This window comes from Odocoileus virginianus, chromosome 5 (genome assembly GCF_023699985.2).
Source record: "Odocoileus virginianus isolate 20LAN1187 ecotype Illinois chromosome 5, Ovbor_1.2, whole genome shotgun sequence".
NCBI classification, from domain to species: Eukaryota; Metazoa; Chordata; class Mammalia; order Artiodactyla; family Cervidae; genus Odocoileus; species Odocoileus virginianus.
In genome coordinates this window covers 88034538-88175260 of record NC_069678.1, presented here as the reverse complement: position 1 = coordinate 88175260, position 140723 = coordinate 88034538, and the positions used below count along the sequence as shown (strand labels likewise).

General features: G+C 49.6%; 4 protein-coding genes and 1 long non-coding RNA gene across 6 annotated transcripts in view; 2 read left to right on the top strand and 3 right to left on the bottom strand.

The window, feature by feature from the left end:
• SF3A3 (splicing factor 3a subunit 3) overlaps positions 1–19528 on the bottom strand; it is a 22266-nt gene extending 2738 nt beyond the window's left edge. Inside the window, exons 1-15 of the mRNA XM_020896936.2 lie at positions 19347–19528; positions 19020–19067; positions 17734–17786; positions 17522–17627; positions 15495–15567; positions 15047–15138; positions 13996–14078; positions 12753–12891; positions 11765–11833; positions 11268–11335; positions 11005–11112; positions 9705–9774; positions 8034–8198; positions 7837–7947; positions 6633–6723 (exon numbers count right to left, since the gene is read on the bottom strand). Of these exons, the coding sequence (XP_020752595.1) occupies positions 6633–6723; positions 7837–7947; positions 8034–8198; positions 9705–9774; positions 11005–11112; positions 11268–11335; positions 11765–11833; positions 12753–12891; positions 13996–14078; positions 15047–15138; positions 15495–15567; positions 17522–17627; positions 17734–17786; positions 19020–19067; positions 19347–19442 (1372 nt within the window). The 5' untranslated portion in view covers positions 19443–19528. The remainder of the gene's footprint in view (positions 1–6632; positions 6724–7836; positions 7948–8033; positions 8199–9704; positions 9775–11004; positions 11113–11267; positions 11336–11764; positions 11834–12752; positions 12892–13995; positions 14079–15046; positions 15139–15494; positions 15568–17521; positions 17628–17733; positions 17787–19019; positions 19068–19346) is intronic.
• A 3129-nt stretch (positions 19529–22657) lies between these two features.
• Positions 22658–30355, bottom strand: FHL3 (four and a half LIM domains 3). 2 transcript variants are annotated; one of them, XM_020896932.2, is made up of 6 exons: positions 30145–30355; positions 25078–25308; positions 24816–24990; positions 23827–23996; positions 23526–23712; positions 22658–23396 (listed from the first exon to the last, which is right to left on the bottom strand). In XM_020896932.2, the coding sequence occupies exons 2-6, from the start codon at positions 25231–25233 to the stop codon at positions 23242–23244; spliced, it is 843 nt and encodes a 280-aa protein (XP_020752591.1). In that variant the 5' UTR covers positions 25234–25308; positions 30145–30355; the 3' UTR covers positions 22658–23241. The 2 variants fall into 2 exon arrangements, with proteins under 2 accessions (XP_020752591.1, XP_070324478.1); XM_070468377.1 differs by having other exon boundaries at positions 25078–25251.
• Positions 30356–36473: 6118 nt separating this feature from the next.
• UTP11 (UTP11 small subunit processome component) lies at positions 36474–47964 on the top strand. The gene is made up of 8 exons (XM_020896933.2): positions 36474–36641; positions 40625–40686; positions 41887–41989; positions 43250–43363; positions 43891–43984; positions 44081–44211; positions 46463–46573; positions 47292–47964. The coding sequence occupies exons 1-8, from the start codon at positions 36579–36581 to the stop codon at positions 47373–47375; spliced, it is 762 nt and encodes a 253-aa protein (XP_020752592.1). The 5' UTR covers positions 36474–36578; the 3' UTR covers positions 47376–47964.
• A 17895-nt stretch (positions 47965–65859) lies between these two features.
• POU3F1 (POU class 3 homeobox 1) lies at positions 65860–68851 on the bottom strand. The gene has a single exon (XM_020896890.2). It carries the CDS (start codon positions 68745–68747, stop codon positions 67392–67394), a length of 1356 nt encoding a protein of 451 aa, XP_020752549.2. The 5' UTR covers positions 68748–68851; the 3' UTR covers positions 65860–67391.
• A 179-nt stretch (positions 68852–69030) lies between these two features.
• Positions 69031–118080, top strand: LOC139035278 (uncharacterized). The gene is made up of 2 exons (XR_011487946.1): positions 69031–69631; positions 116757–118080. It is a non-coding gene; the product is annotated as an uncharacterized lncRNA (long non-coding RNA).
• The last annotated feature ends 22643 nt before the right edge of the window (positions 118081–140723 follow it).

The following is a 140723-nucleotide window of genomic DNA, read 5'->3' as shown; positions in this document are numbered from 1 at the left end:
AGCCAATACGATAAAAGCTATAGACACAGGATATCGTGGTTTTAGAAAAGTGATTGCCTTCATAGGCAATGTCCCTAGAATCCATGAAAATGTATCTCTCATGATATTGTCATAAACAAGATGATGATATCTGAAGCTGATGCCATTAGTTCATTAAGTTTAGTAGACTTATACCTAGTGAATTTTGGTCAATTGTGACCAACCACCTAAATGAGAAATCCCTTGTGAGAAGTTCCACAGGGCTCTTTCTTAGCTGTCTTTTGTTCAACTTATGATTCATAAGTCTGGAACAATGGAATGATTAATGAATTCATGCGTCAAATCCTTCATTTAAAAAAATAAAATAAAAAACTACTGTACTGAATCCTCCTGCTGAAAATGCCAAAGAAAAACTTCAACAGAATGATCTAACACAAAGACAGGAAACCCAGTATGACAGCTGTGCCAGTGGTTCACTCCCTGCCACTCCCACTAGGGCACCGGTCTTCCCAAGGTGCTCTGGAAGCAGCAACCCTGATCTAACAAGGGGCCACTTCTGCTGCCAGTTACTAAAGCGACAGCTGACTGGACAACAGATGGAACCTAACCCAGTTGCATCTTCCTACTGTCCTTCCCTGATATTAGAAATTGAGACACTGAGAGAATGTACTGCATGAAGGCAGGCTCTGAACACTGAAAAAGGTCACACAGCGCAAGGGCTAGAGTTGCCTTCGCCGTGAGCTAAGGCTTAGAGAGAAGACACAACAAAGTGGAGAAGGCGTATATGCAGATGAAAGCACAGCTGGAAAAGCGCGCTCTTCCTCACAGGATGGAAGGGCACAGAGTCAGGTTTTTAAGGGGCTCTCTTCCTCATAGCCAAAAATCCTTAAGATGTCTAGTTTAGATGCTTAAAAAAAAACCCAAATCCAAAAACCACACATGAAATTCAGGTTTAATAAAAAATAATTATTCTACACTCTACAAAATAATAGAATTAAATTCAATTTAATAATTAACTGATTATACCTATAGCTGATTCATGTTCATGTGTGGCAGAAATCAATATTGTAAAATCAATACAATATCATAAAATATCCTTTAATTAAAAATAAATTTAATTAAAAAAATAATTAATGGATGCTTATTAGTAGTGAGATACCTGAGACAAAAGTCTGTCATGATCCTGTGGGAGTCAAGATGTATGTAACTACCTGTTACTGAAAGTCTGAAAGGAAGCCAGAGAGTTAATCTAAGATACTTAAAAAGGAGGAATAATCCCTGAGGAAAAAAAGGAGAGGGGAGGTGATGAAAAGAGAAAGTGATACTGAGATAGAAGTGAAACTATAAATGTTACACAAATGACCTACAAGTATCAAGGGAGGTCATTATGGGTGGAAACGATATACCATATCAAAGATGTGGCAATAATAATATGAGAGAAACTGATAAACCTAGACATCTAAACAAGGAGATAAATACTGAAAACAATATGGATAACATTTTGAATGGTGAACCTGCCAATAATATTCTGGAAAAAAATTTTTTTTTCTTTTCTAAAAATCTGTATCACTAAAGAGACAATTTATAAAGTTTCTTTATGAAATGCCCTTAATGATCAACTCAAAAACATCTACAGGGGTAATTTAAATAAGGCAGTATGGGATTATGGGAAGAGAAAAGACTGTGGTAGAACAGACACGCGACTGATCCCTGGCTTTCTTTTCTTATGCTACATGACCTTGAAAGACTTACCTCAATTTTCCCTCCTCTGAAAGTGTGGGTGATCTTCTACCGCACTGATTGCTCTGAAGATTAAATGAGTGTAAAAATCTCCCATTTGCCTGGCATCTGGTATATGGCAGCTAGCAACAGGAAGACTAAACTCCAATGGAAGATAAAGGCGACTTCGGACCTCGTGCCTCGGGCTCTGCAGAGGAGCCCACAAGGGAAGGAGCCGCGCTGGCAGCTCACGCTTCTCCCTGAGCACGCTCCACACTGTGGTCAGGCATGCTGCAGCACTGCACCTGCATTATTTCACTTCATCTATGTATTATTTCATTTGAGACAGCTCTGAAGTAGACATACTATTAACACCTATAATTGATAGGTAAAGGAGACCAAGGCACTAAAAGACGTAACTTGCCCTGTGTCCCCTAGCCAGGAAATGGTGGAGGTACAATTTGGACCCTAACAGGTGGCTCCTCCAGAGACTTCACTATTAGGAATGTAGTTTTGAACCAACTTTACCCTTGAAGCAGAACAGATGAAAACATAAAGAACTTGAGGGAATCCATCAACAAAGTCCTTGGGTAAAAACAACATGACAAGACATAATGGGGGCGAAAGCTACCATGTATAAAATGAGTAGGCTACAAGGATACCACACGGGAATTGAGCCAATATTTTAAAGTAACTATAAATGGAGTATAATCTTTAAAAATTTTGAGTCACTACATTGTATGCATGAAAATTATATAATATTTTAAGTCAACTACAATTTTTTAAAAGTGAAAAAAAAAGGAGATAATGGGAATCTGAAAGCAGAAAAACCACTTTTTATAAACAGGTGATAAGAATATTCATATAAGATTAAACACTTAGTCTACTGAATCATTATGAGTAAGATGTATAGAATTTACTGTTTCAAAGCATCAATATAATCACCTCCTATAAATAACTCAACAGAATGACACATACTAATAATAGATAACAGAAACTAGTAGCAGAAATAGAAATAAACTGTTAGATGAAACATTAAAGTTAGAAATGTTAGGAAAACACCTGAATGAAAGGAATAGATTCAAATTTACTATATAATCTTTGTGAGAAATCTAACAAGAAAACAAGGAGTTAAATAGAAATAGATCAATTAATACACTGAGTGTAAAGAGCTCACCCCTATACAAGGATGAAAGAGCCCACATTTGCTGCCAATATTTTGATAACTGGGTAAATGGTCTATTACAGTAGAACAAACAAGCTATCAGATAACAGGAATTTCAAAAAGAAAATGAGAGTGATAAATAAGGTTACAATATAATATTGAGTTTATGTGGCTCAAATAACACAAAACTGGCAGAAATGCAAGACATAAAGTTTAATTACAACTGGAATCAACATGTCCATACCAGAATTCAAAACAAGTATACATTAAGTATGAAACCTACTGAATAGGAGAAAATATTTATAAATGATATGACAGATAAAGGGTTACTATTCAAAATATGTAAACAACTCATACAGCTTAATAGGGAAAAAAAAACCAAAAACAAAAAAAAAAAACAAAAAAACCCCAAAACACAACCTGTTTAAAAAGTGGGCAGATAATCTGAATAGGTATTTTTCCAAAGAAGACTTACAGATGGCTAACAGGCACATGAAAAGATGCTCGATATCACCAACCGTCAGAGAAATGCAAATCAAAACCACAAAGAGGTGTCACCTCATACCTGTCAGAATAGCTGTCATCAAAAACACCACAGATAACAAATACTGATGAAAATGTAGAAAAATGGTACCCTTACACTGTTAGTGGAAATGTAAACTGGTGCAGCCACTATGGAAAATAGTATTGAGGTTCCTCAAAAAGCTAAAAACAGAACTACCATATGATCCATCAATTCCACTCCTGGGTATATAACAGAAGAAAACAAAAACACTCATTTGAAAAGATACATATACCCCCAACATTCACAACAGCATTCTTTATGATAGCCAAGACAGGGAAGCAACCTTAATGTCCACCAATGAATGAACAGAGGAGATGGAGTGTGTGTTAGCTGCTCAGTCGTGTACAACCCTTTGCGACCCCATGGACTGTAGCTGCCAGGCGCCTCTGTCCATGGGATTCTCCGGCCAAGAATACTGGAGTGGGTTGCCATTACCTTCTCCAAGGGATCTTCCCAACCCAGACAGCGAAGCCAGATCTCCTGCACTGCAGGCAGATTCTTTACCATCTGTGCTACCAGGGAAGCCCAAAAGAAGCTGTGGTGTATATAGACAGATACATAGATATACATGCACACACACAAACACAATGGAATACTATTCAGGAATAAAAAAAAGAATGAAGTTGTGCTATATGCAACAACATGATGGACCTGGATGGCATTATACTTAATGAAATAAGTGAGGTAGAAAAAGACAAATACTATATATTATCCCTTATATGTGGAACCTAAAAAAAACCCCAACAAATGAATATAACGAAACAGAAACAGATTCACAGATAGAGAGAACTTGTGGTCACCAGTGGGGAAAGGCAAGGGCGGCAGAGATGGGAGTGGCAAGATAAGGACAGGGGATTAAAAGGTACAAACTACAATGTATAAAATAAATAAGATACAAGGATATGTTGTACAGTACAAGCAATACTACCAATATTTTATAAGCTGTTTTTTTTTCCCCGTGTGACTTGCAGGATCTTAGTTCCCAAACCAGGGGTCAAACCTGGGCCCTCCTGCAGTGAAAGCAGGGAGCCTCAGCCACTGGACCGCTAGGGAATTTCCTAGTATTTCATAACTTTAAATGGAGCACAATCTATAAAACTTTGAATCACTGTTATACATCTGAAACTAATACGATATCAACGTATCTCCAAAAAAAGTGAGTTTTTGACTAAAGACTTAAAAAAGGAACAAAGTAACAGGATCAAAGAAAGTATTAATAGGAAAAGGGAAATAGTAAAATGTAGAATAAAAATATTGAGTTTTCTACTTTGTCATACTAAATCAAGGAATCATACGGGCTATTAACTAAAGAGTTTTCTCAGAGTACAGTTCCTTTCTATGAGGAAGTAATCTCCATCTAAAGTTTCAAATGACAGAAGAGAATGTAGCATGTAATCAGATCAACTTCATGACATAAATATGGTTTTGATTCCTAAATCTGGCAAGTGTCTAAAAGCAAAGCAAAAAGCACACCTTTTATTTATGAATGTAAAAACAAAAATTCTAAACAGAATTCTAACAGGATAGATAACTACATTAAAAAAACTACCACTCAGTATGAAATAATTCAGAAATGCTGTTTTATCCAAGGCCTGATCAAAAGTAGTAAAAATGTTGCCACCTTTCTTTTGTGGAATATGATAATAAAATCATACTGCTACTGCTAAGTCACTTCAGTCGTGTCCAACTCTGTGCGACCTCATCCCTGGGATTCTCCAGGCAAGAACACTGGAGTGGGTTGCCATTTCCTTCTCCAATGCATAAAAGTGAAAAGAGAAAGTGAAGTCGCTCAGTCATGTCCGACTCTTCGAGACCCCATGGACTGCAGCCTACCAGGCTCCTCCGTCCATGGGATTTTCCAGGCAAGAGTACTGGAGTGGGGTGCCATTGCCTTCTCCAAATAAAATCATAAGCCAACTTTAAAATTAGTGAGGCTGCATCACATGGTCTTTAAAAACAGCATTCAGGCAAGGAAGACTTATTGCCTGCTTCTATTTAACATTTAAGATTTGGGGGTAACGCTTAGGAAAAATAAGTACATGGAACAAAATTAATTAAATATGTTTTGCAGTTGAACCGGATTGCAAGCCTGAAATAACATAAGGTATTACATTACATTACAACTTCAAGGTATCAAGTAATAAATCAACTCGGGCAATTTGCAGGATGTATTTAAGAAAATACGCCCCCCCCACCCCAATCATGATCTACTTATGTTATACGCAGCTAAAGTCTAAAAATGTGACAGCATTCAAAATGCAGCATTATGATTCTATGAAATTTCATTACTATTTTAATTTCCTCCGAACAGAGTGAAGGTCAAAATTGAAAAGAGGCTAACTGGATAATCTGATAATAGGATATATATTAATTCTGATCAGACGAACTGTATGACCCTGACTTATAAATGCGTAAAGAGACAAAACGGCAAAAAGGAGTCCCCAAAGCTTGCCATGCACAAGAAACTCAATGGAAGAGTCCCTGGAACTCACGGGTTAAGTCAGGGATTGGGGAACTCATTAGAAGGTCACTTCTACTTGGCTTTACCATGGAGGATATAACCCCAGAGGTGGAAGCCAAATCAGTCAGCTGACCAGGCAGTAGCATCGTGTGATATGCCAAGAGGCAGTGCATGAAACTTAGCAAAGTGGAGTGGTAAAATTCTTTTCCTAACAGTCTAACCCACTGACAGTGAAAACATGACCAAAAAAAAAAAAAAAGAAATAAAACTGTGAAGAAGATGGAAAAATCTATCATAGCCAGGAAGCCTGAGGTTCCTGGGAGCTTCAACAACACAGTGCTGGACACACGCTGAATTTGGTTTTTTCTCTGAGAGGTACTTTGCTGACATGTTGCTGTCACCTCAGAAATAAGCTTACCGAGATCACTTCTATTTCCTCTTTTGTATCTGCAGTTCTTAACACAGTAAAATCAACTCAGAAAATACACATACACTCATTCACTCAAAATCTTGCATATCCGGGAGTTCATGGACCCCAGTTAAAAGCAGTTTTATACTCAGCACAGAGCTTTTCTCAAGGGGGAAAGAATCGGTACTCCTGGCTAAACCATCCCCTGAAAAAGCAATACAGGACATAGTAGTCTGTATGTACCTACAACCTGCTGCCCTTAGGCCTGGACACATGACAATACTGGGACAGTGAACTGTAGTTCTGGCCTCGGGAACAATAAATAATTACTTACAGGAGACAGCGTCTTCAATCTGTGTCACATTAGCAAAGTGGGCAGTATTTGGGATGCCCAAACACCTCATGCCGTGAGCATGACGCCATTCCTGGGAGAAAAGCAGCAAGACGACAATATGAAATAGGACTGACCGAACATTCAGCACTAACCCCATCCTACTCAAAAACCTTCCCTAATCCTTTGCAAAAGGCTCCACTTAAAGACAGTGTTCCTTTTGGCGTTCCTGTCTGTAGACAGCTGGCTATGACTGACAAGAGGCAGTCACTTCAAAGCAGCACTGTATTGTTTGCCTCATTGGGCAGGTTTATAAAACCTAGATCCAGACAAAATCTGTGTCAAGGCCACAACTCTAACTCATCACTTACCTCCTATGCAACCCCACCACCAGCATGCGTAGGCATTACTGATGGCAAGTCAGTGTCATCTTTAGAAGTAAAGGAGAAGTGTTTCTCAGGTACAAGCAAGGATATGAAAGAGACCAGGGAGGGATGCTGATGCAATGACAGTATGGCTCAGGAATGGCAGATGGCACAGGCCCTGGATGCCAATTCCAATTCACTGGAGGGGGTACTGAGAAAGATTAGAGACTACTGGAGTTTGGCAGAAAAGACCCCAGAATCAGTAATACGCACATCTGAGGAAGAGAAAGAGGAATTCACATACATTCTCCATTCTTGGCTACATCTAGCATGTCTTCTATTCTGTAAGATTTCCCTCCAAGTACTAAGAACTGAAGGCAGAAACAAAATAAGCGTGAATTCACTTACTGGAGTACCACCCAGATAATGCCTTCTCTCAAGAATAGCTTGACAAATGTCATCCTCTTTTTTTTTCAAGAGGCAAAGGCCCATTTAAGACCCAAAGAAGAAGGCGGTGAGCCCTTTCTTTGGTATTGGGTACTAGCAACAGGAGAGAGAAATGACCAAGGAGTCAGAAAGGCAGAGAGAAAAAGCAAGCAAGAGAAAACGGAAACGAGGTTCAAATAGTAGTGGTGGAATGCCTCCAGAAACTGTCTCAGGTGCTACCCAAGGCTGGCACCGCTGCCAGAGGCCAAATGCCACATGCTAGACTTTATGTCCACTCCTTCTCTGATTCTCTTTAGCTCTGGACACTAGTGATCCTCTCAGGCTGCTCCTATCCTCTTCTCTAAAAGACTCATGTTTCAAGCTTCCACGTCCAGGAGAAGCACCGAATTTCTTACAGCAAAGTGCCGCTGGAAGGCCTTAGGACCTCGGTAGGTATAGTTTCCACAAATCTCACAGTTATAGTTGATATTTAGGCCATGAAGCTTATACAACCAGTAAGGAATGGGCTAGAAGAAATCAGACAAAAAAACAGTATTAGACCAGTGTCTGCATCTGCTGCCAAAATGAGAAGGGGGAAAGATGGCAGACTTACTTTGCCGTCCCAGCCGAGGGGCAGGTTTTTGGGGTTGTAAATGATCTCGTTCTCTTCATCTTCACTTTCACTCTCACTGATCTGCTCTTCCTCTTCCTCTTCTCGCTCTTCTCCAGTTCTTGCCTGCTTGCGTTGTACATTTTCATGGGTGAGATGTCGCTGCTCCTATGGCAGGTCCATGAATGAAAAGGGAGGTGAGAGAATAGTGCAGAAGAAGGGAAATTTTCTATTTTCCTATAACCCTTGTTGATCCCTCACTTTTAAGGATTAAGTTTTCCTTCTTGCAGAACAAAATGAAAGTCTTGCTTTCAAATAGAATTCCTCTTCAGCAGACCTTTCCTGATCTTAAAGGAAAAAGTAAAAAAAAAAAGAAAAGCTAAACCTAGCACTCGCCTAGGTTACTGACTGAGGCCAGAGACAATCGCAGAACAGAAGTCTTCTCTCTTCTGTCCCTAAACCATTCCCTGATCCAGTCTTCCTTTCTCTTTCCCACTGTTATCACCCTCACCAAGAGGACAACGTTCTAACTTGTCCGGAGTCTGTCCTCACTCCAGTCCAGCTTCCATGTTGTCCCCAGATTTATCAGCTGGAGAAAGCCAATCCAGGGGCACACTTTGCTTAAAAAAACTCTACTCTGCTTTCTGCTACTTAAAGGACAAGGTCCAACCTCCCAACATACAATAACTTCCCAAGTTTTTCTCTGACTACACCATCCCTCACCAGACACACCCAAGGACAACAGTTTGTTTTCTCATTATTTCCTTTGCCAGTAATTTTACCTTCATGCTCGCTATTTCCTCTACCTGGAACATCTTAATCTCCCTCTCTACTTAGAACACCCAATCTCAATGTATTATAGTAAACATCACATTATACTGCAGTTATCTGTAGCCCTCAATCACAAACTGGGCTTTTCAAGGGTAAGAGGCTGTCACATTCACGACTGTAATCAAAAGATTTAGCATAATATCTGGAAACCAACAGGTGTCAGTAAATGGTGAAGTAATGGTAAAAATAATACCAATTCATAACAAGATCAACTTTTGGAAATCATTTTGGCTGGAACTGGCTGCAATTCCAAGAAGAATAGTGCCACCTCCTGGCAGGGAAAGCAAAATGCTCTCAAAGTTAGAAGTCGTGGGCACACCTCATGTCAGGGGCACAGATGAGCCTTGTGTTCGTTTCAAAGGAGTGGCGACTCAGACTGCTGCCCACACTAGCACAGTCCTAGTTCACTGTGGAGAGTATACGTAACCCATGTACCCAATGTCTGGCTAACTTCCTTTTATCCAAAGCAGCTGTAACACAGGGAGCCAACGGATGACTCTTGTCATATCTTACTTGCCTTCTGAGTGTCTGCTTCCTGGGTCACCCCTGGCTATATTCTGGAGCTCAGGGAAAGAATCTGGATTCTATACTAAGAGGGGAGTCTACTCTCTCACCTAGCCTCAGGGGGATTGGGCAAACTTAGGAACGTCACCTAACAACAGACCCCTAACAACAGAACAGGACCTCAGTGAAGGGCTAAGTACCCTGGGAGAACACCAATTTTCTGCTGAAGTAGTTTGATTCGTACCTCTTTTCTTGCAATCCTAAAAAATATCCTACAAGTTTATATTTCTCTTACTTCCACAACTTGGAGTATTTATAGCCCTCGGCAGAGTCACTTACCCCAAGAATCTCTACATATTCGTAGATCTGGGCTTCAAGGAAAGCAATGTCTTTGTTCCTCTCAGTGTCTCTGGAAACAAGAAACAAACCGTATCACTCAAGGGTTCTTTCACCAACGCCATGTTCTCTGTATCTGGAACATTTATTCCACAGGTGCATTTAAAATTACAAGCACAAGAGAAATACCACGCTGTGAAAGCAAATGTTCCATTCTGCTCAGGACTTGCTGATATTTCCTTTATTATTATTTTTTTAATTTAAAAAATATTTTTGGCCATGCCATATGGCTTGCAGGCTCTTAGTTTCCCAAGCAAGGATCAAACCCAGGCCCCCTATAGTGGAAGTGAGGAATCTAAACTACTGGACTGCCAGGCAATTTCCCTGAGATTATTTCTTAGAATGCACGGAAGCTTCCTTTTCAACCTCATTCTAGAGAGTGAAATGCATATCTGTGTATTTAAATTCCTATCAATTTCCTATACAAAGGAAATGTGGTACAGAAGGGGAAGCTCTGGAACAGGCAGACTTGGGCCCAAATCCTGACCTTGCTACTTAGTAACTGTGAGATAACAGGTATAACTTTTCTAAGTCCTTATCTGCCAAAGATGAGGATAACAAATACTTTTCAAGGTTGTTTTGAGAATTAGCAAAACCACATATAAAAAAAGTACACTGTACAAGCGTCGGAGAAGGCACTGGTGACCCACTCCAGTACTCTTGCCTGGAAAATCCCATGGACGGAGGAGCCTGGTAGGCTGCAGTCCATGGGGTCCCTAAGAGTCAGACATGACTGAGCGACTTCACTTTCACTTTTCACTTTCATGCACTGGAGAAGGAAATGGCAACCCACTCCAGTGTTCTTGCCTGGAGAATCCCAGGGTCGGGGGAGCCTGGTGGGCTGCCGGCTATGGGGTCACAGAGTCAGACATGACTGAAGCGACTTAGCAGCAGCAGTACAAGCATGTGGCTCAGGAAAAGATTCAACTGTTATTAGCAAAAATGCACTTAGATGAACACTTTTGAACCAATCTACCTCTACAGAGGTAACAAAAGGTAGCTGAGGCACAGTTCCAACTTTAGAGATGTCACCTACTCTCAGACACCTAAGTACAGACTGCCCTTGGCTTATAGTAACAATGAGAGAACTGTCTGCCATTAGCAGAGAAAGAGAGCAGACTGGAGCTCGATGGATCAATAGCGGTGATAAAATGGGCTTTAAAATTTCTGACGTGGTACGAATTCCGCACGAGAATAAAAAGTTTAAAGTGTAAGCAGAGGTGCCCCCCTCCCCGCCACTCACCGCTTGGTGCCCTTCGTCTTGGGATTTTTGGCAAACAGGGAGGTGTCAAGTGACTCGAGGGACTTTCCTTTGGTGCTGAATAGCCTCTGGGCTCGCTCTTCTAGGGTCCTAAGGAGACACATGGGGCAAAGGATTTCAGGAGGACTTTACCATCTAGGCTTGCTTCTCTTTGCAGTGTGCAGTGACAGAAAGAACGGAACGGAGCCACTTAGATCGTGAAACACAAAGTACACGAGACAGCTCTGCTAGAAAAAGCCTCTTACCCGCCACACTTCAGGCCTAAAGCCAGGAGGGCAGATTTCAATCTGTCCAGACCCAGGGAGGCCAACTCCTGTATGAAAGAAACAAATTACAATTTTATATAAATAGACTTGGAGAAACAACAAATGCTCAAACTTAGGTTTGCAGGCTGATGTGTGGGTGTTTCTAAAATAGTGGCAAGACCGCGCATTCCACAGCCAGTCTCCTAGCAGGATGCTCCAACTCTCCAAAGGACCGACTCTGCGGTTAAGTTCATACGTAACCATATTCACTGTGTTCCACTACTTCCACTATAGCTTAAGATGGTTAATTTTTAGTTAACAGTTTTCAAAGAAATTGGATAAGCTTTTTTTTTTCCCCTTTGCATCTTTCTACATTCTTCGTAGATGCTTGCCTCAAGGATTGGTGTCTTACTATAATAAGTCTGTAGTGTTACGAGATCAAGTGACCCCTCTGAGGCGTGAACAGGCAAGACCAGCATAGGCTAAAGAAAACATACCTCCCAGGAGGAGAATGCAGAGAGGTCAAGATGGGCGCCAGCATGGGTCAGGGCACTGCTTGTTTCTTTCTGGAGAAACAATATGATGTTTATTAAGACCCAGGATTAGAACAAAGGCAAGGGAGTCATCTAAATTACAGGCATACCTCAGAAATATTGCAGGTTCAGTTCCAGACCATTGCAGTAAAACAATTGTCACAATGAAGTGAGTTCCATGATTCTTCCTGGTTTCCCAGGGCATACAAAAGTTATGTTTACACTATACTGTAGTCTATTAACTGCACAATCCCATTATGTCCAAAAAGAAATGTACATGTCTTAGTTAAAAAAATTTTATTGCGAAAAAATGCTAACCACCATCTGAGTCTTGGTAGTAATAAAAATCAAAGACCACCATAACAAAATGAAAAGTGGCAATAATAGACTTGTCTGATGGAGGGGGTTGCTGCATTTGTAAAAAAAAAAAAAAAAAATGCACCATCTGAGAAGTGCAAGAAAGCTAAGTGCAGTAAGACAAGGTGTGTGTGTACCAGGTGCTGGTTGGCCCCTTATAAACATGTATGAGTGAAAATCAAATGCCTATCAGAGTGCAGCAAAAAGAAGAAGAAAAAAAAAAAAAAACAACTAAAGCTAGATGGTCCAACTCTCCCAGAAATTTCAGAAAAAATTCATGTTTGTCCCCAGGAATGAAAATATGTAGTAAAGATTTCTAGCACATAATTATATCAGCCTTTGGTCAGTAGGAACCACAGAGCAGTAATGATACGGTTGGTGAAAATGTTGGACCCAATCAATGGCAAGTGGGCCCTGACAAATCTCTTTCCAAAGTACACAGGGAAAACCCAGCATACTTGGCAGAGAATACCTCCTGGCTACAACTGATCCCAAGGGACCAGCATCTGAAGGCCTAAAGCAGAGGCTCAAAATTAAAGTAAAATAGTTCACTTCTCTGGAATGTCCTCCACCCAAACCCCCTATTGAAGCTCACCGGCCATCCAGGAAAAGTACCATTCTCCCACTTCTTCTCAAATTCATTCTGAATTTTCCCAAAAAGTTCATTCTGATCTTGAAGAGGCTTCACTCTATCTGTGTAATCCTGAAGGTATTCAAGCAGCATCTCCAGATATCTATAGAGGAATAAGTAATAGAGACAGCAAAGTTTCTATTTCTGATATACTGTTATGCCCTACAAAATATACTCATAACTCCAGTGGTACTAGTCTTTTAAAGTAATAAAAATGAGATTACAATTGGCTTTCTTCTAATATGTCATCTTGATTCGGACCTTTCCTATCTTCTTTAATCCTCAAGATACAATTCCAAATACTATAGTCTTAACTCACACATAAGAAAGATTTCAGGTAAAAAGAATATGAGAAAGAGAGAGGAAGGCAGAGTACAGATTACTAACTAGGGGCAAAACAACACAAACAAAATGTAACATCTATACATCAGACCCACGCACCTCTGAGAAAGTTTAATTTTTTCCCCACTCTGCTCAATTCCAAAGACAGAGGCACCTGGGTGGGAGACTTCCCTCTACACTGAGACAAAATTAAGAACAATATGGGCCTAAGATCACAGATGTGCCCATAGACACATATTCTTCCGGAGTCAAAGTATTATGATTTTAATTTTATTTTTAAGTTAATTAATCATTTATTGTTTTGGTTGCACTGGGTCTTCACTGCTGCGAGGGCTTTCTCTAGCTACAGCAAGCGGGGGCTACTGTTCGTTGCAGTGCACAGGCTTCTCATTGTGCGGGCTTCTCTTGTTGCAAAGCATAAGCTCTAAGCACATATGCTTCAGCAGTTGCAGCACACAGACTCAACAGTTGCGGTGTGTGGCCTCTAGGCTGCCCAGACTCACTAATTGTGGCACTTGGGCTCTAGAGGGTGGGCTCGATACTTGTGGTACGGGGGCTGCTCCATGGCATGTGGAATCTTCCAGGAACAAGGATCAAACCCGTGTCCCCTCCATTGGCAAGCAGATTCTCATCCACTCTGCCACCAAGAAAGTCCCAAAGTGTTATGAAAGTCCCAAAGTGTTATGAAAGTCCCAAAGTGTTATGATTTTAAAACCATATCTTTAAAATTCATATTCTCCCATAAACCTGGAAGTCATTCACATATGCTTTTCGTGAAACAAGATTCAAAACTGCCCTCAAATCTTCTTGTTAAAATAATCTCCTAGTCACATTCAGTAGAGGTCTGGAAGCTAGTGATGCCTACCTCTTGTACTCGGCATTCTTCCTTTCTTTAGGAATGTCAAACAACTGGTCAAAGATGGACAGGTAAGTGATATAATCCAGCTTCTGAAAAGAGAAAAGAAATGACAAGAGATTCAGTTAGGTGTTTGCACCAAGTTACAACATAATCCCAATAAATGAGGTCAAAATTGAGCCTAACAACATAATCTCTGATAAATGAGATCAAAATTGAGCCCAATTCACTTTAGCCTTTTTCCCCCCTATCATTTAATTCCTATATTAACTGGGTGTTAATTCCATTGGACTAAGTAGAATATGAGACACAAAATTAACCTGGAAAAATAAAGATCAAATCAATAAACCACAGGCTAAAAGAAACATCTCTTCAACATTACTACATACCAGGCACATGTTGAAAGACAGACATCCATTGCATCTTAAAATAAGGTCCCGGAAGGTGCCCTTTTTTTCCCCTTATTTAATCACTTATTGAATATCTTTGGACCAAGTGCATGGATACACATGAGAACAAGACCAATGCAGCAGGATTGGACTCATGGAGTTTATACAGCTGAGACAACTTTTGGGACATGTCCTTACAACTCCAAGAGGAATTTCATCACATACTTCCTTGCGACTTTCCTGAGGCTGTCACATTAAATCTCATTTCTTATGGTAAGTAATTTTTAGGCATCTTTTTAAAGATATTAAATAGCCATTCCTGGAAGAAATTATGTTCTTGTATCTTCATGTACCTACTACTATGTGTACCTAACACAGATGCTTGATGTGTATTTGGGAGTTTAAAAAACTTATTTTTACAAAAGCAAAATAGGCTTGTTGTAATAATAAAACAAAATTTATTAGTAAGTAGAACAGATTTATTTGTTCACTGCAGAAACCCGATTTTCACTTTGAAAATGGTTTCCTTCCAAGAAAGCACATCACCACTTTAATATTTATGTAACAGTTTCAGAACACAAGGAAGACACTGTTTCATGTCTAGTAGCCCCGGCCCAGTGTCCTGACTCACCCTGAGAATCAGAGCCACCCTCCCCTATCCTGGGTCTTACCTCAGAGGCCTTCAGGTTAATGTATTTGAGGTAACAGTCATGAAGATCCAGGTAACGACCATATCCCTCTTCATCTGTGAACTCCACCAAGTCTGAAGCAATCAGAGGTATCAACAATTCAGATACTGAAGACCACTTTCTTGGCCTTGGGTTTTCAGGTGGACTGCACTGTTTCATAATGCAGCCCTTTACCCAAACACCCTCTCTCTGCTCACAGATTGAACAGGGACTCGGCCAATGCATTTACGTTGGATGAGCACAAAATGAATACGCAAGTTTAGTATGACAATCTAGTCCAGGCTTTTCTTTAGTCTAACAGAACATCAGTAGGAGAACCCAGCTATACATTTCTGTGGGGCCATTTCCCAGGGCTCTGAGGGCAAATCTGAGCTCTGTTATTTACCTGAACTTCTGTTAGTGCTGGAGAGAAGCATTAAACCCTACTTACTTTGTGCTTCTTCACTTGGATTCTCTCGTGCCTTTAGGAGCTCCTCAAATTCCACTGACATTGGAACACAGATCTGATGGAAAAAAGAGAAAAGCTCAGGTGGATTTTTCAACATAAAAGTTGCAATACCACAGAATGGGCTATAGAGAAAGTTGGATTTCTAATGCTTTACTTGGCTTGGATTGTTCATTAGGAGTTTACTTCTGTTTTCCAATTACCTTGCTTTTTCCTTTGCGTTCTGCCATTGTTTAACTAAAATTTGCTAAAATAACATTCACAAAAGTTCAAATACCATAAAAAGACAGAATAAAAAAAAATCAATGTCCCCCTTTAATAGTTCTCCTGCAAGGGAGTTCTCTGGTGCTCTAGTGTTTATGATTCGGCGCTTACAATGCAGGGGGCACGAGTTCGATCCCTGATCGGGGAACTAAGATCCCGCATGTCTTGAAGAGCACTCCCACCCCCTGGGCACCAACCTTCCTCCACCAAAAAAAAATTGTACTGCTAATAGATAACCACTGTGTACAGACCGTTTAAAAATTTTTAAATGTCAGCCATTCTCAAACTTTGCTGCATATTAGAATCACCTGAGAGAGCACTAAAAAAGTCCTGACATACTTGATACCAATTAAATGAGAAGTGGGGGGAGGTACCAGCGCTTTTTAGAGACCCTTAGATCCAAATGCACAGCAAAATTTGGAAACCATTGCTCTGTGCATTTATATATATGTATTTGTGCAACCATAACACTGACAAGTGCCAAGATTATTACTTTGCTTCTCACATAATTGGATTTAATTTTTTCCCCCTTAGTATATCCTGAGCATCCTTCTAATCATTTATTTAACCATTTATCCCTTATCACTTTTCCACCAGAGCTGGGATAAGGTTAACAAACCAAAATGGTACTCATGTCTTCTCTCTTGGTTAGCAAAAGACTGAATACTCTACCTTCCAAAGGGAGTGAGGAGACATTTATGTACCTCTACTAAGTAACCTCTCCGGCCTAGTATTTTCAGTCTCTTATTTTTCTACCCATTTCTTTACATATGGACACCTTCCTATCTGCCCTATGATCCTACTTCTACTTCTCCTCTCCTTTTTCCTGCTAGTCTTTCAAATGCATGTTAAAGCACTACACACTACCGTTTCCCCACTATTCACGAGTGCTCCCTGTGACCAGATTTCCCAAATTTCCATTCCCGCCACTTCCACCGAGCAGCAATCCTGGCAGTTACCAATCAATAACAGCTGATACCAGTCACTTCCTTTCTGAGGCTCATTTGCTGAGCAATGCAGGGGACACAGGTTTGATCCCTGTTCGGGGAACTAAGATCCCATGTACTACGAGGTGAGGCCACAAAAAAAAAAAAAAGAAGAAGAAGAAGAGAAAGAGAGCAGGATGGAACGATGGAGCAGGAGAGCCTAGACCATGATGCAGATAAGACAAAATCTTGCCCAATTCAGTGAGGAGCAAAGATTACTCACTAAAAGTCTCACACTGGACAGAAATACCAAGCTGTGGTACACCCCCTCCCGCCGGGCTCAGCCACTGGCTACAGGCTGCCCGAGAAGAGAACATGCACGTTCAGTCGCTTCAGTCGAGTCCGATTCTGTGACTCCATGGACTTAGCCTGCCAAGCTCCCCTGTCCATGGGACTTCCCAGGCAAGAATACTGGAGTGGTTTGACATTTCCTCCCCCAAGGGATCTTCCTGACCCAAGGACTGAACCTGCGGCTCCTGCAGTGCGGGCAGAGACTTTACCACTAGGCCACCAGGGAATTAGCAGGCAGCTTCTTTACCACCAGAGCCAGCTGGGAAGCCCGAGAGAACGGCTTTAGCTTAAAGCTGAGGGAGATTCTAAAGGAACTTGGGAGCTGCAGGATGTCACCTAACTATATTGCTTATAGCTAACTGGTAAGTTCTTTTTTGAAAGGACATCTAAGTGGCAGTCTCCATTTTCCATACACATGTCCTTTGTATACTCTTTGGACAGGTCTGGAGAAAAAACTTTCCAAGGTCATACCTCATTTGGGTGCTTCCGGTGGAATTCCTTTATTTGTTTGAGTCTGTTATAGAATTCAGCAAACTCATTGGGTCCTGAAATGGCATTGAGCTCCTCTTTTCGTAACCTGCAATTTCAGAAAAAAATCCGGGAAACATGGAGCACAAAGTCAGTCCTTTAACCATGGCCCCTCAAAAGCAATAATTCCTGGACTGAAGGTGACTGTCACTTACCCATCCTTGTCGTCATACAAATCCCTCAGATTCCCACTGACTTCCATATACCTCTGAAAGGCAAACACAAATCCATCAGAATGAAGCAATCCGTACAACTGAGACCCAAGCAACCAGCAAGGGCTCTCTAGTCAAATCCCAGGAAAATATCAAAAGATGTGGTATTAAAAGTTCTTATGCTTTCTGGTACCCTTAAACAGAGCACTGGCTCCTAGCTAATTTTTAAAATAGATCACTCTGAAGATTACCTAAGTGATGTGTTTTGAGGGGTGACAGAGTTCCTATATTTAACTTTCCCTAGAAAAGTCACAGGCTTCCCTGGTGGGTCAGTGGTAGAGAGTCCACCTGCCATTGTACAAGAGGTGGGTTAGATCCCTGGATAGGGAAAAGGAAACGGCAATCCACTCTAGTACTCCTGACTGGGAAATCCCATGGACAGAGGAGCCTGATGGGCTACAGTCCGTTGGGCTGCAAGTCTGATAGGACTTATCGACTAAAAATAGAAGTATTGTAAAAGAGAGTCATGTAAGAGAAACAGCAGTTTTTCTTTGGAAAACAGCAGTTCTCATCAAAGACCCTCAAAGATAAAAGGAGCGTTGAAGATGACTTTCACTATTTCAAAAGGCTTGACTAAGGAGTGCTCAGGCTAAGTAAAACATCACACAGCTTCCTTTGGGTTCAAATTCAGGATGGCACAAGTACATAGCCCATTCTCCAAAACTTTTGGGACCAGGTTTGCTTCAGAATTTGGAATTTTAGTTCTGCACTTAAAGTTATGTTATTTATTAAATGGAATAAAGGCCATAAAAAACCTCTCATCTGATCAGATCAAGTCAGATTTTTGCCACCAAGTAATTTCCAAAACAAATTTAAAAATCTTTTGTTTTCAGAGTACTTTGGATTTGGGAATCTAGATAAGGGATTAGGGGCTTGTAATGCTCATTTATCTACCCTAAATCAGAAACTCTGATTAGGGTCTTTTATTCTTTTCTATGGGGGAGGAGAGTACCGTCTAAGCCCGAGGCATTGACACCTCATAACTACTCTTTGCACATCCATGGGACACAGGATGCTATAAAGGGGATCTCTAGTAATTAAAAATGAGTGAGTTCTCCATTCGGAGAAGGGAGTAAGGTTGGTTGAGCATCCTCAGGTTTGGCAGCGCGTGGACATTTGGCAGGCATACAAACCCCTCGACTGGCCAATCGGCTACCTTTGTCCCTGCACCCCCTCCTTCCTCTTCTAGTCGATCGCGCCCAAAAAGAAGCGGACAGTAGGACACTCACATCTTGCATGGCCCGTGTGCGGTGGTCAGAATTGATCTGGTCCCGGAGCTGAAGAAAGGCAAACGGTGACATAGACGTCGTTAGTCGGAATTCTGGAGTTGAGGAAGGCCGCCCGAGGGCGGAGCTTACCCGCTAGGGTCTTAGCGGCCCAAGCAGAGAGGCCTCTGGGCGCTGGGCCCCGGGGAATGGTTACCTAGGCCTGAGCTCGGGGAGGGAATCTCCCGAAGGGCTCGGAGCGGGGCGGGTCTGAGGGCTGAAAAAAGCTCTGAGGTTAAACCCGGGCAGGGGGGTCCAGCCTTAGGGTAGCCCTTGCCCAGGCCCACTCACCGTGGACTTCTTAGTGAGCATCTCTTTGGCCATGACATCCATAAGCCGTTCCTTCTCCTCATGATAGCGCCGCTGCTGCTCCAGAATCGTTTCCATCTTCCCTCCTCCTCCTCCCCCGCCGCCGTCGCTGCCGCCGCAACCCAACCCAGACCACCAACACGACCGGAAACAACCCCTGCCGCCTTGCGCGCCCGCGTCCGCAAGCTACGAGTCCGGCGGCAGCAAAGTTCCGCGGTTGCCGGAAGTTCCTCGGGGACTCGAGGAAAAGTGAGCACCGCTAGAGATCCAGTCGGTGCTATGGAGACGGCTGCAGTGCCCCCTGCTGGTCGAGGGGGTGTGGCGCGATACCGAACGATTTGCAGGTGCCTCTAGGGGGCACACAGAAATCCACCAGCCTGGCGGTGAGAAATCTAACCTGGCTTGCGGGGACTTCCCTAGCTGCGCGGCCGGGCTGGATTGAGTAGCTGAGGAGCACGGATGGGAGCTGGAGAACCGGAACTTGAGTCTCCAGTTCAGTGTGACCTGTGACAACGTTTTTCCCTCAGTAAAATGAGGATGATCGCGGGGTTTTTTCCTTTCCTTTCTTCTTTTCTTTCTCCTTCCCTTCCTTTCTTTTGATATTGTCTGTCAGCAGTGCTGCGTGCGTGCTAAGTCGCTTCAGTCATGTTCGACTCGTTGCGACCCTATGGACCAAAACCAGCCAGGCTCCTCTGTCCAAGGGTTTCTCCAGGCAAGAATACTGGAGTGAGTCTCCATCCCCTCCTCTAGGGGGTCTTCCCCATCCAGGGATCAAACCCACATCTCTTATGTCTCTTGCATTGGCAGACAGGTTCTTTACCACTAATGCCACCTGGGAAACCCAAGGGACTGGTTAAATAAAATATAGTGCATTCAAGCAGTAAAATACTATATAACTGGAGGGGGAAAAGAAAGAAAGAAAGAAACAAGTCTACATGCCCACATCTAGGGGAGAAATGAAAACCTATGTCCATATGTGCAGACATTCATAGCAGCACTAATTGTTATCAACAAAGCTGCAACCCCCAAAGTCATTAACTGGTAAATATACAGACCACATATGATGTATCCATACAATGGAACATTATTCAGCAATGAAGGAATATTACAATATGGATGACCCATAAAAGCATCATGTTATGTGAAAGAAGGCAGACACGCAAAGAAAAACACATTAGTGTGTGTTCAGATGGCAAATCTATATAGATAGAAAGTAGGTGAGTGGTTGCCTGTTGCTAGTGTCTAAAAATTTAAGCAAGACCTCCAACTTAGGGATAGGACCCCCAGACACAACAAATCCCCAGAAATTTTTCCTGCATCTCTGGGAGAGAGGTAAGAAATTCCTCTTCTGGATTGCAGACTCAGTGTGTGTATCTTTTGAGGGGTGGGGGTGGGAGGGTAAAGGTTTGGGATTCACCATGTTTCAACACATATGAGACACTATCAAGTGTTAACCCCACCATTGTTTTATGGTTCATAAAGAAAGAAAAAAAATTTTTTTTTCAATTCAGCTATGTCACATGGTTAATTATATGGTTGCATCTGGCTTCTGAGGTCATAAATCTGAAAAATGTTTATCTTGAAATCAATGATCCATTATTGTACTTGCACATCTCTTTCCTCTTAGGTGGATGGGTCACCTGAGCACCATTCACCTGATGCCTTCCTTCCCCTTAAACCTTCTCCTTCCTCATTCCTTCAGACCGGTCACCAAGTCCTGTCTTTTCCACTCCAGCTGCCACCTGTTTCACTATCTCTCACCTGCACCACTGCACCAGCCTCCTCCCCAGCCTACTCATCTTACCCCTCCAATCCATTATTTACTATGCAGCGAAGTGATCATCTCTCGCCCCTGCTTAAAGATTTCCACTGCCTGGTTTACCCACAGGGTGAGGTCTGTTTCACTTGGCTTTCGGTGTTTCATGTCCTGGCTGCTGCCTGCTGTTTTAGTCTTTCGGCACTTCCTCCAAATGAAATTACTCGCTGCTTCCTCAAAATACACCATATGTTTTTTTCAGGCCTCCAGGTCTTTGCATTAGCTGTTTTCTATGCTTGGACTACTCTTCCTCAGTAAGTTCTTTATTGAACATGTAGTTAAGTGCCCGAGGCTGAGTGTGGAGGGGTGAGCAAGGCAGGCGTGAATCCAACCCTTAGAGGCTGGTGGAAGAAAGAGACGAAAATGTCAACATGCAATCATTAATGATAAGCACATGGTGGGCATTCATCAAGGTTTGTTGAAAATGTCAAAGTTGAGGATTCAGATTGGGCCGGGAAGGCAGTGTGGAAAGGAGTAGAACCCCGGATCTACCTATTTCGGGAACTTGACAAGTAGAGTCTCCACCTCTGTGAAGTGGAAAAACGCTCGCCCCATAGAATTTCGGGGAGGATTTCATTTCAGATACATATAATCACGCGGTTCTGCCGGCCCGAAGGGCCCCTCCCCCACTGGGCGCCGAAGGTCCGCCCGCCCGCCCGGCCGGGGGCCCCCACCCGGGGGGAGGCCGCGGGCGGGACGTCAGTGGCTCAGCCCGCGCCGGCCGCCGGAGCGCACGACTCGAGCTCCGCCAGTCTAGACCGCGGAGCCTACACCGCAGGCCGCCGAGAGCGCAGGGGCAGGGGCGTCGGACGCCGGGAGAGGGGAGCAGCGCTCCGCCCCATCGCCTTATTTTGGGGGACAGCCCCCCCACCCCCGGGCTCATTCCCGCCCCCGCCCTTGAATCACGATGGGGCGGGGCCATGACCCATTCATGCCGGGAATCGGATCCAGATGTTCCCGCGGCGCGTGCAGCTGCATCCTTGCCTTTTTTGGCAAAAAACGTGCGGCCGCGAGCGGATCCCGGGCCGCCTCCGCTAATCCTAGGGAAGAGGGGGAAGGGGGCTGAGGGTCTGGGCCCAGACTGGGGATTCGCATTGGATGCTTCGTGGGGTTCGGAGAGGTGGTTATTAAGGGAGGGGAGAGACTTGTACCTGGCGGGGAAGCCAACACCAGCCTCCCCGGCCCAGGCTCCGATCCGCAACCTCCCTAAATCCCTCCCTTCCTCACCGGAGGAAAAAGTCCTTTGCCAGAAGGCGGGGGAGGTGGAAGGGAGGCCGACTAAGCCAAAGACGGACGGTAGCGGCGGCGGGGATCCCCTTTCTCGGGAGAGGTTTCCCACCCCGCCTGGAAGCTTCCTCCTGCTCTGCAGGGAGGAGGTGGGACGAGCCTCCAAGTCCCTGGGTGCGAAGGACCCTTCCTTGCCCCTCCACCCACCTCCGCCTGCTCCCCCAACCCCCAGCCAAACAGAGGCCTTCACTTTCTCATACTGCTTTATTGCAGAATCTGAAAGAGGGGGGCGAGCCAAACCCACCCCTCTGCCCATCTCTGGGCAGAATGGAGCTGAAATGAAAAGAGAAAAACACTCACAACACGGGATGGGCAAAGACCTGTACCCTAGGACCCCCTAACCAGTGCTGCCCAGACAGCCCCATCCTTGGGGATCCCGGTGGGACAGGGGTGGGGAGCGTCAGGCCTGAGTATGTTCGACTTTTGAGGACCTCTCAGGCACCCATAGGAGACCTAAAGTCTTTGGAGAGAAGTCTAGATTGAAGGGGGATTGGGTCCCAGAGCCCTGATTTGGGGAAAGGGCTTGGTCTGGGAAGCAAGCCCGACCTGAAGGGAGAGGAGAGAGTTCTGGAGTTCAGGTTTGGGGAGGGGATTTGAATGATGATGAAGGCTCCGGGAGAGTCCAGGGTTTGGGGGCCCTGGGTCAGGAAGTACCAGATTGAGGACGCTGGAGTGGGGAGGCTGAATCCTGGAGCCCAAGGGGAGCCCCAAATTGGGGAGAGGCTGGGTCCCAGAGGCGGTCTGGAGAAGGAGCCTTAGTCCGGGAGCCCTGGCTCAGGGCCCTGCCTGGCTGCAGCCCTGGCACAGCACTTGGTCTCCGTCCGGCACGAAGCCCTGACCCACCAGGGAGGTGGAGCAGCGGGCACAGGAGAAGCAGCTGTGATGCCAGTGGCGGTCTTCAAAGGACACATACTTGCCTCCACCGAGTCCTAGAGGGAGGCTGAGGATTAGTGCTGCCATCTGGAGGGTGGGTCTTGTCCCTTGGCCTCACGGAGACCAGGTTCCCCATCCCCCACCCCAGTCTACACCCGACCCAGTCTTTGGACCCTCTGACCCACCTGTGATAGGGCGCTTGCAGCTGCTGCACTTGGGTGCAAAGAGTTCTCCGAAACAGGTCACACAGTAGGGATCGTCCTCTCGGGAGGTGAACTGCTGCCCTGCCAGGGGCGTCTGGCACCCAGTGCAGACCAGGCATTCTCGATGCCAGGGCTGGTCACGGTATGTCACGCCACCCTGCGTCAGTGTCTGTGGGGGCAGCCTCTATCAGCTGGGGGGGGGGGTGTGGGGATTTCCACCCCGCAACAGAGCCTTGCTCACCCCCTCCCCTGAGTGCAGTGGAGCTCCACGCCCCACCCCCACCTTGCTGCAACGGGCGCAACGAGGAGCAAACTTGTTCTCATAGCAGGGCACGCAGTAGTGGGCACCCTTGTCGGGCACGAAGGAACGGGAGCCCAGTGGCTGCTCACAGCCGCTGCAGAGGAAGCAGTGCTCATGCCACGTCTGGCCTCCGTACTCCAGCTTCCGGGACCCTGCGGGGAACAGGGGTCCCACTCAGAGGCTGTGTCCCAAGCTCCTGAGTGCCACCCTCTGCTACCCTCCAGGAGGGTCCCTGCTGCTCCCGCAGCCTTGAAGGTGAAGGTGTCCATGCATGTTCATCGGGGTCCCCACCTCGTATGTTGCACATGCTAACTTTCCCCCAACACCAGACATGCTGGCTGAGCACGTGACCTGAGGGTTTGGCCTAAGTGAAGTCCCCACCTGTCCCAGAATATGACGACCTCAGCTGCTACCAGGCCTCCAGGTGATGGGTGCGATGACTCAGTATATGCTAAGCAAGCCCTTATACAGCAGATGTGATAGTGTGAGCACACACACAAAGACCCCCATCTACGAGGCAAGCGAGTCCAATGTCTTGGACACGACAGATTCAGTACATAGGAAGCCCTGATATATCCTCATCCTGCCAATCTCCATGTGTTCTAAATCCTCACATTCTACCAGCCATGCAGGTCACCATATGTGTTAAGTCCTATGTATCTGTCTTTTCTGTCTTTGCACACAAGCCCCAATGCAACAAACACTGACAGTCTCAGTACCCTACGTGTGCCAAACGTGTTAAGCCTCCAGGTGTGTATCACGCGTGTCAGTCCCTAAACGTGCTAAGCTCCAAAGAGCAAACAGGCACAACAGATCCTGCACACAATTTCCAGGAACGTGTGGCATGGGCAGGTCTTTATCAAGCCTCCCTGTATGTATCAGACAGGCATGCCAGTCCCATGCACATGCACGGATCCTACGTAGATGCCAGGCATGCCAGTCCCACGCACAGTGAGCCCTCGGGAACATACCGGGCATGACGGTCTCCCCGCAGGCGGAGCACTGCGAGGAGAAGGCACTGCAGTAGCAGTCGTTACAGAGCAGCTCGCTGTCTTGGCAGGTGAAGGGCTCGTCGGCTAAGGAGCGCTGGCAGCGGCAGCAGCGGAAGCAGCCCTCGTGGAAGTGGCGGTCTTCGTAGAACAGCTCCTGGGGGAGCGCGGCAAGGGTGCTGGCACACTTGCCCCCTCCTGCCAGCCTCCACCCACTCCCTGCCCCGCGCGGTCCAGTCCTTACCCGTGAGTCGTGCCCGATCAGCTGCTGGCACTCGGCACACGTGTTGGCGAAGGTGTTGTCGTAGCAGGGCACGCAGTAGGGGCCATCGTCCGTCTGGATGTATTTGCGCCCGTAAAGCGATTCGCTGCATTTGGCACAGTCGAAGGCTTCGCTCATGGTGGCTGTGAGTGAGCCCTGCGAGGGGCACACGGTGGGGCGGCGGTCACCCCCAGGGGCTGTGGCTTAGCCACACTGCATTGAAAAAAAAAAGAACACGAGACTGGGCATAGGAAATGCCAGGTCAGAGCAGATGGTGATGGGGAATGGGTGCTTCTGGGAACACAAGAGTCCTGCATGTTTATTTCTGTATTTAACGTTGGGGGTGAGGGGGGTCAGGAAAAAATCAGGAAGCAGAAGTTCTTTTCTTATCTGGGCCCTGGCAGAACTGGGGGAAGGGGGCTTTTCCTGGGTCAGTGACTCATTTCCTGCCCCTACAGTTAGCCTGAGCTTAGCCTCCACTGTCTTTACTGTCTCCAAGAGGGTGTAAGAGCAGGGGCAAGGAGTCACCCCACCCTCTCCCCTCTGAACAGGACTCTCACGTCTCCTGACTCCCAGGAAGGGACATAGCCAGAGGCCTGGAGTGAGGCACTTTGGGATGACTATGGGGCTATTTGCACCACCCCCCTCTCCCTGCCTCAACCCCATTCAGGAAACAGCAGAGTGTAAGAAGGATGCTGGGCCAGTGAATGGTAGACGTGGAGGAGGCTGATGGGAGAAATAACATTGGGCCTCCCTTCCCAGGAGAATCCAACAACAAGGACTTCAGAGGCTCAGCCCAGGTTTAACCAGGAAGGAAATCCTGCAAGCTGGTCACAGCCAAGCTTCCCCAGCTGGACCCTCTGCCCTCACCCCACACCACTTCCCTCTGCATCTTTGGCCACATCAGCCTGGGCAGCCTTGGCCTGCAACATCTGCAGCAGCTGTGACAGCACAGATGGCCAGCTGTCAGGTTTTGCCAGCAACAGGGGAGAAAAAAAGGGAAATGAGATGCTTGGGGACAGAGAGGGGAACAGGCGATGATGCAGTGTGCCCTCTGCCCTCTCTCCTGCTGGGCATCACTCCTGGCAGTGCCTGGCAGAGCCCCAGAATCTTTCCATCCCCTGCGTCATTATTTCCTTCCCCCTGCCTCTGGGAGAAGACAGCCTCTCTCCAGCTTTTCTAAGGGTCTGGGGCTGGGGGAGTGAAGGGTGAGTGAGTGGGAGCCACTGAAGACATTTACTCTCCAGTCAGGCCCCCTCTAGGGTGGGGAGTCAGGCAAGGGGGAGCACGGAGAGCTGCTGCTGCAGACACCCAGCCCCCCACCAAACCTCAGACACTTTCCATTTTCTCAGGAACAAAGCATGTTTGTGGGATGAGGTCATCCACACAGCTGCCTCTGCAGCAGGAGCTTGGGGAGTAGGGAGGGTTAGGAAGTGGGGTTCCCGGTCCCTTCTGCTGCCCCTGGTTCCCATCTTGAGCCCAAATTCAGAGCTCCCCACCCCAGCCTCCTCCATCAAGAAGCCCGCTCTCTGAGGACTGGGATCCTGGGTGGAGAGGAACCACCAGGACCCTGGGAAGGGGATCTTCTCACAGATGCAGATGAGTCTGAGCAGCAAAAAGGGACCCACCAACCCACTCCCCCCATTAGACCCCAGAAACTGGCAGCCCCCAGAGCCTGGCCTGGTTTAAGTTGAAGGAAAAGTCCTCCTTTTCTCAGCCACCCCCAGCAGGAAATTCTAGCAACAAGCGTTACTCAGACTCCAGGCACCAGCGGATGGCCCAGGCCTGGAGGGCCTGGCTCTTCTGAAGGGGCGACTCGAGCTCACAGCTACCCTTCTGTCATGGGAGGACACTCAGTTCACACTCCAGGCCAGGAGCCACCAGGGGCTGGGGTCTTCAGATTGGAGACTCCTGGGCTGGGGGCTTTGCTAGAGGGTGGAGTCCACTCCCCACCATTCAGGCCTGAGTTTCTTCTGGCCCAACATCTGAGGGTTGCCTGGGCTGTCGGCCACTGGGCAGCAGGGGGCCGCACAGGTGGAGAGTGGCCATGCATCGCTCCAGGAGAGCCCTGGGCCTTGCCTTCCTTCCTGGCTTGGCCCCCGGCAACCACCTTCCCAGGCCCAGACTAGTCCTAGGTCCGCCCCCTGGGAGGCAGTCACCACTCTGAGACAGGGGCACCCCAAATAGGGTATGGGCGTGGCTTCGGCTTCTCTCCCAGAATTCCCTGGTCCCCTAGTCTGTCCAGCTGGGCTCCGATGAGGACAGAGTGAAGGGCACTCTCAAGGCCCACCTGTCTCTGCCCTTTTTCTGCCCATCCCCCCGCCCCCTTTCCCTGGCAGGGTTGGGGAGCTAAAGGGAGCCCATCTTGTATTCCTCCATGGCTGGGAGGGGTTTGCGGGGGAGACTCCTCAGTCTGCCAGATGGCGCTCTGCCGCTGCCCCCACCAACACACATACACCCCTACACCTGACTCAGACACACACATCTGACACACCTCCCCGCGAACCTGCAGCTCAGAATGGCTGGTTAAATGGCTGCAGCATGTGGTATGGAAAGGCCTGAACTGTGAAATATAAACTTAGGTGATTTGAGCAAGTCACTTAAGCTCCCTCAGCTTGTTTTCCCATCTAACACTACCTCCTACCTCCTAGGGTTGTTGCCAGACTTAGATGTGATGAAAACAAAATAAATGTGATGGTACCTGGAAAGCACCTGGGAGATACTAAGTAGTCAGTAAATGGTAGTTCTTACTGTTTTTATTGATATTATTAGCCCCTTACTCAAAGTGGGGTTAGACCACAGTTTCTCAGCCAGGCCTGGGTCAGGGGGCCCGGCTGGGCCTTGACCTTGACCTTCTCAGGGTGGGCCCAGAGAGAGAACTAAAAGGGAACCCCCTAGTTCTGCTGGGGAAACTGAGGAGGCCCAGGCTACGGGGCTCACTGAGACCAGTGGGGGAAGTCTGACTTCAGTGAGCGTAACTCTGAAAGCTCCAACATAGGTGTGCAGGTATACATGCCTGCATGTTGTTTTGCCTCTCACAAAGCCCACCCACCATCTATGCGTACACACTAAGTCATTTCAGTCGTGTCCGACTCTTTGCATCCTTATGTACTGTAGCCCGCCAGGCTCCTCTGTCCATGGGATTCTCCAGACAAGAATACTGGAGTGGGTTGCCATTCCCTTCTCAAGGGGATCTTCCCGACCCCAGGATTGAACCCGTATCTCCTGCAGCTCCCACATTACAGGCGGATTCTTTATGGCTGAGCCACCAGAGAAGCCCCTACCATCTATCAGATCACACATAAGGCAGGCAGGATTGTGTATCACCCTCACTTTACAGCTGAGTACAGAGGCCAGGGATAAGGCAGAAGCATGCCCAAAGTCACTCAGGTATCAGAGAGCCCAGGTCCCCTGCCTCCCAGCCGGGAGCCTTTTCCGATTTCCCTAGAAACAGTGGGGGAGGGGGTGGTCAGCGTTTAAGAGCAGGGGGACAGGAGATGCTGGGTGGTGTCACTTGTACAAGAGCCTGGCTCTTCTCCCCAGCTGCTGGCCCTGAGACTGGAAGACATCCAGAAGTCTTTCCAAGTACCCATGCCAACCGCTCAACCCCTTTGCCCCCCTCTACCCCCCACTGTCCAGGAGGACCCTGGCCAGGTCCCACAGCTGTGACTCACAATCAGAACTGATCCCTCCTCCCCCAGTTTTCAGGAGTTGACAGGGCACTTGAGGGGAGAAATTAAACTCCCCCCACTTCATCCTTGCTACCAGGCATCAACCCCAAACTCTTCACTCTCTTCTCCCCCCCCTCCCTCCACCATGGGGCCTGGGAGTCAGAGCAGTTTGGGAGAAGGGTGGGGTGGGGGTGGGAAGCAGGATCCAGCAGCTGCTCTGGGGACAGAAGAGGAACAGTTCATTCACCCCAAGTCCCCCAGGGCTGAAGCAGAGCGTCCAAGATTGGAGTTTAAAAATAAGTTGGGGCTGTCTCCACCAGTGTGTGAGGCTCCTTCTTGATGCCTTACTGTCTCAGGTCCGCTGCCCCCCTAGTTCTGTTTCCCCATGTCCTCCCCTCCCAATCTTTCGGGGCCTGAGTCCCTCGGGGTCTGTCTTGGAAACTGTCACCATCCCTCTGTGACATCTGTCTCTCGGCATCTAACTCTGCTCCACTCCGGACGTCTGTGTCTGTACTTCAGCAGCTGTTTGTATGTTTCGTGTCTGTATCTCTCTGTTGTCTGTATCTCTGACCGGCTATCTCCCAACTTCAGCCTCTGTGGATTTCTACCTCCGCTCAAGTCTTGGCATCTCAGTGTCTCCAAAGGGTGGAATGTCTCGGTTCTTACCTACGGCCCTTCTCTTATCTCTTAGCATCTCTGTATGTCTGAGTGTCTCTGCCTCCAGTCTCTGGATGTCTCTCTAGGCTTCTCTGAGGCTGCATGACCACAAGACTAATGAAGTTTAAGCTCCGGGGCCCTTCATTTGCGCGGAACCCTCCAAGGCCCTAGACCGGGCCGACAACACGTCTGGGGTCACTGCATGCTTTTTTCCTAAAGGGCTCCGCTCCACAAACCCTGGGTCCGTCCCAAAGCCTCGGGTCTGCCTCCTGGTGACCTACGCCCTGGTCTCTGTCCCTGTTTCGGGTATCTCTGCACCCTCCGGTCTAAGCTCGCCGCCGCTCCTGTCCAGTCTCGGTCTCCGGCTCCCACCGGGCTTTCTGGAAGCCGGTTTCTCTCACCCTCTCTCTCGGTCTCTCTCGATTCTCGCTTTTCCATTTCAAACTTGGACCCCTCCCCCGCCTAACTCGCGTAGCAGCCCCCGCCCCGGCCAGGCGGCCCGGGGCGGTGCGGTCCGGGGGGCGCCCCCGGGGCTCGGCGTCCGCGCGCCATCGGCGAGCCCAGCGTGTTCCTGGCGCCCGCGGCCGGACCCAGGCGGGGCCCCGGGGCAGAGGGCGGGGGCTGCGGCTACCCTTAACCCCCGGCTGACCATCTCTCCCCTCCCGCCCGAGGGCGGGGGCAGGGAGCGAGGATGGGGAGCCAGGTTCGGCGGGGAGCTCACCTCGAAGCGGGCGGCGGGAACGGGGCGCGGCGCTCACGCGCGGGGGCGGGAAGGTGGGCAGCCGGGGCCGCGTCCCTCGGCGGCTCCAACCAGCGGGCCGGGCCGAGCCGGAGCCGAGCGAGCAGCCGGCGAGTCTGCCGGCGGCACACGGACTGTGTGGGCGAGTGGGAGCGCGGCCCCAATCCCTCCCCGAGGAAGTGAGCGCGGGGGCCCGCCCCGCCCGGACCCCGCCCCCGGCCGCCCCTGCCCGCGGGGTGCGGACCCCGCCCCCGGCCCTCGTCCCGGAGGCTGGGGGCCAGACCCCGCCCCCACCTCCCTTTTAGACTGGAGCCGGCCCCAGCTCGCTCGGCCTAACCTGGCTCTCCCAACCTTCCTGGGCCTCCAGGACCCCGCCCCAGTCCCCTCCCTTCAGCTTTTGCTGGCCTCCCTCCCTTTCCCCCCATGTCCCTTCCCGCCCCCCTCATCTCCTTTCCCCCCGCCGCCCCCAGCGGCTAGCTGTATTCAATCTCAGGCAAGGGATACCCGGAGGCAGCAGACCAAGGTCCATTTGGGGACCGAGAGTCCTCCTTCGCGTCCACTTCGTGTTCCCGCCCCCTCCCAGTTTACCCCCAGGGATCACACTCAGCCCGAATTTGTAAAAGAAGACTTAGGCCATCCTGGAGGAGGGGTTGGTTTTTACCCTGCTGTCAGTGGGAACCAAGGTGTTCTCTGGAAACGAATGAAGTAAGGACCCCCTCTCTAGGGCCCTGACTTTCAAAGGGCTTTATTTCACAACTCTAAAGTGGCGAAAACAGAAGTAACCGCCGCCTCATCTCCAGCTCATCGTGGAGCAGAGAAGACCTCCCTTGGTCTCCACAGTGCCCAGGAATAGTTTTGACCTTTGAGGCCCAAGGGAGACTCATATCCTAGGCCCCATGACTTTGGAGCTTCTCAAGAAGGGGTGTGAGGAGTGTGCATGGATGGGGCGCTTGCACGGGGCGGTGGAGGGAAGTCCTCCCCGACCTCTGCAGTTCCCAACCTTCCGACTTCCTCCCCGTGCCCTGCCTGGGAGGGAGCACTGGCGCCTGCCAGGGACACAGGCCCCTCCAGGTCCTTGAGGCCACCCCCCCTGGGATCCTCAGGCTTGTCACTAGGAATAAATAGCCTCCATCTGAAGGGGAGGGGAGGGAGGAGGAGGCTCGGCTGCGCTGTTTGCAAAACAGGAGACAACAAACCAACCCTGGAAATAACCTCAGGGTCTAGAGTAAAAATTCGGGTGCCCACAGAGGCGCTCCCATCCTCCAGCCTTGGTCTGGCCAAACACTCAGAGACTCATTCCCTCCCAAACTGGTGCTCCTGAGTACCCTGCTCTCCCACTTCTGAGTCACATATCTGCCTTCCTGGTCCCAAGTCACCCTTGAGGCCACGTTTCCTTTCCAGATTAACTAATGGCTTGTTAATTATTGTTGTTCTGACACCTACTCTGTGCGCAGGGACTGCATTATTCTGGTTCACCACAGCATTCCCAGTATCTACTCCAATGTTTAGCACTCAACAAATATCTGAGGAATGAATGAATCACAGACATTGCCTCTGTTTGGACCCCCCCAAGATGCAGATTGGTCTACAGGCACGTACTACCTGGAGTCCAGGGAGAGAGTAGCCAGTCCAGACTTTGGAATTTGCCTTGCAGGTATAGGAGACTCAGCCCTGGTGAATAGAGGGAAGACTGCCTGGTTGGAGGAGATGGTAAAAAAGGGTTTGCTCTGGGTTGAGGGGAAGGTAAAAGTGAGCAGCCTTCAGAAATGAAGTGGTTATGAGTGAGTAAGGAAGGTGCTGGATCAAAGGTAGCGTTGTGGGTCTTTTTTCTTTTTAATTGAAGTTGGACCATAAAGAAGGCTGAGCGCTGAAGAATTGATGCTTTTGAATCATGGTGTTGGAGAAGACTCTTGAGATTCACTTGGACTGCAAGGAGATCAAACCAGTCAACCCTAAAAGAAATCAGTCCTGAATATTCTTTGGAAGGACTGATGCTGAAGCTCCAATAGTTTGGCCACCTGATGCGAAGAACTGACTCATTAGAAAAGACCCTGATGCTGGGAAAGATTGAAGCCAGGAGGAGAAGGGGATGACAGAGGATGAGATGGTTGGATGGCATCATTGACTTGATGGACACGAGTTTGAGCAAACTTCGGGGGATGGTGAAGGACAGGGGGCCTGGCATGCTGCAGTCCATGGGGTTGCAAAGAGTCAAAGAGTCGGACTTGACTGAGCTACTGAACAATAATAAATGATTTACAATGTTGCATTAATTTTTGCTGTCCAGCAAAGTGATTTGGGGTCTCTGGTTTTACTCAGTTTGAATCTCTGATGAGCAGTCTGAATAAGAGTCAGTATTTTCTGAGTTCTTACTGTGCACCAGTCCCCGCCTAAGCATTTTACATATATTAGTGCACTTGACTATCCAACAGCTTTGTGAAATATGTAATTTTATCCTTAATTTAAGGATGAGAACATGGAGGCACAGAGAGAGTAAGTAACCTGCCAAGGGTAACACAGCTAATAACAGCAAAGCCTGGATTCAAAGCCAGACAATCAAATGTCAAAGCTCTTTATGCCAAAAAAAAAAAAAAAAACCCAAAAAACAAAAAAAAAACCCCAGCCAAACAAAGGGAGCTAGCTTAATCATTAGGCTCTATAGCCTCTGTAGTCATTTAACCTCTTGAACCCTCCAACTCTCCTCTGTTCAGAGTGGTGGACTCCCAGTCTCATCGCATATTTGTGAGGAATGAGTGAGAACACACAGCAGTTATTCAACATGGGGGACACTCCCTCAACCCCCTGCCCACCCCAGTCACCCCCCAGTTCTCCCAACACTCTTTCCTCGTCAAGTGGCAAGATTCTGCTTCTTGGAATCTGGAAGCCCTGGAAAGTTAGGAGATTTTTGACCTGGCCCAGCCTAAGGGAGGGAGACTGGTGTAGAGCAGGCCTGTATCCTTTCCCCTCTCCATTGCCAGTAGGCTCATATTTCCCTGCTTGCTCTAATTTCCCTTGACACAGGTGGATATGCCCCAGGGAGGTCTAGGGATCAGCCTCGTGGACTCCCTGTTCCTGTTCTCTATCAGTCTTCCCCATCCCCCACCCCTCCTCCAGGGAACAGGTGTGTCTGAGCTGGGGCTGGAAGCAGAGCCTGAACGCTGGCCACGCCGACTGGCCTTGGGTGAGTGGGATCTGGTTGTCCCTCCCCTCAACCCTAGAGGTCCCCACCTTCCTTATTCTGGGGTGAAGGGCGGCTTATTCAGTGTCTCCCAGCTGTTCTCTCACCTTGAAAGAGTTTACAAAAGGAGGCCCTGGGTGCCTGGTGACTGGCAGGCCTCTCATGGTTTCCTCTGGCTGCTGAATCATTCTCTGATGCTTGTAACCACAAGCCCTCCTCCCCCTTAGTGAGAAAACTCCCTTCCTTCTCTGCTGTATTGCTCATTCTTGCCCGCTGGACTGCCTGCAGCCCCTGCAGGCCTCTTATCTGAGCAGATACCCTCTTTCAGATTGCCCAGAAACACCTTCCTCATGACCCCAAGCCTTGCAATGGGTCTGTGGGTGCAGAGGGTGAAATGACTGACTTCTACAGAGCACAGGGAGAACTAACCAATGCTTAAATGACAAATATATGCAGGGTACCATGCTAAGTGCCAGTGTTACTTCCTTTGGTTCTCACAAAAGCCATGCCTGCGTGCATGCCAAGTCGCTTTGATTGTGTCTGATTCTTTGCAACCCTATGAATTGTAGCCCACCAGGCTCATCTGTCCATGGGATTCTCCAGGCAAGAATACTGGAGTGGGTGGTCATGCCCGCCAGGGGATCTTCCCGACCCAGGGATAGAACCCATGTCTCATGTCTCCTGGGTTGGCAGGCAGGTTCTTTACCACTAGTGCCACCTGGGAAGCCCCACCAAAGCCATATGAGGTGGTTATTATTGTTATCACTATTTTACAGAGTAGTACACAGGGCTCAGAAAGTTTGACAAGGTGGCCCCAGATCACAAGCTGATAGGTTGTGGATGTGCAATTCAAATCGAGTGTGCAGAGCTGCCTTCTCCTGAACGTCTCTGCCACTAAATGCCTTCTTCAGGGAAAGGGGCTGCCACCTGGTCACTCTCCCTGATGGCTGGGCTTCTTAACTGAGGTGAGGCTCCTTCAGGCCAGATCATGAAGGTCCTTGTCTTTCGATGGTCACCGATGAATAACAACTGAGATTGAATTTTGTTAACGCGGGTGGCCTTAGTGTGGCAAGGCTCAGACTCAGAGGCAGGAAAAAATTTTTCACACAGCAGATCTCAGCTACTTTCAGCTTTTACATGCTCACTGGCTTACTGGGTTCACACTTCTGGGGACTGAGCAGAGGTTTTTCTCCAGAACTCACAGCTGGAGGGGTGAGCCCTATCATGAAAATAGGTGCAATTACAGAACTCACTGAAGGTTAGCTTTATGTGGTGGAAAAGAAGCCAAATGCCTTTGGAATGTCCTACTGTGCCCAACCTTTTCTCTATTCTTACAAGTACGTTTAGTTATAACAATAATAGCTCCAATTGACTGAATTTGCCAATGAGTGGACACAATATTAAGGACTTTAAACATATTATTTCATTTAAACCTCATAACAATCCTGTAGATATAGTATTATTACCTCCATTTCAAGGATGGAAGACTGAGGTTCAATGAAGCTAACTGTGTCTTGACTGGTAACAGGATCAGAACACACCTCCGTGGTTTATGGTCCCAATCATTACATTGTACTGCCTCTGAGATTCTTTCAGCCACACCTTGAGGGTGTGAGGGACTTAGAACTTTGTAACTAGTGCCATAATATGACTCCTCTGTTAAACTATGAGCCCTTTGACAGCCCTATGAGGCAAGCAGTGCATGCTATTATTATCCTTGGCTTATGCATGAGAAAAATGATGCCATTAAAGTCAAATAACTCTGTGTGTGTGTGTGTGTGTGTGTGTGTGTGTGTGTGTGTGTATGTGTGTGTGTAGTTGGGGCAAATTCTGGACCAAAAGATATAAAAAGACCAAAAAATCCAACTGTCCCTTCCTGGGTTGCAGCAGCAAAAATCGGGTGTTGAGAGCTAAGAAGGCAGAGTAGCCCCCTGCACACAACACCATAAAGGGGTGGGCAGAACACACCTAAGCCACTCCTCTGGCTTGAACCCTGGACACACCTTGCCCTCACCCCAAATAAGGCACCAGCCTCCCCTCCCAGCTCATCCCCAGAAAAGGAACCTGTTACTTTTTTTTTGCTTCCACTTGGAGCGACAGGGGCTGCGGTTAAGTCCTCCCTGAATTTCTTGTCTACCTTCTTGTTGTTCAGTCGTTCTAACTCTTTGTGACCCCATGGGCTGCAGCATGCCAGGCTTCCCTGTCCTTCAACATCTCCAGGAGCTGGCTCAAACTCATGTCCAGTAGGTGATGCCATCCAACCATTTTGTCTTCTGTCATTCCCTTCTCCTCCCACCTTCAATCTTTCCCAGTATCAGGGTCTTTTCTAATGAGTCAGCTCTTCACATTAGGTGGCCAAAGTACTGGAGCCTCAGCTTCCAGCATCAGTTCAGCTCAGTCGCTTGGTCCTGTCTGATTCTTTGCAAACGCATGGACTGCAGCACTCCAGGCTTCACTGTCCATCACCAACTCCCCGGCATCAATCCTTCCAATGAATATTGAGGATTGATTTCCTTTAGAATTGATTGGTCTGATCTCCTTGCAGTCCAAGGGACTCTCAAGAGTCTTCTCCAACACTACAGTTTAAAAGCATCAATTCTTCAGCGCTCGGCCTTCTTTATGATCCAACTCTCACATCCATACCTTTAGTCAATTTCTGTTGAATTGGAGAAGGCCAAGAACCCTCCTCAGTATCAGAGTAACCTGTCCGAAGTTATGTAGCCAACAAGTGGCAGAGCAACAGGTGGTTTTAAGGACGCTTGTCTCTCTTTAGAGCGGTCTTCCCGATACACCGGGAAATTCACAAGGCTCCTAGCTTTAAACGTACCGCTTAAATACAGCAAGTGGAGCAGAGCTGTAGGAGACCACGCATGCGCACTCTCCAGGCCTAATTCAGCCCGAGGCTGTGCCAGCCACGTGTTCCCAGGTGCCAACGCGGAGCCGAGCGCGAAGGCGAGGTTTCGGTACACGTGGACAAGCTCAGGCGAATAAGAACGGGAGGTTGTAGAGTCACGAGACTAGACCTAGAGAACTACACTTCCCAGAAGTAGCCTGTGGTGGACGCCTTTACTAGATGACGTATTTCCGGAAAGACAGGTGCTGGATAGGCTGCAGGGAGGAAGTGGGCGGTTCTAAGTCGCGGGTGTCTTGGCTTATTTCCGGTAGGATCGGTGGTCCGGCGGCTGAAGCGGTGCGAAACCGGCGTTGTCGTAGAGAGCTTTTCCAGGAGTGAGCAGACATGGCGGCGGCATTTCGGAAGGCGGCTAAGTCTCGGCAGCGGGAACACCGTGAGCGAAGCCAGGTAGGGTCCCACAGGCCCCACTGAGCGCTGGCTGGTGGGCCCATGTGCTATTCTCGCCCCAGCCCTCCCCACCCCACCACCTGCGGATCTTGTCCTTTTCCGTGAGGGGAATGGTACAAGTAAATACATGTAAATATATGCTAGCGACGCCGGCGTTGCTGGGGCGGAGCCTCGCCGTTGGGGAGGAGGGGATGGTCTCGAGGAAAAGAACGGCTGTCCTTATTCCTGGGAGATAAAGCTATCTTTATAGGTTTCGGTGAGGTGGTTAAATAAGATACTGTGTGTAAAGTGATTTTCTTACGGGAAGTTGAGGTCAAAGTTCACACAGCCATTAAGTGTCCTGACTGAAACTGGAATCCGCATTTAAAGATGCTCAGCTCTGTCCACTGCGTCTGTCGGCTGAGCCCGAAGAGATTGATGTTACTAATGCAGTATCATTATCATGCCTGAGTTTTGAGGTCCCTGAAGATCTGCTTCATACGCTTTTTGTTATGTCTTCCCCTTAACGTTCATGTTTTCCAAGCCCATTTTATCAGTTCAGTCGCTCAGTCGTGTCCGGCTCTTTGTGACCCCATGGACTACAGCAGGCCAGGCTTCCCTGTGCATTCCCGGAGTTTACTCAAACACATGTCCATTGAGTCCGTGTTGCCATCCAACCATCTCATCTTATGTCGTCCCCTTCTCCTTCTGCCTTCAATCTTTCCCAGCGTCAGGGTCTTTTCAAATGAGTCAGTTCTTTGCATCAGGTGGCCAGAGTATTGGAGTTTCAGCTTCACCATCAGTCCTTCCAATGAATACTCAGGACTGATTTCCTTTAGGATGGACTGGTTGGACCTCTTACTGTCCAACTGACTCTCAATAGTCTTCTCCAACACCACAGTTCAAAAGCATCCATTCTTTGGTGTTCAGCTTTCTTGATAGCGCATTATGTAGGTGGGGAAAAGGAGGTTCAAAGAACAGAGTTGGCTTGCCTGGTCAAAAACACCAAATTCAGGCCAGGTAAACAGTTGTAGGACTTTTGTGGGGGTTGTCTCTGTGTGGGGAACTTGAGTGGGAATTCATTTAATCAGGAGTCACACAATATCCGATCCAGAAGGGCCCTTAGGGGTGTCTGGTCCAACTTCATTTTACAGATGGGAAAGAGAGAAGGATGTATCTAAAGTTGTGTCACTGATGGGATGGGATGCAACTAAGGCCTCCCAACCACAGTTTAGTCTTCCAGCCTAATAGCATTTATCAGACATTTATTGTGCACTTGCTGTGTGCTCAGTGGTGTATTGGAACTAGTGTAATTTGCCACCTTGTTTGGACCTACAAACAAGATAGATATGATAGATAGATAGATAGATCTACATATATCTATCTAAAAGTAATAACAGCTAGAAGTGCTTATTGTGTGCCAGAACCAGACAAAGTGCAGAATGCTTTACTCTGTTATCTCATTTAGCTGTCAGTGGTGTGTGAAAGTAGGCACTACTGTTATGTTACATTTGCAGATGGAGAAGCTAAGGCTCATATAGGTTAAATAATTTGCCCCAAGACATACATCTATAGCTGGCAGTTGACAAAGTCAGGGATCAGATCTCTGAATCCAAAAGCCACCAAAGGTTGAACAAAGAAGCAGCTTTGTAAGAGATGTGTAAAAAATGCCCAATGAGAGGGGGAGAAAAAAAAAGGGAAAAAAAAATTCTTAAAAAAAGGAAAAGCAAAAATTCCCAATAAGAAACATGAGTGGGAAGAGGAGAGATGATGAGAGAAAGCATCACTATGAGATCTGTTGGACTTGGAAGGCAATTATAATAGCTGTCTCTTTGAGCACTGACCATATGCTAGGTCCAGCCTAACGTGCTGTATAAGGATTATCTCATGTAATCCTACTACATCCCTGTGAGGAGAATGTTATCCTCATTTTACAAATGAGGAATCTGATGCTTAAAGAGCCTGACTAGTGTGACCAAAGGCACAATTTTGAGTAGTTGATTTAGATTCACAGAGAAGACAGAGGCCATGTGTGAGTGGGAGTAGAGGGTCTTTGTGGGAGAGGTGAGAAGGCCGTACTGGAAAAGGCGGTAAACACATTGAGGAGAGCAGTCCCTGTTTGGGTAAAGTTTGGATCCTTTCCTGTCGGTCCTCACTGCTTCAGTGGGGGAGCACTGGAAGATAGTTGGTATGGAGGGGGTAATTATGTGAACTATTTCAGATTCAGTGCCACGCTTCCTCCTGTAACACAGATGTACATTCAAGTGGACATGACAGATTCCAAGATCTCTGCCTCACTTTGTTGCTCTTTTGATGCTTGGGTTTTCTCTCTCTACTCTCTGTCAGCCTCCCTTTGCTGTAATTAAAATAATGATCACGAGAGGGCTTGGGTATTATTTTAAATACTGAGTTATTTCTTGCAACACTTCAGGGATAGAGGATGAGAAAGCAGACTTAAAAATCCCATCCAAGTTATTATAGAAGTTTAAACAGTGAGTTTATGTACTTACTCAAAGATCAAGATCATTCAGGGTGGAAGAGGATGCAGTGTAGGAGAGTGGGGAAGAGCAGACTGTGGCCCTAAATAGAATGGGTCTAGTTCTAGCTTTGCCACTTACTAGTTCTTTCTGTGTTCTTGGGCAAGCTGTTCGTTAAACTGCCTTCCCTTTTTGGAAAAATGGGATAACAGTTGTGCCTGCTTTATTTTCTTTCCATGATTGTTTGGGGATAAATGAGATTGTGTTTAATGAGCCTAGCAGATTGCTTTGTCGTAGTGATTCTTTTTTTTTTTCCCCCACATTGATAAGAATTTTATTTACTCATGTTATGTACTCATCCTTATAGGAGAATAGGCATTTTTTTTTTTTAAAAAACCTTCTGGGAATGTCAAAGCTCCTAGATGTTACAAACTAAAGTAAAGTAAAAGTACATGCAAATTCTTTATAATGATTTTTTTCTTTCCTTTAATTTTATGTTTTCAAAATCGCCTAAGATGTAATAGTAATTTTTAGCAAATGTGGCCTGTTATGATGATGTAGGCAAAAGTTGCTAGCACTGACCTTGCCATAGGTTAAGTGCTGAACGAGTGATAGCTTGTAGAAAGATAATACCAAGGTTTAATCCTCATACCTACCATGCTATCCAAATTCTCTATTAGAGAAAGTATTTTCTGTCATTCTTGGTTTTCTCTCATGCTTTGTACCAAAATTAGAATTATAACAGTACACATATGCTGGGCACCTGCTATGTGCAGGTAGCTACCACTTTAAAGTCTCATTTAATTCTCAGGGTAATCATGAGAAGTAGGTCCCGTTATTCTCACTTTAGAGTTGTTGTTCAGTTGCTTAATCATGTCCAACTCTTTGCGACCCCATGGACTGCAGCACACCAGGCTTCCCTGTCCTCTACTATCTCCGGAGTTTGCTCAAGTTCATGTCCTTTGAGTCGGTGATACTATAATCATCTCATTCTCTGCCACCCTCTTTTCCTTTGCCTTCAATCTTTTGAAGCACTTTATAGTTACGAAACAGCAACTCAGAGAAGTGAAGTGACTTGCGCAAGGTCACAGATTGTTAAGAGGTGCAGCTTGGATTTGAACCCAGTTCTTCAGACTCTAAATTTAGCTCTTAACCACAGTTGCTTCCCTGTTACTATGTTTTCCCTTCATAGTATTTTATAAACCCTTGGATTAAGTCCGTAGTAATTTTAGTACAACTGGCAACTGCTCGCCTGGTGCCGAGTCATTGTTGCCTTTCTCTGTCCTTAATAGGCCAGGAAGCCTCCCGTGGCCGTCCTTGTGACCCCTCTGACGCCTGCATGGCCTCTCATCCTTGGGCAGAGCCCAGTCGGGGGGGGGGGGGGGGGGAGGAACAGGGTGGCACATTGGCCGCCGGGAAGGGATTGACCGAGCGCTCCAGAGACTCTTGTTCCTGGCAGGTGTCATGTCAATTCGGATATGTGCTTGCTGAGGAAACTAAGCATTTTTTTTTCCTTTTGTTTTCTAGCCTGGCTTTCGAAAACATCTGGGCCTGCTGGAGAAAAAGAAAGATTACAAGCTTCGTGCAGAGTGAGTGTAGTCCTTCTAGTAGAGGTGCTGCCAAAAAAGCTTACAACCTCCCTGTATTGCAGCTGAATTGCCTGAGTGTCCAACAGGGGATAATTTCCTGCCATTGATAAAATGGCCAAAAGCTCTGGCAGCCTGTCAGATACTTTTCTGGGACCCTAAACTTCTCTCTTTGTTTAGGCGGAGCATTATTTATTTAACTGTCATTGCATTGTGAATTTTTTTTATTATGTTGTTCCAGATCGTTTTCTCATGGTGGCTTTGATTTGCTTCTGCCTTGGTGTCTGAGCCAAAAGCTGAATCTTTTTTTCTCTCTCTTTTCTTGACGTTCAAGATAAAATCTAACATTCCAGTTGTTGAGCCTCTTACATCACCATGTGTGGTGTGGAATGAAGAGATGTGAAAGATGGATTCATGGGACTGAGCGTGGGTGATAATGAACTCTGAAAACATCTTATAAAACAATTATCCCCATTCTTCTTTTTCTTTAGCACTTTATTTGCAAAGTATTTTATAATTATTTGTTAGCCATGCATGTCAGCTGAGGTCCTTTTTTATGCTCCCAGAGCAGATGGTGATGGATTCAGTGGGTTGCTCTGGGTCCCAGAGTTTTTCAGGCAAATAATAATAATAACTGAGACAGTGTTCTACAAGAGTTATCATTTTTATACTCAGTTATTCCACCTAGCAATCTTGAGGGGATACTATTATCACACCCATTTCCCAAATTAAATTGGGATGCAGAGTGGTGAACTAACTTATCCACGATTACTCAGCCAGTAGTGGTGGAGTCAGGGTTTGAACACAGACTGTCTGGCTCCAGAGCCCACGATTTTAGTTGCTGTGCTGTAGTACAACGTGTAGTTTCTGAAACTTATTTGGTTACTTGGTGCTCAGACTTGCCTCATAATCCTGTCTGAGTAGTTCTAATTTGTGCTTTGTTGGGTCTCTCCCTGTAATGATGTAAATGGCACTAAAACTTACATGAAAAAAGGACTGTTATTAGTTTCAGGTAGAACTGGGATAGGAGTGAAACCGCAGAGAGATGAACAAGGTCTGCAACAGTGGAGTGTGGATTGAATCTAGTCACCCCTTCGGCTCTTTTGAGTTTCATTTTGTATATATCACTAGATGCTTGTAAAGTTTGCTTGTTGTGGTTTTTTTCTTCTTTTTTGCTGTGAACTTGTTTAACCTGCTTTTTAGTGACTACCGGAAAAAGCAAGAATACCTCAGAGCTCTCCGGAAAAAGGCTCTGGAAAAAAATCCAGATGAATTCTACTATAAAATGACCCGGGTTAAACTCCAGGTGAGTGCTTAATGGATCAGTTGGTATTTTGAGCTCCAACTCAAAAAGGAAAATAAGGATGAGGGAGGAGATGGAGAGAGAGGATCTTGGGCTTTTATTTAGCCCTTCTGCAGTTGGTCAGGTGCTCCTGGTCAGTATCCAGGGTGAAGCTGCCTTTTCACGAGCAGCATGTGTTTCTGCCCCTGAATCTCAGTTGTTTGATGCTTGGAACCATTCCCATTATTTTTCCCTTTTTTTATGTTAGAAAAGTAAAATCCAAACTTTATTGTTGCTTTTTGCCTTTGGAAGGATTTTACACACAGGCTTCGATCTTAAGAATACCCTGGATTCAGTAGAAAAACCGTTTAAATGAAATTTTGTACAGTAGAAACTTCTCAGCAGTCAGAATTTAGACTGTAAAAAAATACATGCAGAACATGCTTTTCTGAAAACACAACAAAGCACTGAGTGCAGAATGAAAATAACATTTCAATTCCACCAAAAGTAGTCATCATAGAAGGTGTAAAAGTCACTGTTCACTTTTTAAAAAATGTTATCCACAGACAATATCCTAACTCTAGGACTGGCTTTAGAAAGTCTTCAACTTCTTGCTTTAATAGCAGTGAGGTGAATATGATCACGATCTGGGATGTGATCTGTATCCTCCATAACTACAGCAGGGAGAAGACAGTCACTGTCTTCTGTAGGCCTTGTCCCTGTCTTGAGCAGTTCCCCATCCTCCGCCTTCACGTCCTTCGTATGATCCACCATGACAGTCCTGAACATCATAGCCTCGATCATATCCTCTGTTGTAGTGATCTTGACGGCATGAGCTCCCATTGGTAGATCTCCCCGTGTAGATTTCCTGGTGTAGGATTATGTGTTTTTTTATGTTATAGAGTAATCAACTCTGATCCTATGTTCATCAAGCTCCATTCCATTGGCACACTCTTTTTGCTTCCTTGGCATCATCTACATTTTCAAAGTATACAACTTGAACATCTAGACTGCTGGTCATAGTGCAATAGACATGTCAGTCATTGGGCCATATTTAGAGAACACTTCTCTTAGACTTCTCTCTGTAGTGTGTAGGTTAAATCCAAATACTGCTGGAGCTGTTCTGAGTTGGTGACAGGAGGTGCTGAGTTGAAAATGTCTTAGAGGCCTGGTGCATTGAATGGCTGTCATATGTAGCCTTTGGTCCAGCCATGAACTGTGCCAACAACTTGTTAATGATTTTACTCTTAATAGGAACTGTATCTTCTCGATTTGGATTTTTAGGATGGAGTTCATGTTATTAAAGAGACGAAGGAAGAAGTAACTCCAGAACAGCTGAAGCTAATGAGAACTCAGGATATCAAATATATAGAAATGAAAAGGGTTGCAGAAGCAAAGGTAACAACTAAAAATGTTTATCCTGATATGTTTTTGTTGGTTAAGAAGAGAAATAGAAATCCATTGATCTCAAGTTATAAGTTGATTCCTTCTGGCATTTCTAATCTTAAAGTACACTTGATTATGATAAATTTTTTTTTTTTTATGATAATGTTTTAAAGGTATATTTAGCATGGTAGAGTAGAAAGAGGTCAAGTTTGGGAATGAGACAGATTTAGGTTTAAATTCGGGCTCTGCCTTTTATTAACCCCATGATTATGGGCAAATGAAGTTCCTGGGTCTGTTTCCTTATTTCTATCTCATAGAATTGTTGTAAGGATTAAATGAGTTTTGTGCAGTGCCTGGCTATGCCGTAGCTGACATGTGGTTGGTGCTTGATACATTCTAGTGGTCCGTCCTTTTGAAAGAATGAAGCAAATTCTTTGCTGCTTGGTGGTAATGATGTGAAATGGTCTAAACTTTTGCAAACTCATTTGTGATATCCTAGAAGAACCCAACATAAAATGAGACTATATTCTGTGTTCCAGAAAATTGAAAGACTAAAAGCAGAGCTCCATCTGCTGGATTTCCAGGGGAAGCAACAGAATAAACATGTGTTTTTTTTTGACACCAAAAAGGAAGGTATGAAGTGTATGAAGGTTTCTGGGACAGTCTGGCATGTTGGTCTGTGTTGTTCGGTGTTAGAGACATCACCTTAAGGATTGTCTTGACCTTCAGTTGAACAGTTTGATATTGCCACTCACCTGCGAACAGCCCCAGAACTGGTTGACAGAGTCTTTAACAGGCCCACGATAGAGACCTTGCAGAAGGAGAAAGTGAAAGGAGTTAACAATCAAACTCGACTTAAGGTAAGTTTCTCCATTTTTCTTCAGGTCTGAGTTTATGGGAATCTAGGTTCCTTCCCCCCCCCCCCCCCACCACCCCTGCTCCCCCAGCATTCCATAAGATTATTTGTGGAAAAAGTACTAAATTCTCTTGGAGAAGAAGGAGGAGAATTTGGTGATGGGAATGGAAGTGGAGGAAGTTTTCTTAGTTTCTAAGATTGGAGGATGTGTGGCATAGTGGTCAGGAGCATAGGTTCTGGTCTTTAGATCTGCATTTGTTTTCTTCTTCTTGTTTTTTTTTTTTTTTTTTTTGCCATGCTGTGAAGTTTGTGAGATCTTGGTTCCCTGACTAGGAATTGAATCTGGGCCACAGTGAAGCATGGAGTCCTAACCATTGCACCACCAGGGAATTCCCTAGGTCTGCATTTGACTCCACCTCTGACCCTGGGCTTCTGCTTTCAATGCTGCAACAGATGGTTACAGTTTTAAAATATAGAGAAGGGGGGAGGGGGACACTGAAGATGAAGGGATTTAGTATACTTTGATAGTAAACCTTTAACAGTGCCTATGCATATCCAAAGGTCTTTCATGTTCTGCATTTGTAGCCCAGATTTTGTATCAGTTTGTCCTTATGGTGTTTTCCACTGGTATAACTGGGTTCATGTAGAAGACATGCTTTTTCTCCAAGTCTTCTGGAGTTGAACTCTCACTTCTGACTGATTCATTTAAAAAACTGCTGTCAATGTGTTTCAAGCAGACAGCTGTTCTGTTTTGATTTGAATCATTTACACCGCATCAGCTTTGCTTCCAATGTTTAATTTCACAGCAGCTTCTCTAGCTCAGAGGCAGCTAAACTTGCTTTAGTAATATAAATACCCCTAATTAGTTTGACTATATTGGGTAATCCCATAAATTTGACAGTCTGTGCAATGAAGTGAAAACAAAAGCTGTCTGAAACCACTGCTGTGAGACTATGCTAGAATTGGTGAATCGTTTACGTCTCAGGCCCAGTAATACTCCCCTCTTTGTAGCTAACACTTCCAGCTGAAGAGCTGGCTGACCTAGTGTTCTAGTGCTGACTTTGTTTGTCCGGGAGTTGTGTTTTCACTTAGCTGTCTTACTGACACGTCTCAGGTGTTGGAGTAGGTCCTAAAGAGACTGGTCCTGTGTAGGATAGTTCACCAGCGTACCTTTGGAGAAGTTGGGAAAGTTTGAGTCTTGCCCTTTTGTCTGGTGGTGGTGGTCGTTTTAAATCTCTTATTTAAAGCAAAATTATTTTGATTAAGAGACTGCTAGTGGTGGCTTATAAGGGAATTTTTAGTCTGTAACTTGCAGGGTTTGGGGAATCCATGAATGGGCTATAGGAAGTCTGTGAACATCCTCTTCCCACCTTAAAATTTTATGTGACTAGGTATGTATGTTTGTATGAATTTAATACAAACATATATATATACATTTATGTCAAGAAAGAACCTCCAAAAAAAGAAAGAATCCAAAGCTTTCTCAGAGGTCCATAATTCCCTCGTATTGAAGGACCATTTCTTTTTTTTTTTTTTTTGGTTGCTCTGGGTCTTATTGCTGCATGGAGGTTTTCTCTAGTCGCAGTGATCAGGGGCTGCTCTCTCGTGGTGGTGCAAGGGCTTCTCATTGTGGTGGTTTTTCTCGTTCCCGAGCATGGGCGCGAGGGCTTGCTGGCTCAGTAGTTGGGATGTGCGGGCTTAGTTGCTCTGTGGTGCATGAAATCTTCCTGGACTAGGGTTCGAACCCGTGTCCCCTACACTGGCAGGGGAGTTCCTGTCCATGGTGTCACCATGGAAGAGTGAAGGGCTGCTGGACTGTGAGGGGTCATCAGCAGTGAGAATTTTACTGACAGAGTCCTTCTGCTTTCTTGAGTTCTGCGGTCACTGCCCAGGGACCCTTCTCTGCTTCTCTCTATACTGCGTCATGTTAGGTGACTGGGATGCTCACTCAAAGGGTGAAGCAGCTCCGAGCAGTAGTGGAAAGATTCCTGGGATCTGTGAGTCTTGAGGCACAGTCCTGCCTCTGCTCCAGGTGAACCGTGTGTCCCTGGGGAAGTCTCCAAGGTTCCGTTGGTCTCTGGAATGCGGTGCTTTTAAAATGGACAACTTCAGAGTGTCTTATTACATTGATTCTGAAGTAAGGAGGGAATTGATGAAACCATTTATGCATTTGGGCCTAAGTGGACTCAAAAACAGTTTTTTACTCAGTTTTATCCTGTTAATTGTTTCACTGAAAATGTGTGCTTTCTCTGCAGCGGATAGCGAAAGAGAGGCAGAAGCAGTATGACTGCCTGACACAGCGGATTGAGCGTGAGAAAAAATTGTTCGTTATTGCACAGAAAATTCAGACTCGCAAAGATCTTCTGGTGAGGAGAGAGAGCCTTAGGCATTCATTTTATTTTTTCCTTGTAAAGGTCTTAACTGAAACTGGATTTCAGCTGTGTGTAAATCAACCCCAGTGAAAATGTCTGCTCCTCAGGGGCAGTGGTTTGAGCCAGTGTCTGTTACTCTGACAGTCTTGAAATGTTCCTTGATTAAGAAGGTAATAAGGGGCTTATTAGTCCGTGCTTTGGAACAGCTAAGGGTAGGATCGGGTGGCATGTGAACTTTATAGCTTATGAACAGCTATCTGTAACATTTAAACAGGTTAACAAAACAGTGCGTGTCATTCACTGGTATTTAAAAATAGACAACATTGTGTAGTTAAATAGCAGAGCTAAGGAATATAAGATGCTCCTTTCATATTATTATCATTCCTCTAAATGTCAAATTCTTTGGCTTTGCAGATCATTTTGGTCTGCCTTTCTCAACTTGGGTTCCGTAAGAGAAGCCCTACCAAAAAAGAAAAAAAAAAATGATTTGAGGACCTTTCTTCTCAGTTTTCACAAGAACTTCTGCACAGCCAACATCATTATGGAAGCCTGGGGGAGGACTTGAGTCATCCAGTCAGGGATGCCTTAGAACGAAGGGCTTTGTCTCTTTTGAATGTTGAGATGGGCTGAATTAGGGGCTTTAGTTATTCAACTTTCTATTTTACACAGCCCTCTGCTGTGATTTACTGGTAACTTTTTTATTCTTTTGTAGGATAAAACTCGGAAGGTGAAAGTGAAGAAAGAAACAGTGAACTCCCCAGCTATTTACAAATTTGAGAGTCGTCGAAAACGTTGAGGTGTTATAAGCCTTGTCATTCCACATGGAACAGAGTTTACATTTTCTTTTCCCAGTAACTTCAAATTCCATTGGTCTAAGTGACTTGGTTTTTCCTGTTTGTAACCATAATTTTTTTGCAGATTTGACATTTGATACGAACAACATTAAAGCCCCTCCCCCCATCTGAACTGTGGGTTATTGAATTCAGTCTTTTTTTTGGGCTGAGCCGTGCAGCTTCTCGGATCCCAGCTTGCCTACTAGGATCAAACCCAGGCCCAGGGCAATGAAAGTGCCAAATTTCAATCACTGGACCACCATGGAACTCCCTGACACCGGTCTTATTTTTATATACTTCCATTTTTTTCATTTTATAAGGAGTATAATCTTTTATATAGCAAATTTGGCAAACAAATGAGTTCATCCCTAAGCCCAATACTTATTCAAGGACAGCAGATAACTTTTGCATATACTTACAGGCTAGGACATCAGGGGAGTTGGGGTGAACAACTACCAATAGCATCCTGGTTTATTTCCTCCATTTTGTGAAAGTTAGCACTGTTGTTGGTTTTTGTGTTTTGGGGTTGTAATTAAACACTTTTATGGCCTACTTTTTTCGTTTACTATTAAATCATTAGCTCTTTTCCATTTGGTTACATCATTAAATTTTTAAAAGTAATATATGCTCACAGTAAAAATTAAATATTTTTACTATTTGCATAGTGTTTTATACAGTGGATAGACTGATGTTACCCTCATTCATTCTTCACTTATTGGATATTCAGGTGGCTGCATAAGTTGTCCAGGAAGGATTTTTTTTTTTTTTAACACTTTACAGCTGCAGGTAGAAACCTTTGGAATCAGGAACTCACAGGGGCACTTCTTTATTGCTGAAACTCAGACCAGGCTCTGTGTTCCTGCCCTCCTGGCCAGTTCTTGATGGCAAGGCTCTAAATGGTTTGGTACAAGCCTTCACCCTGGAAATAGAGACCCCAGCCCCAGGGTGTGTGCAGCAGACACACAGACTTCCCAGAGTCTCACCCTTCTCTTCCCTGCCCATACAGGGACGGTAGGCCGAGACCAGTCAGGACAGGGCTGAACATGCTTAGAGCAAATGTGGGAGGAGCAGGATTTTGGGAGGCTTGCTTACACCTCACTCCCTAGAGGGGGAACTGCTCTGTGTAGATTTTAAAGATTTTTAAAAAAAGAAGTTAAAACTTAATTTCCATGACTGTTAGGTTCTGTACAAAGCTTAAAATGAAAGCCTGTTTCGTCAGGGTGTACTCGGTGGGATATAGATCTGGGGGCCCTGGAAAACAGGAAGAAGAGCCAAGGGATTAGAAGCCAGCAGCTTTTGCCTTCAGGAAGGAAGCGCTTCCCAGTCTGGAAAGGTGCTGAGCTAAGTGAATGTTGATAGTCTTATGACAAAGGCATCTGGAGAGCTGAGACCTGAGCCAGGAAAGGACTCATCACATGGGTGTTGGACAGAGGAACAGGCCGATCCAGCAGCAGTCTGTTCCTGGGACGGCACAGCTTGATCCTGCTGCTCTGACTCCCTTGTCCCTGCTTGGGGGAGAGGTGGGAGAAGGGTGGGGAGCACACCTAAATGCTTTTGGTGGAGCACGCTCCCACACAAAGCTGCCCACACTGTAGACTCTCAGGTTAATAGATGCACATGGTACCAACCGCTCAGGCTGAAACATGGGTGTGTGCATATCTGCATACCCTCTGGTTCACTACACTAGGTTTCATGGATGCAGGTTGCTGTGCTGTGCTTAGTCATTCAGTCATGTCTGACTGCAACTCCATGGACTGTGTGTAGCCTGCCAGGCTCCTCTGTCCATGGGGATTCTCCAGACAAGAATAGTGTGTTGCCATACCCTACTCCAGGGATGGAACCCAGGTCTCCCACATTGCAAGTGGATTCTTTACCTTCTGAGCCACCAGGGAAGTCCAGGAATACTGACTGGAGTGGATAGCCTCTCCCTTCTCCAGGGAAAATTCCTGACCCAGGAATCCAACTGGAGTCTCCTGCATTGCAGGCGGAGTCTTTACCAACTGAGCTACCAGGGAAGCCCCTGGACACAGGTTACTCACCCACAAGTCCTCACATGATACATACAGGTCAAATGGAGCAGGAAGGTCCATCCTCACCGAGTAAGTTCAGGGTAGAAGGCATCAGAGCACTAGCTCTGTACGGGGATAAAGCTAGGGATCCTGAAAGCTGCTCAGTTTGTCCTGTCTGTGACCCCATGGACTGTAGCCCACCAGGCTCCTCTGTCCATGGGTTTCCCAGGCAAGGTTGCCATTTCCTTCTCCAGGGGATCTTCCCAACCCAGGGATTGAACCTGCGTCTCTTACGTCTCCTGCATTGGCAGGTGGGTTCTTTACCGCTAGCTAGTGCCACCTGGGAAGCCTAGGGGTCCAGAGCTGCTCTTAAACTGAAGGCTGTCTTTGAGGCCCAAGGATTCTAAGGGGAAAGATTGGCTGCCCCTCTGATGAACCTAAGCGGCTCCAGCTTCATGGGTCCTGAAAACAGGCCAAAGGCTCTGACATTTTCGTGCCTGTCGGAACCTCAGACTCCTGGCTCCTTGCTTGGAAAAGAGACTATTGTTTCTTTATGATCCATCCCATCCAGGTCCAGAGGGTGCTTGGGCTCTTGGTGGCATCTGTTCTAGCTGTGCCAAGGAGAATGTGGCATCCTCCAGAGGTGGAGAGCATTTTTCTTGGCAGAACACATGTGAATCAGATCTCTTATACAAACCCAAGTTTCCAAAGCAGCAGCTACACAGGCGACATAGAAGCCCCAGGCCCCTCCAACACAGAGAACTGGCTAACCCAGCTCTGTCTTAGTCCACTGACACCTCCTAGGGCCCTTCTGATTGAAGCAGTAGCCTATCAAGCCCTGTTCTGGGCTTGATATAATAATAAATAAACCCCTGTTCTGGGTTTATTTGAAGAAAACCTCATACTGGACCCATCCTTGGCAACACAGTGGGGAAGGGCCCAGTAGGTGGAGCTGCTGCCCCTTTGCTGAGGTTAGCTCTCAGGGTGCTGGTGTTGAAAGCACCCAGTACTACATAGGTGCTTAGTAAGCATTTGGTTATTGGAGTTAATGACATGTAAGTGAGTTCCTGTGAAAAAAGATGTTCTCCACCCCAGTCCACTTCCTTCCCCGCCTCCCCTCTCCCCACCTTGAGATCGGTGTGGCCCCCAAGGGACTGGGCAGGAAAGGCCCTTCCGCTCACATTTCTGGTAAGGATCATGGAGGAAGACTGTTGTGTCCCAGGTGGTCCACTGATGGGTGGTTCCACTGAGACTGTGGGGGCTGCCCATGTGCAGCTGTGTTCGCGGCTTGCTCGCTCCCTGAGCTGCTGGCTGTGGAGCAGCGAGCAATGAGAGCTGCGCGACTGCCAGCAGGGGAGGCTGCAGGTAGGTGCAGACTGGCTCCGCCGGCCTGTGGAGGCCAGCGAGGCCGGGCCTGCTGGGACTTGAGACAGAGAGGTGAGTGGGTGTCTGGTGCTGGCCTTCCTTCCTCCTCGAGTTCTCCCAGCGCCAGTTCACAGAGCCTCATGCGCGGGGTGTCGGAGATGGGCGGGGGAAGCCTGGGTGGGAGTCCTGGCTCAGAGCCCCAGGTGAGCGGAGTCGAAGGCGGACCTGAAAGACCATTTTGGGGCTGAGCCTGCAGGTTTCTTGTGCAGCTGTCTCCTGGGGTCAGAGGGTGCGCTTTCTTGCCAGCCAGGTCACGGGGCCTCCCTGCTGGCAGGGCTCCTGCCGCCCGGCTCCCTGGGTCTGTCTGAGCAGAACTGCGGGGAGGAGGCAGAGAGCAGCTACAGAATTCCAAGAGGCAGAGTTTCCTTCCCCAAGCCCAGTGCGTAGACTTAGGAGGTTCGGGAGGCTGCCCGGTTCATGCTTCTGCTTGTTCTCCGTTCCTGACTTCTCTGTTCAGATGGAAAAAATCTCTCCTGCTTCTTCAGACTCCCTATAAGTAATCTCCTTGTTCCTTATTTCCAGATGCATCATCAGTACTTTTGGGAAAGTGCAGTCTAACCTGTATCTCCCCTAACTGAAGGGGCTGCCTCATTCTCCCTGCCCAGTTGTCTGCGTCCCTCGATGGCCCTGGTAATGGCCATGATCCTTCCCTCTCTGGTGCGGGGCGAGGTGACCTGGTGGGGCGGTGGTGCTGAGGGTGGTGATAGAGGCAGGTTCCAAACAGAGCCAGGGACCTACTGCTTCTCACCAAGAGGAGTTCATCGGGGGACTGCTCTTTGGGGTAGAGGGTGGAAAGGAAGCCCTTTCCTTTCCTCCTGTCGTCTGTCGCCTGACGGCCAAGCCCAGATCATAAGTGTTAATGAATTGTGGTGCCCTGGAGGCAGCCCCCCCCCCCGCCCCCCGCCCTGAATCAGCCTGACTCATTTACAGCTCTCTCCCAGTTCCCCCAAAGGCTTCTCTCTGAGGTGACAAATATGGGGGGGGGTTGGTTTCAGGTTTCATGTTTTCATATTACTGGATGGAAAAAAAAAAAAAAAACCTTTCCAAACCAAAAAACCAGCTTCTACAGCAGAAACATGTCCCGAGAGCACTGAAAATTTCCCCATCTTCTCAGCTGCTCAGCGACATTGAGGCCAGTGACAGAGGGGTTAAGAGGAGGGGGTTGGAGCCAGGCTGCGTAGAGCATTGGGGACAGTCCCTTTAGAGGTGGTAGCACCTGCCTTCCTGCATAAAGACAGGGGAGGACCTATGCGGCACCCTCTACTTCTGGAGTCTGTGGCCAGCTGTGGATTGCCAGGGGACTGGGATGGGCAGGGGCTGGGGAAATGGTGGCCCTCTTGCATTGCGAGCTAATTTGATCCCAGGGGGTTGGAGGGCAAGTGTCCCTCTCTCAGAGAGAGCTCTTGAGGTGGAGTGGTATGTGGGGAGATTTAGGGTCCATCTGGCACGTGGAGACTCCCGGGCACCACCCTGTCCTGCTACTGGCTGGTAGCGTTATAAACCATGACCACCCCTCCTCGACTGGGGCAGATGGCCTCCACGGCAGATGGAGACTAGGCCAGCAGTGACTGGATGAGCTTTGTAGTCTCAGTCTGGCCTCCCTGCCTAATAAGACAATCCAGAGGGGCAGTGGCAGGGGTGTGTGCATGTGTGTGTGTGTGTAGGGGCTGGGGCCCTGGCCTTGTTGGGTCATTCTGGAGGAGAGGGAAAGAGGGACTCCCAGATGGAGCCAGTGGATGTTGGGGGCATACCTAAGTTTGCCGTGTAGGGGCGGCAGGTTCTCAGGGTGGCCCTGACCCAGCCCACCTGCCTGGCCTCCTGAAGCTGCCCAGGTTAATTCTCAAGTGTTAGTTCTCAAGTGAAGGCGATGGTCCTCCGCAGCAGGAGTCTCTGCTGCAGCTGGAGCCTGGTGGGCTGGTGCAGACCTCCCGCCAGGTCCCCAGAGCCCAGGGCCTGGGCAGCAGCAGCTCCTCCCAGAGGACGCGCCCGTTTATTATGCGCTCGGGCTCCCTCGCTGCGCAGGCAGGCAGCGGCCTTCATTAGCGCAGGAGCTGGGGTCTGTTTTGGCTGCCTCATCAGCATCAGTGAACTGCGTCCCTGCGAGATTTGATACAATTTAATTAACCTAATTAAAAGCTCTGATTGCAGAGATGATTGGGGTAGCGCCAGCAGCGACTGCATATTTATAATGAGCTGCAAGGTGTGGGACCGCAGCCAAACGCCACGCATCCTAATGAGCGGGAGCCGGGAGCCAGGGAGCGGGAGAGCGAACGTTTATTTTTGGCAACAATGCCCAGTTCCTCCCTGCCAGGGAGTCAGAGACCTAGGGAGCGGAGACGGACCTGCCCACTGAGCTCTTCGGCGCAAGGTGGGAGCAGAGCCGTGCACCCCACGTGTCCTGGTGCCTTTGGATGCCCACAGGAGCGCACAGGGCCCATGCTTTCTGCTGCAGAGTGGGGGGCTGGGCCCCAGCAATGCACTTTTCCTGCTTCTCTCCATCTCTGGGATCATGAGCCGTGGTGTGAAGAAACGGCCCAGCAGAACGACCTTGATGTCAAGTCTTCTGGATCCCTGGGCTGTTCGCTTCCAACTTGTCGAGGAAGATCAGAGGCTGAAAAGCTGGGTGGGGAATCAGAAAAAGGGGTCTGAAAGTTCAAGAGACCCAGTTGAGGATCCTGGGCTTGGAACAGACGGGAGAAACAGGAGAGATGACCCTCCAACTCAACCCGGATCCCCGTCTCCTGACTTTCTTCTGAGAACCCTGCGCCCGAGAGGGCCCACCTCCCCTGGACCTCTCCTCTCTCACTGCCTCTGCTGGGGAGTCTTGGTTTGTCTGACTCAGCATTTCCGCTGTAAATCACATCTAATAATAACGAGAGTGAGAGCTGTGGCCGAGATGCTGTGGGTGAAGGGGGCACTGGTGAGAAGGGGTACGCTGCCTAGGTGCAAAGGGGTGTCGAGATGGGAGGCAACTCCGGGCTGGTAGGAGTGGGCACTGGGTTCAGGAAGTCACCATCAGAGGCCTGGGGGGTGGGGGGAGGAGGTGTGAGCCTCCCTCAACCCCCAGTCCTGGGGAGCTTGGGTATGTCGTAAGCTCAGCCAGACTGCCCAGCCCCCCGAGTGCTCTGAGAGACGCCCGGACAAGATGAGATCTGTCCCCAGCCCACCTTGCAGAGCTGCAGCTGTTTAGCTCTCTTATCAATCTTCTCTGTGGGTTTAATCATCTCCTTGTCATCCTGCTGGGGCAGCCCTCCCCTTGCTGAAGCCTGGCTTTCCTCCCGTCCCCCTCCCCCAGATATAACCATCCTTTTCCACCTGACTTCCCTTGCAGGAGACAGAGGATGGGCCAGGGTGGCTTTGTCCCAGGTTTAGTCTTGGTGGCAGGGGCAGCAGTCCCCGTTTTTGCAAGGAGTCAGGAGGGAAGAGGGGTGGGTAGAGGAGAATCTATCCTAGCTGGGTACTTGTGATCTTTGACTCCACTCCTGGCGGGGTAGGTGGGGCTCAGGGGTGCACTCCAAGGACCTTTAGCCCAGATCGTGAAGATCCTGTGAAGTGTCCCTCCCTTCCTTCTTCCTCTCTTCTGCCAGCTTCTTAGGAGGTGCATCCACCCACGCCGCCCAGCCAGCCAGTTCTGGCCTCTTTTCCTGGGTGAGTCCTGTGGGGCCAGGCCCTGTGGAGCCTTGTGGGACTCCGGGGCCCGTGGGCCGGAACCACGAGCCCACAGTTTTGCGTGCATCTTGGGAAAGAGGGTTCCCAGGAGTCAATGGAGCCTGTGTTGTGGTCCAGGCCGGGAGCCAGGGCGCAAGGGGCTCTGGGGCCCATCCCCGTGCTGACGTGCAAGATGACCTTCAGGGCAACTCCTGGGCCCTTCTCCACTTCCCTCTTTCTCCTCTCCAGAATATGTGGGGTATGGGAGGGGATGGGGGTGGCAGGGGTGGTGTGTGCAGCCCTCAGAGGGCACAGGAGAAAGCGGTCCTTTCCTCCTCCGCCTGCTCGCTGCTCCCAGCACAGGCACTCTCAGTGCAAGTGGAAGGCTCTTTCCTTCCCGTGTCTCAGAAGTGGCTGGGAGGTCCTGAAGAGGCTGGGATTAGTCTGAGCGTCAGGCGGCCTGTCCTCGAGGTGGGGGCTGAGAGGGTCCCTTCAGGAGGGGACCACAGATTCTGAAAGGGCCCTTGCTCCCTCCAGCACGAGGCTGGGCTCTGGAGGACAATGGTGTGTTGATGAGGCTTTGGTCCTGGGCTCACATGACCTGACGGGGGCGGGTGGACCGCACGTGGCTGAGCCGCCCGGGCTGACCTTTGGTTGCTGGCTGGGGAAGAGAGGAAGCCATGAAGCGCCCCTCCTACTCCATGCACCCCGGGCGCCCTGCTCCCCACAGCCGGGAGCTGCCTTCTGGGCACACGTGGTCTCTTCATCTACCTTCTTTGGGCCTTTCCTCTTCCCCCTGCTCTGTGTGTGCATAAATTGTGTGTGAACATGTGTGTCTATGTGAGTGTGAGCAAGGAGGCTCCCAGAGGATGAAGGACAGTGAGGGAAGAAACGTCCTTCATAGGGATGAAGTTTTCCCCATCGTGGGGACACCACCAGGGTAAGGCCAAGGTGTGTGTGTGTGTATTTGCCCACATGTGTTAGTGGGCACGGGGGGTGCATGTGCGGGCATGTAGAGGGCAAGGCCTCTACCCTGCCCTGTCCTGTGACCTATGCCCTCCTCCAATGAGAGCAGGGGAAGTCTAGGTCAGCACTTTCCAGCTGGGGCTGGAGCCACACTCCCCCACCCTCTGGCACTGGGCCAGAGTATTACTTTCACAAGGAAAAAGGAAGACTTTGGGGGGATTGTGTAATTATTGTAATCAATTGAATTAACCAAAAATTATCATTCAGTTAGGAGGCAAGGCATGTGCATGCGCGCACACACACACACACACACACACTCACACAATGAGTTACACACAAGACATGTTTACACAGATGGAAAGTCAAGATATATAGAGAGGTAGATAGGGATATACGCGCACTTAATGATTCTTTTTTTTTTTTTTTTGAGAAGCTAGTGAAAGGTCCTAACACATTTTCTTTTCTTTAAAAAATTTTTAAAGGACTTCCCTCGTGGTTCAGGGGTTGAGACTCTGCCTTTCAGTACGGGGTGGGGGCGGGGTGGGGGGTGGTTCTGGTTCGATCCCTGGTCAGGGAATTGGGATCCCACATACTGTGAGGCAATTAAGCCCTGCACGCCACAGCTGGAGAGAAGCCTGGGCACCACAACCAGGACTCGATGCAGCCAAATAAATAAATGTTAAAAAAATATTTAAAAAAATATTTTATATTGGAATGTAGTAGATTTACAATGCTGTGTTAGTTTCATGTGGGCAGCAAAGTCATTTAGTTATACATATTCTTACATCTATTCTTTTTCATATTCTTTTCCTCATAGGTTATTATAGAGTATTGCGTGTAGCTCCTTGTGCTATATAGTAGGTCCTTGTTGATTATCAATTTTATATAGTCTTTTGTTTGTTAATTCCAGCCTCCTAATTTATCTCTCTCTCACAGCTATGATTCTTGAAGGGGGTTCTCCATCCTGCCTCTTCTTCCTCACCAAGGTGGATACAGCCAAGCAGGTTATCTGAAGAGAAACTTGAAGTCCCCAGGGGACTTGAGAACCGGGGCCTCTGAGATGGGGCAAGCCAGAACAAATGACATGCTACGGAAGTTGGAAAGCGAGTCCACAGTCTGACTTTGTCACGCAATTTATTACAAACATTACATGAAGATGTTTTATCACATTCTCTTTTGTTGGGAGCCTCATCCAAGTCTGACTCTAGGGCTAGTCTACACCAATACCCCCTTGGTGGCCCAAGGGCGTATGTAGAGGGAAGTTAAATTCCCAGATCTGGGATAAGGTGGGGGTAGGGTACCCAGACACTGGCATGGGGAGGCCTGTGGGTGAGAAGGGACCCGCACGGGCACCCTCAACCTCAACCTCTCAAATGGATAGCTTTGAGTGGTTGGATTGAGCCTGGATGCTCTTACCCTTCCCCCCTCTGTTTTTTTCTTTGCCTCTTCCATCCCACCCCCATATAGTCCTTTTGACCCCGCTGGATGCTGGGGACACAGTATGGGAATGGTCCTCAGCACTGAAGCAGAAAGAGGGCCTGGAGGGCAGGGATGGAGGCTGGGACTGAGACAGAGGCTGCAGCTGGGATCTGGACTGGAAGCCGAGCTCAGTGCAGACCCCAGTGGGGGCTGTTGGAGGTTGGGTTGCAGGGTTGTCTGTCTTAGTCTTGACATGATTCTGAGGAGCCTTTTTTTGGAGTCCAAGGCAGGTGTTCTCCTCCAATGAAGAGCACATTTGGCGTCTGCTCACCCCTTGGAGGGGCGGGACAGGTCCCCTCCCCCTGCTCCCCTCGGCTAAGCAGAGTCATACATCACCAAGGGGCCGGGTTCCCTAGATGTATTGCCCTAATACGTCGCTATAGCAACCCCACTCTAATCCTGCATTATTCTAATGTGGTCCCCCTCCCCACTGTGATGTATAGCTTGGGTCTTGGAGCTATGAGGCACCTTCTCCGAGTCTGCTCCAAGTACCCCAGGGATGAGTGGGTCCGAGGCTGGCTTGGCTTCCCTGGGTCCAGTCTTCTCCTCACCCTGCGCATGTGATCCTTTTGTGAGCTGGGGTGCGGAGGCGGGCTCTGGCCTGGTGGCCCACCCATCCGCCTGCCCAGGGAGGGCAAGCGGCAGGCTGTGTGTCCTGGCCCTGGCACACGAGCGCTTGACGCACCGACCCACGCCAGCCTGCCCAGCCTGGGGACCTGAGGCCTTGGGGTTGGGGGCCAGGGCAGGACAGTGGCCACATTCCGGCTGCCAGCCACAGGCCCCCATTGTTCCTGTGGACACTGCCCACTTGAGGGCCTCGGTTCTGGCCCTCACCCCGCTTGGGGCGTAGGATGCGCCCTGGACCACTCCCCCGGGGACCATAGAGGGGTGATTCATGGGGTGACCAGGGCATAGCAAGCCCCAGCTGTGCCCAGATTCTGGGGGGTGGGAGGGGGAGGTGACTGAGGGTTGTTTGTGTCAGGAGAGGGCGGGGCTGAATAGCCAGAGGACTCGGGGCTGTGGACACCAACCACGTCATTTCATACTCCCCCTCGTGTGTGGGCTGCTCAGACAGGCTCCATTGTCCGAAGGGCAGGCCCACCCAGGCCGGAAGGGAAGTGAGGATGCAGAGGGGTCACCTCCAAGTGGGGAGGACCCAGGACACCCCCACCCCCACCCCAATTGCACTGGGATCCAGAGAACGGCAGGGACTTAGTCAAGATCACACAGCTTGGTGGGGACAGGCCTGGGTCTAGAACATTCCCCAGACCTATCTGGTGCTGAGATGCTGCTGCTGTTTCTGGTAGATAAACAGACCCAGTGGTGATCTTCAGCCTTGCCAGAAGTTATACTCACAAGCTCCTTCCTCTCCCTCACTTGCTTTGAAATTCCTCTAGTTCAGGTCAGTACCTGGCATCCCTGGAATGAGAATTTGGAGCTAAGGGGAGTCCTAGGGCCATGCAAAGGCCATACTGACTCCATCTTCTGTAGGGCCCTGAAGAAATGAGTGGGGCATGGAGGTTGCCAGCGCTCTGACACACAAGGTCCATCGATGTAACAATAGACTTCCTTATTTCTTCCCAGTCGGTGATCTCACTTGGGCTCTCACATGCCTACTCTATATGACTGAGAGGTAGGGAAGGAAGAGGCTAGCTTAGGAGCGTTTTAAGAACAGGGGGACTGGTCTTATTTACCTCCATGTTCCTACTTCTCAACAAGGGACCTGTTAAACTGGATGACTGGATAAGAGGATGGATGGGGAGTGGTTGGGTAAATGGAGAGTGGGTGGCTGAAGAGGTGATCAAGGGTTGCATGGATGAGTGGATGGGTAGGTAGATGAATGGATGGTTGCCTGGGTGCATGGGTGGCTGGCGAGTGGGTGAGTGGATGGATGCAGGATGGATGGGTGGGTAAGCAAGGGAATGATTCATTTTATATACTGAGGTCCAGAGATGACAAGTGACCCAGCTTGGGTCATCCTAAAGATAAACAGTGGAGTGAAGTCTGGAGCCAGGTACCTGGCCCCTGACTTTGAGGCTGGGACACCCTGGGGCATGGTTTGGTGGTCAATCTCTGGGCAGGGCTGCAGTGGAAGCAGGAGTTGGGACCTAAAGGAATCTGTAGTCGTGTTAGTGCCCTGAAAGGTGCCTTACCAGAGTCTAGCAGCCTTGACCCTGAGTTGAATCTTCTGTGTTGGGATCAGGTATGTGGAAGGGTTCTGAGCAGGGCAGGAAGAGGCTTGAAGTTTCAGGAAGGTGGAACTAGTGGAATCTGAGGGCATTGGGGCTGAGTTGTTTTACCTCTTAGGGTGAGTTAGAAGCCCCAGAGGCAACCCCCAACTCATTCTTCATGACCTAGCTTAGTGGTACCAGTGTCTATGGGGCCTTCCCTGACCCTCTGGGTGCTCTCTCCCCAGAACCCAGCACAGTGCCTTTGGACATAGAAGGGTCTCAGAGCACATCACCAGGGTGATGCCACAAAAAATCAGAAGTGGGGAACAAGCTAGGAGACTGCACCTTCCACTGATTTTCTGGGTCATTTTGGACAAGTGCCTCAACCTCTTTGGGCCTGTTTCTTCTATGGTTGGGGAGTGGAGAGGTTGAACTTTTCTTCCCAGGGTGGCTTTGAGAATGAAGAAAAATAATTCTGGGGAGTGGGGAGAAGAAGCACTAGGTATTATTTTTGTGCACTACTTCAGCCCCAGCAATAACACGATAATATATATTGTACATGTAAAATTGATTTTGTAGCTAACATTTACTGTGCACTTATACTGTGCTGGGCTCTCATTCTAAGTGTTTATGTATATCGTCTCTCCTCTAGTTCTCACAACAATCCTACCAGGCAGGCACTGTCGTCTTCTTCTTTTGACATGCGAGGAGACTGAGGTAGAGAGAGCATGTTGAGCTTGCCCAAGGTCCCCTGGGCAGTAGGTGGTGCGGCCAGGATGGAAGTCTGGACAGACGCCAAGGCCCACATTCTCAGCCACCGTGTGTATGTCATCTGTCAGCGCGCAGCACTCTGAACGGACACACAAGAAGGCTTCCCGACTTTCCTGCTGATTCTAGGTGGCTCATCCAGCTTCCCTGAGCCTTATGGGATTTGCCTGGTTGCACAGTGGTGAAGAAGGTGACAGATCCTAGCCAGTTAACTCCAAGACCCATGGTCCCCACTTCTCTCCCTGGTTCAGTCCTGAGTTCTGGAACTCCCTCTGCTTTGGGCACACCCCCCACGCACTGGACACTGCTGCTCACCTCAGCAGGGAGTCTAGAAATAACATATACCTGTCATTGTTGATGTTCATATATCTGAGCATCAGATAAAATGGGTTTTCTTCTAGGCCTTATAATTAACTAGTCTTGCTGCCTTGGATAGGTCACTCAAACTCTCTGGGCAACACTTTTCTCATCTGCAAAATAGGAATAGTTAATGTGAGATAATGAAAACAAAGCACAAAGTCAGTGCTTGGGTAAGTATTATGTCAGAGTGCCTTAGACAGAGTGGGATTGTGGTAAAAGTTTATTTACATTTTGGTTGTCCTCCTTGCTCACTTGCTTTTGTATGATGCGCTGCCCAGGTCCCACATTAAGACAGCTTTCACTCATCCATCACCTACTTATGCTAAGCACTCTGTGTACATCATGCCCCATAATCCTCGAAGTAACTATGTGAGGTAGGGACTGCCATTACCACCATATCAGGAAACTGAGGCCCAGAAAGGGTAAGGAGCTGGCCTAAAGTCACACAGCTGATAAGAGGTGAAGCCAGGATTTGTACCCAGATCTGTCTGGTCCCACAGCCCCTGTGTGTCACCATTCCACTCTTGGCCTCTCTTGAGACATGGAGAGCATCCCCAGGGACTTTGATGACACTGGGGAAAGGCAGGTGACCTACAGTGGCAGGAGGGGGCCTTGCTGGAAGGCCAGGTCTGTCCATGAGCTGCTGGGGTCAACTCTAGCAGCTTCTGTGAGGGCACTGCCTCCTCTCCGAGCTGGCCAGCCCCTGGGAGAGGCCGAGGATGGTGACAACTTCCCACCCTAAGCAGGGATGGCGGCTGCAGCGCAGGGTCCAGGTCTGCTCCTGCTCAGAGCTGAATAATCTGGAGCCTTTGAAGAAGGATTTCTGAAAAGCCATCAGGAGTGAATCATTGACTTAGGGAGGCGATGAATCAAAGGGGAGTTCATAAAACGGCAAATGAATCGGGTGTGTGAACGACGAGGCACTGCTATTCCCCAGAACCCTCCGGGGACAAGAGAGCCGAGAGAAAAGAAATAAAAATAACACGGGGCCTTACGCCTGCTCCAAACCCCAGTCAGCCCCTCCTTTCATGTGGAAAGACAGAGGGGGACAGAGGGATGAGACCCACTGGTGGGTGAAGTGGGGCTAGAGGGAGGCTTTCCGGGCACGTTCGGATCCCTGGTCCAGGCTGTGGGTGCAATTAGCAAACGCCTTTTCCCCTTCTTTCCAGGAGCCCTCACAAGAAAGAACACTGATTTTGACGAACACCCAAAATAATGTGAGATCAGGCACCATGCATTATGCATGAGGTCTGATTTAACATGAACATTATTTCTTGTGTACGAGACCATATGCCTCCGTGCTGTCTCTGCAGCCTAATAATACCCAGACCCACCCTGGTCAGGCTCAGCCAGAGACATGTCCACTGGGGGTGTGTGCGTAGGGGGGGAGCGCTGAAGCAGAGTCCTCCTGGTACTTGACTCTTCTGAGCGGAGCCCATTCAGATGTCCTGGAGGTGGGTGGGAGGTAGGTCATGCCCCTGGAGAAACACCAAAGAGCTGGGGGTGTGTGTGTGAAAGTGCCAGTGTGTGTATGTGTGTGTGTGTGTGAAAGAGAGAGAGAGAGAGAGAGAAAGATCAAGAGCCCATGACTACGAGATGCTGGGTTCATGGCGTGGCGATGGGGGACATGTGTTTAGCACAAGAGGGACGACGGCAGGAACGGATAGATCTAATTGCTGTGTGTGTTTGTATATATACACGCATATGTATGTGTGGGGGTGTGTGTTTAAAAAATAAGATCACACATACATACAAACACACAGCCTAACTTTAATTATCTGAAGGGAGCAGGCGAGATCTGGGAGGAGTTGGGAACAATGATGGGCAGGGATGTGTCTGGAAAGCAGCTTGTGGGGTGAGTGTTTGAAAATCCTGAGAGGAGGGGACCCTGCCAAGGGATGGAAAGGAGGCTGCATGTGTTAAATCAAATAAGCACAGGCACAGGTACCCAGCACCTCTGGAGAGCTCGATGTTAAAGACCTTGAAGCTGGCATCGGATAGCCAGACGGTGGTAGGGGTGTGCCTGCGAGTGTCAGCATGTGCGTGAGTGAGCAAGCTGGCAGAGCGTGCATTGGGGTTTTAGCTGGTTGGGAGGAGAAGTGGTGGTGATGGGTGTGAGTGGGGCAGAAGCAGAGGAGGTAGCCGTGATGGAGAGTTTCTGAGAATGGCTGGAGGCACAGGCTGGGTGGTAGATGGAGAAGGAAGGGTCATGGGCAAGCCTGTGTGTGTGTAAAGCCAGATGGCTTCCTTTGAAGGCTCAGGTTGCCTCTGCTCTATCTGGCACCCCTCAGCATGTAGCCAACTTAATGCTGATTTTGGGGTATGCTCAGTCGTGAGGTGGCCCTGGTGACTGCTGCCACGTCCCAGCTCAGGGACCAATAGAGGGCAGTCCTTCCACACAGAGGCCTCCCAAGTGGCAAGGGGAGCCTTGAAGGAGGGCAAATACTAACTCCAGGGCCTTCCCACATGCTGGGCAGGGACACATGGATGGCTCCTCTGGTCCCTAAGCCAGAAAACCCTGATGAATCCCCTTTGCTAAGCTTAGGGGGAACCTCCAGGCCAGGTAACCAACTTTCTCTTTCTCCTCTCCCTGCTCAGGTGGGTCTCCTTTCTGGAGCTCAAGCCCTGCTGGCGAAAGCCTGGGCCTGGACATGTCACAGGGGGCTTGACCCTCCCCCATGTTGGCCCAGAGCCTCTTCGGAGGAGAACTGATTCTAAAGAGCCCTAAGTGGGCAGTTGGAGTTGGGGATCAGCTAGTCCTGTGGACCCCTAGTGGAGTCCTGGGGTCAAAAGATGATGGCACAGGTTCTAAGCTATGCAACATAGAAGCCAGTGCAAACTCCTGGGGCAAGTGGTAGTGGGGAATACAGGCATCCTTGAAATTGAGGGGCAGGCACCTTCCGAATCTGCCTTGATGACCCCAGGCAACCACAATGGCCACCTTTCTTCTTTGCATTTTAGCCAACTCCCACCTTGCAAATATTCTCCCAGCTCAAAGCAATGGCAGTGTAGCATGGACTTTCTTCCCCTGCTCCTATCTCTGGGAGCAGCTATGGATTTATAGGCACAGGAGCACATGTACACCTTCACACACCAACACCCATTGGTTCCTGTGGGGAAAGGGAGGCTCTCTTTAACTACCAGAATCAGTGGCTGTCTGATCTCTGAGAAGAATTTTGTTCTGTTGAGAAGAGGAGGAAGATGGGATGAGAAAATCCCAAATCCGCTGGGGAAAGCTTGGGCTTCGTGGGAGGTCAATGCTAGGGACATCTGGCTCTCTTGAACAAAAGGAAGTTTGGAGCTCTCAGGAGTGAGCAGGTAGACCCCCATATACATGGGCTGGAAAAACCGAGGTCAAGCTCACAGCTGACTGCCATTTCTAAACTCTATTCTACCTGGGGAGTAAGACTCCAGGGGAAAATATTGCTCTGTAGGTCCTATGGTTTCCTTTTTATACTGTCAGACATGTTGTGGTTCCTACCATCAACCCAGGCTGGAGACTGGGGGAAGGAGCCCCCTGGGGCCTTCTGGGACCGAGGGGTGGGTCAGCGGGTAGCTGTCCCAGGCTGGTGTCTCATTAAGCAAAATCGCCGCCAAATGGAAGATTTTCTTCCATCCCCTTTCCCACTTTTTCCCCTCTTTTTGTTCTACTCCTCAGCTGCTGTTGGATCTTGGGGGACTGCATTGTTTGGTTGTTTTGGAGTTGACTTGCTTAAATAATAAATCTACCCTCTTGGATCGGATTAAGCAGACAATTAGGAAATCAATCAATCAATTGGTGTCAGCTGCAGGCAGAGGCCAGGGAAGGGCCCCTCCGTCTTCCCGGCCGCACTTTCCAACCTCCAAACCTGCTGTGGCTCAGGCGGCAGGGAGCTCTGAGCTACGTTGGCTTCCATTTCAGGGCCTTGAGGCTGGGACGAATCCAGGAAGGAAGGAACAAGGAGGGAGTGTGGGGGAGCATGCGATTCCTTCAAAGTTGGAGATGAGAGGCCTAGGTGGGGTGGCCAGCGGCTCCTGGTCATGTTGTCACCCAACCGGCAGGTAGTTTCTAACCCCCCTTGTAAAAAGCCTGGGGAGGCTCCCTGGCCTGCCGATTTGGGAAATGGAATGGTTGGGACATGGGTGCCAACGCAGGGCTAACTGCTTACTAGGCTGGACCGAAGGTGTAAGGGGGAAAAGAAATAAGCTGTGAGAGGCTGAGCCTGTGAAAACCACGGTGGCCTCTGTACTTGGAGGGACAACTCTCCCGAGACTGATCGGGGCAGAGCTCTGGGTGTCTCCAGGAACCCGCAGCATCGAACAAGCCATCCTGAGACCCAAGCCTGCCAGAAACAGCCAACTTGGGGGCCTGGGAACCCCTCTCTGGGCACCCAAGATTCTGTCAGCTGGAGCCAAGGCCTCTCGCAGACCTGGGCTTTGACAGCTTCCCCGGCAGGAGGGAACCACACACACACCCTCGCTAGGGACACAGCTTTCTCCCCCAGCAAGCAATTGCGCCTTCAAGCTTTGTCTCCACGAAGAGTAAGATAAACCTCACGTAGTTTCTCTTAAGATGGGAAAAGAACCGCATCTACGGAGGAAACAGGAAGAGCTGTTTTATTAATATTTTTGAGGACTTGTTTTAAAGGAGAAAGGATCTTCGCTGGGACACAGTCAGGGGCTTTGGCTCTGGAGCCCAGAGCTGCCTTCACCATCCTGACTCTGGGGAGGGGGGGCATGCTGTGCTGAAGGCTCGACAGGGGGATGTCTGAGCATTGCTGCTTCTCTTCCCAGGTCATGAGTGCAGGGCCCTGGAGTCCTCCATAGGCAGAGGCAACCACTTCCTGAGGAGAGGGGGGGTGGGGGTTCCCTTAGGAACCCAGCCCTGGAGAGGAGATGCTGGGACTTTCTGGTGGCACAGATGTTCTTGCCCCCACTCCTCCCCGAGAGAAGTTGGGGCAGGTCGTTTGCCTGCAGAGAAGGAGTACTGGCTTTGCTCAAACACGTGGGAGTCCCTCCCCAGGCCATTCAACTCCTGCAGGCCCCCGTCTGAGCTGCTAGGGCTCTCAGGGGATCCGGGCAGGTTTGGGTAACATTTGTTTGCAGGTGGAACGCCAGCTGGGGTGATCTGGTGGGGCCTGACTCGCTTCCACCTGCCCCAAGACCTGGAATGATGAAGTTGGCCTGGGCTCCACCCAGGAAGTGCAAAGTGAGGTCAAAGTCAGGGGTGGGTCCGTTTATCCGGGGAATGTGAATACAAGATGCCTGGCTGGTGGGCCAGGTAGAGGGAGGCAGGCTTCTTCCTTGGCTCAGAAGAGCAGTTGAGTTGTGCCTGAGGAATGGTTGATCCGAATTCGGTGCGCTGTCTGCAGTGTCTTATGCCCTGGTCAGATCCCAGGATAGTCTGTTTATGGGAGGGGGATATGAGGTGGCTTCATCTTCCCTAACCTCACTCATTTGAGGCAGGGACCCAACTGGTGCCCAAGTAACAAGCTGCCCTGATACTGGCCTGAAAGAAGGTCTGTGTAGCCACCTTCCTCCAAGATAGTGATGCCAGAACTTTGGGGGAGGCAAGCCAGGGTATCCCATCACATCACCCACGAACCAACCCGGCCCTAGTAGTAAGGAGAACAGGACACAGCCCTGGGGTACATGTTTATGTGAGTAATAAAATATTTACTATAACATAAATATAAAGGGAACTTCCCAGTCTACATTATTATTACTTTTTTTTGCAATAAGGATACAAAGAGAATGCACCAAAACATTGTTCCAAAAAATAATAAAAATAAAATAACAAAATTTAAATTCAAACGGTAACAGAACAAGAAATGGAGAAGGGGGAAGCTCCAAACACATCCAGAAAATAAATAGAGATGGATCAGAAATCTGGAAATCATATTAAAATATCTTTTTCGGATTAGTGAGTGTACAAAATCCTTTAGGATAGGGAGGGAGGGCAACCCGGAAAACCAAAAATAAAAACCAAGCACAAAATGTTTCTTTCTCCCCGCCAGTGTGTACATATCTCACATATTTACATGGTTCCCACCTCACCCCAAACTTGGGGAATTTCTCTCCAGGCCTCCCCCAGCATCCCGCATCCTAAGGGGCTGGAAAGAGAGCGGATTCAGGCAGAAGGTTCTCAGGGAACGGCTTATTTCTACAGCTGGTTAAAAAATATCTCCAACTTTTCCAAGTTTCGTTTGTTTGTGGCCAGGAGGGCAGGGCCCCGCGGGGAGCCGGGGCCCTGCTACTTGCTGGTCGGTCAACGGCAGGGCAGAAGCCCCTTCCCATCCGCGTGTGCGTGGGAGCGAAGACTCCTACAGCGTGGCCGGGAACCGAGCAGAAGCTCGGGTAAAACGAAACGAAAAATGAACACTCGAATTTCTTTTTTGTTAGTTTTTTTTTTTGTTTTGCTTTTTTTTTTTTCTTTTTTTGAGGGCTAAGATAGGGAAGGTAAGGGGTAAAATAAATTAGGCTAGATTAAAGCTTTGGCTATTTCCTGCTTTTATACACAGACGCGGCTCTCGCGGCCTCCCCTCCGGGGCCCCGATAAATACAGTATACAGCGATTTAAATTAAGGGCGCGGGCGGAGTTAGAAGGACCCCAGGAGCTGAGAGGCTCCATGAATAAATAAAAACCATAAAAAACCAAGCCCGGAGGAAGGGTAAGGGGGATGGGGCGCATCCTTATGGGAGAGAAGAGGCGTGGAGCGAATAAGGTGACAGTTCCCCACCCGCGACCCGCAGGCTCGGGGATCCGCGCGGGGAAGAGGGATGGGGAGCTCGCCTCTCTTCGTCCTCTCTCCCGGGGAATCCCTAACCCCGTACCGCGTTACCTGTCGCTGTGGGGAGGCCGCTGCCGGGATCCGGCCCCGAACAGCCCGGGGGGGCAGGGGCGGGGGTCGTCGAGGGGTTGGGGGCAGGGAGCAGGCGGCGGGCAGGATGCCCGGGGTGAGTTGGCGCGTTCCGGATCTTCGCTCCTCTCTCTCGGGGCTCGGGCGACGCAGCCTGTCGGCCGTCTTCGCCGCTCGCAGGAGAGGGTGGTCCGGGTGTTTGGTTTTATTCGAAAGTTTGTGGGCTTTTTGTAAAATCCAAAGCAACCGAACAAAAAAGAGTTCAGGCCGCGCGGCGCCTCGCCGCGCACCGGCGGGGGGCCCAGCCCGCGGGGTCACTGCACGGAGCCCGGCAGTGTGTGGTGGTGGTGGTGGTGCAGAGCAGCCGGCGGGGGCGGCGGGGGCGCCGAGGGCGGCGACGCGCTGCCCCCGCCCGGCCCCAGCTCGCCGGGGGCGTAAACGTCGTCCATGGGCGGGTGGCCGGCGCCGGCAGCCGGGGTCATGCGCTTCTCCTTCTGCCGCCGGTTGCAGAACCAGACCCGCACCACCTCCTTCTCCAGCTGCAGGCTGTCGGCCAAGCCTGTGATCTCGTGCGCCGAGGGCTTGGGGCACTTGAGAAAGTGGCTCTCGAGCGCGCCTTTGACCCCCACCTCGATGGACGTGCGCTTCTTGCGCTTGCGGCCCTGCGCCGCTATCTTGTCCAGGTTGGTGGGGCTGCCGCTGGACGAGTCGGTCTCCTCCAGCCACTTGTTGAGCAGCGGCTTGAGCTTGCACATGTTCTTGAAGCTCAGCTGCAGGGCCTCGAAGCGGCAGATGGTGGTCTGCGAGAACACGTTACCGTACAGCGTGCCCAGCGCCAGCCCCACGTCGGCCTGCGTGAAGCCCAGCTTGATGCGCCGCTGCTTGAACTGCTTGGCGAACTGCTCCAGGTCGTCCGAGCTGGGCGCGTCCTCGTCCGAGTGCTCGCCCACCGACGAGCCACCGCCGCCCGCCCCCGGGTGCAGGTGCGCCGCCGCCGCGTGCAGGCCGCCAGCGTGTGCATGTCCGTGTGCGTGTCCGTGGGCGCCCAGGTGCGGCGGAGGCGACGGCTCCAGCTGCGCCTCGTGGCCGTCCTCGTGCAGCGAGTGGTGCAGGCCCGGCCCCGCACCGCCACCGCCCGCCGCCAGCATCCCGGCCAGGCCGCCGCCGCCGCCCCCGGGGTAGGCCGCCTGCGCGTACAGCCCCAGCGGTTGGGGCTGGTGGCCCCCGCCGGCCCCCGGCGACGGAGACATGGCGGGGCCCAAGTGATGTGCCGTGCCGCCCTGCGCCCATGCCGCGCCCGCGTGGGCCGCCCCCTGGTGCACCAGGCGCGCGTGAAAACCGCCGCCTCCGCCACCGTCGTCGGCTCGGCCAGTGCCGCCGCCTCCCGCCTTGCCGTGTTCCAGGTGCGGGCCGCCGGCCCAGTCGCCGCCGCCGCCTCCTCCCGTGGGTAACCACTGGGGGTGCGCTAGGCCCACTGGGTGGCCCGCGCCCGCGCCCAGCCACTCGTGGTGCATCAGCTTCTGCACTTCGCGGTACGCGGCCCCCGCGTGCAACCTCTCGGCGGCCGCGGCCGCTGCCGCTGCCGCCGCGGCATCCGGGTGCATGAGCGGTCCTGTGCCCCCGGCTCCGCCGCCGGGGCCCCGCGGCAAGTACTGCGCGGTGGTGGCCATGCCGCCCCGCGCCCCGCGCCGCGCCGCGCCGCCGCTCCTCTCCGTCTGCGGGCCCCGCCGCCGCGCTCCGCCGGCTTAAAGCCGGGACCCGCTTGGCGCTCCGGAGCCCCACCCCACCCGCCGCCCATTGGCTGCCCGCGGAGCCGCCTCCCGCCCCCCCTCGGCCCCGGCCCCCGCCCCCCGCGCCCGCCTGCCTCCCGGCCGGGCCGCCCAGAGCTTGCCATTGGGTCTCACTCCCGGGGTCCCGCGCGCCGGCCATGCTGATTGGCCGTTGGGGCTTCATTCACAGCCCCCCTACCGTCCGCGTACACACTCACGCCCCGGGGGCGCGGCCGCCACGTGGGGAGTGGCGCGGGGGTGGTACTGGGACCGCACCCCCTCTCGTCCTGGCTGCGTGGGCCCAGCTTTCCCCCGTCTCTGGAGACTCCGAACCCGGCGGGCCCCACGCTCCACGCGAGCAGAATTCCCGCAGGTCTCCCGCCCGGGTGGCTAGAGGCGGTGGCGGGGATGCCGGGCTCCGGGAGGCGCTCGGGCTCCGAGAAGCCGCTTAGCCCCGCGCTCCTCCCTCCTCAGTGCCGCGGCCGGCGGGCCGGGATTCCCGCGGGTCTAGGCGGCTGCGAGCTGCAGGCGGCGTGGGTCCCCGGCTCGGCTGCGGTGCGGTTGCTCACCTTGCCCGCCTCGCCTCCCACGGCTTCCAGCGGGCGCGGAGCTCTCCTCTGCGCGCCTCCCCGGCCCGTCTCGGTTTCCCTTCTTCGTCCTCTAGACCACCCAGCGCAACTCTGTCGGCCTCCGCGGCCCTGAGAGGGAGCATCCGGCGCGGGCAGAGTCGGACGGGCTCGACTTCACGCCTCTCATGGGCTCTCCTCCAGGGTACCGTGGCCCAGGTGAGTACCGCGCGGGCGGCTCCGCGCCGGAACGGTCGGCGGCAACGATGCTGTCGGGGGAGACCGGAGTTCCTGTACTCAGGCCGATTCCGAGATTCCTGAGTGAGAGGACCTCGAGGTGGAGACTGGCTCCGGGGAAACGCCGCTGACAGGGCTGGTGGACAAACAGGGCCCGTGGGTATCTGACCCACGCCGCTGCCGCCTTCTCGCTCCTTCTCCTTCCTGCCTGCATGGCTCATTGGCCTGGGTCATGGCGGGGTCGCGCCCGGGGGACACTTGCTCTAGGTGAGCAGCCGCGTGGACTTGGGGAAGGGCACTGGCGCCTCAGAAATCCGGAGTGCAGGCCGGGAGCTGTCCAGCTTTGCAGGGAACCCTGGGCTGGAGTTTAACCCACTTGCCCCGGGGCTGCTGAAAAGGGCACTGGGATTGAAGAGGCCTTGTTGGCAAGGCTGGGGTACCTCCTCATCCCCCAGGTCTTTGAGGGCTCCCTGAAGGATCTTCAGTGGCCGTAGGCCTCAGCGTCAGCTCTTCCATGACACGCTGGCTGGGAGTTGTGTGGAATGAGCTGAGCCTCCACTCTCCCCATGCGGAGGCTTGTCTCACAGGGAGTCTTCAGCTGCCAGTTCACCTCGTTACTGACCTTGCCTCCAGTGGGTTCATATATTCCAGGGCCCCAGGGCTCCAGACTGCAGGACCAAGCCGGAGGCCCAGCTAGGGCCCTACTGGCAGGTCAGGACAGTGGAATAAAGCCTCAGTGTGTGGAGGATGATGGAGGCTCCCGTGGCAGCTGCAGTGGGGGTGACTGGGGCAGAGTCAACAGTGACAAGGGCACAGATGTGCTCATCCAGGCCTGGAATGCCCCAGGACTAGCCTCTGGCTAGCCTGCAAGGGAAACTGGCCTTTGGCCACTGTCCTGAGCAAGCTGCTTAGGTCCCATCTCCATTGCAAGAGCTGTGATGGAGCTGGGTGTCCGAACCTAGCTAAAAATGCTGGGCTTTCCTGGACTCTGGCCAAGGAAGTTGTCACGTTGCAGCATCCCAGGACTTCCTTACCTCTCTCCCAGGCCCAGGAGTTAGGACTACACCTGGGAATTCTGTAGTGAAGTCCCCTCTCACTTCAGCGCTAACCAGGACGGTGTGACATTGAAGCTTAGGCTTCCAGCCTGGACCTGCCACTATCTTCCTGGGCAAGAATAACTTCCTGGTTTGTTCTTTTACCTGTAAATTTGGAATAACAGTACCATAGGCAGCCCACCTATCTCACTAAGGTAAGTCATAGGGTGGTATAAGACAGTGGGAGGGAATAGGACTCAGAAAGGATTTTACTCTTGTTGTTTCTATTGTTAGCACCCAGTGAATGAAGAGGTTACTCCCCCACTCTAACTAAATCCCAGTTCCCTCATCTGCAGAGTGGGGATGTGGAGGTTTGGACTAGATGACCTCTTTGGCAACCTCCCTTCCAGCTCTGATGGTCTGAGTCTATGAACCTGTCTCAGTTTCTGTTGGAGGAAGGGAGATGTCTGGACACTGGACAAGATGTTGTTTGGAATGGTCACCATGAGCAATGGATGTTTTAACAAATAAATACTTCTCATTCATGATGTTACCTGCTACTCTCAGCCCCAAGAGAGAGAACTAGAGTTGTTCTCCCATTGCACAGATGAAGGAACTGAGGCCTGTCCAAGGGCTCAGAACAAGCCTCACCCTGGGAAGAATGATGGGGAAGTCCATGGCTCCCCATCGTTCTCCCCAGGCTATGGAATGGGGAAGTTTCCTGTGGAGGCTTTCACAGCAGAGAAAGCTTACTGCCCTACCTCTGGCCAACTGGTGTTCCTGAAGGCAAATTCCCAAGTCTGTGCTGAATTGAGGGGTGGCTGCAGCAAAACCAGGCTCCTAAGCAAGTTACCAGCTTGTCGGCTAGCAAATCTAGTCCCAATCCCATTAATCCCTTTAACAGCCCTGCTCTTTGCTTTGCCTGTTGGAGCCTCAGTTTCTTCATATAAAAACAAGGACAGAAATGCCTATTTCTCAGGTTTGTTTTGGAGCTACAAGGATGAAACAAAGTGTGTAATTTAGATGCCCTCTTCCTATGAGATGTTGCCCTGGGTTGAACAGCAGTGTGAACTAGGAAAGGATAACATTTCTTTCTCTGCTTTCAAAGTTTTAGCTCTTCTACAGTGATATGGGTTTGATCTTGAGTCACAATTTTCTTGTATTTGAGAGTTAAGTTTTTCCTAGGAAGTCTCAGTATTCCGTTTACTCTTTTTTTTTTTTTAAGGTTTTTTTTTTGATGTGGACCACTTTTAGAGTCTTTATTGAATTTGTTACAATGTTGTTTCTGTTTTCTGTTTGGTATTTTTTTTTTTGGCCTGGAGGCATGTGTGATCTTAGCTCCCTAACTAGGGATCAAACCTGTACCCCCCCGTATTGGAAGGTAAAGTCTTAACTGCTGGATTGCCAGGGAAGTCCTAACCCCTTTGCTCTTGCTCCTCGAGATTCTGTGTAGGTCACTGGGGGCAATGACATGGCTAGTGGCAGAATACCTGCTACAGAGCATCTCCTCTCCCTAGGAGCCCTGCCCTTGTAGACCACAGAGAAAACCTGGAAGACGGAAGTCAGATACCCACCTGACCCATGCAGACACAGAGTGGTTTAGGCATGTGAGCAGATGTGCATTCACACACAGACACACACACACAAATACATGTAACACACAGATACACACATGAAATTTAGCCTGGGGACAGACATACAGATTCATAATAGGAACACATGGACTCACATCATTAGGTTGGATATTCAAAGTCACACACACCAACACACAATGATAAATACAGACATGTGTCTCAACATTTGCAGAGTCCACACCAAGGCTGAAATAGGCTCAAGCAGGCATTCCTTCAGCCCACTAGACCCAGACCTATAGGAGACCTACAGGCCCCTGGGGTGACAAGCATGGAGGTTGTCAGCTGGCATGCCAGTTCACACAAATGGGCGTACCCTCTTGTGTTCACAATTGTGAGCATGCATTCTCCCACCCCAGGCATCACATAGACACCTACACCCTGTAGGAACTAACCCATCTACACAAGGGATCAGAAAGCCCAGGAGGGGGCCCTGCCCAGCCCAGAGCTTAGTCCATGCAATTCAGCGGCCCCATTCATTTGAAGGAAGCAGGAAAGCCCTTTCTTTTCATTTTTTTTTCCCCCCACTCTCCTTGTCTGTGGAGGGCAGCTCCTAGCCAGGCCGCCGCCAGCCTCAGAGGCTCCCTGGCCTCCCTCCCCAGCGGGGGCCCCTACCCAGCCTGCCCCCAGGCCAGGAGCTGCCCAGGCTTTCCCAGAATGGCGAGGCCTCCTCCAGGCCCTGGAGTGTGACCGAGCGCCTGCTCATTTGACACAGGTCAGTGAGCCTCCAGCAGATGGGGCCCTCGCTGTGGGGGGTCTCTGAGCCAGAGGGGCTGCAGGGGGGAGGCTCTGTGGGGATGAGCTGCAGCTACACAAGCCCCCATATCCTTTCTCTCAAAAGTCTCAAGTCAGAGACACAAACCCCACAACCTACATTCACACTCCCGCCTGAGAGATTCAGAAGTGGCCTGTAGAATATGACCACCCTCGCCATCAGCAGCAGGGCAGCCACACACACACTGTAATGTTCTAGATGCACATCCCAGACAGGCGAACACTCACAATGGTGTGCTGAGAGATTTGGGAGGGAGGAAGCAGGGGCAGCTGGGCCCAGCTGCTTGCCCGCTTTGGTCTCTGGGCTCCTGCCATTATGTCTTGTTGCAGTGGGTCAGTGGGTCCTCGGAGTCCAGGGGAGCCCTGAGAGCAGATGCAGCCAAAGACCTAAGGCCCTTTCTTCTTCTTCTTCTTTTTTAATATTTATTTTTATTTATTTATTTGACCATATTGGGTTTTAGCTGGGGCGTGCAAACTCTTAGTTGTGGCATGTGGGATCTAGCTCCCCATCCAGGGGTCAGAGCTGAGCCCCTTGTATTGGGAGTGTGAAGTCCTAGCCACTGGGCCACCAGGGGAGTCCCCAAGGCCTTTTCAGTGTTGGAGGAAGAGGGGCTCCGGACACTACCTGTATTCCTCTCAAGTCAGGAGTGCCCAGTGGAGCTAAAGAAAGGAGAGATCAGATTGGTAGGGAGGGCTGCTGGGAGGAGCTCATGTCCTCGGATGCCCTCCTGTGTGCGTGGGTTTGAAGTCTTTGTCCAAGGCAGGCTGGGTGGGAAGGGGGGCAAAAGAGGGGCAGCCCGCTTCCGTTCCCTTCTCAGCCCACTGGTCTTTCCCTTATGCTCCAGATCCTGTGTTTTCAGTGTCAAGGAGCCCTGGGTTCCATCCTGATTCAGACCTGCCTGATGACCCCAATCTCAGCTCTCCTGATTCTGTGAACCTCAGTGTCCTCATCTGTAGGCTGGGCAGGACGGCCTCCGCTGGGTTCCTGTGCAGGCGGGATGAGATCACTGCCTGGATGGAAACTTGGAAAGGGAGAGCGTGGCTTGGTTTTCCTGCCTGGCTGCCAGGGGTGAGTAAGAGGTTGTGAGAGCAGGAGCAGAACCTGCCTGTTCCCTCAACCAGTTCTTGCTAAGCAGTGTCGGGAGCGACCACGCCCACACCCTGCTGCTTCTGGGCTGGAATGCGTTTTTGACTGGAAGCATCTGGCAGGGTCCCGGCTGCCTCAGATTCCAGCCTGCCTGCGTGCTGGGTCACTTCAGTCGTGACCGACTCTTTGTGACCCTATGGGACTGTAGCCCGCCGGGCTCCTCTGTCCATGGGATGTCCCAGGCAAGAACGATGGGAGTGGGTTGCCATACCCTCCTCCGGGGAAATCTTCCTGACCCAGGGCTTGAACCTGAGTCTCTTATGCCTCTTGCATTGGCGGGGGGGGGGGGGGGGGGGGGGGGGGGGGGGTCTTTACCTAGGACCACCTGGGAAGCCCAGCCTGGGTAGGTACATCCACTTCCTCCCTGCAGGTTGGTGCCAGCTAGACAGATTCATAGCGCTCCCCACCATCAAGAGATCTTCCCCACATGGGGTGGGATCACTCTATTCTGAGCTCTCAAACCCCCTCCTCTCTCCCTCTGAACTCAGCCCCTCCAGTTATCTTCCTCTTTTGTCCTTCTTGTGCTCCTGAGAGCCTCGTATAGGGGAGCGGAGAGTAGGAGAGGCACGGCTGCTTTTGGCAGAGGAGAAAGAAGCAGTTTCACTTATTTAGGTTTCCCTATGTCTCAGTCTTGGGGAAGGAAAAGAAGGATGAAAGGTGAGATATCTTTTAGGAATGAACCTTTCCTTGTGTTTTTTCCCTTGCCTCAGCCTTCTAGGTTGATAGGTGGGGGTGAGGGTCCTCCCAGTGCATCAGTAGGATATTCAAATTAGGGGTGGTCAATTGCTCTTGAAATTTACTTTCATTTTTAGCAGAATGGCAGCCTCTGAGCTGGTGTTAATGCCCACAATCCGGTTATGCAGAACACGCTCTCTGCAAATCGGTAAATCATTAGCAGGGATTAATCACTCTGAAAGGCTGGGGCTGGATTTGAGTTTCTCTCTCTCACTTTTTTTTTTTTTAACACACTTTTTGTCTGGATGGCTGCAAAATTCACCACCACAGGGTGGGGTGGGAGCAACGAGTGATAATTTAAGTTCTTGTCATCATTGTTAGACAAGGGATGCGCTTTCCTGGGCCTGGTGTTGCCTCTGGCCAACTGAGGCTGGGGGTGGGCAGGTGAGTAGTCTGGAAGGGAGGGAGCTGGAAGGGAGTTCCTTGTGTCTGTGTGCCGTACAGTGTTTACAACAGTGAGTTGGGGGCTTGGTGTGCTTGTATGGTTGGGTAACTGTAGGTTAGCATGCCTGCACGAATTCCTGTTTGTATTTTACAGAAGCACATAAGTATTTCTGTGCTTGTGTTAGGGTGTTTGTGCTTGGTTCGTATTAATATGTGTGCATTCATCTTTCGGACAGTGCTTGCCTTTGAGAGTGGTTTTAAAGACCACACCTCACCTTCCTTAGTCTCCAGGAAGCTCTTGAGGGGGAGGAGGTAGAGCTGGAGGGAGGTCCTGACCTTCACCTGTGGGAGGGGGCGTGGCTTATGCTTTATTTACATATGCATGAGCTGCTGCCTCTAGGAACTCCCCTTCAGAATAGACTGAGTCTAGTGGGGGAGCCCCTTATGGCAGATGGGGAGATGGGGAGGTCAAAGTCTCACTGTAATCCCTCTCGTTCCTCTACCCAAGTCTAGTGGCTTGGAATGGGAAAACCCATAGTTCTGAACCTCAACTTCTGCAAAGCTGCAGTTAACATAGCTGTCTCCTGATGGGCGCGGCACGGCAATGATGGGAAAGCTCTTTTTCCTTCCTGGTCTGCGATGCCCCTATGAGGGCTCTTGGGGAAAGAAGGTCATTCTAGCCAGGACCAAGCTGATGAATGGGACTCACTCTCACTTAACGTCCACACTTCCTAATGTCTGTCTTTGTCCCTAGCTTAGTGCAGTCCAACTTTGGAGCAGTAGTTACTTTCAAATGACTCACCAATGGCATTTCTACGGTGTTGGTCAAAGTACATGAGTATGGAGGTGAGGTCATAGGACTTCTCCCCTGCAGTCCCAGAGTGTGGGGTTTGAGGTAAGACTAAGTGGGCTTAGTCTTTACATCAGCTCTGATCCCCGCCTCGTCCCCTTTCTTTGTCCAGTCATCTCGGTAGCCTGGGTACCATTGTCTACCATGCCACAGATGGCGCAGATGCTCTGTGTTCTTGTCCACATGCCTCCTTCATTGCCCCACCGTGTGTGCCTTCTTTCCCTCCGTGCAGCAGGCCAGCTTGGAGTCAGGGGGAAAGACAGAATAATATAGCTCTTTGGCTGTGCAAGTTGGGAGGGCCTGGAAAGAGCTGGCTGGGCTCAGTGCTGGCCTTCCTCAGCTTTCTCAAGAGTAGCAGGTGGAGGGTGGAAGCGGCAAAGGAGAATTTAGGAATTATATTTTCCCAGGGACCTCTTAGCATCTTTATATATCTCTGGTGGCAGACATCTGTCTGAGCTTAGGGTAGCATCTGCCTGGGCTGGAGACAACATCTGTTTGAGGCTGGAACACCTGGCTGAACCCAGAACATTATCTGGCCCCAGGAAAGCTTTCGTCTGGGCCCAGGACATGTGTCTGAACTTGGCACAGCATCTGTCTGGGCCTGGTGCAACATCCTCCTGGCCTGGGGGCAATGTCTGTTTGAGTCCTGGACATCTGTCTGACTTGGGGATGTCTGCTGAGCCCAGAACAATACCTGTCTGAGCCTGGGGGTGGACTTGTCATTGCAGATAAAATCACCCTGGAGTCTCAACTTTGGTTTGTGGCTGAGAACAGAGTATATGCCAGACTCACGTCTCTGCTCTCATTTTGACCAGGAAAGGGCTCTTTAGCGTGCCTCAGTTAACCTCCATCTGTAGGCCCATTGGCCTGCTAGCTCTGGGCACCTCAAGGGACAGCTAAAGCCTACACTCCAGGAAACCAAAGTTAAAAGAATAAGGGGGACTGGATAGGTGATAAAATCTAGCTACTGTGCAAGTTGGGAGGGCCTGGTCTAGGACCATTCTTCCTTTTTCCAGTCCCTTTGTTGAATCAAACCAGAGCGCCGCCCCCCTGCCCCCTGCCAAGACACACTCAGACATGTCATTTGCCTCCTGAGAAGCTGTTCCTTGTTCCCCATTGTGTATAGTATCCAACCCAAAGCCCCCTCTGGTCCTGCCCCTGCCTCTCCTCTGAACCAGCAGCATGGAGCTTCTTTCCCACAAACACATCGGGTCCTGGTGGTTCCTTACCTTTGTGCATACAGCTCCCTCTCCTTGGAATGCCTTTCTCTCTGCCCCCTCCCCTGTCTTCCCATCCCATCCTTCAGGTCCTAGTTCAAGGGGCACCTGCTCTGGGCATTCTTTTCGCTCCCTCTCTAGACTGAGCCACACTTCTGCCCTGCCTCCACGCTGTACTGTGAAGACCACCTCTGTGTTAGCGTTTGTGGGCTGGCATGCCATTGCTATTGCCCTTTGTAGATGTGTCTCCCCTGGCAGGGCTGTGAGGTCCGAGGAGCAGCTGGCTCTGGTTCATGTCTGTCTCCGCAGCACCCCGCCCAATTCCTGGTCTCTGGTGGTGTCAGTAAGAAAGGCCTGTCGGATGATGACATGGTTACGCTTCTGTCATCTCATTCCATTTTCTATTTGTGACCTGGATGAAGATTCGAAACATACGCTCCTGACAGGAGCAGGGGAGACCAGTGATGGCCAGGGAGCAGCCACGAATCCAGACCTAGTGACCTGTCTGAGGGCTCTGGGGATGGGACCCCATCTAAGTCCAGGCAGACCTGGCATAGCTTGCTGGGGAAGTTTCAGAGTTCCTGGGCTTACTGATCCTGCCAGAGAGGGAAAGTCATATAAAGTGCTGTTACCATAAACACTGTGCCCAGAGCAGACTGCTCTCCCTGACCATTTTTGGAGGAGAGTGTCTGGGGACAGAGGCTGAGTAGGGAGGCATGCAGAACCATGAGGAGGTGGCTAAGAAGTGGGTGCTCCCAGGACAGGGTCTCTGGCTTGGTGGCCTTTATTCCACCAAATAGAAGTAGCTTTCTTGTTCCTACTGCTGGTGAAAGCCATACAAACTCATTTGTCAAAATTCTTGGCCTCAGAAACATACGAAAGAGAAAGTGGAGGGCCTCTGTTCATCCCTCTGCCTTCCCTCTGTTAACCACTCCTCAAGGCTATATCTTTCCAGAACTTGTTTGCATGGACACACAGTGTTTAATAAAATTGCTGAGATTTACTGAGTGCTACCCTGTGCAGTGCTTCTGCCTGAGTTTCCGCCTTGCATCCTGACCAAAGCACTCTGAATCAGGTGCAACTCTAATTCTCATTTTACAAATGAAAAAACTGAGAAATAACAGTTTCTATTAACATTAATAATAGCCCATGTACATTGGGTGCTTGCTAGATAGGTGCCAGGTACCATTCTAAGTACTGTGCATATTATCTCGTTGAATGCCTATAGTATGTAGAATGCCTGGCATGTAGTAGGCAATCAATAAATGGGGGTTGATGCTTCCAGCTTGAAAGTTCGAGAATCTCAGATGATACATCTAGAGTTGTTCAGTGGACCCCTAGATGGGAGGGCTCTTGTCCCAAACCTCCTGAGTTGCAGGCAGCCTCTCCTGTGTCTGGAGATGCTGACTCAGCAGTGAAAGATGTAAATTCCTACCTTGGTTTGCATTTTATTTACACATATTTATTTATGAGTGTCTTTGATTAATGTCAAAGTGTCTCGGTGATTTTTCTGCCAGGCTTTGGGGCCCTGTAGAGGGCATGGGTTAGTGTGGACCGGGTGCAGGTTCTGAATGTGCCTGCATGGAGGGGCTGTTGGATGAAGTGAAAGTGACATCTGGGGAGAGGTGGATGGTAGCCTGGGGTCTGAATAAGTAGACTGGAGCCTTGGGATTCTGGAATGGGTGGTTTGGGCAGCTGGTGTGAGTGGGGGCTGTTTGTCAGCTTAAGGCAGGATCCAACTGAGGGGCTGGGGCAGAGTTAGAGTGCCAGGCACTGGGGTGGGTGACTGGTGGGCCTCTAGGTGGCCATGGTCCTAGATAAGCCAAGGGATCAGTCAGACTTTCTGGGTAGGAACTCATACTCTAGGAGCCCTAGGAAATGGGTGTGGGGTTCAGATTAGGACACCTGGTCTAACTTGGTGAGAGCTTCTAAAACAAGGCAGAGATCATTAAGAAGAATGAAATCATGCCATTTGCAGCAACCTGGATGGACATAGAGATTGTCGTACTGAGTGAAGTAAGTCAGAGAAGGAGAAATATACCATGACATCCCTAATATGGGAATCTAAAAAGAAATGTGACAAATGAAGTTATGAGTCAGAAAGAGACTCACAGATTTAGAGAATGAACTTATGGTGGCCCGGGAAAAGGATGGAGGGAAGGAATAGTTAGGGAGTTTGGGATGGACATGTACACACTGCTATATTTAAAATGAATAACCAACAAGGACTGTATAGCACAGGTAATTCTGCTACATGTTATGTGGCAGCCTGGATGGGAGGGGAGTTTGGGGGCCAATGGACACATGTATATTTATGGCTGAGTCCCTTCACTGTTCTCTTGAAACTATCACAACATTGTTTGTTAATCTGCTATACCCCAGTACAAAATAAAAAGTTTAAAAGACATAAAATGAGGCAGAAGCTGAGAGGCAGGAAGGAGCCTCCTTCCAGAAGTGCTGCTCCTGGTGCTGTCCAGGGCAGGGATCCCCTGCTTGGCTGCTTTGGGACAGGGCCCGCTCTCTGCAATCACGGCCTTGGGAAAATCTGCTCATTAGCAGGAATAGTCTGTGTGTGCTGGTGGTGCCCAGCCCTGTGCCTGGCACCACAGGGAAGGCCAGTCCCAGCCTGCAAACCTTGGCAGGGAAGCCAGTGAGATAAGGCGGGAAGGGCAGGGCCCTGGCCTTGATTGAAGGCTGCATGCACTTTTATCCATTATCTCCTTTGATCGTCAGCAGGATCAAAGGCAGTGACTGTCTTATCTCCACATTACTGAGGAGGAAGCAGAGACTCAGAGAGCTGCAGTGACTTGCCCAAGGTCACACCACGAGGGAAGGGGCTCACATTTGAACCCAGTTCTTTTTCATTCTATAGTCTGAGCACTTAGTTTGTTCTGCTTCAGTCATGTCTACAATAAGGACCACACCCACCTTGCTTAATTGTTGTGAAGGTTAGATGAGCTCAAGTATGTAGGGAGCGTAGCACAGTGGCTGGCAAATAGTAAGTGCTCAGTAAAAGTTTTTTTCCTTAAGTGATAGAGCTAGGATTTTAAATTATGGTCCAGTGGACTCTACTGTTTGCATAGACCGTGGTTCTTGCCAAGGCTGGTTGGGAACAGAGCAGAACCTCTGCTGTGGGTTGTGTGAGCTCTTGTTGTGCATGGACGCTGCTGGCCATCTGCATATGAGGGGGGGCACCTGCCAGGCCAGAGCCCCTGCCAGCTCTAGTCCTAACCCTGGGTAGGATGGGGACTCTGCAGTAGTCTAGTTAGAATTGCCTGGATTTGTGTGTGTGTGTGTGTGTGTGTGTGTCTGTACATACTTGGCGAGGGGCCTTGACTGGGAAAGGAGAAACAACTTTAAGAGCTCTATTAGCAGACAGAGGTCAGGGCCCTTTCTCATTTCCAGTGGCAGAGATAAATCAAGTGAGGGAGGGAACCCTCAGGTGAGGATATGAGGAAAGTCACTCCTGACAGAGGAAATAGCAAGTGCAAAGTCTCTGGGGTTAGAATGGGCTTAATATGTATCTTCCCCAGTAGTTATGGAGACAGTATTGACATATCTTCTGGTGTTTGGGGGTGGAGGAGCTAAGTGGGAGCAGGATTCCTTCATTTATTCATATATTAATTCAACAACTATTTAGTGCTCATTTTGTGCCAGGCACTAAGTGCTGATGGCTAACATTTATTGAGCCCTTACTCTTGGTCTTAGCACTTTAGTATATTATTTCATGTATTTTTTACACAACATAAGGGATCCTGGGGAGATAGTTGGGCTTCCTTTGATGCCTTCAGACTCTTCCCACCTCCTAACCACCTCAGGCACCAGTGTCTGCCACTTAGACAGGGCAGGATCCACATACAATGGGTGAGGCAGGGTGGTCCTGAGAACGTCATGGCTCTGGAGTCTTACATGTCCTGGCTAGGCCCTGCCCAGGAACAGGCCCTGAGCCTCCTGGAAGCCACCCAGTAGAGGGTGGGGTACCCACATTAATCCCATCCAACCAGGCCTGCCTCAGAACTTCCTCTCCCTGGGGCTCCCAGTCACATCTTCCCTGTATCCCCTCCATCTCTTAGCTCCTGGCCCCCTGGCAGCTCCCTGCATAGCTAAGCCCTGTCTTCTGGGCTCTGCGCAGGGAGCCAAGTTAGGGCTTGGATCACCGGCTCCTGGAAGGGAGAAGAGAAGGCTCTGTACTTGTTTCCTGGTGGGACTGTCCTGACACACTCGCTGTGCCTCGCTGACTCTGATGGAGGTGGCAGGGATGGTGCCCACCTGTCCTGGCTCCCTCTGTCCCTTTCCCAGGTGATGAACACACAGGCCTCAGCCAGGGTGGGCTTCTCGGTTCCTGATCTGTGCCTGTGACCTGGGCTGTTCAACATCTCCTGCAGGAAAAGGAACAGAGAAGAGGAAATGGAAAAGTTGTGCAAAATTCAGAGGCCAAGGAAGGAGTCTGGTGGATAAAGAAACCTGGGAAAGAAGGCTTTTTGGATAGCACAAAGGAAAAGGAAGATCTTGTTCTGATGGGCTATGCTAACTTGGAAGTCATGACTCCATCTGTCTTCCCATCCACCCATCCATCTATCTATCCATCCATTCTTCCACTTTTCTATTCATTCACCCATCCATCCACCCCCTAGATCACCCATCCATCCCCCAGTCCATCAATCCCTCCACCCCCACCCATCCATCCATCCCTCAGACCATCCATCCATCCCCCAACGCACCCATCAATCCATCCATCTATCCATCCGTCAACCTACCCATGCATGCATCCACTGACTGAATGCCTAACACAGACACCATTCAGGTATGTTTACTGAGTGTGTATGTTGGAGAGCTGGTCAGTGTTTATACTTCTGTGACCCTCTTGTTTATGTAATTCCTTTCCCCACCTGGTTCTTACAGAAGTTCCTTGAGAACTCAGGGTCCCCATCCCTATAGAGCCAGGAGAAAGGGTTCTGTCTTGGCTGTGGGGTTGTCAGCAGCTGCCTGGCTTAGATACCCTGGGGGACTAGGGTCGTGGGGAATCTTGCATGCTGCTCCCACCCCTGCTGGGCTGGGCCTGTGACCCTCACTGTGACCCAGCTTGGAGGATGCCCTGCTGCTCCAGGGGCAGGGACTCACCGCCAGGGGCTGTTGGCCTCTTGCCAGCACGGAGCCTTTGGCGCGGTTAAGTTGTGTGGCTATGGAGCCTCTCCACGCTTCTGTTGCTGTCATAATAAACAAGCAGGCTGGGACTTAGGGCGGGACCTGGGTCGGGGATGGCTGCCCTGCTGGCAAGAGGTGGCGCCTCCTGGGGGCTCAGAGGAGTGGCGGGCGAACCCTGAACTGAGCTGCTGCTGTGGGCTGGAGACTTGAGGCCACTCTCCCTGCCCTCCTCCCTGCCCAGACCAGACCTGTGGGGCAGCTCTGAGCTGCCCTGGTAGGAGGTGAAGCTGAAGGAGGAGGGGCTGAGACAAACACCCACATTCAAGACAAAGAGACAAGGAGAGGCTGAGGGTTATAGAGATGAGGCTTCAGAGAGAGAAAGAGAGAGGGAGGGAGAGACTGAGACTCAGAAAGACGGATCTGGGTGAGAGAAGAAAGACTCAAAGGCCCTGAAGAGGAGTGTTGGGGGAGGGAGTCCAGGGTAAGAGGAGAAAGCGGTGGGCCCAGGGGGAATAGCTCTTCCAGAGGCAGGAAGTATGGAGCTTAATAACAGCCCCCTCCTATGTGGATAGCACCCCACAGTGAACAAAACTTTTCCACTTGCTTAAGCTCATTCAAGATTCACAATAGCCTGGCTGAGATGGGCTTGGAGTCCTCCAAGGATGGGGGCAGGGATGTGCCCCGTTGTGGGGAGCGGCAGGGGAAGAGGGAGCTGCAAAACTGGAACTGGAACCCGAGGACTGGCTGTGAGATGGGTCCTACAGAGTAGACAGTGAGGGGTTTGGAGACAGAGCCCCCGGCTGGGCCTGGGTCCCTCCAGCAACTGAGTCTTCCTCAGCTGTGCTCAGAGGCCCTGGTTGGTGCCGGGCCCTCCTGGCGCTGGGCATTACTGCTCCTCTTCCCATGAGAAAGAAGTCTTCCTGGTCAGGAGTCCTCCACTTGCTCCCCTTCCTCCTGTCTCCCCTGGCTGCCTGGCTGTAATATGGGACTGTGGGCTGTTGACGGCTTCCAGATGAATCCATGTCCAGGAATTGCCTTTGGTGGAAGAGGGGGCACCTTGCCCAAAATTAGCCGCTTCCCTGGGGGCAGCCTGCCTCCATGACTGGTCAGTTGGTGGGGGGTGTGCAAAGGCCAGGTCCCCTCGCTGCAACTTGGGACATTTCTGAAGGGCCGTCCCAGCCCCTGACGTCCGTGTCAGGCTGGCTGTGACTGGACTGCACGTCAGCGTCTCCCTTTGTCCAATGCTGCTTCCTTCTCTTGCAGTTGTCTTAAGAGTCTTCTCCCATAAACATCCTTTATGCAGATCTCATAGCCTCCGAGCATTTCCAGGGAGTCTGACCTGTGACACTAACTCCAGCCATTGGGCACCACCTGGGCTCAGCTCAGCTCCCCGGCCAGGCATCCTTGTTTTCTTCCTAATCCCCATCTGCACCCAGCTCTCAGTCCCTCCTGCACCTGGCAATGCCTGCTACCTTGTCTTCTTGCTTTTGCTTCTGTCACTCTATGGCGAGGCTGCCCGGTACTGTAATCACAGGCAGCTAGCTGGGGCGCTTAAAGTGTGACTCGTCTGAATTGAGATGAGCTGCAAGTATAAAATACACACTGGATTTTGAAGACTTGGTGTGAAAAAAAAGAATGCAAACCATCTAATAATCTTTCAGTATAGATGTCATGTTGAGAGGATAATAATTGGATGAAATAAAATGTATTGTTAAAATTAATTTTACCTTCTTCTTTACCTTTTAAAAATGTTTATTTTTGTTTGTTTATTTGGCTGTGCTGGGTCCAAGTTGCAGCATGTGGGATCTTTAGATTGTGTCTTGTGGCATCTAGTATCCTGACCAGGGATGGAACCCAGGCCCCTGCATTGGGAGACCAGAGTCTTAACTGTTGGATCACCAGGGGAGTCCCTGTTTCTTTACTTTTTGATGTGGCCATTGGAAACTTTTAAATCATATATGTGGCTTCCATTCTGCTGTATGGTCTGTTATTCCATGGCAGCCTGAAGGATCCTGTAAAATCTGGGTTGGACCATGTCCCTCCTCAGTTTACAGCCCTTTAAATGCTCCCATCTCACACAGGCTAAAATCTGCCTGACCTACCCTCTTCTTCCTTGCAGATCTTCCCTCCTGCCATCCTCTCCCTTATTCCTTTGTTCCAGCCACACTGGCTACACCAGCCACCCTTTTACTCCTTAAACGTATTAAGCTCATTTCTACCTCAGGGCCTTTGCACTTGCTGTTCCCTCTGCCAGGAGTGATTTCCCACCTCTTTGCATGCTCAAACTCCTCCTCCCAGAGTGGTCTTTTCTGTCTACCCTGGCTAAAACAGCTGCCTCCCTCTCTAACGTCTGGGGCAGAGCATTTTTCCTTGTGCAACATTACATTATCTATTTGAGTGTTTACATTTTGATTGTTTCCCTAGTTTGAATGTAAACTTCATAAAGCTTGGTTTGTCTTAGTCTGACAGACTTGGTTTGTCCTACTTACCAAAATATTCCTGTGTCTAGAACCGGGCCTGTGATAGACTAGATGGTCAGTGAGTATTGGTCAAGTGATTGAAATTTACAAATGACAAAACTGATCCAGGAAGATGAACTTGTGCCCAAAGCCACACAGCCAGGCAGGAACAGAGCAGGGAATAGCTCAGGGCTGAGACCCAGGCTCTGTCTGAAGCCTCTTTCCTTCCTCCTGGTCCCATCACATGGGAAGACAGGCACTGCCTTGGAGAGAGGGCATCTGGCTGCAGAGAGGCCGCAGACTCTGTTCTTCTGGCACCTCTGACTTTCTGAGTCCTGCGGACTTTGGTGCACAGGTGCTCAGCTGCCCGTTTGTCCTTCCGCCCCCTGTACACTCAGACTCCCCAGTTCAAGGAAGGCCCTTGGGTAACGGTGGAGGGGAACAGGGAAACTACAGGGGAGTAGGGGTATAGTCTTCCCAGGGGCAGAAATATTGTCTACCTGATGCTGAGTGTGGGGCATAGGGAGGGGGTCACGGCTGTGAGCAAGGAGACTCAGGTTTGAGAAGCAGGGAGAGAGAAGAGCCCTGGAAACCGTAGGGCTCAGAGAAGGTGGAGATAGGACAGTCAGAGGGACCAGATCTAGGGAGGGCATGGGCAGGCGGTAAGTTGGACTTGGGCCTGGTTGAGTTGGAGGTGCCGGTGAGGCTTCAGCATAGAGATGCCCTGGGGGCAATTGGATCCCTGGCTCTGGAGGGCAGTTTGCTCCAGGAAAGGAGGTTGGGGGTTATTGGCAAAGAGAGAGGTAAATCTGTGGGAGTGGGAGAAGGCCCAGGGGAGTGTGTGGCATGAGAGGAGGTGAGTATCAAGAACAGAACTGGGGACCCTTCCTTTAGAAGGCCAGTTGGGGGAAACGAGCTGGAAAGGAACCTCAGAGGGACCAAAAGAGACAGAAGGGGAATCAGACAGACGACTGCTACCGAAACCTCAAGGGGGCTCCTTAAGTATTTATGGAATGAATGAATGAGTGTGTGCATGAGTGTGGCGAAAAGGACTGGATTTTCCCTGGGAGCCGGGCCCAAGCCACTGATTCTCTGCTGAAGACCCACAATCAAGGCTCCTTCTCCCTCCCAGGGACTTTCTGGCTCTTACCTCTCTCCTGCCCTGTGGTCACCCCTTCCCCAGGGAGCCAAGATGGGATTACTGTCTCTGCATCAAACTAGGGAAACTGAGGCAGAGAGGACCACAACCACAGAGGCACTCTGTGTCTCAGGGCACTTGTATTCTGGGGGCAGGACATTTCCAGACAGGGGGCCCCCAGAGGAGTGGGGTGTTTTGGGGTCTTCTGAAATTCCACCTTTGGTCTATGATTTCTTGCCCTGTAATTATGAAAATCCCACTGAAACGTAGAAGGCTCTTAAAGCTCACCTGGTTCAACACTCTCATTTTATAGATGGAAAGACTGAAGCCCAGGAAAGGAAGAAGCCTGCCCAAATTCAGAGTCACTGAAATAATGATACCCAACTATCATTTTTTTTGGCTGAGCATGGGCTTTCTCTAGTTGCAGTGAGCATGGGCTACTCTTTATCGTGGGGCACGGGCTTCTCATTGCGGAGGCTTCTCTTATTGTGGAGCACAGGCTCTAGGGTGCACGGGCCTTAGTAGGTGTAGTATGCAGGCTCAGTAGTTGTGGCGCATGGGCTTAGTTGCCCTGCAGCTTGTGGAATCTTCCTGGACCAGGAGTCAAACCCATGTTCCCCGCATTGGCAGGGGATTACTGACCACTGGGTCCCCACTAGGGAAGTCCCCCCAACTACCATTTATTGAACACCTACTATATAAGCCAGGGGTTTCCCATCTATTTTTTTGTCGTTCCCTCTCTTTCCTTTGTAGTTTCTGATTTTGCAGATGAAGTATCGGAAGTTCAGAGGGGTAAAGTGATTTGTCTGAAGTCACACAGTAGGTGGGCATAGGCTGGGATTTAGACCTGGATCTGTTTGATCACTGGAGCTTGGGTTGTTCCTCTGCCCTCTGTAGTCTCCCAAATCCCAGGACCCGGGACTCCTGCATTCAGGCTAGAAGATTTTCTCTACTGGTTGCAGCTTTTGCCAGACCCAGGCAGCAGCTCAGGGAAATGACATTCAGCAGAGTAGGGGGAGCACCAGCCTTGAGTGTCCACCCTGCACGGAGCAAATGGGAGAAGGAAGAGAGGGCCCCCAGCCCACCCCTGCCCCGCCACTCAGCCAGGCAGCCTGGCTTTCTCCCTCCCTGGGGCTGGAGCTGCCTCCCCGCCTCTGCCTGCCTGATCGGGGCAGAGCGGCTTCATGTATTATTAATAGCACTGCCAGCCTTCCTGTTTTCACGCTGATAACCTGCTGGGGAGGGCGGGTGGGAGGGAGGGAGCAAGGTGGCAAACCCTGGAGCTTCCAGGGCCCCTCCCCCAGCCAGTGGAACTGCTCTGCGGGGGCTGGCCCAGCCCCAAGTCTCTGAAGTTGGTTTCTAGAACTTCCCCATCTGAGCCCACAGGAGGGGACCCGGGCCTCTGAAGGGAATTCACGTGGGAGGTTGGAACGGGTGCCTCTGGGTAGGGCTCTGTCCCTCTTTTTCCCCAGGATACATCAAGGGCTCAAATCACCTTGGCCTCCCTAGAGGCGCATGTGTCCATAGCCAAGTGGCCCTGGGACTCAGGGCTGAGGATTGAGGGGTATGTTGAGTGTGTGAGTTTGTGAGTGTGAGTGTATGTGTGTGTGTGTGTGTGTGTGTGTGTGAGAAAGAGACAGAGAGAGAGAGACATTGGCTCCCAAGATTCCTAGGAACACATGAACCGCAGGCCGCACCTGAGCTGGTCTCTTCATGCCTGCCACCCCGATGCCTAACCTTTTCCCTTCCAGGGCCCAGTTTGAGGGCCAAGGGTGGGGAACAGATGGAGCCAGCCCTGTCAGCGGTCAGGGTGGGGTATGTCCTCTGAGCCAACCTGCAGGTTGGAGGTCACTTCTGTGGGCCCTGCTGGTGTTTCTCTTTCAACGTCTCATCCAGTGGCGTCACCTGGGTAGTTTGAACGAGGTGGGAAGTCAGCAGATACTGCAGATCAGGGTCCCCCACCCCTAGAGCCCGTTGTTAGGCATTTATTAAGATTAAGTTGTTAGGCATTTATTAAGATGGGTATGGAAGGCTCTGTTCTGAACTTGAATGTGCCTGCACTCTGCCTTTAACTGCTGCCCAGCCTGCTCCTCGGAATTCTTTACTCTTCCCCTTTGCCTGTTAATTTTCAATAACAATAAATAAAAGCAGGAATAATAATGGCTAACCTTTGAAGTGAGTGAAGCATTAGTTGCTTAGCCCAACTCTTTGCGACCCCATGGACTGTACCTCCTGGGCTCCTCTGTGCGTGGAATTCTCCAGGCAAGAATACAGGAGTGGGTTGCCATGCTCTCCTCCAGGGGATCTTCCCGACTCAGGGATGGAACCCACATCTCCTCCACTGCAGGCAGACTCTTTACCGTCTGAGCCGCCAGGTACTGTCTGCTTATGACTATGTTTGGTCAGTGTGAAGAGCTTTACAAATTCAATTCATTTCATCTTCACAGCCGTCCAATGAGTAGACATTGTATATGTTTTTTCTATCTTTTATTTTCGTTTAAATATTTACTTTTACTTATTTATTTGTTTGGCTGGGCCAGGTCTTAGTTTCATCATTGTTCCCTGGCCAGGGATGAAACCTGGGCCCCTTGCACTGGGAGTGCTGTCTTAGTCACTGGACCATCAGAGAAGCCCCTATATTTTTTCCTTTTTTAAGTTATTGAATTATAGTTGATGTATAATATTATGTAAGTTGTAGGTGTACAATATAATGATTCACAATTTTTGAAAGTTATGCTCCATTTATAGTTATTATAAAATACTGGTTACATTCCCTGTGTTGTACAATGTATCCTCGTAGCTTATGTTATACATAACAGTTTGTTCCTTTTAATCCCTGACCCCTGTCATACCCCTTCCTCCTTCCCTCTCCCCACTGGTAACCACAAGTTTGTTCTCTATATCTGAGTCTGATTCTTTTTTGTTATATTCACTCGCTTGTTTTATATTTTAGATTCCCCATATAAGTGATGCCATACAGGATTTGTTTCTCTCTGTCTGGTTTATTTCATTTAGCATAATACCCTCCAAGTCCATCCATGTTGCTGCAAATGGCAAAATTTCATTCTTTTTTATGGCTGAGTAGGGAGGGTGGGCATTCTGTATTTATATTCTGTAAATATATGCACATATTTTTTGGCCGCTTGTGGGATCTTAGTTTCCTGGCCAGGGATGGAGCTGGGATCCTTGGCAATGAAAGCGTGGAGTCCTAACCACTGGACCAACAGAGAATTCCCTATAAATCCCTCCATCCGGGGAGAGAAACAGCTGTGCAGGGAAGCAGGGAAGGTTCCACTTTCTGCCGTGCAAAACAGTCTCGCAGCCCTTGTCTGGGTCCTTGGCTTCTTGTAGACCCCAGTGTAGCACAGAGTTGCCTCAGTTTCCCTTCCAGACTCCTATCAGACTCCTATTCTGATCGTTCGTCCTGCCTGAGGGGCACTGCTGGTCTGGAATGGCACCCTCCTTCTCTTTGGGTTTCTGCTGTCCTTTCTGCCTCAGGGAATACTTCTTCCAAGGTCAGATTCATTAGATGCTAACCACTGGACCGGCCATTCCTGATGCTCCTGCTTTCCAGCCACTGCCCTTTGTGTTCCTGAAGTCCAGCCTCCAGGCAAAGCCAGCTCGAGAGCAATGCAGCTGTCTCCCCAAAGAGAGTGAGGGCTGCAGGGTCTGGAAAGCCTGGTGGTGCAGGAATGAGGTAGCGAAGGAAGGCACAGCATGCTGGGGGTGCGCTGTGTGAATTCAGTGGGCTCGAGGGGTGCTGCAGGAGTCTCCTACCCATCTCGAGGCCAGGACCAGTGCATGGGGATGGTGCCAGGGCAGGTGATGTCTGGGTTGGGGGTGTGTGAACTGGATTTATTTGTCCAATGCCACACCCCACCCCAGAGCCCTAAGTGCTCAGCATCGTAAATAAAACCCACCTAATAAATCTCCCCTGTAAATTTTCTGCGTAGAATTTCATTACTCGTCTCATTTCCAGTCATTAGGTTTTAGTCCAATTTGGAGTTGTCCCGATGGCTGTGTAAATCATGCCTGCACTCTGGGGAGTGTGAACTCCAGGGAAAAATCATGCCTGGGCCTGCAGGGGTGACAGCTCGAGCCTGAAGACCTGGACCCTGAGTTGTAGCCTGTGGAGTGTCGGCTGTTGGTGGCAAGCTCCTGTTCTTCCCCTTGCCCTGGATAAGGGCAAGGTGCTGACATGAGTTGAGCACTTTATGTATGCCAGGATCTTTATATATAGCACCTTTTTTTTTTTTGTAGTGTTTATTTATTTGAATACATTGGCTCTTAGTGGCATGTAGGATCTTTCATTGCATTGCACGGACTCTTTAGTTGAGGCACGTGCGCTTAGTAGTTGTGGTGTGTGGGCTTCGTTGCTCCGAGGCAGGTGGGATCTTAGTTCCCCAACCAGAGATTGAATCTGCATCCCTTTCATTGCAAGGTGGATTCTTAACCACTGGACCATCAGAGAAGTCCCTATACACATCATGTTAAATCCTCATGTATGCCCTGCAAAGTAGGAATTACTATCTCTATCTTAAAGAATGGGATGGAGGCTTGGAGAGGGTAAGTTACTTGTACAAGGTACACGGCTTATGAAGAATTTAGCACAATGCCACCACTTCCATGAAGCATTCTTCCGTGACTAGCAGGAGTCTGTCCTTCTGTCATCTGTTTCCCCCGTATGAACTTTTGAACCACTTTGGGAGCTTTCATCACCTCCAGCGGCCTTCCGTGACCCTTCATCTGCTGTGCTGTCCCATGGCTCCCTGGGCCTTTCATTCACAGTCTTTTGCACTCCATTGCTTTAATTTCTGTGACTGCTGGGTTGTTGTCTTTCCTCTCCTTTTAAAAATTATTTTATTTATTTATGGGCTTCCCAGGTGGCGCTAGGGGTAAAGAACCCACCTGCCAATGCAGGAGACGTAAGAGACACAGGTTCAAGATCCCTGGTTTGGGAAGAGTTTCTGGAGGAGGAAATGGCAACCCACTCCAGTAAACTTCCCTGGAAAATTCCATGGACAGAGGAGCCTGGCAGGCTGCAGTCCATGGGTCGCAAGGAGTCAGACACAACTGAGCACCATGTATTTATTTATGGTTGTGCTGGTTCTTTGCTGCTTCACGCAGGCCTTCTCTAGTTGTGACAAGTGAGAGCTTCTTTTCGTTGTGGTGCGTGGGCTTACTATCATTGCAGTGGCTTCTCTTGTGGAGTGTAGGCTCCAGGGTGCATGGACGTCAGTAGTTGCTGCTTGAGGGCTGTAGAACTCAGGCTCAGTAGTTGTGGCATGGTTTTAGTTGCTCCACAGCATGTGAGATCTTCCCAGGCCAAGGATTGACGTGGTGTCCCTTGCATTGCAAGGCAGATTCGTAACCACTGGAAGCCCTTTCATCCCTTTAAAAACACAAGTTCGATGGAATTAGCAGCCGCATCTGCTTGGCTTACAGTACATTTCCAACATCTGGTATAGTGCTCAGCACATAATAGATGAGCAGTATATTTTTAACTGAATGGTTGAGTGAAATAATAAATGAGTGAATAAAGTAGCCAGCCTTGAGGGAAAAAGGAGGAGATCTCACTATGTCAACACCTCTACAGAGTAGGTCAGTGAGGCTCCCAAATCTCTGTGGGGGTCTGTGCAGGCAGGTAGGATTCGGGAACCTCAAGCCCAAACCTCAACTCAGGGCAGACTCAGCCTCAGCCTGATTTCAGTCTTCAACCCCAGACCCCACTCAGACCTCAACCTTGACCTTAACCTCTAACCCGTCTCCAATGCTGATTTCAGCCCCAAGCTCAACTCCCTCCTCAGCCCTAACCTTAACCTCAACTCCAGCCCATCATAGCCCCAACTACATTCTTAACCTCAACCCTACATCCATCTTGAAATCAGCTTCAATCTTAGCTCCAACTTGAGCATAGATCCAACTCTGAGTCTAACCCCCATACCAGACAGCCACCCCAACTTTACCACCAACCCCAGCCTCAGTCTAAATCCTAAATCCCCACCCTAAATCTAACCCCAGCCCAAATTTCAGTCACAGCCTCATTCCCAGTTTCAGTCAGGTTCCTGCAGCAACCTCAATGTCAGTATCATTTGGGATATTGATGTTCTTCAGAAAGCAGTGGTGCTTCCTTGTCTATGGGGCAGGGGGCAGCCCTAGACATCAGATGTTGGCTCTTCTGTAGACCTGCTACCCTTTCCCCCCACCTGCCTTGCAACTTGGAGGCAGGAACTCAGTAATAATTTCCCACCTTGGTGTCATGGTTGAGGTTTACAGACCACATAGCATCCCTCAGCCCACCAGATCCTCTAACAGCTTGGGAAGAAGAGTGAATTTCTTTATGCTATAAAGCAGAAGTGGAGGTTATCAAATGTTTTAGCTGCTTTGTGGCAAAGGGGTACTTATTACGCTCCAGAGTTATAAGCTTCCCTTTTCTCTCTGGCCTGTGAGGAAGATGTGAGGGTCTTTTGGCTGTCTCTGTAACAGGAACCCCTTCCCCACCCTAGCATCTTGGGGGGATGGGCGTCTTTCTACTAAGAGACAGAAGCAGTCTCAGTGCTTCCCACCCTGGGTTCAGGAGAACTTGCAGGGGAGAGACACTGAGAGATACCGAGGATGCCAAAGAGCATCCTTTGGTTGAGTAGGTTGAGAAGTGTTCACTTAGGGTCCTGGCAGGACACACTGTGAGTGTGTGTGAGTGTGTGTGTGTGTGTGTGTGTGTGTGTGCATGCATGCGTGCTTAGTCGCTTAGTTGTGTTGGACTCTTTGTGACCCCCCACCATGGACTGTAGCCCACCAGGCTCCTCTGTCTATGGAATTCTGGAAATCGTGAATTCTGAAATCCAAGGCAAAATACTGGAATGGGTTGCCATTTACTTCTCATGGGGATCTTCCTGACCCAGGGATCAAACCTGCATCTCTTGCAGCTCCTGCATTGGTAGGCAGATTCTTTACCACACCTCAAATGCTTTACATGTAGAGACTGCAATAGAATGGACAGGCTACTTGCAAGGCATGGCTGGAGTTTAGAAAGCCAGGGCTGGTGCCAGGAAGGACCAGATGCCTCGTGCATGCTGTACTTGTGGAAAAACACAGCCTTTTTGAAAGATGTGGCCCAGGAGAGGGGTCATGGGGAAGGAATCCCTGACTGCCCTCCCCTCCCACCCTGCCATCCCCTCTTCTCATGCCTCCTGCAGGCTAAACCCAACCAGGGGCACCTCAGGCGTGCAGTCCTCAGAGGTCCGCCTCCCAGGGCACAGAGCAGGACTGAGCAGGGCAACAACTGAATCCGAGGCAGGGGATCAGATGGGGAATGAACAACCCAGGGAGACAAAGACACGGAGGAGCAAGCCGTCCAGCAGAGACAGACAGACAGAGAAGCCAAGTGAGGTGCAGAGTGTATGAGCGAGACAGTGAGAAAGGGCTCCGCCTGTTGGTCTGGGTAGGTCTGCTGAACCCAGATCTGGCTCATCTGAGTCTCCTCAAATAAACTGAGCAGTGAATGCAGGAAGCTGGCATGGTGCAGAGAAGTCAGCCAGTGTGTGTAGTGAATCCATGCTTTCTGTTCCCTGCACCTGGGAGGAGCAGTACAGCCTGGGTGTCCTTCCCTCTGATCCCCGGGAACGGTCTCCACCGTGGGCATAGGGAAACATGGAGAGAAACCTCTCACCCAGTAGGCCTGAGGTCCAGAGGGATGCAAGTCACACTGGAGAGTGACACTGGTCTCTGAGGTTGACACCAGCCTTCACATGCATGATGCGATGGTGCCTCCATCACATGCAATGTGCTGCCTCCAGGGGGCATGCTGGCTGGCCTCATTGTTCCATTTCACAGGTAAGGAAACTGAGGCTTCTAGGGAAGGGATTTTCACACAGGGCTGTGTTGTGAGTCAGTGGGAGAGCGCTGATTAGGTTCAGACTGAGCCTGAACTCTGACCTCACAGTGAGCCCCAGCCCAGGCCCAGACTGGCCCTGAACACGACCTCAGATTGAGCCTCATTCTGTCTGGACAGACTTCTGGGATGCCCTTGAGGCTTGGAATTTTTCCAAAAGAAACTTTTACTAAAGGAAGACCGCTGCTATTTATGAAACAGTTTTTCTTTACCTGGCACCGTGTGAAGCTCTTGCATGAGCTGTCTCATTTAATCCTCTCAACTATTTATAAATTCGGTACTATCATTATGCTCATTTTATAAATGAAGAAACTGGGGCTCTGAGAGGTTGAATAGCTCTTTCAGTATCTCATGGCTGGAACGTGGTGGAGGTGGGATTCAAACCCACATGTCTGTGACTGTCGGTTTTCACTGTCAAGCTACACTGCCTAAGAGAGACCAGAGACTGTAGTTTGTCCCTTTTCTTTCAAAAACAAACACCTTACAGATCTCTAATGAGAAGGGACACAGGTCAGCTTGCTGGGCACAGCATCTGTGTTCAAGGTTGGCCTGTGACAGAGGAGACTTGAGAGAGTTGCCTTCCTTCATCTCCAGGGAAGGAGGGTAGGGCAGGTGGTCATGGTCATGGAACCAACACCCTCAGTCTTGCACAGGACAGAATTCTGTAGTCACTGCAGACCTGGGCAGTCCACAAGGTATGGGTACGTTTATGGGTCAGGGCTCTCCAGAGAAACAGAACAGCAGTGTGTGTATATATATGTATCTGTGAGAGTGTGTGTGTGTGTGTGTGTGTGTGTATATATATATATATATATATATATATATATATAGAGAGAGAGAGAGAGAGAGAGAGAGAGAGGTTTATTATGAGGGATTGGCTCACATGATTATGGATGTTGAGAAGTTCTACCATCTGCCATCTGTAAGCTGGAAGCCCAAGAAAGCCAGTGGTATACTTCCAGTTCACACCTGGAGGCCTGAGAACCGGGAGAACCATTGGTATAAGTCCCAGTCTAGGTCTGAAGGTGTGAGAAGCAGAAGATGGACATCTCAGCTCAAACAGGGAGGGCATTCACCCTTCCTCTGCCCTTCCTGTTCTATTCAGGCCCTTGGTGGGCTGAGTGATGCCCACCCACATTGGTGAGTGTGATCCCCTTTACTCCATCTACTGATTCACATGTGGATCTCTTCTGGAAATGCTCTTGGAGACATACTTAGAAGTAATGTTTTTTCCAGCTATGTAGGCACCCCTTAGCCCAGTCATGTTGACACAGAAAATGAACCATCACAGCATGCTGCACACTTGTGAGAGAGAGATGTCAGCTTGCCAAGAGAAGGTGCTGGGTGTGTGTAGGGAGCCTCTTCCTACCCTCGTCATAGTGCTGTGCGCAGTGCTAGGCATGTGAATGATCCATTAAAGCCCCCACTCAGAACTGTGTGGAGGAGAGATGGGCAGAGGACACTTCCCAAGAGTTCTGGTCTAGGGCTGCACCCCCAGGGAGAGCCTCGGCCTCCTGCAGCCGTCTGTTCCTCCGGGCAGGCCTCTCATGGGGTCTCCCTCTACACCAGTAGGGAGTTCCTAGAAAAGAGAAGGGACCCAGAATCCTGCCCTCGCCTTCTGTGGGACAGCATGGGGTGTGGAGATTGTGAGCTTGGAGATCCAGCGTCTTTGTGATCTGGGGAAAGTCCTTTGCCCTCTCTGGCCTGTTTCTTCCTATGCAAAGGAAAGCAGTGGGCTTCATTGGTCCCCAGGATCCCTTCACACTGATTTCCCCACTGCGTCCCCCCACCCCGGCCCCCCAGCTCTGAGCCCTGCAGCATCTTCTCATCTTGATCCTCTCCTGCCATTTTTAGCCTCTGGGCAGAGACTCTGGCCATGGTGCTGAAGGAGGCATAGCTTCTACAGCAGCTTGGAGACAGGCAAGGTAGCCATCTAAGGATTTGCGAGGGCAGAGGAAACTACCTGAATTGAGCACCTACTATGTACCAGTCTCTTTGCCGTTCCTGTTGTGTGCTTTATCACCTTGACTGATGGAAGTATCCCCTTGGAGGAAGAGATCTTCAGGGAGAAACTGAGTTTCAGGAACTGTGGGTCCCATACCTTCCAGGAAGCAGAAAGCTATTCCCTTGACTTTGGATTTCAAGTAGCCATGGTTCCCAGAGATGGTCCTGGGACAATTAAGGGCAGCTGAGAAAACAGTGACATGCAGAAATGGTTGATAAAGCTGTGAAGGAACGTCTGTTGGCATTGGTTCTGAGCCTGCGGCCAGAGATGAATGATTGAAACGCCAGGCTTGTTAAAGCGAGAGCACGTTTGATTTCTCTGCCCTGCACTGCATGCGATTTCGCTGGAGGGAAGTTAGCAATCAGCTAATTGACATTGAATTAACCATGAAACTCAGCCCGTGCCTTCTCTCTGAAACGCTCTCCAGCAAGACTTTATCAAGGCTTTGAATTATTGATTATTACTTATAGCTCTGATGGGGTGATTTCCTTTTATTTGTTTTCACGTTGGGTGTCCTTCATAAGTGTCCCTGAGAGTGGGAGGCACCCAGACAGCAGAGCTTCTTACTGGAGGAGCCCAGGGAGGAGGGTTCTGGACAGTCCACCCTGCCCCAGAGAAATATACGTGTATTTGTTGAACTGTGAAGCTTTTGCTTTTTTGTTGTTGTTCCTGTTAGTGTTGCGAAGCCTAGCCTAACCTGACTAACAGGGGTTCTGAGGGCTGGCATCCTTCCTGATGCCTTATGATGCCAAGCTTAAGAGTGTGAATGAGCTGTGCTCCCTACCCTTGCTGTCTGAACTCTATCTGTAGGGACTACTATTGTATGTTTATTTCAACTTCTTCAGATACCTGAAGAATCAAAGCATCCAAATCAAATGGCTTTCTGGACTCTGCTTGCATATTCCTGCAACAGGGAATTCACTCTCTCCTGTGGCAATCTTTTCAAAAGTACTCTGCTCAGACTGTGCCTCTGGGAATTGTCTGTATAACTTCCCTTGGTCTGAGCTCTGCACCAAGGAGACCCACAGAGTAGTTTTTGTCCCATGACAGTCCTTCAAGAATCTGAAATTCGAGATTGGAGGCCTATCCTCTTCCAGACCAAGCATCTTTTCAACTCTTTCTCAGTGTAGACTTCAAATTCCCTTTTCAACTTGATCTCCTCTCTTTTTGGGAGTCCCATGTGTCTGGGAGGCTCTGAAAATACACCTAAAGATGCAGAATAGCAGTCTAATTAAAGTTTGAAAGTGGCATTGCTGAATAGAACAATCAGCTTCTTCTGGTTGGATATTAGACATTTAATGGTACAGCCCAACTGGATGAATAATTTCATTCCACGGCAGAGACATTTGCTTCTTACTGAATTCATGTGCTGCCTATATTTCTAACTTCCTGTGTCCACGCAGGGCCATGTGACCGATCTGGCCAGGGGTCTGTGAGCTGAAGTTATATGTGACACTCTGGAATGAAACATTTAAGAGCCAGTGAATGACATTTCTTTTTCCTGGCCATGGTGACTTGGGAGCCATGTGTTCCAGATGGCATTGCTATAGGACACAGGAAGCCTGGATCCCTGAGTCACTAGTGGAGAGGGAGTGGACATGAAGAGTTCCTGGGCCCACAGTGGACTTTGCATGAGCCGAAATAAACTCGCATGTGTTAAGTCACTGACATTTCTGCTGTCGTGGTTGCTGTTACTGTAGCACCGCCTAGCAAACCCGGCTAACAGGCCGTCATGCTGCGTATTCACAGTGGGCTCCAAGCCCATTCCATCACCGACGTAATGCCTCATGTCAAGCCCATCCCTCCTCAGTCAGACCTGGCAGTGATTCTTATTATTAACTTTGAGCTCCTTAAGGTTACTGAGCATGTTTTATTCTTTGGATCACCCCGGGGCCCAGTCTACCATGCAGAGTGCGTTAATCTTTGCAGAGGAAGGGAGTAAAAAAAGGAACTTCTAGGTCCATCAAGATGGAGACAGAAAATATCCCCTTTGGAATGAGGAAATGTGGATTCAAATCTCTAGCTGCCTTACTGACCAGCTGTGTCTCCTTGGTTGGTTTCATATCCTCTGTGGATTTTAGTTAGATCGCGATAGGAGTCCCGGTCTCTCAGAATCTGAGGATGTAATAGTATATTTTATAAAAAGTCTGGCACATTGTGTTGTAAGTAAATGCCAGATGTCACCATTTTCATCATTATTATTGTCATCAGTGGGGTCAAGGGATATTGTTGCCCTATCCATCCAGGCGGAGAGCTGAGAGAAGGATCATCCCGGAAGGGGCTCAGCCCAAGGTGGTCACGGGGAGGATTTTGCTGATGTGGAATCAAGGAGGCCCTCCTGGGCTCAGGGCCAGACATTCCAGATCTAGCCACATTGTAGCATCCCTCCAAGGACGCTCACCCCCACCCACCCCGGGCATCCCCTTCCTCACTGGTGTTCGCTCAACAGAGATGTTTGGCCTGGGGTGCAGCTTGTCACCTCCATCTGTATGGCTCCTCCCGTGACTCTGCTTGATTCCAGCAGACACCTGGGCAAGACGACGGGAGAGTGAGGAGCCGCATCACTCTGCTGGTGGGTGTTTGGTGTGCAGGGGAGGGAGGGTGACCTCTGTACAGACGCCACACTGGAGGTGGACAGCACATGCGGGCAGATGTCCTCTAAAGACAATCCCAGACAAATGTCACTGTGCAGATGGATGCCACTTTGTGTTTTTTAAAATAAATTTGAAGAATTTTTATTGTAATTGATTTATAATGTTGCGTTAATTTCTCTCTGTTCAGCAAAGAGATTCAGTTATACACATGTATACGTTTTTAAATATTCTTTCCCATTATGGTTTATCCCAGGATATTGAATAGAGGTCCCTGTGCTACTCAGTAGGACCTTGTTGTTTATTCATTCTATATGTAACAGTTTACATCTGCTAACCCCAGTCTCTCAGTCCCCTTCCTCCCCATCCCTTTCCTCCTTGGCAACAGAACAAGTCTGTTCTCTATGTCTGTGAGTCTGTTTCTGCTTCGTAGATAGGTTCATATGTGGCATATTTTAGATTTCACCTATGAGTGATATGGTATTTGTCTTTCTCTTTTTGACTTAGGATGATAATCTCTAGGTCCATTCGTGTTGCTGCAAATGGCATTACTTAATTCTTTTTTACAGCTGAGTAGTATTCCATTGCATGAATGTACCATATCTTTATCCATTTATCTATTATTGGACATTTAGGTTGTCTCCATGTCTTGGCTATTGTGAATAGTGATACACACTACTTTGAATGCCTAATGTCCCTGAGAAAGAAGAAAAGAGAGGAAGCATACATTTTTTGGGTACCTACTTTGTGCAAGCTATAATTTTAATCTCATTTAATCCTCATGATTCTATGAGATAAGGATTGTTATTTCCATTTGACATAGGAGGAAACTAGGCCTAGAAAGTGTTTGAACTGGGGACTTGAGTCCAGGTTTACCAGACTTCAAAGCCCAACTTCCTTTAAATCATTGCCTGCCTCCCAAGCCTTTTCTTCTGCCTACTGCCCTCCACCTTGACAAATGTATAATTTATTTTCCTTCCTAAAATGTTTCCTAAATCACCAGGCACTGTCATATGTTCCGAGCCTCAGTTGTCTCTCCTGAAAATGCAAATAATAATAGCACCTACCTCTTAGGGTTGCCATGAGATTGAGCTCATATCCATAAAACATTTCATGCAGAGTTAACATTATTGAAGTATAGTCATTAATGTAATATAGCTAACATGTATGGAGTCCTGTTTTCCATGTTCCAGGCATGATGCTAAGTGCTTTATGTGGTTCATGTTATTTAACCCTCAAAACAACCCTTGGGGCAGGCATTAGTACCCTCATTTTCAGCTGAGGATTTTGAAGCATAAGGAAAGTTATGTGAATTATTCCAGTTTACACCCTAAGGAAGAGGTAGTGTGGGAGTCCGAATCCTGATCACCTGAGGCTGTGTTATATGAGGTCAGAATCAAGGAATAATAATAGTATAGGGATAGCATGTATTAAGTGGTTATTAGGTATCAGGCACAGTGCTAATATATGCACTACAGAATTTCAGTTTTCAAAACTATCCTCTATGAGGCAAGTCCTGTAATGAGCTGATTTTTTTTTTTTTTTAACACATGAGAATAAGCAAGATTAGATAACTTACTGAAGATCTCACGGCTAGATGTGGGGACCTGAACCCAGGCAGTTGATAGCCCTTGCACTTAACCATGTAATCACCTTAGCAGCAGTGATAATATAGGTGTTACATATCCTAAGAATGTGATGCAGTGTGGACTGAAAACTGGTTTACAGAATACATCCTGTAAACAAAAGGATCCAGAAAGCTTGAAGAGGAAGGGATAAATAAAGACATCTCCAGCAAAGGCCAACACAAAGGAAAGGTATTGACTGGTTGACCTTCCAGTGGCTCCAGGTGGGTTGAGCAGGTCATAACCAGTTTGATTCAACTTCATCCAGTCCTGGCCAGCTCCACACATTCTGTGCTGGCCCCATCGGGTCTGGTTTGATTCAAGCCAGCTTGAATCAGTTAGGTCAAGTTGCAGCCAGTTGGGACCAGTCTGAACTGAACTGACCTAGTTTAAGTCTGTCTCTTTAGGCTGACTTCCCTTTCAGCATTAGGGTTCTGACTCCCTGTGGACGCTCTTCTCATGGACTCCTTGGTTGGATGGCTTTGGTTGGGACACCAGTGAGAAAGAAGGTGTAAGTAAATTATTAACCTTGGAGAGGCTGCCCTGGGACCCTGGGGGGTCTATAGCTGGAAGACACAGCTGACGAGCCCTGTCTTGGTCAGCTCTGCCAGGGCACCCCTCCTCAATTCCCTCCTCCTTCTGTCCCTGTGGAATCCTCTTGCCATGTGTTCCCCCACTCCCCATCCTTTTCTGTCGTACAAGTACTTTCCTTCAATTTTATTGATTTATTTTGGTTATGCTGGGTCTTCATTGCTTTGAATGGACTTTTCTCTAGTTGCAGTAAGCAGGGGCTACTCTCTAGTTGTACACAGGCTTCTCATTAGGGTGGCTTCTCTTGTTGCAGAGCAAAGGCTCTAGATGCATGGGCTTCAGTAGTTACAACTCAAGGGCTCGGTAGTTGCAGCTCAAGGGCTCAGTAGTTGCATCTCACAGGCTCTAGAGCGCAGGCTCAGTAGTTGTGATGCACAGACTTAGTTGTTCTGTGGCCTGGGGAATCTTCCCCAGCCAGAGATTGAGCCCATGGCCCCTGCATTGGCAGGCAGATTCTTATCCACTGCACCTCCAGGGAAATCCTCAATTTAAAAAAAAATGTGCGAACCTGGGGGATCTGAATGTGCCAACCTAGAGCTGTGCTTGGGCGGCGGGGCTGGTCTGGGATGACAGGATGCTTGTGTGGTGGGGCCCCCCCATCATGGGAGACTTGGTGGGCATTGCTCACCTCATCCCCAGACCCTGAAACAGATGTGACTTGCACTTCGACACTGGAAATTCAATTAAACATTGATGTGTGTGGGGGCTGGGGGGAGGAAGGTGGGCAGTGAGGGCAGGTGCCGGCTAATGGGATGCCACATTGCATTACCATCCTGCAGAAACCATGCCCCCTTTGGAGAATAACGCAGGCCGAAGGGGATGAGCACCAGGCAGGACTGGGGAAGAGGGCCTCCATGCGGGCTGGACCCCCACCCTGGGCTTGCTGCTCCATTCCTAGCTGCACCGGGTGGTGATGGAGCTGTAGGACTGATCAGACCCAGGAAGCATCAGAAATCCAGCACCAGCCGTGTCCTGGAGCTGACGGTCCCCTGGGACGAGCCACCTCCTCCTTCCCTGTTAGAGCCACGCCTAAGGCTGCGAGTATGTTGGTTAGAGAGCAGGACTGCCACCTGGTAGGGAATTTACATTCTTAGAACTAGAAGAAACTTGTTGCGGTCACTTACCACCGTCATGTGGAGGTTCGGTAGCAGTCCTGCATGCTTCTTCTGGAGACCTGTGATCCATTCTGTACACAGCAGGGGAACAGGGTAATGAGAAGGGGGGACTCCTGCCTCCAGGCCGGGCCATGTCTACCGTAATTTGCACCCCTGTGCCTGCATGAAAGGCCAGCTTTGCTCTGGAGCGCTAGTTCCCCATTCTCCCATTCTCCCAACTCTTCTCTGACCCTGCTGCCTCCACCTGCCAAGAAGCAGGCCATGCAAGAGCTCTGGGGACCCCAGAGGGTACTTCCAGTTCCTTCTGTGGTCCCCAGTTCTCCAGGTCCTGAGGAGGGACTGGGGCCACAAGAGAGGGGGGTGATGCGTCTATGAATGTTAATCAAGGGTGGGGGAGCCAGTGGACCATGTCAGGAGTCTACTTTGTCCTAAGATTGACTGTGCCCAAGGGACCGAGTGTAGTGCCTGGCTGCTGACCATGCCTCGGGATGGACAATGTCCTGGTCGGCCAACGATGCCCGGGAACCAGCTCTGTCCAGGGGCCGGTGGTGACCGTGGAGTAACTGAGCCCAAACGACTATTCTCAGAGACCCTTTGAGAACCCCCTGTGTCTGGGGCTCATCCATGCCCAGGACTCTGCCTACCTTGGCTGCCTGAGAGCTTACTGGACCCATGGCTACCCTGCCCAGGGGCTGATTATGCCAGACATGGGATATACGGAGCCTGACTGTGCCAGAGACTAGAGTGGCCCAGTGGCCAGTTCTACTCAGGACAGCCCCACCTGATGAAGCAGCTGAGCCCGGTTCTCCTCTGCCCAGGGCTGGAGGAGGCCAAGAATGGGCTGTGCCTGGACCACTCAGACCGAGGTAGGAGCCCAGCTCTGCCCGGAGACCGTATTGGGGGCAGAGACTCTTCTACCTGGAAATGGAGTCTTGTGCCCAGCACACAGCCCACCCAGCCAAAGGGCACCATGCCTGGGGTGAGGGTTTCCGGCAGCAGCTTTTCTTTTGGAACAGGGCGAGGAGTAAGCCTCCACCCTCGAGGCAGGCAGCCTCAGAGGCCCTGTTTTAGAGCCTGATGAACAGAGAAGGAGAAAGAGCTGCTGAGTACCTCCTGTGTGTCTGCACATGCACGGTTTTGGCATTTTGGCATTTCGTCCCTAGGACAACCCCAGGAAGCAGTAGCTATCATCCCCATTTACAGATGGAAAAACTGAGGTGCATGGAGCTGAACGTTCTTTCTGGTCTTTCTTCTCTTCTGCCTGTATGGCTGTGAGCTTCCCTTGCTCCTCATTGGAAGGAGAGGTTGGGGCCTCTCTTCATCTTGCAGAAGAGGAGACTGAGGACAGATCAGAACCCAGACATCCAGTCTGCAGCTGGCAAGTTGAACCTGCTCGTGCCAGTGGCCCGGATCCTCGGGCAGGAGCAGGGCACTTGGCAGGGCTGGTAGGAAGGGCTTCCTGCGGGTTGCATTCCTGGTTGCTGTCCTGGAGGCGGGCGGGCCCGGGTGCGGAGGCTGTCTGCCTCCTTACAAGCCCCCTTTCATGATGCTCAACAAGGCTCCCTCAGAGCCCGGACTCGGCTGCGCAAACACGCACATCTGGGCCGCTGGCTGCAGCGGGGCAGCGGAACTATCCCACAGCTGGCCAGCTGCTCCTGACCTTCTGGACAAAAGGAGCTTTGGCCCTGTGGGGGCTCCCCGGGGAACTTGGGGCTCTGGAGGGGACCGTCCCCACCCGGCCCTCCGCGGGGAGCAGTCGTCTCTGGCTGCTGCCTGTCATCTTCATCAGGCCCGAGACGCTGATGCTGACAGCATTTCCTGCCGGGGGCATGCCCTCCTCCTCTTTCCCGGGCCAACACCCAGCCAGAACAGGGGAAAGCAGAACAAAGACCGCAGGCAGAGAGGGAGGCAAGTGGGCAAAGAAGCGTCTGAGCGGTCATCCCAGTCCAAACCCCCTCTTCCTAGAATTTATAATGTCATGAAGGAAAAAGCCACAAATCAAGTAATCACACACACAAAAATTGTAAAGAACAGCACACTCTTACCTAGTGCTTTTCAGATGCCAGGCACTATTTTTGGTGCTGTGCATATTTTAACTCGTTTCATCCTTATAATGACCCTAGGAGGGGGGATACTATTATTATTCCCACTTTAGATTAGGTGGTTGAAGCACAGAGAGGCTAGGTGATTTGTCCAAGGCTGTTCAGCTAGTCAGTGGCAGAGCCAGGATTTGAACTCAAGGAGTGTGGGTTAACAGCATCAGGGCGGTGCAGGGGGATTTGGTGGTGCAGGGGGATTCGGTGGTGCAGTGGACAGAGGGGAGTCATTGGGAAGGGAAATATGATCTGAACTTAGGGAGGATCACTTTAACGGCTGGCTGGAGGGCAGATCTAAGCATCTGGACTAAAGGCTGTCTCAAGAGTGTAGGTGAGAGAGGGTGGAGATGCAGCCTGCGTTAGGGTAGGCAGGGAAGGCGGCCTGGGGAGAAGAGCGGGGGGCCTGGGTTTGGGAGAGGTGCAGCATCTAGAATGTTGAGAGCTGGCAGCTGGGTGGGGATGAGGGTGGATGGAGGAGTCTACCCTGTGTCTGGGGAGTGGGCCAGCTGGGTCCCAGGTCCCTCTTCACCTGCCTGGCAGGACCACTTTGGCTCTCCTGCCTCCTAGGAGGATGGGGCCTATTGTTGCTATGCTCCAGCTGCCAGAAGCACCCCTGAGGGTCTGGAGGGGACAGCAGGTTCATGGTCCAGCAGAGGAAGCCTCAATTTGGCAGCCAACATGGATTTAAATCCTGACTCCTCCTCTGACAACCTGAGAGTTGTTGGATGCTTGACCTATATCTCAGCACCTTAATTCCTTCTGAAATTGGGGAAATGATGCTTCCCAGGCCTGTATAAGACTGGATGTGAAAGTGAGGGACAAGGTAAAGGGCTGAGTTGCCCCTCCTTGCTGCTGTTTAAGCAGCATCCTTTGAGGCTCCTTCTGCCGGCTGGCTGGAGGACTCTGGAGGCCAGGATACTTGTCTCTAAGATGCTGCGTGATGCTGGACATGTCTTCTGCCCTGGGCTTCGGTGTCCTGCTCTGGACCATGAGCCATCCTGTGGGAGGTAGGAAGGAGCCAGGGCTGTCCTGACTTTAGCACCTGGAATGGACCTGGGCAGACAGGACATTTCTTGTTCATCCCACTTTGTGGTCTTGTTTAACAAACATTTTGGGGGGTGCTTATTTATTTATTTATGACTTATGAGATCTTAGTTCCCCAACCAGAGATTGAACCTGGGCCTGTGTCAGTGAAAACCCATGTCTTAACCACTGGACCAGCAGGGAATTCCTTCCTTTAACAAACTTTTAGCTGAGCCTGTCCTGAATACCAGACCCTTTCCAAGGAGGAGAGATATTGTGATGAAACTAGGTCTGCAAAATCCTGGTTTTCCAAAACTCCTTTATAGTGGGGGACATGAATAGTATCAAGTCAAAAAAATAAAAAAAGAAGGCTACATTAATGAAGTGTGCTACGTAGAGGGGATAAGGGATAGGGAGAGGGATTCCTTTGGATGGGGTGGCCAGGGGCAGTCAGGGCAGAGGCCCCAAAGAGGCGCTGGGGGAGCAGAGGCCTGGTGGATGAGGAGCAACCTGCCTGGAGATGTGAGGATGAGCTGGCTATGTGACTAGAAGAGGCCTGGGGAAGTAAGAGAGATCCAGCTCACATCGGGCTTTACAGGCTCTTAAGGAGTGTGAACTTTCCTCCGAGAGCCATGGGAAGCCTTTGAAAGGATTAAAGCCAGGGCATGACATAATCTGATGCACTGGTTTAAAAGGTTACTCGGGTTCCCTTGCAGAGAATGGATTGCGTGGAGGAAAGGAACCTGCTGACCCGTCCATCTCAGCTCTGAATCCTGCCCCCGCGCTGCCCCCTCCTTAAGGGGTCCTCCCCCATTCTCCCTACCCCTCCTCCCCCCCACAGCTCCAGATGTGCCGTGGTCCTGGGGGGTGGTGGGGGTGGGGAGCACCAGGGCCCCCAAGGCTGAGTCCTGGCTGGCTGACCCTGGGGGCAGCCTGGGCTGGAGGCTGCAGGCGGGGGCCCATGTGTTGGGACAGTGGGCGTGGGCACGGCTACCCTGCCTGCTTCCACCCACTGCGCAGGGCAGGCCCCCTACCCCCACCCCGCATGGGGCTTTTGAATTAAAAAGTCTTAACTTTTTCTTTTAAATGGCAGCTCTGTGTACTGTACATGGTAATTAATACATTAGCATTTATGCAAAATACCATCACAGCCGGGCTGGTATGTCAGCTGCCTTCCTGAGCTGCAAAAATGTGAGCGCCCCGAGGTACCTCAGACAGGCCCCCGCCCCTAGCAGACAGCTCCCTTTGACCTGGCGGTTCACTAAGCGTGTCTGCCTGTGTGTGTTTCTCTGGACGCCGGTTCATGTGTGTGTGCACTGCTTCTTGAGAGGGTCTGTGAGTTTGCATGTATCCTCGCGTGTGTGTGAATGCACACGTGCCTCTGTGTTGACATGAAGGCGCCTGAGTGGTACATGAGGGCACCCCTGTGTCTGTGTGTGCCTGTGATGACCCAGGAGTGAGTGACTAAGAATGAGGTTTTATATGCCTGCCTCTCTGAATATGTGTGTGTACATCTTTGTGTGGCCAGGGACATGTCTGCTGGTCTGTGTATTTGTGACTGGGTAGGTGTGTGTGAAGTTATGTGTCCGCACATGTCTGTATGTGCACCTGGATATACTCAGTGTGTGTCTGTGCATCTGTGTGGGTTATGTGAACAAATGCACATGTGCATGGATGTGTATGTTTGTGTTCATCTGTATATATTAGTTGGCACACATGTATGAGCATTCATGTGTATCAGGCACGCCTATGGAGTCTGCTGTTTGTGTCTGTTCATCTGTGTGTCAGTAGGGCTGTGTGTGTCTCTGTTTGGATAGACCCATGTGCATTTCTATACATGTTGAAGTATGTGTGTGTATATGTGTGTATGAGATGCCTGCTAGAGTGGTTCCTAATTGAAGCTGTGATGCAGTGGAAAGAACAGCCCACTGGGAATAGTGACATCTGAGTTCAAGCCCATATGCACCACTTGGCAGTTCTGTGTTCTTGGGAGAGTCGCTTTCCCTCCCTATGCCTCATTTTCCACACCTATAAACTGGGACTGATGATCTGATCCTGCGTAATGAGCATTCACTGGGTGCTGGATGCCCTCTGTCAAGGAGCTCCCGGTGCTGTGGGGAGATGAACCCATACCTAGGCAGTGACATCAAGGCCATGAGGGTGATGGCAAAGTGTTGGAATGAAACTCATTTAGCCCTGAGCAGGAGATGGGGTGGGATGGGGGTCAGGGAAGGCTTCTGGGAGGAGGCAGTTGTTGAGCAGGGTCTTGGAGGACGAGAAGAGGTGAGTCAGATGAAGAAGCAGAAAAGAGCAAGCCAGGCTGCGGAGCACAGGCATGGAGTTGTCTGGCCCCTTTGGGGTGGCTTGAGACAGGGAGAGAGTTGCAGGAGCTGGGGAGTGTGTAGCTGGTGGAGGCCACCCAGTGCATGGGGGAGCCAGTGAAGAAGACCTTTAGGAAGGAGAGTCTGGGTCTAGCTTCTGTGGGGAGGCGCTGACTGCAGGTGAGGGGTAACCTGGAGACAGTGACCCTGAGCAAGGCAATGGGGAGGAAGGGGAGAGGAGGGGACTACAAGGTGTTGCTGAGTCAAAATCAATACCACGCAGAAATTGATTAAATAAGAACAGAGGACTGTCATAGGTAGAGGTAAAGAGCAGATGCAAAAGCCCAGCAGTGAGAGAGAAAGTGGTGTATGGGAAGAATTATAAAAGGCTTAGAGAGGTGGGAGAGTGCAGGAGAGAGAGCACGAAGGCCCCCTGCAGGGGCCTGGAGGTGGGTAAGTGGGTGGAATGTTTAGGGGAGACAGTTGGGAGGAGGCACTGACTGTAGGGGATTGCCAGGTCAGTTTGGTGTTTTAGGAAACCTTTCCTTTCCCCTTCTTGCTCTTGTCCAAAGCTTGCCCAGGGGGTCCTTGGTTCTTTGATCTACGGATCAGATGGGGCTGATGATCTGGGCCATTGCCATACAGTTGTGAAGTCGATTAAAGCTGAGCCCTGGTGATATATCCCTGCCCCCTAGGAACTTCCGACAGCACATCATAGGGGCTGATGAAGTATTTGGTGAATAAGTGGTCTGTAGGGGTGATGTGGGACGACTTCCCGGATGAGGTGACCACCAAGCTGGATCCTAGAGCAGGAGTAGAAAGTAGCCGGGTGAGAGGGGAGGGAGATGCATGGTTGGGGCGGGGGTGGAGGGGGTGGGTGGGAAGTGTGACAGCGCAGAAGGCTGGGATGATTGTAAGTCACTCAGTGAAGACTGGAGATGGGTGTGGCTGGAGTGGGGTAGAAGCCACAGCAGAAAGACCTGTGTTATCAGCCTAAGGAGCAGAGATTCTGCCTGAACTGCCCCGCCCTCCCCAGGCAACGTGAAGTTTTATAAATTTTATAAATGTGGTTCTGGGTACAGGGTATTGGATCCTGACTGAGGGAGGGCAGAGTTAAGGACACAGAGGCAAGCGAAGGGGTCTTCTGTGGCTTAGTTGGGGGTAATGACCTTGCTGCTAGACCTCTTGGATTTCTTTTAAGGAATGGGGCACCAAGCTGTTTTGTTTGATTTTGATTTTTGGGGGGCTGCCCCGCATGGCTTGTGGGATCTCAGATCCCCTGACCAAGGATTGAATCCAGGGCCATGATGGTGAAAGCGCCAAGTACTAACCACTGGACCAGCAGGAAATTCCTACCAAGCTTTTTTCAATGAAGGCATGCACAGGACAACAGCAGGGACCCCACCCCACACCCTCCCACTGTCCAACCCTGTGACCTTGGCTTGCCAAGTCAGTTAGCTTCTTGGGGTTTTAGGTGGTTCTTGGGAAAGGAGATGGTAGGAGGTGAAGCAGTAGAAAGGGGGTGATGTGGGGAAGGGCCTTGATTCCCTCACCTCTTGCGGGGAGAGTCCCATCAGGACACAGGAGGGCTGGGAGAGGGGGATGGCTCTCTCCTTCCGCTGGCCCCCCTGGACTGGAGCAGGGTGAGGACAAGGACGAGGCGAGCTCATGTATTTTCATGCCGTGGCCTCGACTCTCAGCCGCACAGTCCCAGCTCACAGGGGCTGGGAGGCTGCTCTGGGGTGGGCCAACCCCACCCGCAAGCAGACACTCCGCTATTGTTCAAAATGGAATTGGTCCCAGGAAGCTTGGAGCCTGCGAAAACCGCTATGAATTTTGCAAAACAGCTCTGAGGCGGTAAAGCATGTCAGAAGAATCAAATGCGGAAATCCCTATTTAGAAACTCCACTCTGGACAGGCATGACGTGCCCTGAGAAGATGGGGTGCAGGGGCTCCGGGGCTCCAAATCTCCCCTGTAGCCTTGGAGGGTACCTAGCCCACAGCAGAGGGGGGGACAGCCCCGCCGCCCCTGCCCCTGCCCCAGCTTCTACTGGGTTTGCCTGGCTGGGGGTTGAGCCCTTCATAAGGCACTCCCCTCTCCCATTCTTTCTTAATGTACCTATACTTTTTTTTTCTTTTGAAGGCAGCTTTATCATTTTGTAAAAAAGGATACATATGCTCATTGCAAAAAATTCAGACAATATGGAAAAGTTCAAAGAAAAATGTAAAAATCACCTCAGATTTCACCATCCAGAGATAACCACATAACATTTTGGTGAGCGTCCTTCCAGACTTCTCTCTGTGCATAAATATACACAAATAGACTCCACGTATGCAATTCTACCCTGAGTGAGATCAGACGACACATGCTGTTCTGTCACCTGTTTTTTTTTTTCCCCCACTCAGCAATATGTCATGGACATCCTTCATGTCAATACATATAGACCCACCTCAAAGTTTGAATGCCTGTATTATATGTTTGAATGCACCTCTCTTACCCAGTCCCCAGCTGATGGCGATAGATGTTTTTCCAATTGTTTTGCTCTTGTAAACATCCCTGCAATGATTGTCTACGTGCCTATCTTTGTGCATTCATTCATTCATTCGTGCCACAGATGTTAGTCAAGGGTATTCTACATACCAGGCCTGTGCCGGGCTGGGAATAGGAATGGGGAATAAAACTACATGGTCGGTCCTTGTTTTTGCAGAGTTTATGATGTAGTGAGGAGACAGGACAACCAGCCCCTGCCAGCAGGGAAGACAGCGATTTTTTGCGATGAGCTTATGTCTTAAGCATTTACAGAAATAACTATCCAATTAGCACATGATATGCAGTACAAAAGTACACATAGTACGAAGGAAAAGAGAGAGAGTCAGACAGGAGAAGGTAACTTAGACTCAGGAGTCAGGGAGGGCTTCTCTAAGGAGGTGACTTTCAGGTTGAAAGATGAGTGGACAGGAGACAGAGGAAGGGAAAATGATGGGTGGGTGTTGAGGGGAACAGCACGAGGACTTCACTTAAAGGGAGCAGTATTTTCAATGACTGACATACGGAAAATTCCCAAAAATGGGATTGCTGGGTCAAAGGGTAAGTGGAGCTTGCATTTCATCACACATTGTAAATTGCTTTCCGCAAAGGTGTTGCTTTTTACAGTCTCATAAAAGGTACGTGGAAGGGGTTGTCGGGAGAGTCGGTGAAAGTCAGCGTAAGCAGGCAGGGAGGGCTAAGTGGTTGCATACAGGAAGCGAGCTGGTCGCTGCTGTTGCATTATTATTATAATTATCTTTGCCAATCTAATCGGTGAAAAATGATATCTCATCTTTGTTTTTAACCAACATGTCTTTTTTTTCTGATTCTGCAGGAAATTGAGCCCTTGGGGGGAAATGAACTATCTTTCTTTCTTAAGCCACCTTTGTCAGAACCTTCCTGTGCCCTGGGAGAGGCAGGAAATGTTCAGGGTCCTTGGCCTGTGGTCCCATTCTCCCAGTAAAGCCCCCGGGACTTAGAAATGATTCCAAATCCCTCATGGCTCTGGGTCTCCTGGGGCGGGCAGAGGGTGGTTTGGCACCCGGTTAGGGTGGGAGTGATACCCTGGGGAGGGTCAGGCAGAGAGGTAGGGGCGCTGCAGCCAGAGTCCACATGCCCTTAGGAGTGCTTGGAGATCCCAGGTGTTCCTGGAGGATATTAATGCAGCTAGATGAATATTACCAGAGTGGCTATTAATATTAATGACAATAATAAACAAGTGTGAGGATTATTTTTAAAGAGGGCTGCTGCTCCAGCTGTTGCCTCCATTCATTAAGAAGCTTCTGAGGTCCTCAGCCTTCCTCTCCCCAGGCCTCATGCAGGACTCAATGGCATCCTCGCGACCTTTTCCCTGGGCTGGGACTGAGCCAGAAGGGCCTTTCCAGCACTTTGGACTGAACGAGAATCAATGCAAGAAACCCCGAGTTTCCGTCCAAGGCACTCTGGGCCAGTGAGCGGATGGGGGCCAAGGAAGGGATGAATTGGCTTGTGTGCGGGCTGCCAGCTGCCAAGACGCTACTTCTGACCCTCTCAGGCATAAGGCCCCGGTGTCTTCATCCCCAGAGGAACATGGGCAGGGGGCTTGCAAGGGGCCCATCTCTTGCAGAGGTGGCTGGAGGAATTACCCTGCTAAAGTGGTCATGAATTATAGAAGAAGAAGGGGGAGGAAGGCCCAGAATATCATATGTGTAAATAAACCGGAGTGGCTGCCAGACATAACAGCCAGCCACCAAGCTCTTGGACCCACAGCGCCCCTTCTCCCACGACCCGCTAGTGCCAAGTACCACAGTGAGTCGCTTACCACCTTCTTCTTCAAAGGATTTGTTAATAAGTCAATGACGGAACATCTAAAGGGGAAAAATATTTCTCTTTATAGTTGGAGATAATTGTCCCAGGAAAAAAAAAACAACAAACCTTTAATTACAACTCACATGGAGAAAGCTTGATTTGTGGGCAGAGCCCAAATGCTGAGGAGCTGGATGTAAAATATTTGTAATATTTAGGGAACCTAGAGTTTTACATAAAAGTAAACAGCATTGCCTGAAGGCACAATTTCCAGCAACACAATAAAATGTGCAGTGAATTTATGGCGGCCATCCATTAGCTCTTACCAAGGCAACGTCGCCCCTATCTGTCGTCCATCATTATAATAGAGGGTTAATGCACCGAATTTACATAAAAAAGTCATATTGTCTGCATGAATTATTTACACTCGAAGCTGTTTTTACAGCTTGGTTTCAAGCTGGATTCTGGGAGAGATTCTGCCAGTAAATTACTCTGTGGAGACCTGGTTCTATAACTACGCGCGGAGCCGGCAATGAAAAGAAAGGAAAATGGGCTGGCCCTGGCGGGTCGTTGGCGCTGACGCCTCCCCGGTGGGGGCTGGAGGCAGTGGTGGGGGCTTGGGAGGCTGTGGGACTTTGCTACTGCAGATGAACCTCTGTGTCTGGGCCCGTGGCTTCGTGGTTGCTGCCTATGCATGTGGTCAAGAGCAGTTTGGGCCCAGTTGGAATTGCAGCAGTCCTTCAGAGGTGTCCAAGGGCTCTTGGTGGCTGAAGTTAGGTTTTTTTTTAGAGATCAGGGTCCTAGAGAGGGAGAGGAGCTGCTGTGTTGGTTGGAGCAGGGGCCTAGCTCAGCAGTGTGAGGGAGACCCAATGTCCCCATTGTACAGATGGGAAGACTGAGCCCCCAAGAAGCACCTACTTGAGAAGCAGGAAGCCTATTCATCCCAGGTGGGCCTGGGGAATGTGGGATGTGCACACACTTCCAATGTCGGGGGAGAGAGGGGCTGGGATGGGGCATCCTTGGAGGACATACACAGAGAACCCAAGATGGCATCTCAGTCCTTATGTTTTCTAGGAAGTTTAGTGAACCAAAAGCAGTTTTTGTTGGGCTGGGGATGAGCCATTGTGTGGCACTGGGTCCTTAAACTCTCTTCACTTTAGGATTGGGAGACTGGGGGGAGCTGCTCATGCTTCCAGGTGATGAGGAGGTTGGGGAGCCAATCACACAGTGGAAACACACCTGGATTTTAAATTCAAAGCCAGCTGCGTGGCCTTGAGCAAGGCTTTTAGCTTCTGGGGGCTTGGTTTCCTCATCTGTAAAATGGGGTTTTTAATTCCAACTCTCCCAACCTGTACCACCACATTCCCCCTCCCGCACAAATGCCAAGAGGCTCAGATGGAATAATGTGCCACCCTGGGAGAGGTGTGATGTGTCACCAACAAGGCCACAGCAGACAGAGGTCAGCAGAGGGAAACCTTGAGGTTACGGGAACTGATAGAGGAACTTGGAGAGTGAAAGACAAACAGATGGATGGAGAGAGACGGCCAGACAGCCAGACACAGACAAAAAACAAATCCCAGAGACAGAAAGACAAAGAACAAACACACAGAAACAGAGAGAAAGGCATGGAGCAGAGGGAAGAGTCGATGGTCCCAGGGAGGAAGAATCAGGCAAACTCAGGCTAAGACTCAGACATCCTAGAACCCTGAGGGTGTTATTCTGGCTGGTGAAGAGGTTGACGGGGTGGGATCTGCACTGGGACCACTTCTTGCATGAACCCCCTTTCTCCCTCCAGGCCAAGTGGCTGGGCTTCTCTGGCCTGCAGACTCCTACCTCCCCTCTCTGCTTTTCTTTAGCACCCGGAAGCCTGGGCTGGATGCCGGCCCCTTCCTCTCCCATCCCCCAGCACCTGGGACAGGAACGTGCTTGTCGCTGCTGCTCTCTGGGTCTCCCGCCTTCCCGGAGCAGCCACAGCGGGTCCCAGGGGCCTGGAGACAACAAATGACTCCCTGCTGACGGGTTGCTGGCTGCCTCCTGCCTGCCAGCCCTTTCCCTTGCACATGGCAGATAATCATGTAAGGCAAGGATACCCCTCCTGCCCGTGGTCGTGTGATTTAAACCTGAACTTTGCTTTGCTTTCATCCCCCGGAGAAGCAAGATTTAGATTATAAATTTCTCTGTCTTCTTGGGAGCGTGCACACACATGTGCATACACACACACACACACACACACACATATGCCGCAGACTCCCTGTGTGTGAATTCTTAACACACAAACGTGTCCTCCCCAGTTGCAAACCACATGCCTACACGTTCACGTAGGATGCATCTGTATGCACACACCTGCCATCCAGGGAACTTGCGGCTGCTGGTCAGGACAGGAAGAAGATGCTGAAACAGCTGGGAAGGGTAGGGTGTGTGGGGGAGGGTGAAGTGAACAAGCAACACCGAAATTGTCAGAAGCTCTCCAAACCTCACCCCACCGGGTTGCCTATAAGAAGGGAATGGGGGTTTGCGTTTTTGTGTGAATATGTGTGTACAAGTCTGTGTGCTTATGTGTGGGTGTTCCCAAGTGTGGGTACCTCTGTGGGTGCCGCTGGCATCAGGCAAGCTGGTGCCTCTCTGCCAGCATCACTTCCCTCTGGCCGCTGAGGGTTCTGCTAGTTCTGACTTTTGTCTCCCTGGGTGACCTCAAGGGAGGGTGACCCTGAGGCTTGAATAAACTGGGCATGTGTGTGTGTGTGTGTGTGTGTGTGTGTGTGTGTGAGAGAGAGAGACAGTGTGTGGGGAAAGATCTATGAGTGTGTTTTGCTTAATAGAAGAATTAGTAAGGATGAGGACCTGAGAGCTTAAAACTGTGCCCTTCCTGTTTCCTACTCCTTCTCTGCTTTAAAATTCTCTATCGCAGCCATCACTATTTTTTAAAAAAATATTTATATATTTATTTGGCTCTGCTGGGTCTTAGTTGTGGCATGTGGGGTCTAGTTCCCTGATCAGGGGTCAAAGCCGGGCCCCCTGCATTGGGAATGCAGAATCCTAGCCACTGGACCACCAGGGAAGTCTCAGCATCCATCACTATTGAACATATTATATTTATTTAGTTTCTAATTTCTCTCTCCTCTGCCAGAATATAAACTCTAAGAGGGTAGAAATTTTAGCTCTTTTGTTCATGTTAGTATCCCCACTATTAGAACCATCTCTGTCTCACTGTGTGTTCAATAAATATTTGTTGAATGAATGAACCCATGAATAACTTCATAATCTCTTTCCAAGAGTTCTATTAAGTGTCACTTTCTTTTCCCCCTGAAAATGCTGTTAATCATAGCGCACCATCTATGGGCCAGTAAGAGCTGACATCACCAAGGTGCAGATAAAGGATGGAAAGGGAGGAGAAAGGGGAAGTTCCTTTTTAAGAGAAAGTTGCTTATCTTTCCAGGAGCAGTTTTGACAGAGTTCTGAGAATGAATAATAGATTTCAGGGTATCAAAAAGGGAGGTGAAGACCAGGTAAAGACAGTTGTTTTGGAAAAGAGTTGGAGGGGGACGGAAAAAACATATTAGCTGGAAGAGGCATTGGGGTCCCTAAATCATTCTGACTGACATGATGACATTCATCAACCTTCCTGTACAGTGACCCAGGTCTGTGGTATGTGGTAACTTAAGTAGGTTTTCAGGCATTTGTAACAGGGAGTATCTCTCTGAATGAGGGAATTAATGGAAAACTGTCTAGGTGTGAGCTTTCCAACACAGGAGCCATTGGCCAAGCATGTGTGGCTATTGAGCATGTAAGTGTCACTTTCTTTTGTTTTATTTTATTGAAGTATAGTTATTTACAATTTTGTGTTAATTTCCACTGTACAGCAAAGTGCTTCGCACACACACACAGACACACACACACACACACACATATACTTTTCCATTCTGGTTTATCACAGGATATTGAATATGGTTCCCTGGGCTATGCAGTAGAACCTTACTGTGTATTCTTCCTATATGTATCAGTTTATATCTGCTAATTACAGACTCCCAGTCCATGCCACCTCCCCCGTCCTTGACAACCACACGTCTGTTCTCTGTGTGTGAGCCTGCTTCTGTTTGGTAGATAAGTTCACTTGTGACATATTTATGTATATGTTTAAATTTTTGAGGTGGACCATTTAAAAAATCTTTATCGAATTTTTTACAATATTGCTTCTGTTGTTTTATGTTTTGGTTTTTTGGCTGCAAGGCATGTAAGATCTCAGCTCCCTGACCAGGGATCCAACCTGCACCCTGTGCGTTAGAAGATGAAGTCTTAACCTCTGGACTGCCATCAGTCTCCTCATAGGCAAAATAGAGATGCTTTTAATTTCATACCAGGATTGAAAGGATTAGGCTGCTATTATCACTGTTATTATTTTATGTGTATAAACAAAACTGCACAGATCCAGGAAGGGAAGAATGTCCTAACAGAAATTCACATGAAAATGAGCCAGGGTTTTGGCTGATCTCAAATTAGTGTGAGGGCCAAGCATGGGTGGTAAAATCTGGGACACTCAGAAAACAAGGCAGAGACCGTTGGAGCCAGCGTGGGTTCACCAGACCAGACACGTCTTTCAGATTCTCTCCGGCTTAATGACTGGTGGCTGAAGGAGGAAAGCTAGCATGTGGTGGACTGGAGTCTGTTTACTGAGCACCTACTGGTACTGGATGTCTCACGTGGTCTTTTTTTTTTTTAATCTTGTTTATTTATTTTTGGCTGCCCTGAGTCTTCATTGCTGTGCACAGGCTTTCTCAAGTTGCGGCAAGCAGGGGCGACTCTCTAGTTGTGATGCTCAGGCTTCTCACTGTTGTGGTGTGCTGGCTTCAGTAGTTGTGGTGTTACCCGCAGCATGTGGAATCTTCCCAGATCAGGGATCAGACTCATGTTCCCTGCATTGGCAGGCGGATTCCTAACCACTGGACCACCAGGGAAGTCCCACCACATACATAGTCTTGATCTTCAGAAGCTTGTGCACTAGATGTGACCATTCTTTATTTTGCAGATGAGAAACTGAATCTCCAGGAAGTTAAGTGACTTGCCCAAGACCCGCGGAGCTGGGATTCAAGCCTGGATCTGCCTGACCCTTTCTGCTATATCACGCTGCTCTCCCAGACACTGGACAGGATCTCTCGTGACTCGTGAAGACATGATGGATGGTGTAAGGGCTCAGCAGGGGCTCCCATCTGAAGGACAACCATGGAATGTTCTTATAGGTGGGAACAGGTCAGTCTGTAAAGGTCTTTAGAGGCTGCTGTGGGCCTCTGCCTGCTCCCCAGTTCTGACCAGTATATGCCAACGACCAGGCAGAGCATGCAGGCCTTTGACAGTAGGAAGTAGGGGGGATAGAGAAAAAGGACAGAGAAAAGCTCAGATAGCAGGATCAGGATCTAGGGAGATCTCAACAGACTGGAGTGAAGAGGTGAACTTAGCAGGATGAAATGTCACGAGGATAAATGCTGGGGCCCATCTTGCTGACAGGAAAAAAATGGTAGAGAGGAACAGCAGCTTACAAGAAAGGGATTTAGGAGTTCAGGGACCCAGTAGGTTCAGTATGAGTCAGTGGGCTACATTAATAGAGGTGTGGGGTTTGAGTCAGGGGAGAGGAACACCAGCCTGATCCAGCCTGCTCTCTGCCCTGGGGCAGTCTCTCTTCTGCATATCTGAAGGTCATGTACTAGTACCTGCTTTTTCAGATCTTCTCCTCTTTTGAGGGGTGGGGATAGAACCCTTTTGGAGTTCAGTCCTTGGAATTCAGAGCAGCCCTCTAGAGCGACACCTTTGAAAGTGCAAAGAAGCTGCAGATTTCCTGGACATTTTTTGAGCAGCAAGTCCGGGATCTGATCTTTGTGCCAAACCTCCCTCATTTGGCGAGAGGGAAGTTCTAGTCCCTGAATATTGTGGAACAGGGAGGGGTCCAGGTTTCTTTGGCCACCGGCCAGGTGTGTCCAGCTTTTCCAGCTGCCTTCCTCCGCTCTTGGAGCCCTGAGCCCAGTGGTCAGCGGTTTGCAAGAGCCTGGCGGGGCTGGTTCCTCCCGTGCTGGAGGCAGGCAGGAACGGAGAACCTTGCGGTTGCTCATGTCAGGGCTGGATCCCTGCTCGAGCTGGAGCGTCACCTGCCAAGCTGAATTCGGCACAGGAAGCGCCTGGCGGGGAGATGTACTGTTTGGAGGTTCTGTTCCACTCTGAAATGCACTTCTTCTGGCAGCTGCAGTGAAGTGAAGCTGTTGCACTGCCTTCTCTCTTGCCAGAATCACAGCCACTTTTTCCTGAGAAAGAAACAGGGCTGCAGACAGTTTGACTCATTAAATACTTCTTTTCCTCTTAAATCTGATTTTGTAATTTTTCTTCTTTTTTTTTTTTTTGCATGAATGGAAAATCCAAATGAATGATATTGAAATAAACAAGGCATTTGTGATGGGAGGGTTAAAACAGATTGTTGGGGGTGGGGAAAGGGGGTTGGAGACGCCTCACGTTTCTGCACACAGGCTGCTCATAGCCTGTTGAGGAAGGGAGTGAGAGAGTGTTCATGTTCTGCCCACCTCCAAGCCCAGAGGAGCCTTTTTCTCCTGGTGTCTTGGGGATTCACTGAGAAAGGCTGTGGGGAAGGGAACTCTCATTTATCCAGAACCTACTAAGTGCTAGGCCTGTAATATGGGTAATGTCATTTTATCCTCGTAGCAGCCTTAGGGGATAAGGGGGACCCATTTTGTAGATAAGGGAGGTTGAGGCTCAGAGGGATTAAGGTGAACCAGCCCAGGATACACAGGGCTGGGATTTGCACCTCCATCTGTCTGACCTCAAATGCCATGCTCTTTTTGCTGCTTGTTACTCTGAGCAGTTGTATATTGAGCTTGGGGATATAAAAGGAGGAAGAGGAGAAGAAGAAAGGTGAGGAGACTCTGACCAACTCCGTGGAGTGGGCATCCTACCTGGCGAGACAGACCAGGACACTGACTAATGTGAGTGAGCCAAGCCCTAGTTGCTGGGTTCTGGCAAATATGGGTGGTTTAGGGAAGGGTGTGGAGTGTGAATGGGTTTGGCCTGAAAACCAGGATGGGCTTCCTGGAGGTGGAGGCCCTGGAAGTTGAATGGAGGTGAGGGAATGACCTTGCTGTGTAAGCAAAGGTAGAAAGAAGAGTCGACACCAAGAGTCGGCTTGGGTAGGGGGACGTAAGTCTGGGTGGGGGTAGTGATGATTGTGTTAAGAATCTAAGTGTTGGAGACTTCCCTGGTGGTGGTCCAGTGACAAAGACTTCATGCTCCCAATTCAGGAGACCTGGGTTTGATCCCTGGTTGGGTTTGATCTCTGCTGCTGCTAAAATGACCCCACAAGCTGCAAATGAGACTTGGCACAGTGAAATAAATAAATAAAATATTAAAAAAAAAAGAATGCCTGTGTTGGAGTTGGGGTAGAGGGGTGATCAGGTTGAAGAGAGTATTGCGAAGAAAGAGCCCTGGGCTGGGAGGCAGGTGTCTGCTTCTTGTCCTGGCTCTGCTACTGGCTTGCTGTGTGATCTTCCCTTTCTCTTTCTGGGCCTTAGATTTTTTGTCTGAAAAATGGTGAAACTGGACTGGAGGTTCCCCAAAGACCCTTGCAGGGTCCCATAAAGAGAGAAGCTGAATGAAGAATCCAGAAGGCCTTGAATATCAAGACTTGGCATTAGAATGATGAAACGTTAGTGTTTAAAAGAGCCCCCTGCCGCTGCTACTTAGTTGCTCAGTCATGTCCAACTCTTTGCGACCCTGTGGACTGCAGCCCACCAGGCTCCTCTGTCCATGGGGATTCTCCAGGCAAGAATATTGGAGTGGGTTGCCATGCCCTTCTCCCGGGGATCTTCCCAACCCAGGGATTGAACCCCAGTCTCCCACATTGCAGGTGGATTCTTTTACCATCTGAACCACCAGGGAAGCAGAAGGGCCCCTAGGAATCATCAACTAAACCATGCTACTTTATGTCTTAAAAGATGAGAAGCAGTTCTTGAGGTGAGGGAAGGTAGAGGGGGGAGGAAAGTGAGGGTGTCCAGATGGTGGGGTGGGGATAGCGCATGAGCGAAGGCATGGATGGAAGCTAGAGACAGGTGTGCAGGGGACACCAAGCTCTTTGGTGCTGTTGGAGAATAAAGGCCAATATGAGGTGGAGCCAGCAGTCTGAGACCAAATATGAGAGGGGGGTGCAACTAGACCTTGGAGAATCAAGGGACTTTGGTCCCGTCCTCTGGGTAATGGGGAGCCACTGAGGGGATGGGAGGGACATGCTCAGAGGGGCAATTTTGAAATATCACCTTGGCAGCTGTCTTGATGATGGATTTGGCCGGGGCTGGGAGTGGGTCCAGGTCAGGGGATAAGGGTTGAATAGGAGACTGGTGTGTCAGCTCAGTGATATGGTGTTGGTCTGAGCCAGGAGAGCAGAGGTATGATGGGTAAGTGTCTGTTTCAGAGGAACTGGGGAGTGGAGTGGAGAGGACTTGCTGATTGACTGGATGTAGGGAGTGAGGAAGAGGGAGAGTCAGAGACGCCAGGTTTCCAGCTTGGTGATATTCATTGAGAGAGGAAACACTGGAAGAGGGATAGCCTTTTGGGAAAGGTGATGGGTTCAGTTTGGGATTTGGTGAGTTTGAGGCATCAATGGAACATGTGTGGAATGGATGTTTCATTTATTCGTTCATTCACTGCTGAGCACTTGCTATGTGCCAGGCACAGCTGGATGCAGCCTTCCTGGTGCTGTCAGGCTGGTGGGGGCATTCAGGAAGTCCTTCCTTGTGCTCAGCCACGATCTGCTGAACTTTTACCTGCTGGTCTTCTTCTGTCCTTTAGGACCTCTTCGGAGTCTACCCTCCTTCAGAGATTAGAGATCAGTGACCTTGGCTCCCTGCATTGCCTCTGGTTCAGGGAACATGGAGCTGCCAAGAGGATGTGGACTTTAGAAAATTGGGAAGAAATGGATTTCAGCCTGAGTACCTTTTTATATGTCTCATCTGTTAAATGGGTTTCATAAAGCCTCTCTTCCAGGCGGCGGTGTGCTAGAATGTACTCCTATTGGATTTTTTAAACAATCTTTTTTATTGGAGGATAGTTGCTTTATAATGTTGTTAGTTTCTACTGATACAGGAAGTGAATCCGCTGTACGCACACATATATACTCTCTTTTGGATTTCCTTTCCGTTTAGGTCACCATGGTCTTTCCTGGTGACTCAAACAATAAAGAATCTGTCTGCCATGCAGGAGACCTGGGTTTGACCCCTGGGTCGGGAAGACCCCCTGGAGAAGAAAGGGGCAAGCCTCTTGAGTATTCTTGCCTGGAGCATTCCATGGACAGAGGAGTCTAGCAGGCCCCAGTTCATGGGGTCGCAAAGAGTCAAACACAACTAAGTGACTTTGGGTCACCATAGAGCATTAGTAGAGTTTCCTGTGCTGTACAGTAGGTTCTCATTAATTATCTATTGTGTACCTAGTATCAATAGTGTGTCTATGTCAATCCCACCTATTGGCTTATAGAACCAGTTGAGGACATCTCTTCCCAATTCTGTGTTCAGCTCCACTGGGAGCTGAAAGTTGACCATGGTGGGAATATTTATACCACAGAAATTGGCAGATACTATTCAATGCAAGTCAGTATCAGTATCAGTATCAGTTCACTCAGTTGTGTCCGACTCTGCAACCCCATGGACTGCAGCACCCCAGGCTTCCCTGAGCTTGCTCAAACTTCTGGAGCTTGCTCAAACTCATGTCCATCGAGTCAGTGATGCCATCCAACCATCTCGTCCTCTGTCGTCCCCTTCTCCTCCTGCCTTCAATCTTTCCCAGCATCATGGTCTTTTGCAGTAAGTCAGTTCTTTGCATCAGGTAGCCGAAGTATTGGAGCTTTAGCTTCAGCATCAGTCCTTCCAATGAATAATCAGGACTAATTTCCTTTAGGATTGACTGGTTGGATCTCCTTGCAGTCCAAGGGACTCTCAAGAGTCTTCTCCAATACCACAGTTCAAAAGCATCAATTCTTTGGTGCTTAGCTTTCTTTATGGTGTCAATGCAAGTCAGGGCTCTTATTCTTCCAGATTGCTAGTTGGTAAATATGTAACCAGCATACCACTGCTCACAGAGTTACATTAAGATGATGGATGTTGAGCCCCTGATACACAGCCCCTACCTTTGCATACATGCTCAGCACACAGTAGGTGTCATAAGTGTGACTATCTTCTCCTTTGACATTTCCCTTGCTTAGGAAAGACTGTTGTTTCCTTTGCTCAGAATAACAACTCCCGTTCAGCCAGGGCCTTCTCCCCCTTTCAGACAAGATGGTTCTGATGGAAGCTGCCATCTTCTCTTGCTCCCTGGGACTTCACAGAGGGGTGGCGTCCAAAGGATGAGGATTTTAGAGTCTTATGAATCTAGGTTTGGATCTTGGCTTTGCCTCCTGCTAGCTATATAATAACCCTGAGCAAGTTATTTAATTGCCCTGAGCCTCAATTAAGTCACCTGTAAACTGAGGATGGACATGCCTCCCTCATTAAGTTGTTGTGAAGATGAAATGAGGTAATGAGTGTGTGGGTGTGCAAGGACCTGGCACAGAGGCAGCAGTTTCAGTGGGAGCTTGACCGATGCTGGTCTCCTTCCCCGAAGAGTCCAGTGTGGATTTGGGCTCCCCCTCTGGCCATGGGCGGCAAGGGGAGGGAGGAATTGGGGTCGCATCCTTGGGAAATGTGTTTTCTGGTGGAACATGTAGGCCGGGAGAGGCTGTGGGCTGTAGGACCTTCCAAATGTATTCCGAGTGCAGTGGAGGGGAACTCCCCGGGGCCTTAGTTCATGCTTCTAGGGCCCTCACCTGCAGATCTGCAGATAAACTCCTATCATCAGCTCGGCTCGTGGGTTTCTGGGGCAGCTGTGGCAGCCTGGGCTGCGCTGATTTACCACCCTGGCCCCAAGCAGATTAAATCACCCAGAGTCATTTGAATTTTACCCGCTCTTGTCACACAAATCTTGGAAACTGCTGTCTGGCAAGAAACTTTCTCTGTACTTCTTGGAGGAAGTCTAAGAGCTCTAGAAATTGAGGTGAATGGGAAAAGGGAGGTGGTGCCAGGGGATTTCTGCATCTTCAGGTCAGATTTGAATTGGGGAGTGGAGGAGGGAATGTGGAGAGTGTGTGTGTGCATATTTGGGTTTATATGTGCAAGAGAGTGAGAGTGAGAGCAAGAGAGAACTTGCTCTAGAAACCTCTGGAGGCAAGTCACTTAACCTCTCTGAGTCTCAGAGGATTGTTGTGAAGGTCAAAAGGGTTAGTTTTTATAAAATGTTTTGTAGGCTTTAATGAGTTCTATCTTTACTAACTGGGGAAAATGGACAGATGGCTATATAAATTACATATGGCTTGGTTACCAGGTATTGAGCAGAGAGCAAGAGCCCTGGAAGCTAAAAGGAAGGAGCACATGATCAGAGTTCTGGGGCTTGACTTGGGTCTTAAAGGAAGCCTAAGTCCCAGGAAAGTGAAATGGAAGGAGTTATAGTACTATTAAGATTGTCAGCATCCCATCCATCTTCACAGTGTATGTGACTCTGGAGAAGTGTCTTGGTTGGTTTAGCCAGTCAAGATAATCCACTCTCTTCTCAACCTTGGCACATTGGCTGATTGTAAAGCAATTAATACACATATCCCTCTGGTCAAAGGGATTGGTTTAGAGTGGCCCAATCAGACAGAAGCTCAGAACTTTTGTTAGATAGCTGGGAAAATACACCTAATCTCTGTTTGGATTCAAATGAGGAAGAATGAAATCCTAGTTCCTGGTAGGTAGGCATCTGGTGAGATTCCCATGGAGGTGGGAAAAGCCTGGAAAGTCAAAGAAAAATGGCGTTCCAAACTTGATCAAACTGTGGCTGAAGCCTGTGCAGTTAAGTCGCTAAATAAATTTGCCTTTAAAACCAGTTTGGATTTCATTTTTGTATTTCTTGCAAATAAAAGATAGAGAGGCTTGATCAGGGGATCTGAGCAGGGAGTGAGAGCCTGCTTGGTATTAGGCAGCTGTTAACGAGAAACATTTCAGCTGGAGTAAAGGGTGGGTAGTGGGTGTGTGATGGGCGGGGGCAGCAGGAATCTATAGGAAATAAGGCTGGAAAGAAGTTTGGGGTTGCTCAAAAGAAGGACTTAGATGCAAACTTAAGAATTTGGACTTGAGTCTGTTGGTGTGTGTGTGTGCTAAGTTGCTGTTATGTCCAAGTCCTTGTGACCCAATGAACCATAGCCTGCCAGGCTCCTCTGTCCACGGGATTCTCCAGGTGAGAGGACTGAAGTGGGTTGCCATGCCCTCCTCCAGGGGATCTTCCTGACTCAGGGATCACACCTGTATCTCTTACATTTACCTGTATTGGCAGGTGGGTTCTTTACTATTAGCACCACCTGAGAAGCCTGATTCTGTTGGCAGTGGGGAATAATTGGAGATTTGCAAGCAGTGCAGTTGGGGGGTGGGTTGGAGGGAGGGGAAGTGGTAGAATGATGTGAATACAATGGTATTTTGAGAAGGTCAACATAAGATTGGGATATAGGTTGGATTGGAAGGAGAATTTGGGGACTGAGACTTGAAAAAATATTATCATTTGTTGATATTACACGTAGTATATGTATCACTCACTTAATCCTTATAAAACCCATCTTAATTTCAAAGATCTTGAGTAGTAACATGACTAGGTCATATGCTCATAAATAATAGGACTTGAACACAGGTCATCTGCCTTCAAACCCTGTATCCCTATTCTTCACAATTGTGATGTCACAGGTGACAAGTTAATATGGGCCAGACCAGGGTAGAGGTCACAGGGCTGAAAAGAATGGAACAAGAGACGCTAGGCTGGTGAAACCTTAGATATATTCTTGTTAGAGACAGGAACTCAATCAGGATAGCTTTTTTTATCAATATTTTAAAAAATATATTTCCTAAAGTGCTAGACATTGGAACTAGACAAGAAGATAAAAGCTTAAATATTGAGGGAGGAGAGAAAAATAGTCATAGTTTGCAGATAAAATGATTATTTGTCTGGAAAATCTAAGACAATTTCCTGGAAGCAATTAGAAAAAATAAAGAATTTAGTAAAGAGGACCTGTAAGAAAACAGTATATACAGAAATTATTTGTAATAGCTTTTCTGTTTATAAAATGAAAGCCCTCATCCACAGTGTTGAGAAGAAAACAGCAACACAAAATAGCTGGAAATGAGCTTTACAAGAAACATATAGAGTTTATATGAAGAAAATCTGAAAACTCTTCTAAGGCTTATAAAAGGGGCTTTAATAAATATGACATACACTTACTTCTTGTGTGAAAAGATTTAAATCTTTAGGGATGTCAATTCTCCTTAAGTGACTATACAAACTTAAGATGATCCAAACAAGACTCCAACAGAATTCTTTTCTTTTTCAGTTTGACAAAAATAATTATAAAACTAATCTGGAAGAATAAAAAATGAGAATTGTCAGGAAAATTCTGAAAAAGAATGATGAATACTTAGCCTGTCAGGTATTAAAATATTTTTATAAAGGACAATAATGAAAATTCTTATGTGAGAACAGACAGATCATTGGGACAGAATAGAGATCCAACAGGATCCAGAAATGATCCAAGTTTTTAAGGGAATTTTTTATCTGCTAAAATGGCATTTCAATTGAGTTGGGAAAATATGGGCTATTTTTATAAATGGAGTTGGACTAATGGGTAGTAATTTGAAACAAAATCTAGTTTTCTACCTATGCGAATAAGATCAAGCCATGAAGACCATGAAAATATAAATATGAATGAATATTTTGGTCATTAAGGTGGAGAAGGTCGTCTAAGCATGACATGATATCCAGAAAACAGAAAGAAAAGATAGATAAATTTGGATATATGAAAATTTAAATTTAATTGCCTAAGAGATGATTAAAAGGAAAGTGGGGGGAAAAAAGGCAGGGGGAAACATATACATTAGACAAAATTTTAATCTGATCTCAATTGTACAAAGAATTCTTACAACTCACTAAGAGATAACTATCTCATTAGAAAAATGGGCAAAGGACAGGAACAGGCAATTCACAAAGAAAATAATTGTAAATGATTGAAAAACATAAAAGATACTCATTTACTCCCACTAGTAATAGAAGCAATGCCAAGAAAAATAAGTGTCATTTTCCTTTTGATTTGGCCAAACATTAAAACCCAGGGCTGGCAAGGGTGTGGGCAGACAGATGCTTGAGTACTATTGTTGGGATGTCACTGTCACAAGTTTTCTGAAGGGCAGAGTGGCAAAATTAGAAATAGCCTACCCTTATTGTAGTAATCTCATTTGCAGGATTTTATTCTAAGGAAAGAATTGCAAAAAGGAGTGAAAAGATAGGCACACAACGTTGTTTTGTGAGAATAAAATCTTGATAACATTCTAAACCATCAATAGAGACCCAGCTCAAGAAAGTATGATACATACATGCAGTGGAATACTATGAAGTAATTAAAATAATTTTGCAAAGCTCTATTTATTGACATAGAAAGATGTCTATGACATATTGTTGAGAGAGAAAAGCAGGTGTCAGCGAGAACAGTATGTATAATACAATTCCTCATCTATAAAATTATATACATAGATCTCTGTGCGTATATATTCATAGAGATATGTCTGAAAGCCTGTTCACCAAAATGCTAGGGGTAGTTATATCTGGGAGGTAGGATTTTGAGTGGTTTTTTAACTTTCTTCTTCACACTTTAAAGTATTGGTTTGATTTTTTTTTTTTTAATAATGAGGCTATAACATGTTTTTCAATCAGAATAAATAATCAAGCTATTTTCGTTTTGAAAATCAAATAAGTATTAAGCAGGAAGAATCAGCACGTGGTGATTTCATGACTGTGGGTAGGGAGTCAAGACAGAAACCAAAAATTTGGGGAGGACTAAGTGGGGTGGAAAGCCCAAGGCAGAAGCTGATTCTAGAGGAAGGAGGAGGAGCTGGGTTTGCAGAAATGTGGCTTGGGGCAGTGACTGGCAGGCAGCAGGCCTGCTTCTTAGGACACTCATCACAGAGGCACAGATTGGGGGGGAGGGTGGGTCTCTTCCCCAAGGAGAAAGTCAAGGACGAGGTCTCTCAGGGAAGGGGTGCATCAGCAGGAGAGGGCCGAACACTGGGCCCTGGAACCTGGCCACGGTGATGAGATGGGAGAAGAAACAGGATGAGTCAGGAAGGCGAGGGGCTACCAGGGGCATAGAGTGCCTCAGAATTCCGTGGGGATGGGGGTGACTTTCCAGAGAAAGGTCAACCATATCTAATGCTGCAAAAGCACTGACATCAAAGAGAGGCCACAGGGCTTGACGGATAGGAGTTTGTTGGGGACCTTGGAGAGAGCTGTTTGATGGGGGTTGAGGCTGCATATGGTGTGTGTGGGGTGGGAGAGTCTGTGATGGGAGAAAGGAGGCTGATAGCTTGGGGGAGCAGATCTGAGGGAAGGGACCGGGCCTTGATCAGGGATGGCAATCATCAGCACGTGTGCTGGTCCCTGCTGGTCCCCCAGCACTGGCAGGCATCACTAATCAGTCTGTCGAGCCCAGGTTAAGCCTCAGCATCTTTGTCCCTAGTGGCCAGAGAGCCACTAGAAATCAACTGAACTTGGCTGGTGGGATGAACCTATTTTCCATGCCTGGGCTTGAACACATACTTGAAAGATGATGAGAAGGAAGGCATGGAGAGAGGGGTGATTAAAGGTGCTGGGAGAGAGGAGGCCTGGGGCAGCCAGGGCCTCCAGTGCAGGTGTGGACTGTGGCCTCAGCCTGGGAATATTTCTGGGTCTGAAGCCCAGGAAGGTGGGTGTGCTCTGTCTGTGAGGCTGAGGTGAAGAGATGCCAGAACAAATCCATGCGTTGGATGGTGCTGTGAAAAAGCCCGACAGTGTGTGGATTACTGATTGGTGTGCAGATATCTGGGAGCCCACCATGGCCCACCACCTGCCTGTCCGAGGAAGGCATAGTAGGGACCCCACTGTCTGGAACACCTGGAGTGGAAGGAGGGCTGCCTGTGTGTCCCCGTGGTGGGGGCCGAGAGCAGAACGAGCAGCTGAGGCTCCACTGTGGCTTGTTGGGAGGGCGCTCGTGGAAGACAAAAAGACAGTGTGATTCAGCGGCCGGGCCTCCGCTGGTGTTTTGATGGCATCGGTGGGAGCACGCGGACCTGGGCTCAGGAGATAAAGGCTCTTGTGGATTCTGAGTGGCCAGAGCTTGTCTGGAGCAGTGGAGGAATGCAGACGCATGCGCAGAGCTCACCTACAGGAAATGAGCAGGATGGGGAAGGGGGGAGGCCCAGGCATTGCGCCCAACCTAGGAGAAATGGAATGCTTGAAGAAACCCAGGCCATGTTCTTAATCTGAGGAAGCACTGTTTCCTAAAATGTGCTTGGAACCCTAATTTCTTGAGGTTGTTCCATGAAAAAGAGTTCAGTGAGCTAGTACGTTTCAGCGTATTTGCTGAACAGTGCAGTGTGTGGAAGCACAGTCAAGGCTCAGAGAAATCCTGCAGCGAAGAAACTTCGGTGTCAAGTTGTCCCAAGTTTATTCAACCACAGAAACATCTTCAACATAACACCAGTCTACCTCCTGCAGGACTAGCAGCTGTCCTGTGTGGCCCCTGGGATAGTGTTTGGGCCAATGTGAGTACATTGCAAAGAGGCTGGTTTTGGCTCAGTTCTTTAAGGGAGAAGTTTGCAACTATTGCAGATGTTTTAGCTGTGAAAGGTGCATTAAGGGAATCCAGTCTCTGGAGGCCTGGAGCAGGGTATGGACCTGTCAAGAATGCCACAGAAGGGAGCTGGGCTCCAGTGAGTGTCATTGTTGATTTCTGGGGTTCCATGAACCCTGGGAGAGGGCTCTTTGGCTACCCAGAGGTGGTACTGCTCCCTTGGAGCCTGTTGCCTGGCTTTTATTTCCACATACTCAGCTCAAGAATACTTGGGACGCTTGAAATGAGCAGTCTGTGAAGGTAAGACATGAACACATAAATATCCTCATTAAGTCCCAAATACACATCCCAAACTTTACATAACAGGAGCAGCAGCTGGAGACGCCCACAGTCCTAATTGCTTTTCTGTACGAAGAGAACGTCCTCTCTCCAGCTTTGCTTCTCCCATTCATTTAGGTAATTACTGGAGGGAGCCAGCTGCGGCCGACTGGCGGGTAGGCAGGCAGGTTTGTAACACCCCTGAGTGGGTGTCCCCACAGATGGGATGCTGTGGGAAGCTGGAACCTCTCTGCTGTCTTCGCAGGACGCGGGGCCTGAGGAAGGGAGGTCGTCTGCTCAGGACCTGTCTTGATCCCCATGGGCCCAGATTGAGTTGCTGGGACAGGATGCGTCACCTGCCAGGGACCTGACAAGCAAGATTCAGAGCAGCAGGAAGGACCGAGGGCCAGGTACAGGCGTGGGGATGGGAACGGTTGGCAGAAAATGACTCCATTCAACAAACTGTGCCAGTACTTTCTCTGAGTCTCGTGCCGAGATGGGACACTGAGATGGATGGATCAGTCTCCACCTCTGCCCTTTTGGGGAGGAAATAGCTACGGATAGGAAAGGGCTGGTGCCAAGGCGAGCTTTCAGGACCGGGGGCGCTGAGGATGGAGAGGTAGACTCTGTCTTGGAGGAAAAGATCAGAGTAGACTTCTCGGAATAAGAGACAGCAGTTTTGAGCCTGAGAAGTGAGTGTGACCCAGGGAGGGAAGAGCCACCTGCAGGTGGGTTGTTCCCATCTGCAAAACAGGGTCAAGCTTCTTGAGGACCTCTTGGGCCCACAGTGATACCTAGCTGGTCCCCTTACCTCCTGGTCTCTAGTAACTATATCCAGGACTCATGAGGACCCTCTTGAGATTTCTTTAAGGGAGTCCCAAGCCTGGAGCTCTCCTGGAGGTTGCCACTGGGACCCGGGCCCTGGGTGGACCAGCAGAGTGGACTGGATCAGTAGGGTTCAAGCCTCTCCTTGGAGGGGCCCTGCGGAGGGCCCTGGCCTAGGCCCTCTGCCCACCAGGCTTCCTGTGGGTGGCAAGTGAAACTTTGCTTCCTGGTTCTCTCCCGGCAGCCAGCTCCATTCCCCCGGCCCCAAGTGGTGGCTCCTTGGGCCGGAAACAATGTGCTTTCTCCACGCCTGGGAGTGGAAGTCAGCAGTTTGGCACCGTCTGGCTGGCAGCCTCCACCGGCTTCCTTTGGCACTTTATTGGCAAAGGCGGTGACATTTCTTTCAGTTGGGTGGGTGGAGCTGTTATGCAAACTCCCGCTCTCCTCATTCGCCAGATGAATATTCATGACTCAGGCAATCTGTACCAGCCAGACTTCCCTGAGGGCGGCAGCTTTTCTTCTCTTCCCCTCTCTCTTTTTCTTTCTCCTTCTCTCCTTCCCAGCTCCTCGGAAAGCTGGAGTGCAGCTATATTTAATTTACAAATACGGAGCTCTTTAGCTTGCCTTTTGAGGTGCAGCCTTTGGGGAGGAGGTGCTGGCAATGGGAACAGTGGTTGAGGCATGGGGTCCCTGACCTTGGGCCTTCAGGGTCCAGCACCCGGGCCCCAGCTCTTGGGAAGCTCCCGGGTCTGGGGCTCCCTCTGGGTTTGGCATCTTGGTGCCCATGCCTGAGGAGGCAGCAGCCTGTGTCACCCCATTCCACACTGGCCCCCAAGATTGACATGGACACTCCGAGGCATTTCTGCTCAATGCCTGGGCCAGGCCCCACCAGTATATCCTTGCGCCCCAGTCCTCTGCCTCCTGTGTTCCCCTGCTTGTCAAGGCACACCCAGACTCTGCTTCAAGCCCCAGACCAAAGCTGGGAAGGCAGTGGGGGGCATATGCCCATCACTGCTCTCCTAGAGAAGGAATAGGTGCCTACTCAGGGTCCAATTCCCCTGGGACACCCCTGCTCCCCTTCTGGGAAGGACAGCTACCTGCTTCCTTTGTCTCTTCCCAAAGAGGCTCCGGAAACTCTGATGGAGGGGTCAGAGCTTCCAGAATTTGCTGGGGAATTTGGTCTCAGCGAGGATGTGCTCTTGTATGGCTTCTGTGTGTGTGTGTGAGTGTAAATATTTACGCACAGCTTAAGTGCGTCTGTATGCCTACATCTATGATCGAGTGTCTGAGTGTGTGTCTGTATGTGTAAGGGCGTGAATGTGTGTGTGGCGGGAAGTCTGGGAATGTCTACATGTGTGAATGTGCCTCTCCAGTTAGAGCTGTGTGTGCATCTCTGTGGGTCTGGGAGGGCTGTGGGTAAAGGTACTCCTGGAGGGGGTGGTGAGGCTTGCGTTTGTGAGTGTATACATGTGTATGTGTAAGTGAATTGTAGGTGCGTACGAGTGTGTATGTGGGCCTCTGAGAGCCTCATGGAGAGTAAGAGGGTGTGTGTGTGTTAGGGGGCCATTTCTCCCGACCTGCCGTCCCCTCCCCTCTGCACCCTTTCCTCCCAACCTTTTCCTCTCCAGGGAGGTGGAGGGGGACGTTCCCCCCCTCCCCCTTTGCAAGTCTTACAGATTCTATCCAAGGACGAGAACAGAAGGCTTCCCAGCACAGAGCGTCCTGAAATTACTTTATATTCCCCCCTCCTTGTCTCATCTAATCAAAATAGCAGCATTAGGCTCACCCATTCTCCCTGCCCACCACTCAGCCCTGGGGGAGGGAGCGAGGTGGGCTGTCCTGTCTGACCCCCTCCGAGAGCACCTTGGAGCCCCGAGCCAAGGAGCTGTCTTCCAGATCTCCTCGTTCCGCGGCCCAGGCTTCAGTGGCAAGAGCCAGCTGCCTCCCTGCCTGCCAGCAACTGCCAAGCTCTTCCAGACCCACATCCAGGCCCGGCCTCATTTACAAATATGCAAATTTGCATCTTTTCTGGTATGCAAATGGAGACATGACAAATAGCTAATTAGGGTCAAAAGAAGCACTCTGAACCAATTAGTTGTAGGGTCGATTCCTTTCTGCTGGGGGTAGCGGGGAGTGGAGACTGGGCCCTCCTGACACCCTCCCAGCCCTGGCTCCCCCAGGCCCCTCACTCTGGCTTGTCCTGTCTGGCTGGGGCTGTGGACAGTCAAAGAGAACTGAAACGGGAGAAGATGCTTGCATGCCAGTCCCACCTCTGACCCGGAGCTCTATGCCCCTGAACTCACTTGCCCGAGCCTCAGTCCCTTTCTCTGTGACATGGAGCAAAGGTAGTGGCAGTCTTCTCCCTAATCCTCCACCCGAGATGGGTGGGACTTGGGGGATATTGGATGTAAACAGGCTTTGGAAACAGCACTAAAATTTCTCTGAGAGACATATCATTGTGCTCCTCCTAAGCACTTTCTGCCCTCGATTTCCTTTTATCTTTACGTCCGCCCTCTGAATTAGAAGAATCAGATATAGGGACGGTGGCTGTAGTTTTCGCCGTGGGTGCCAACTCTGGCCGAATCCAAATGGCTGCCTGGAATGTGTGTAAAGGAGGGTTCCGAGTCCAAGTCTGGAGTCACCAAAAGGAAGATTATGATCAATTAGGAGATGTCTGCTGTGGGCAAGTCATCGGACGCTGGCGGCTTTTGGACTGCATATTTACTGACCACGAAAGAAGTGGAATTTGGAGCAGGAACCTGGATGTCAGTGCTGTCTGCTCCCTTGAGTAACTGACCTACGCTTTTGAGTTCAGTTTTAAAACAGGGGTAAAAAAACACCTATATAGTGTTAGGGTTGTTGTAAAGATGAAACAAAGGAAGGTTAAGGAAAACTCCACCACCTAGGAGGTGATGTGTCCATTTACTGGATGTGTCAGAGGGACAGGCGTATTGTCCCATTTCAGAGGTGAGCCGCCTGAGGCCCGCAGAGGGTGGGTGACTTGGAGAAGAGGAAGCTGGCAGCCTTGTAGGACAGGCCTGCATGGCTGGGGCTGTCCCTGTCTCCCAGTGCAGGATTCTGGCTCCCTCCTGCCACCCCCACGCTAATGCCCCGAGCGGGCTGTAACAGGCCCTGCTGGCCTGGCTCCACTTTGGGGTGTGAAACTTGGCTGAGTCGGCACCTGGGAGAATGGGGCAATTGCCATCCTGGAGCCTGGGGCCTGGGCCAGGGCCAGTGGGGCAGATGAAAGGATGATGGGAGAGCCGAGGTGTCAGGAGCTAGCTGAGCCTGTGCAGCTAGCAGGAGGCGGATGGCAGAGGACCTGGCTTGAGGATACCCCCGAGCTGAGACCCCAGTCCTGTCTGTGTGCATGCATGCGCATGTCTGCCTGGCTGCTGGCAATGCCTGAGCATGTGGGCTGGTGTCTGAGTGTGCTTTTGTGCACGTACATGTGTCTGAGGATGCGTCTGGGAACATGTGTCCTTATAAATGTGTGTGTATATGCATCATCTATCAGTACAAGAGTTAATCAAGTACATGTGTGTAGTTGTACACATCTGTGTGTCAACATGTGTCTGTGTCAGTGTGCACGAATGATGTGTGCCCACATATGTGTATAAGTGAACTTCTTGCACAAATACATCTGTTAGTATTCCTATACATGTCTGTACATTTCTGCCTGCATCTCTGAATGTCCATATGTACGTAACATTTAATAGCAGTATCACAGGTGTGTCCATACTGGTGCGTGTCTGCCCACCTCTGTCAGTATCTGTTGATGTGAGTTCAGGCCTTTCTGTTGGCATCCACCCATGCATCTCTGTACATCATGTGTGTTCTTCCCAATGCCCTGTGCCTCTCTGTATGTTGCACACATCTGTAGACGTGCCCATGTATGGACATCTACGGCTGTGCCAGTATTGTTGGTGCATTTCTGGGTGTGCACATCTACCAGTGAGGGTATGTTGGTATCTATTTCAGGATGCAAGCACAGTGTATCCAGGTGAGCTGGGTGGACTCTTCCATGTGGCTTCAGCAGCTCCAGGTCATCACTTCGATCTTTGTCCTGTGGCTGGAGCCTCCTGGACATTCAAGTGCCTGTGCTGTGTTTGAAAGAAAGCTTTTCTCTCCGTTTCCCAGGTTGCTGCACAGACTCTTGGAGTACTCCTGGAGCCGGACCCACCTGCCCTTTGGCACTTGTTTATTTCTCCCTTCTCCTTTTCCTTGTCTCATCTTCTTTTCTTTTTCTATTCCTCCTTCCCATCCCCCTTCCTTTCTCCTCTTTTCTCTCTCCTTTTCCTTCCCTTTTTGCAACTCACTTGAGAAGACCTGGCCTTGGGCTCTGGAGGTGACAGTTGAACCCTAAAAGCCCCATTTCAACCTCCAGAGAAGGGCTCCCCACTCCCATCCCCCCTGAGGACTCAGCCCCGGAACCACACACACTCCTGGGGCTCCGTGGCTCTTTAAAGTCATTGTGGACTTCGCTGTTGGTCCAGTGGTTAAGGTTCCGCCTGCCCACAGGGGACACAGGTTCAGTCCTGGGACTAGGAAGATTCCACACACCTTGGAGCAACTAAGCCCACGCGCCATGACTACTGAAGCCCTTGAGCCCTAGAGCCCGTGCTCCGCAACAAGAGAGGCCACTGCAATGAGAGACCCACACACCACAGCCAGAGAGCAGCCCCCGCTTGCTGCAACTAGAGAAAGCCTATGGGCAGCAAAGAAGACCCAGCAAAGCTAAAATAAAGAAGACATTAAAGCCTTAAAAAATCAAATCTGTGCATCCCCACTGCATTTTAATAATCACTCCACGAGTAGCTCTGAGTCAGGACTCATGCCTTTTCTCCTTTTCTCTGGAGGCGAAACGTCCCAGCCTTCCTGCAGTGCTGCTAACGGGTAGCCCCACTACCTGCTGGGAGACCTGCTGGCTCGGACTTCGGAGCGCCTCTGCCCCAGCTTCACTGTGTGACGATGCTCCCTTCTGCCACCGCTGGACATTTTCTGGGATTGAACTTGGGGCTGCACTTCCTCTTGACTGTGCTCAGATTCCAGCCTGCCTGGCTGGACCTTGCTGTTCAGTTACCTGTTCATTCCTAGGCAGCCTCACCCTGATACGGTTCCTCTCGTGTGATGACTGACTCTTCCGTTCTGTCCTGCAGGGACCAGGTCAGACTCAACCCTGTCTGCAGCACTGTTCCCTGCCTCACGGCACTGCTTGGAACATAAATGCAGACGGATGATTCTGGTAAAAAAACAAGACGTCCCAGCTCGTGTCTTTTTTTTTTTTTGCTCAGATTTGATATATGTTTATTTAATGTGATTTCAAGCAAAAAGAAGAGACAATAAAGTGGACAATTCTGTTCTCAGAGTCCCTTTGGAAACCAGGCATTCATAAAATATCATTTCTACACTTAGGAAAAGACCAGCTCATATCTTGTAATTACCAAATGCCTTCCCCCTTCCAATGATCTTCTCCCTACACTGATGATTTTGGATGGAGTTTACAGTAAAAAGACTGGTTAAAAATTGGAAGCTCTATAAATGAAAATAAAAATGCTTAACACCAGTAAGTATTGTTTAAACTTTAATGTAAAGAAAAAGTGTGTTAAGATGACCATTATATGGACAATTTCAAATTCGTATGAAGTTCTGAGTTTCATTCCTCCCTGTTGGGAGTCCTGGCTAGGTGTTTCTCCTTTTGGAATCCTGACCAAGCAGGCACTGAAGTGGGATGTGAAGACTTTGGGTTCAGGTTGCATGAGCCTGGGTTGAAATCTCTCATTCACTGGCTTTGTGACCTTTCTGAACCTCACTTTTCTTATCTGTACAGTGGGGATGAAGGAGATACTACATAGGGTAGGTGTGAGGATGAGAGAAGATAGTGTGCAGGACCAGGGGCAACGCCTAGTGCATCATTCTGCCTTGAGAACACAACCAGAATTTACCTCTGCGGCTGTGGCAGCAGGCTGAGCACCATCCCCCACCTCAATCTCCCAGTGGTCTATTCTCTACACGGCTGCCACAGTGATCCTGTTAACAATTAAGTCACAGCACATCACTTCTCTGCTCAAAACCTTCAGTGGCTTCCATCTCACTTGGCGCAAAAGCCAAGATCATCACAGCAGCCGCAAGATCCCACAGGCTCAACCTCTCTGTCACTGTCTCTGCTCTTCTCTCCCATTTCACTTCCTTCCAACCATACCCCTCTCCCCCTAAACATGTCAGCCACATTCCTGCCTCAGGACCTTTGCATAGTCTGTGCCAGTTGCTGGAATGCTCTTCCTCCAGATATCCTCGTGGCTCCCTCTGTTGTCCCCTCCAGGTCGTTACTCAGATGTCACCTTTTCCATGAGGACTAGCCTGCTCTTCTCTCCAATTTATTTTTGTCTATGGCATTTATCACCCTCTAGTATATCATGCCATACTTTTTACTTATTTTCTATGGCTGCTTTTCTCTCTCCAGTATGGTTCTTCCAAGAGAATTCTTGTAAGAGGTTCTTACAAGAGAATGTAAGCTCCTCGAGAGCAGGGATTTTTGTCTTTGTTTTTGCCATCTGGAATGGTGTTCAATAAATTTTTGTTGAATGGATGAACTGCTTGTCATTTTGGAGAGTCCCAAAGCATAGGGAAGTTATGACCAACCTAGACAGCAAATTAAAAAGCAGAGACATTACTTTGTCAACAAAGGTCCATCTAGTCAAGGCTATGGTTTTTCCAGTAGTCATGTATGGATGTGAGAGGTGGACTATAAAGAAAGCTGAGCACCGAAGAATCGATGCTTTTGAACTGTGGTGTTGGAGAAGACTCTTGAGAGTCCCTTGGACTGCAAGGAGATCCAACCAGTCCATCCTAAAGGAGATCAGTCCTAAGTGTTCATTGGAAGGACTGATGTTGAAGCTGAAACTCCAATACTTTGGCCACCTAATGTGAAGAGCTGACTCATTTGTAAAGAGCCTGATGCTGGGAAAGATTGAAGGAAGGAGGAGAAGGGGATGACAGAGGATGAGATGACTGGATGGCATCACCGACTCAATGGAGATGAGTTTGAGTAAACTCCGGGAGTTGGTGATGGACAGGGAGGCCTGGCATGCTGCGGTCCATGGGGTCGCGAAGAGTCAGACTGAACTGAGTGACTGAACTGAACTGAAAGCATAGGAGTGGCTGTCCACCAACTCAGGCAATCAAAGATTACCATGCTCCTGTAGCTCTGGACAGAGGTCACTTCAGCATCGTCTCATTTGTGAGGTGGTGGGGGTGCTCAGGTGGAAACTTGCCCTATGGTCCTCCTACCAAGGGCCACCAGCCCAGGAGGAAGGACCCGTGTGCTGATTCCTGACCCAACCTGTGCACCACTCGAGTGTCTTCATGGACCAGCAGAGGCTGGGGCTTCCTGCTCCCTGGCATTCTCCTTCTTTTATCTCTGTACGCCACGGCTGCAGTTGTGTCCAAGGCCAGGGTGGTCTTTCCTGGAGGCTCATATTCCACTGGGGCGCTCCATGGGAGTCAGCGCATTCGGAATAAGGGAAGGAGTCCAGCTGGGCACTGGGAGGTTGAGGGAGGGTCAGCTATGGGAAGGGCGCGGGACAAGCATTTGGCCCAGGGATCAGCATGGAAGAGCCGAGCATGCAGGAATTCCTTGGTGTGCTGGGGAAGGGTGGGCAGCAGGATGTGGCTGGAGTGTGTCTACCTTACCTGGTGAGAACTTCCAGAAGCCTGAATTGGGTCCCAGCCATCTTTGCCTGCCCCTCTAGAACAGTGCTCAGGCCTCAGGAATGCTGTCAGTGTCTGCTGGTGGCCTTGTTGCCTCAGGAAAAAGAAAAAACAGGATGGTGAAGGTCAGAACTGGGAGCCAGTCTTGGTCTTACCCACCTTTACTTTAAAGTAGTTCCTTCACCTTGTATGCTGATGGTAGGAATGTGGAAAATAGTATGGAGTTTCCTCAGAAAAATAAAAATGGAACTACTATATGACCCTGCAATCTCACTTCTGGGTATATGTCCCCCCAAAGTAAAAACACTAATTCAAAAAGATACCTACACCCCAGTGTTCATAGCAACATTATTTATAGTTGCCAAGATATGGAAGCGACATAGTGTTCATCAACAGATGAATGGAAAAAGAAGCTATGGTATATATATACAATGAAGTATTACTCAGCCATAAAAAGAACAAAAATTTTGCCATTTGCAACAACATAGATGGACTTGGAAGGCATTATGCCAAGTGAAGTAAGTCAGACAGAGAAAGACAAATACAGTATGATATCACTTATATGAGGAGTCTAAAAAATACAACAAACTACTGATTATAACAAAAAAGAACTAGACTCACAGTTATACAGAACAGGCTACTGGTCACCAGTAGGGTGGGGGGCAATGTAGGGACGGGGGAGTAAGAGTATAAACTGCTGGGTATAAGGTAGACTCAAGGATGTACCAAACAACATGGGGAATGTGGACTTGTCATAACTATAAATGGAAAGTACTCTATAAAAAGAATAAAAAAAAGTAGTTCCTCTAAAGGTGGAGGGAATGGCTACCTACTCCACTATTCTTGCCTGGAGAATTCTATGGACAGAGGAGACTGGTGGGCTACAGTCCAGGGGGTCGCAAAGAGTTGGACACAGTAGAGTGGTTAACACTTTCACTTTTAAAGGTGGGGAGGAGGGTTCTCCAGAGCTGTGAGATATGCCCAGACCGGAATGACCTCCCCAAACCTGCCACCGTGGTGGTTTAGTTGCTAAGTCATGTCCGACTCTTGTGACCCTATGGGCTGTGGCCTGATAGGCTCCTCTGTCCATGGGATTCTTCGGACAAGAATACTGGAGTGGGTTACCATTTCCTTCTCCAGGGGATCTTCCCGACCCAGGGATTGAACCCAGATCTCCTGCATTGCAGGCAGATTCTTTACTGACTGAGCTACAAGGGAAGCCCAAACCTGCCACATTCATGGCTAAATGAAGCCTATAGACACACCTTAAATAGTGCTTTTAAATGCATAAAATAAGATACATAGTATTACCAAGGAAACTCATTCTATTGAACTATGGTTCTTAGCATGGACCCCAGGTTCAAATGGCCAGGTACACTCTTGGCAGACAACTATTTGGCTCTCTGAGCACAGGGCACCACCGTGGCTTCTCCCCTTGCACACCCAGAGGGTGATGTCTGTGTTTGCAGGAGTGTCCTGGGATGGTGGAAGCAGCCCAATCCTGTCCCGCCCAGGAGTTAGAGCCTGGAACCCTTGGAGGAAGGCACAAGGAGGGCCAGGCTGCCTGGGGGCTGGAGTGGGCTCCCCATTTTTGGAGGTGGTGAGCTGGAGGCCCATCTGCCAGGGGTTCTGGGTCAGGGTGGACTGGGTGATTGTGGCCTGTGGGGGAGAGGATTGTGATTGATTTAAAATCACTCTCTTGGAACTTCCCTGGCAGTCCAGTGGTTACGAGTCCACGCTTCCCATGCAGGGGATGCAGGTTCGATCCCTGGTTGGGGAACTAAGATCCACATGTCTTGTGGTGCAATGCACCTTCCCTGCTCACCGCCCCGCTCCCCCCAAAGAAACTAGTCTAGGAGGTACTGGTGGCAGTCAGAGCTTTCTCCTTCACCGAGCCCCGAGCCAGCCAAGACACCCTGGGAGTGAGAGAAGGGTCACTTTCTGCCAGCTTCTGCTCACCAGGCCCCTTCTAGGGATATGAACCAGCATCACCTCAGTGTTGTTTCAGAACCAGTCACTGATCTTGGTCTTTCAAAGATGCTGGGCTTCAGGCTGGGAAAACCTTCTGCTGTTCTGAGTCTGCACCTCAGAACCACTTCCGGCCACAAGGATTGCAAACCATACACCCAGCCTCCCCTAGCTGTCTCGGGTTTCACTTCTGAACCTAGGAAGGGGTCCCTCCTTTTAACCTCTGTGGCATGGTCACCCTCCTCTGCCGCTTCAAAGCCCTCAACAGTCTTTGAAATTGTCTGGGCCAAGCCTCCCTGCTCCCCTTGCCCCACCCCACCCCTCCAACCTGTGCCATGGGTGGGGCAATTGAGATCCCTGGGTGGCAGAGCTGGTTTCAGAAGCTCAGAGGCAGCCCAGGTGGAAGAGACGGTGGTGGGGAGTCCATCTTGGGTCCCTTTGACAAACACAGCATGCTTCCCATCTACCTCACCTCCGTGGGTGGGGAGCCCGGGACTGGTCTATTAGCTCTCTCCCGCTGTCCCTCGAGGACGCATTTGTCTGTTTTGCATTTCTTCCAGGCTGTAGTTAGACTACTCCTGGTCCTGGGGGGAGCACTGCAAAGAGAAAATGTCAGGGCGACACGCCGCCAAGATAACATTAGCGAAATATCAAGTCCTTTATGATGTCAGGAGGGATTCCTTGCTGCTGCCGAAGCTGCCTAATGACATCATAAAATAGGCCTGCGGCAGCCGCAGCCCCCTGAGCCATCAATCAGGCCTGTCTGCATGCGGGGTGCGGGCTGGGGGTCGGGATTCTCAACTTGGAGGGGCCCCATCGTAGTCGATCTGTGGCTCTGGTTGGGGACACCCAGAGCCCTGAGAAAGGGTCAGCCCTCTGGTTCGGGGCCCATTCTTGGCTGGTCTGGGCACAGGGGCAGGCATAGCTCCTGAGGCCCCTTGAAGATCCCGAGACTGAGTTGGCTGCCAGCTGGCCTGAAAGGCTCCCAAAGAGGCCTGCATCCAGCTCAGAGCACCTCAGTGGTGCTGAGCAAGAGGAGGGACCTAAATGCAGCCTTCCTCTTTGCTGATATCATCAGGGACAGACTGAAGCCCCATGTCTGGGTCATCAGGACCAAGAGTTGCATCACGGGATTCAGATCCAGGAGGCCTTTGACTCCACTGTGGCTAGCGTGTGCTCTCACTGATCAGATCCTGGGGTTTGCTCATGTGTCCATCTGTCTATTCATCTGAGGTGTTTGCGGCCCATGGATAAATGGGGCGCCCGCCTCTGGTTTGTTGGGTGTGCATGCGTGTGCCTGCAGCCTCCTGCTGGCCTGCCCTGCACCTCTGTCTGTCCTGGGCTTGTGCTTATGTGTGCAAATGTCTGCAGATGGGGTGAGGAGATGTGAAAAGGGATGGAGGGCCAAAGATGAAAAGGGAGATGTCTGAGGGTGAGCGGGGACATGGGGTGTATGTGTATCAAGCACTTCTCACCAAC

Bases quoted from the DNA above. Each gene is read 5' to 3' on its own strand.
- FHL3 (XM_020896932.2), bottom strand. From the start codon at position 25,233: ATGAGCGAAGCCTTCGACTGTGCCAAATGCAGCGAATCGCTTTACGGG. The intron at 23,997-24,815 runs GTATGTTCCCGA...TGTTCCCCGCAG, and splicing joins CGGGGAGACCGTCATGCCCG to GGTCCCGGAAGCTGGAGTAC. The intron at 23,713-23,826 runs GTGGGGGTGGGG...CTGCCCCCACAG, and splicing joins GTTGCGCCCGTTGCAGCAAG to ACACTGACGCAGGGTGGCGT.
- POU3F1 (XM_020896890.2), bottom strand. From the start codon at position 68,747: ATGGCCACCACCGCGCAGTACTTGCCGCGGGGCCCCGGCGGCGGAGCC.
- UTP11 (XM_020896933.2), top strand. From the start codon at position 36,579: ATGGCGGCGGCATTTCGGAAGGCGGCTAAGTCTCGGCAGCGGGAACAC. The intron at 41,990-43,249 runs GTGAGTGCTTAA...TTGGATTTTTAG, and splicing joins TGACCCGGGTTAAACTCCAG to GATGGAGTTCATGTTATTAA. The intron at 43,985-44,080 runs GTATGAAGTGTA...CTTGACCTTCAG, and splicing joins TTTTGACACCAAAAAGGAAG to TTGAACAGTTTGATATTGCC.